Source organism: Adiantum capillus-veneris, chromosome 14, assembly GCF_014529385.1.
Source record: "Adiantum capillus-veneris isolate H3 chromosome 14, ASM1452938v2, whole genome shotgun sequence".
NCBI lineage: Eukaryota > Viridiplantae > Streptophyta > Polypodiopsida > Polypodiales > Pteridaceae > Adiantum > Adiantum capillus-veneris.
In genome coordinates, this window is record NC_140944.1 from 30,579,198 (window position 1) to 30,723,376 (window position 144,179).

Consider the following 144,179-nt stretch of genomic DNA (forward strand, 5'->3'; position numbering starts at 1 on the left):
ATCTGATTGTGTAGCTTTCTCCCTCCTAGCTCTTTTCACAGTCATGGCTTCAAGTGGTTCTAAAAAGGTTACCTTCTCCTTATCCTTGTCCCTCTCCTTTGCTCTGGGTGGATCCACTACTACGGCTTTTCCTTTCTCTTCTAGCCTTATGATGTTTACAGGGCGATCAGGTGGTGGGGCTGGTGGAAGAGGTGGGATGGATGCTTGTAGTGGTGTCTGGGGTGGACGTAGAATTTGTGTTGGTGGGGGTGGTGCTCGGGGTGGGGGTGTTCTTTCTCTAGGGGGTGACAATTGGTTCCTCCTACCTCCTCTATTATAGTTTTGTCGTGGTTTGGGATAGTAGTACATACCATGACCGTCTTCTCCGTTGTTGTAGCAATGATACTCCCTATTTTGTTATCGTGCTCTTCCAGGGTCTTGATCTCTTTCTTGACTCCTCCCTTGTTGTATTAAGTGGACAGACAAATTCTGCAGTTGGTCAGTAATATGGGCCAACATATCTTGTTGGTCATCTCTTACCCCAAGAGCCGGTGGTGGTGGTGGAATGGTGGTTGTCGTAGTTGCTGGTCGACGCGATGTTCCTGATTCCGTTGACTCGGTTTCTTTGGCTTTCATTCGCAGCTTCTTGTCTTTAAGGCGAGCAATCTCAACGGCTAACTCGTACGTAGCCGAGAATCTACCTTTCACCTTCTCCTTGAGAAGCGGCCATAAGCCATGCATGAACCGATGTTTTTTTAGGAAATCGGGTGCAGCTTCCCCCCTAGCCAGTGACTCAACCCACCGTTCCCACAAATCCACAAATTTGGACTCATAGGTGGCATATTCTAAAAGACCCTCCTGCTTCAAGTCTCTCAACTTGTCCCACATCTTTTCTGAAGTGGTACCTCCCCCAAAGCGCCTCTTAAAAGCGGTTTTTAAGGGTTCCCAGTCATCCTTGGTTGCTTGTGGAAGTGCATTGTACCATGATCTAGCTTCTAGCTTCATGAGATGCTTAAAGATTCTAACCCGGGATTCATCCGTATCTTTGTTGCTCACTACACATGCTACTTCAAAGTCATCTAGGAAGTCTGTTACCAAATCCTCCCCCTTCTTTCCTTTAAATGTTGGAAATTCTACACTTGCCATGATTACCGAGAGAGAGCTAGAAAGACACACTGGTTAACTTGCAAAAGTTTTTTTCTTCTTTACAAGGAGGTGTGTATACCCTCTTATACTAGGACATAGATTAAAACTTCAAACGGTACATTGCCTTGTACCAAAGGTAAGACAAATGGTTGATCTGATGCCAGAACCTCCAAAAACCGCTCCCCACCCGGCATGGTGTCAATGACGTGATGGTAGTGAGCCTTCAAATCCAGTATTACCTTGATTGAGCGTACATGTGTTGGTATGTGTGATCTGTCTTGAGCTAGGTTGTATTGATTCATGTGAAGCTTAGAGGTGCTTAGTCACTGTCCAAGCTTGTGGGAGAGGGTGGTGTTCTTTCCTGAAACAAACTCAGTAGATCCCTAGTTTCTCTAGTGAGAGTGTGAGCCAATGCTTCCGTTATTTGTGCTGCAGCATCAGGTGCGACTTGAAAACTGACTGTGATAATTACCTCGGTGACTTGAGTTACCCGATTCTCAAAGTAGAATAGTGTTGATTCTCTATTGTGTAGAGCTCCTTCCATTTTGTTGTTGTGGGTTGGTTGTAGGTTGCGGACATGGTTTCGACCTTCTCCTTCTTCTTCTTGGCACTTGGCCTATGTATATCCACTGGGTTTGGCGTGTTGGTTGCCTCTCCCACTGCAAATCGATTACCGTTACGCCTGGCACTCGAGCTTTGATGGAGATGCGGAGTTCGTCTAGTTGTGCTTGGAGCTCTTCTTCTTCTGTCGTCCAATTAGCAAATCCTGCTAGCCATTCATCCATTCACAATAGTTTAAGGGTTTCAGTCTTGTAAACTGAAGGGTTTCATGAAAAGATCCTCAGTGGGGGCACCAAATGACAGGAGCAAAGCAAACCCCGAACCTCGACGGCCTCTAAAACAGCGGGGACCGAATGGCGCGCCTCGAGCTTGTCATGGTAAAGCAAACAGGGGGCACCACCTAGCTTCAACGGCTAGGACGCAAACAACACACCACCATAACAAAGTTTTCATCCAAGAGAGATGGATGCTTGGGAGTAATGATGAAAAGGAAAGGGAATGAGATCAAGTGAGAGAGAGAGAGAGAGAGAGAGAGAGAGAGAGAGAGTGAGGGAGGGGGTATAGCGGCTTAGTACTTAGGCATCACAAAAGGATGGAGAATCCGCACACCCTTCACACATACACAAGCTCACTCCAAAACACAAGACTAGGTGGTGATTCCGCACACCTCACATGGGCAAAACATTGCAAGAAAACATACTCACAAAACCTTAAGCTTTATTTAGAGAATTAGGCGATGAAATGGGGAGCATAGGGTAGGGGAATGAGAAGGGAGAGAGTGGTAGAGCACATGGCGGATAGGTGGGAGTTGATGGCGAAGACTCGCACGAGGATTATGGCCATCATCCTTCATTTAGTTGCCCTTCATCTTCCATAGCCAAGGGTGTAGAGGTCATGCTCAAGACAAGCATGGTGATTGCGGTGATGGTGATGGTGTGGGTGTGTGTGTGTGTGTGCACTAGGCACACACATTGCATAGTGTGTTCTTTGGTGATGTTGTGTGTTTTTGTGTGATGGTGACCCCTCTTTATATAGGGAAGGAGGGGAGAGAAATTCTAGAATTTAGAAATAAAGAAATCATTATCTACATAGGCCATGTGACTGTGGGCCCCACTTGTCTGGCTGTGTGTATATGTGCCAGAACAGCAGTCTCATGAGAGAGAGACTAAGAGAGAGAGATGGGTTGATGAAAAAAAGTGAGAGGTGACATGGAGAATAAAGTAATTACAAGAGGGGAGAGAGGGGAGTGTGTTCAGAGGTGAATCTGTGTGCAGATGTGTGTGAACACAAGAAAAATCAGGTAACCACCGGGTGGGGATGGGTCTGTGGGCACCTTTTTTCAGTGAAACTGAGTGTGTGTGAGTGTGGGGGAGGTTATTTAGCTACAAGACAAGAGACATGGCGCCCTTTAGAGAGAGAGGGGGGTATTTGGGTCATGGGATATGATAGGAGAGAGAAAGAGGGGGTGGGGTATACTATTTTGGAAGATAGGGTAAGTTGCATGTGAGTTAGGGTGCATTATTGGTGAGTTAGAATGCATTATTGGTGAGAGGTGGGGTAGCTTGAGGGGAGAGAGAAAGGAGAAAGGACAAGGGGAAGAGAGAGGGGGTTGACCTTTTGAGTGGAGGAGAGGAAAAGGGACACACGGCGGGGCAACAGTGAAGAAAAAGGAGGCAAGGTGGGGATGGGTTGCCCCGCAGGCATGAGGTGGCCTATTTTACCTTTCTTATATATTTACATAATCATACTTTATTTTTTTCTTACTTTTTCCAATGCCTTTTATCACTCCCTCCCTAAGAGGGGGTTTTCATGGGGTGGGGACGAGAGAAGAGGGGTATGGGAGCTTGGCTTGTGAAAAGCCCCCATCAGTAGGTTTGTCTGTTGTTTTCAAGCTACTGCCTTTAGTTTAGCCCTGGTTAATATTCAAACTGTTGTGTTCAAGGAAATCTTTATAATGATGAGTTTATTGAGACGACAAATTGGCATGATTCTATTAGGATGATATCTTGTGTATTCTTGAGCCTTTTCTCACTAACTACTGGCTATCTTTCTAGTTGTCGAGCAAGTGGTAGCATGAGCTTTGATGATAAGGTTAAGGTTTTGGTAGTAACCTCTAAGTTGCATTGACAAAACAAGTTAATATGCAATTCTCTTTGAATAGTGGATGTGATACATGATATTGGGATCTATCACTATGGATGGTAGCTTGGTCTCTAAGCCTTCTTCTCTGGTTTTGGCAACACTAAATTTGGGAATGGGTGAATACAATTTAGATATCACATTCACCAACATGATTTTAGAATAGCCCTGTTTGAATAAGGAAATGATTACATTTGCCACTAGTAATGTAGGAGCAGTCTGATTAAAGTTTTGTTTAAATTGTATGAATCAACATCTAGCTTCTATTAAAAGGGATCCTTCTACTATACACCACCTCTTGCAGATTGGGCTTACACTAATCTTTGATATGAAATCATATACAATTGAAAAATATTTATCATTTTGTCTATATTGCTTTGCCCAATCTGTCCTACATGAGCTTCTCATTTTGATGGTCCTTTGATGTTTGGGAGCCCTTGGAAACCATGTGTTATTGGTTCTAATGCCACTATTGCTAATGGCATGTTTGGACTGATGACTTCAGTTGTTACATCTATTAGTGGCATGTTTGGACTGATGACTTCAGTTGTTACATCTATTAGTGCTGATAAGTTTGCCCTTAACCTCCACAATACAAACTTTCTATACATAGAAATGACATTGCAGTATAGTTTGTTTGGATTTGACAGCTATTATTGCAGATTAACTTTGCTGCGAGACAAATCATTGGCTTTGGTTATTAGAATGGGGTTCCTCCTCTTTTTCAAACTGAGTACTACTGTACCTTGGAATCTTATGACTAAAATAGTTTGCAGGATGTTGTGCTCCCTTAATTTTACTCACTTTGCTGGCTTGCATACACGAACTGCTAGTGTGAGGCTACAATTGATATGATTACTCTCATGATCTGCTGTTAATTCCTTTTGATATTTGAAGGCCTAGCTGATTTTGCATGTTCTTGGTATTGTACAATTTGTTTTTTGTTGGTACTGATCCAATATCTTCTTGTATAACACTACCTGTTACTTTGGATTTGTGACCTTTCACCTTAGGTATGGTCTAGGAGATTGGAGTTGCCTACATCACTATGATATTGCTAATTGAGACGACCCATCCTTGGGGTCGTGACCGCATATATGGTTGAACGATTTTTATAGATTCTAACTCTCACTTATGATGGGTTTTATCTGGCTTTAACAAGATTATGGATCTACTTCTTATAACATATCTCTATTAAAGGGATGTTGACCTCTTCACAAGAGCTGCCTAACATTTTGACTCTCTTTTGGCCTTCTTTTGGTTGGCTGAGAGCATCCTTATGTTAATAACACACTTGCTAGTTGGTGGAGCATCCAATATCTTGCCTTTAATAGCTATTGGGAGCTGATGGTTTCTCATAAGCAAGGGTTAACACAATCACGGTTTTGGTTTTACTCATTATTTGATTTGTGGCCTAGCTCAAAGTGGGAGGCTCAGCCATATGATCTTACTATAGAATCTTAATTGCCTCCTTGGGTCTATGATTTGATTGAAAATAACAATCATTTTGAGATACGCTAGCCTTGTCGGATGTGAACTTCCCTGCTGTTATAATCTCTGTAAATTAAATCCTCACTCTTGTGGGGACATTTTGGCCCATCTTGCTCGCTACTGTACTGGTGTTGCCAGTTTGATGCTTTAAAAAGCTTATGGTTGCTTGGGATTGGAACTTTTTTCGGTTACCTTAGTATCTCGTGCACCTTGCTGACCAATTGAGTGATTGCTGGCTCTAATGGTTCTTTTATTCTCTACACTTGGTTTATTCCTATTGCTGATCAACATCTTGTTTTGGGAGTAGCACTCGGTGGGTTTTGGTTTAGGGTGCTGGCCATGGTATGGTGTTTTGGGTAAACTCGTACCTGTACATTTCCACAGTACTTGACTTAGAAAGGTATACATTGCTTTTACGGAGCCTATCTCAAAGAAAATGTTTTTTGCTAGGATAGGGAGGTTTGGATTGGGAATCTCCCATTGAGTATCCAATTGCTAGCCAGTGTTGGTTACAGTATTTTTTTCAAGAGCTGGCTTCCAACCTTTCTGCCATAGAAATGAGTCATAAATCAGATCTGCTACAATTGTCAACCAAGGGAGCAGACCCGTCCAATTTGATCAGGAAGCTTTATGGCCTTACCTCTTGTTTTGCTACCACTAAATTGTTTGATCTTGCTAAGGCCCCAAAAGGCCTCTTTTGTAGAGATGATGCGGCTTTGGAAGCAATAAAAAGCTTTCAAGCAGGACTTAGCTCATCAAGTGAGACCTCTCTACTTGATATGGTTCCTAAGGTCTCCAAATGTTTTCCCTTCCTCCCACCTAGGCAGATTTCCATTGAGGGAATCGAGATTGACCATCAGCTTTGGGAGCTTCAAAATAAAGCCTTTGTTGCACCCATTTCCATTGAGACTTGGGTTTACCTTGCAGCCCTTCCAGCCTCCACAAGTGAAGACTGTCGCCTGGAGATCCTCAAAGGGGTTCAGTTCTTGGGCAAAGGAGATGTCATAAAAGTACCTTTTAGCATGCACTTCTTGGATTCTAGAAAGTGCCCGGTCCTGTTTGGTATTTATGTCCAAACTAAGGGGACAATGACTTTTTCCAAGCAGAGCAGTGAGTTCTATTCGGAGTCTATTTGGAACATTTACCAACCTTACATCAAGTGTGCCTGTGCAAAGCTTTGGATACAAAAGCTGATTGTGAAAGCAACATCCTTTGGTTCGACCATGCAATCTGGTTTCTCCTCAATTATCTTGAGGACCTTTTTCCATCATATATAGAGGAGCACTTCCTCCCTATGATTTGTTCTTGGCTTGGGGATCAAGATACAGAAGCTGTGCGAGCCCAGATCACATATTTTCACTTTAGGAATTTTATGTATGAGGCTTTGAAATAATTGAAACTGGATGCACCTAGCCATTTTCTTTCCAATCTTAGTGCTTTTAAAGTAATCAAACGTATTTTGTCCCTGCTCAAACCTTCACTCGATAGAGAGGAAACCCCTACCCCTAAAAGACCCCTTTTGACTAGTTCTGCTTTGCATTCTATCACCTCCTTTCTGTCTCCTTCCTCTACACCTGGGTCCTCTAAAGGACGTGGTAAACCTAGAAGTTATGTGAGAGGGAAAGGAAAGAATATCCCTATCAAGAAAATGTTTAACTTTTGATTGTATTGCTTTTTAGATCAATTGGACTGCTTCTAGGAAGTTGTTTCTGTTCAAGGATGATAATCAAAGGAAACGGATTGTTCATTGTCACTTCACAAAGCATATCTTTGATTTATTTACACCAAAATGTATGATCCAATATGCTTTTCAACAAGTGCTTGGTAACACTAACAAGTTGAATGAGCTGACATTCGGTTGGACTTTTGACCCTCCATTGAAGAATTTGATCTATTCAACTGAATTTCTTACTTCTAAAAAGCAACCATCTTGTAAGTGCTCTCTCTATAGCAAATATTGTACTGGATTTAATGATTTTGGAAAACACATATGCATTACTGATGTTTCTTTAATAAGATCTAAAGAAGTCAAAGACCTGCTTGGGAAAGGTTTGAATCATATCCCACTTCAACCATTAATTAAACCCACACTTGGCTTATGTCGTACTACTTACTTGCTTAGCTGACATAGCCAAGCAATTGGATATAGACAGTCTACAACATGCTAGACTTTCTGATTCACTCTTCTCTCATTTTCAAACATGCATTGAGTCAATCCCACCTGCATGGTTAAGCCAGGAAGCAACATGGCTTTCTCCTACACTTTCTTCCATGTTAAGTAAATTGAAACAAGATTGGTTTGTGGTAGGGCTTGACAAAGCCCCTCATATACCCACTTTCATATGTAAACAGTTAGACAAGGTTGCGGTTGGGACCAGGCTTAAGGGACTTGAATTCTTGCTCTCAAAAATGAATCTTGAGGAAGTCACTCAATACCTAGACTCTTCACTGAGTCATTTTAGATTAGACTCTCACAGTTCTAAACTTCCCATACTTTTTCCAACCTATAGAAGTCACAAGCACAAGTTCAGGTGCATTTCGGATGGCTCTAATTTTATTATGTTACACGCCACAAATGTCTACGGCCTGCCTTAATCTAATTTTCACTGACTTTAATACTATTTGTGATGAAAAATTCACAATGGTAAAAGCCTTTACTGACCTTAAGGTTAATAACTTTTGGCTAGTAAAGAACGCAACTGAAGTGTTCATTAACCTTCCACAATGCATCTTTTCCACGTTTTCAGCAGATATCACTTAGTGCTATGAAAACATCTCACTTTTTGAGTCTTTTGGGCTTTTCTTTGTCCTCGAACAGATTAGTAAAATGGTGTTTGGAAGGAGTAATGGAATGGGATATCATGCCATTTTCCTTGCTAGAAGTCCTAGATGGGTGAAAAACACACTCAAAGGACCACCGACCCATTATAATCTGTATAATCTAATTGACCTTATTGACTGGACGTTTTAAAATTTCTTTGTTCAGCTAGGGGCTCAATGCTATTGGAAAATCCATGGAATCTCTATGGGTCTCTCCTGCTCACCAGTCATGTGTAATCTATACTTAGCTTTTTTTGAGTATAAAATGGATTCTTAAACAGCTAGAGACACTGGCCAACACTATGGATCTGACACTCTTTCAACATACCTACAAGTATATGGATGATGTGTTAAGTTTGAATATTCCCGTCTTTGCTAATTTTTTACCACAAATCTATCCTAATAGTCTTAAGATTGAACGTACCCTCTTTCATGGAATGCATGAATATCGGTAACAAGGGTTTTGTCACCAAAACAACCTTTTGAATTTTGAAATTTCAGTTCTCTCTCCATTAACGGGGAGTTTTGCCACATGGAAGGGAGACAACTTAAACCTTGGCCAAATTGAGTATGTTAAAAGGAAACGTAATTGACCTCATAAGGTAGCACTTAAAACTTGTCTAGGCATGGTCTATCTCATCATGTACTCATCCTCAGACTCTTTTATTTCCTTTCAGGCAATATGTCACCTAATTAATAAATAAAAAGCTAATGGGTTTGCCTTGAAAGATCTTCAAGACACTATTAAGATTTTTCTCACTAAGAAGTCTTGGCCCCTCTGCTCGGCCAACAAGGAGATCATCATTAAACTTTTGAATCTTAAGCTCTAGCACACTCGGTGTAGGGGTGGTCTCACCATTTGGTAATGACCCCCCTCACCAAGTGATAGACCTTCCCCTAGGTTAGGATGGCTCTCTCTCTCTCTCTCTCTCTCTCTCTCTCTCTCTCTCTATATATATATATATATATATATATATATATATATATATATATATATATATATATATATAAAACTGCTTCTCTAATTATATTTAATGGACATTTACTAAAAATAACACTTTTCTTTCTCTATTTTTTCACCTTAACATGTGTATCTGGTTTTGGACTACTACATTAGATGAAGGGATTGTATGCTACCTAACCATATCACTCCAGTAGAATTTTATGACGCTTTGTACACTGCATTTGGATGTCTGCCAAAGTTGTGTAGAGGCCTTGGCTATTTTTGGCTCATATGCATAGGGTGGGCTCCATCATGCTCTTGCTCTATTCGGCGGGGCATGGAAGGGTGACTCCATGCGATACTCTCTGCTATAGAACGTTACAAGTGGCTAACACTAGTTAAGGTGAGGTTTGAGCTCACTAAGCTTTCATTCAACATCTACTGTTTCGTGCTTGTGCGTGTTAGATATAGCAAGCTCCTGCTCCTTTTGAATCTACTTGTTCAAGCTTCAATGGCTCCCAGCAAGAAAGCTGTAGCTGAGTCTTTTGAGGTATCTATCCTGAATCTTGTCAGGTTTCTATATATAAAGAAGCCTTGTTGTTCTATTTTCACTTCACCAACTATGTTCTCATTTCAAAATAGCTTGAGGCCACTAAGTAGGTCTGTCTGTTGTTTTCAAGCTACTGGCTTTAGTTTAGCCCTGGTTAATATTCAAACTATTGTGCTCAAGGAAATATTTATAATGTTGAGTTTACTGAGACAACAAACTGGCATGATTTTGTTAGGAAGATGTCTTGTGTATTCTTGAGCCTTTGCTCACTAACTACTGGCTATCTTTTTGATTGTTGAGCAATTGGACGCATGAGCTTTAATTATAAGGTTAAGGTTTTGGTAATAACCTCTAAGTTGCATTGACAAAACAAGTAAATATGCAATTCTGTTTGAATAGAGGATCTGATACCTGATATTGGGATCTATCACTATGGGACGGTAGCTTGGTCTCTAGGCCAATACTAAATTTGGGAATGGGTGACTACAAATTAGATATCACATTCACCAACATGATTTTGAGATAGCCCTGTTTGAATAAGGAAATGATTACATTTGCCACTAGTAATGTAGGAGCAGTCTGATTCAATTTTTGTTTAAAATGTATGAATCAACATCTAGATTCTATTAAAAGGGATCCTTCTACTATACATTGCCTCTTGTAGATCGGGGCTTACACTGATCTTTGATTTGAAATCATATAGAATTGAAATATATTTGGAATTTTGTCTATATTGCTTTGCCCAATTTGTCCTACATGAGCTTCTCATTTTGATGGTCCTTTGATGGGAGCCCCTGGAAACCATGTGTTATAGGTTCTAATGCCACTATTGCTAATGGAATGTTTGGATTGATGACTTCAGCTGTTACATCTACTGGTGCTGATAAGGTTGCCCTCAACCTCCACAATACAAACTTTCTATATATAGAAATGACATTGCATTATAGTTTGTTTGGGTTTGATAGCTCTTATTGCTGACTAACTTTGTTGCCAGACAAATAGTTGGCTTTGGGTATTAGAATGGGATTTCCCCTCTTTTTCAAATTGAGTACTACTGTTCCTTGGAATCTTTTGACTAAAATAGTTTGCAAGATGTTGTGCTCCCTTGATTTTACTCACTTTGCTGGCTTGCATATAGGAGCTGCTAGTGTTAGGCTACAACTGATATTTTTACTCTCATGATGTGCTCTATTAACTCCTTTTGATATTTGAAGGCCTAGCTGATTTTGCATGTTCTTGGTACTGTACATTTGGTTTTTTTGGTATTGATCTAGTATCTTCTTGTATTACATTTCCTATTACCTTGGAGTTGTGACCTGTCACCTTAGGTATGGTCTAGGAGATTGGAGTTGCCTACATCACTATGATACTACTGATTGAGACGACCCATCCTTGGGGTCATGGCTGCATATATGGTAGATCAATTTGTATAGATTCTAACTCTCACTTATGATGGGTTTTCTCTGGCTTTAATAGGGTTATGGATCTACTTCTTATAACGTATCTCTATTGAAGGGCTCTTGACCTCTTCACAAGAACTGGCTGACATTCTGACTCTCTTTTGGCCTTTTTCTGATTGGATGAGAGCATCCTTATGTTAATAACACACTGGCTAGTTGGTGGAGCATCTAGTATCTTGCCTTTAGTAGCTATTGGGAGCTGATGGTTTCTCATAAGCAAGGGTCAACACAATCACGGTTTTGATTTTACTCTTTATTTGATTTGTGGCCTAGCTCCAAGTGGGAGGCTCAGCCATGTGATCTGACTAAAGAATCTTGATTCCCTCCTTGGGTCTATACTTTTCTTGCAAATAACAATCATTTTGAGATATGCTAGCATTGTTGGATGAGAACTTCCCTACTGTTATCTCTGTAGATTGAATCCTCACTCTTGTGGGGACATTATGGCCTATCTTGATGGCTGTTGTACTGGTGTTGCTAGTTTGATGCTTTAAAAAACTTATGGTTGCTTGGGATTTCAACTTTTTTTGATTACATTAGTATCTGGTACACCCTGTTGACCAATTGAGTGATTGCTGGCTCTGATGGTTCTTTTCTTCTCTACACTTGGTTTGTTGCTATTGCTGATCAACATCTTGTTTGGGAAGCAGCATTCCATGGGTTTTGGTTAGGGTGCTGACAATGGTATGGTTGTTTGGGTAAACTCGTACCAAGATATTTCTACTGTACTTGGCTTAGAAAGGTATAGGCTGCTTACGAAGCCTATCTCTAAACAAATGTTTTTTTGCTAGGACACGGAGGTTTGGATTGGGAATATACAATTGAATACCCTATTCCTAGCCAGTGCTGGTTATAGTATTTTGCTCCAAGGCTTTATGATGGGGATTGCATACTTTTGAAATTTCGTACACTATGTCTATGATTGCTCTTTTCTGGTAAACTTCTTCATGGGCTGGTCTCTGACATGCAGACAGGATCTACGCAGGTTGTATCTAAACGTATGTGTTGTACCTTTAACTAAAAGCAATGATTGTTGTCTACAACACTGATGAAGCTACGAGCTATAACATCTAGATGGTTTCCCTTACTTGTCAAGGGTTTCAAGATGAATTTTCTTTTACTGGTTAGGAGGCTCGTGCAGATAAAGAATTGATGATAAAGGATTTCATATGAATTTTTTTGGAGATATATGCATTGCAAACCATTATTTTCTAGCAGCAATTGTCTTTCTTTTCTTCTAGTTCTTAGGTGACATGAATGACAACTAGGGTCACCCCAGTTACCAGTAATGCTGTTTGAAAGCTAACCTCTTGGTTGTTTTCTTATTGTGGATGCACGTAAGGGTGATATCTCCTTGGTTGCTGATTGAAAAGAAGAAGTGTCGTACATTTACCTGCCTTACTATACAGGACCATCTTACTTAGTTTTGGCATGTAACTGCGGATGTATTTTTTAGATATCTGTCTAATGAATACATGATTTTGAACTATAATTGGAGGCAAGGGTCTTTGTATTTTTATCTCATGTGTTATGTATATTGTTAATAATTAGAACTCTCTCTCCATAAGCACATGGGTGCTCTATGGTCCATTTTAGACCTAGGACACCATGACCTAGTCTAGAATATTTCTATCTTTAGAAGGTATGGCTTGCAACCATATCTTTTGGGATAGGGGGTATCCCACTCAACCATTATGACCTTTGTCTTGGTTGGTTTTTAGATGGTATACCTACCAACTCCTCTATGATATTTTTCTTATATTCTTATACTTTTATTTTAGCTTTAGATGGTCACTTTCTCTGCCAAACTTGACCTTTCCACCCTGCCCTTCTCCTCGGCATCCATCCTCGTGATTAAACTCATCCAGGATCCCATGGCCATTTCACTTCTAAAACAGTACTCAAAGGTTAAAGATACCCATGATTCTATCATAAATATACTAACCTTCAATGACTGGGTACTTGTCCTCGCCAATCTGGATGTTGATGCAAAGGAAGGACTACTTCACCTGGCTTCCAACCTTTCTACCCTAGAAATGAGTCATAGATTAGATCTGATATAATTTTCAACCAAGGGAGCAGATCTATCTAATTTCATCAGGAAGCTTTGTGGCCTTACCTCTTGTTTTTCTACCATTAAATTGTTTGATTTTGCTAAATCCCCAAAATGCCTCTTTTGTAGGGATGATGCGGCTTTGGAAGCAGTAAAAATCTTTCAAGTACGACTTAGCTCATCAAGTAAGACCTCTCTAGTTGATATGGTTCCTAAGGTCTCCAAACGTTTTCCCTTCCTCCCACATAGGCAGATTTCCATTGAGAGAATCGAGATTGACCATCAGCTTTGGGAGCTTCAAAATAAAGCCTTTGTTGCACCTATTTCCATTGAAACTTGGGTTTACCTTGCAACCCTTCTAGCCTCCACAAGTGAAGATTGTCCCCTGGAGATCCTCAAAGGGTTCAATTCTTGGACAAAGGAGATTTCATCAAAGTACCTTTTAGCATGCACTTCTTGGATTCTAGGAAGTGCCCGGTCCTATCTGGTATTTATGTCAAAAATAAGGGAGAAATGACTTTTTCCAAGTAGAGAATTGAGTTCTATTCGGAGTCTATTTGGAACATTTACCAACCTTACATCATGTGTGCCTACAAAGCTTTGGATACAAAAGCTGATTGTGAAATCAATATCCTCTGGTTTGACCATGCAATCTGGTTCCTCCTCAATCATCTTGAAGACCTTTTTCCATCACATACAAAGGAGCACTTCCTCCCTATGATTTGTTCTTGGCTGGGGATCAATCACTTCCTCCCTATGATTTGTTCTTGTCTTGAGGATCAAGCTAGAGAAGCTATTCTCTCTCTACTTGTAATGTTATTGAAAACCAACGTGTTGTTATTATCTCTATTTGCACTATCTACAGAGTGCTTTTAGCGTTGAGAATTATTAACACTCTACGTGTTGGTTTAGTTGCACAATTCTACCGATGGAAGTAATGCTATGTTGAGAGAACTGTAGCGATGTCTTGCCTGCAAAATTTCTCCAGTGTATAGATTTTCTTCTGTGTTGCACTTTCTGAGCGAGATCCTTATACTTAAAAAATTAATGTTTTTTTCTTATTGCTTGAAGATTTTGCAAACTTCACTGATTCTGGAGCTTTTTCTTGCATAGCCGAAATTCCCTTCCTACAAAGAGTTGATCTCCTCTAGAACCATGTAAATCTATAGAGTTGATGTAAGGCCTTGAGCCTTAACCCAAGTCACTAGCTCATGCACGTGCCTTTGGACCTGAGAGAGCCATCATGCACTAATACCGCTTGTGAAGCAAGCATATGCACCCGTGCGAGTGTAGGAGTGCAGTGTGCTGATGTACAAGATACAATATGCTTAGGTTTGGGGTGGAGCAAGAGTGGATGATCCTACTTACTCCTTATTGCTTTTAGTTATAAAGATTTAAGAATAAGGTTAGATTTACAGTGATGGGCAGTGATCGGTGCTTGACCAATATATGGCATTTACCCTTACATTGCCCAAGGCAGCACTGCTTGTGATGGAGAGAGAGAGAGAGAGAGAGAGAGAGAGAGAGAGAGAGAGAGAGAGAGAGAGAGAGAGAGAGAGAGAGAGAGAGAGAGAGAGAGAGAGAGAGAGAGAGAGAGAGAGAGAGAGAGAGAGAGAGAGAGAGAGAGAGAGAGAGAGAGAGAGCACACGAGAGAGAGAGAGAGAGAGAGAGAGAGAGAGAGAGAGAGAGAGAGAGAGAGAGAGAGAGAGAGAGAGAGAGAGAGAGAGAGAGAGAGAGAGAGAGAGAGAGAGAGAGAGAGAGAGAGAGAGAGAGAGAGAGAGAGAGTTTCTTTAACTAGTCTTGCTTGGTAGGCATTCCTATTATCAAACATAACAGGACATATGTAGATTGACATCAAGCATCTAGCACTGAAACAAACAAGTACAAAGTGCATTGGAAAACTTTCTAAAACGAATTGCATGTGTATTTATTACTATAAATCAAGTGTAGTGAATTTTCTCTTATTTATCGTAGAACCTGAGAGAGAGAGAGAGAGAGAGAGAGAGAGAGAGAGAGAGAGAGAGAGAGAGAGAGAGAGAGAGAGAGAGAGAGAGAGAGAGAGAGAGAGAGAGAGAGAGAGAGAGAGAGAGAGAGAGAGAGAGAGAGAGAGAGAGAGAGAGAGAGTTGTCACAATCGGAGGGATCAAGGATTCTTTGTTGTCAATCATAGAACTTGGTGCTGAATATATCTGAGGAGAAAAATGCTGGGATAAAGGTTTGTCCTCGTGCTATAGAAAGGTTATGCATAGGAGAACTTTGGGCTGCAATATATAAGGTGCATCCCCAAACAAGGACATACATAGATTGATATCAACCACCTAGGAATAAAGTAAATATAAAAATGCATTAAGTAGTGCAATACATAAGTTGAATTGCCCAACTATGAGAGAGGAAGTGCATATCTATTTGGTATATAGATATGATGATCAAAATTGAGCATGTACTATTGAGGAAAACATGTAGCTAAACTAAACTTAAGAAAGCATTGACAAACTCAGAAAATACAAAAAGCATCAACAAACTATAAAAATTAAACTCCACTACCGACATGATAATCATGTACAGGTGTCATCCAATTGTTCAAGCCATAGGACAATGTTTGTGTCAAGCTAGATAAAACCAACGTGAATAGTTAAACATTTCATCTTGCAAGGCATCATAGAGTAAAAATGCTAATTATACAATGCACGCAATGCAAAAGTTACATTCAAAAGTATGGTGGACAATTGGCACTGTGGTCTCTCCAAAAATGATAAGAAACAAAAGTTGTGACCTGCCTTGTAGGATTTATGTGTTGGACCAAGCAAATGCATAGGCGTGGAAAATTGGATGCAGATAATGGACCTTGCAGTGTTGTCAAGCTGGAGTTGTCAATAGGTGAGTAGTGCATCCATGGTTGAGCCTTTTGTGGGTAAGAGTGGGGCCAAAGGTTGTTATTACTATTAAATCACCAATAAAGCTTGCTCAAGTTTGTGTGGTTGGTGGCCTTTTGAACAAATATCATGTTAATATCTCCTCCTCCAGTCTTTGCATTTATCAGCATCATCACTGTCAACATATCCTTTGTATCTATCCATGTGATTTTCATGCTATTTGTGAATCATTCAGTCACCATCCTTATGGCTACAATCCCTTCTATATTCATCTTCTTTAGCCTGGTCTCTCTTCGTCTTTCCTACCTTGTCTCACGTCAATCATCATGGTGTCGATCATGTCTTTCTTGGTGGATGATGTTATAGAAGGTCACAAGAATGCTATGCTTGAAAAGATTCAAGATACATGCAATGGGGGATAAGAAAAGGAGTCCATTGAGCCCTGTGAGAAGAAACTGCTTCTCTAGAGGAGAGATTTGAGCATACTCCACCAAACACAAGGGTAGGGAGTGGTCTCATAACATAAAATGCCACATACGCACTCCCCTCTTTTCATTGCTTCTTGTACCCCAATCTCTCATGCTATGATCTCTTTGTTGATCATCATTATCACCCCCATCAAATGCATTGTGTCTACCCTTGCGATCATCATGCTCTTTGTGAGTCCTTTGCATACTTGTGGCTATGTTTCCTTTTATATTACTCCTTTGGCTATCATGGGCTTATTGTAGTTCATACCTTCTCTTATCGATCTTGTCTATCATAATCTCCATCATCTTGTCAATCATGTCTATTGTGATCTCCATCACCATCTCTTATGTGACTCCTACAACACCAGCTTTCAATGCACTTGTTAATCAATACACGTGAACAAAAATCATGGAGCTTGGCACCGAGAGGGTACAAGTGGACAACTATCAATTGGGCATGATGCTTTGCAGGGTGTCTCTCAAGAGTGGTTGCATGCATAGATTGCAGAGGTTAACTTGCAGGTTAGATGACTCAAGGTTCATCAAAGAGAGTGTTGGATTGTGAACTAGGGGTGAGCAAGCGATGGAGCAATTGTAAATTAGAGGGGAGGGCTCGGGGAGAAATGAGTTGAAGAGGAGGGTGCGAGAGGGTAATCCAAGTGGGGATTCATGATGGGTATCCTAAGATTCACCCTTAGCTTGATCATCATCACTGACATCACTGCCAGCAACAATGCCTCCTTCTGCATGGAAGATGGGTGTTGCCTTGCAAGTAGATTTGCGACAAAGGGGGACGCAACACTTGGATAGAGAATAGTCAAATATGGAGAGGAGTGGATAGAGACAAGTCCAGTAGTAGACATGGCTCCCTGAAAAGAGGATGATGGGATCTGAAGCTTGTGGCATGATGCAGCATTGACATGAGAAGTTGGGCTTTGAAACCCCTCTAAAACCCCTTGACGCAAATCGCACACACAACCGGTCTGTGGCCACCAACGTTCGTGACAATAGCGTAATCACCTCTGCATAGCAATTTGGACATCACTACTAACTGGAGCTTACCTCCTTGCTAGACACAAGATTTGATTAACAAATCTATAGTAAATCCTCTTCCTCGTCACTTCCACTCTCAGCCCATTTTTATTTAGACCATCCCCTATAGTTGTAGCACTTGAGATTTGCTATTGTGCCACCCACACCATTGGTGATCGAATCCCTTTCTCTAAACAATCCACTCGCCTCGCCCAACAATGCTGCTGTTATGTTGGGCATGTTAGTCACAAAGGGTTTTCATCTCCCCCCATACTACCAAAATTAGAGACGAAGGTACTAGGTCATCCTGCAAGAACTCTTGTTGACTTCAATATGACAAGTTTTTTATGTGAAAATTATCTTAAACACCATCAATTGAAAATCTTGCAACGGCGGTAGTCTTCAATGAGGACAATGCAAGCATGCTAAAGAAGAGCCGATGGTGAGTTGTAGACAGTAGAAGGAGGTGGAAATACTATCTCTTACTGTGATTATTGTTGTACACATGCTTTCCCTGGGTAGATCCTACCTTCTAAAAATATGTCATTACCCTTTGAAACCAATTATTCCAATTGGTAATAAGTGAGAATTTTAGCCAATAGTTTTCTATTACCTTAGGTGTCTCATCGAGTTGTAAGGGTGGCAAGTTACTTTCCTAGGAAAAAACTTGAAGTTGTTCGTCATGCGATGATTCAAAAATGTGAGGTGTAGATTTTCTTGTAGCTTTGTGGGGAACTATGGTATTTGGTGGAGGTTGTGTAGAAGATTTTACTCTATGGATGTGTTACATGAGGTTCATGTGACTACCCCGCTTTTGAACCCAAACTAGCTCCAAAATAAGTGTGTAATATTCCATGGTCTTTTCCTTCCCATGACCTTCAATCAGTTTTGGAGCTATAGGGTTTGACTCATATGGATCTATAGGTAACAAGGAAGAACACCACTTACGTCTAGGTACCCAGATTTGATCATTTTTGCCAAAGTATCCATGGGCTTCTAATAGCTGTTTAGGGACCCAATGTAGCGTAACCTTGCATTTCTGATACTAAGTGGACCTATTATTTTGAGGTGTCTTTTGTGAATGAACTTGAAGTGTAGGAGGGTTTGGTAATGATTCCTTGGGGATCCATTGATACGTATCCTTTGTCCTATCAAGTAAAGTCTTGGGTGTGACACTGTCTATCGTAGCCATGGATGTTGAAGCCTTAGAGAGTTGTGCTACATGCAAGGATGGTTTAAGTCCTTGGATTTAACATCCTTGTATTTGTGACATTTCATTGTCTTTTATGGTATCAAGAGGTGATAGTTTGGGTGTCGTTCCTTGAGAAATAGGGCTAATAGTTGGTTTCTACATTGTGATACTCTCGATCCCCCAATGAATATTATATTTAGTTGTAGAAATTCCACTTGCACCCTAGGTTTATGTTACCCTTGATAGTGCGTTGCAACATGCATGACCAAAAAGCTTTGGACCATGGTCCCATTGTCATAAATAATAGGATTTTGTAGGATTCCAAAAATAGTGGTCTTCTTCTTATTGAAACCCTTGACTTGGATGGTATTGGTGGATAAGAGTGGTTTTCCCAGCTAACACCACACTCCATAGGATAGAAAATTATGTTGAGCTCCTGTGTCCAATAATCCATTATATAGTTCTGTCCTAGGAGCTATTCAACTCAATTGAATACTGTAGAGACGATTCAAATTCTATAGAATCATCATCTGCTTCAACTTGGAATGAATGTGTAACTCCCAGATTACCTTCTCATTGGTATCTAATACGTTGTTGTCGCTCTAAAGCTTCAATTATTGGCTTGTATCTTTTTTAACTTAGCTTGTTCTTATGCTGCTTTCTTTTGATGGATGGCACGTAATTCCTCTAGGCTTAGGGGATCATAGTATCTTTTGAATTTACTCTTGTTTAGGAATCCAATGGTTTCAACTCTGTCTATAGTCTCCACAGGATGGGTACCTTGTGGAGTAATTTCACATACTCTATACGGCCCTCTACCAACGTATTTCAACCTTTTCTTTTTGTTACATACTCCATACATAAAAACTTTATCACTAACTTTGATGTCCTTATTCTTTAAATGGTGATCAGACCACTTATTTCTCCTATCTTTCTCCACAAGGGTAGGCATTCCACACAGCCAATTGCCTCTCTTCCTCTAGTCTTTCAAGGATGTATACCCACTCGACTAATGGGTTACTATGCCAACCTTCTTGAGAAGCTACTCAAAGACTAGGAATGACAAACTCCCATGGCATTACCGTTTATTGACCATACACCATTCTAAACGGTGTGCAATCAATGGTCACTTTATAAGCAATAAATTAACCTGGGTACATTAAGCCCATAGAGATGATGTAAGATTCAAGTCCCAATGTGTACAATGACCCTCTATCATCTTAGTCAAGATAGAAATTAGAGTCTTATTGGTACTCTCAGGTTGGCCATTTTCTTGTGGATAATAAGGTGTAGACTTATGGTGGGATATCATGAAATCTGATGTGATTTCTTTTATCACTTCATTTAGAAAATGGGCACCATTTTCACTCACAATCTCAAAGGGACATCCGAATTGTGAATAATGTTTTCAAAGAGAAACTTGGCTGTTGTCTTTGTGTCGGCCTTGTGTGTAGCTTTAGCTTCAGTCCATTTTGTCACATAGTTAGTGGCCACAATGATATATCGGGATTGAGTATTACGGGATACTGGACTAATAGGACCTACAAAGCCTAAGCCCCACTTTTCAAATGGATGGGTTACCTTAATAGGATGTAGAGCAACGAAGTTTAAAATAAATTGCCGATAATAACCAACATGGCATGAATCTTGAAACTCCCTTACAGTTTGTCGGTGGTGGCAAATTGGCAATGGCTTTAATTTTTCTCTTGTCAGTGGAAATACCATTCTTGGACACTATATTCCCTAAAATGACTGCATGCTTAACCCAAAATTGGCATTTGATTGGGTTCAACGAGATGCGATACAATCTGCACCTTTCAAACACTTTTTGTAAACATGATAGATGCTTCTCCTAAGAGGAATAAACACAAATTTCTTTTAGAAAAGCTTCACAAAACTCCCTTAAATATTTTTTGAATGCAATGTTTATTAACCATTCGAATGTAGCAGGGGCATTTGTCAAGCCAAAGTCTATAACACGAAATGAAAACACTCCAAATTCGATTACAGAAGTAGTTTTAGCTTGGTCCTCTAGTGCAATTGTGATTTGATTATAACCAAAGTACCCATCTAAAAATATATAATCTTCCTTTCCTCCAACTCTTTCAAGCACATGTTCCAAATGTGGCAAGGGATAATGATCTCTCCTAGTGGCCGCATTAACCTTCTTGAGGCCCACACACACTCTCAGTTTCCCATTCTTTTTTGGCACAATGAATATCAAAGAAACCCATTCCAAATGCTCAATAGGGTATATGAATCCACAGTGATTAAGTTTTTCAATATCTTCTTAAAAAATCTTTGCATACTTAGGATTCATTGGGTAAGGTCGTTTGCTGGATGACTGGTTTAGCAATGCTAATCATAGGAATTGTATGTTGTACCATGGAATGTGGAACGCCCTTCATATCATGTTATGTCCAAGAGAATACATCCTTGAATTCTTTGAGAAGGTCTTTAAGTACAGCCTCTTCAGTCTCAGTAAGGTCTTGAGCAATAAAAAATGGTTTAAACTCCTCACCCTGATTCTATCTCCTTAACTATCACCGGACCATCATAGACTCCAGGGGGATATTTTTTGGCGAGCGCTTTTTTGGAATTTGGCGAACAGATTCCAAAAACATTCTTTCCTCTCTTCTCAACTTTATTCTCTCCCTTGATCCTCCGTCAATCTCTCTCTCTCTCTCTCTCTCTCTCTCTCTCTCTCTAATTACATCTTTGAACATTTCATACTGTTTACTTAGAGGTTTTTGCCATGCATATATTGAAACTTGGTTGGGGGTAGGGTTCCACATGGTGGAACCTACCTCCAACCATGTGGACCTTCTCCTAGGGTTGGGGGAGGGAGACACACACACACACACACACACACACACACACACACACACACACACACACACACACACACACACACACACACACACACACACACACATGGTGGACCCTACCTCCACATGTGGACCTTCTCCTAGGGTTGGGGGAGGGACACACACACACACACACACACACACACACACACACACACACACACACACACACACACACACACACACACACACACACACACACACACACACACACACACACACACACACACACACACACACACATGGTGGACCCTACCTCCAACCATGTGGACCTTCTCCTAGGGTTGGGGGAGGGACACACACACACACACACACACACACACACACACACACACACACACACACACACACACACACACACACACACACACACACACAATTATCTAGATAAGAAACCATATTTAGCTATTGCTCTCTACCCCACCTTGACAAATACACACACTTGAAGATCCTTATGATACACAAGTTGAACCTGGACACTGGTGTCACACATCTCTCTCTCTCTCTCTCTCTCTCTCACACACACACACACACACACACACACACACACACACACACACACACACACACACACACACACACACACACACACACACACACACACACACACACTCTTTATTGGTTTACCTTTGTTAAACTAGGACTCACTTGCTCGCTAAAGATAAAATCTATACTCAGATGTACTTAAAAGCCCGATATAGCTGCTCAAAACAGATAGCTAGAGACATTTATGGAAGATCCCTTGCTCATTCTAACAAATAGTTTTGAGAAAATTGACATTCACAAGAAGAAGATCACAGAACAATGTGCGTCTCACTGAGTGTACTAAAAGCAACCCTTGCTATTCAACACTCTTTTGAACCTTTTTGTTCAATGACGTTCTTTTGTTCTTCCATTATTGCACTATGAATGGTCAATTGATCTATCTTTCGTTGGAGGGTAGATCATCCTAGCATTCTGATTCTGGTCCACTTGATAATGTAGTATCTATTTTTTCCATTCTACTTTTTTCTTCTTCAATTTATTAGCTTTTGCCTTAGTGCATTGCAATTACTCCTTCAAAGATGGTATTTGTTTTAGTGCCCTTTGCTCAGTTCCCTCTCGCTTGACAACATATGGACACTGAGCTATGAAGTGACCATACTTCCCATATGTATAGCGATTTAGAATTCTTTTTTGGAAATCACCTCTACCTCTACCTCTACCTCTACCTTGGCCAATACCCCCTGGTATATGCCTCGACCACCACCAATACCACTAGTACCTATAATGGTTTCATTGTCCTTGAAACCACCGGATCCATCTGCCTTGATAGCTTCAAAATTTGTCAGTGCAACCATTGATTGATCTTTTCCTCTCTTAGGCCACAATTGTTTTAGACATGGCCAAAGGCCTTGGAATATGTACATTGTGAGAATTCATCTGATTTGTAATCTCTGAATTTGTATTTAGGACACCAAATCTCCATCTTGTTTACTAAGGGTCTTGTCTTAGCTATTTCAACTATCTTCTTTAACATTTTCTCCAGTTTCCTAATCCATGATCCCTTTTTCTTCCCTTAGCCTTTGTTATTTAAGTCACTCTTAGATGAAGTAGAACTAGTGTTGGATTTTGATTCTTCAGTGGAAAACTCATTGTCAATGGATTGTTTCTTCTTATGTCATTTCTCTTTCTTGGCCTCCTACTCTAGTTTTAGTGGCCTCTGCACCAGATTATCAAAGTTTTTTTGCTGGTTCTAGAACCTCCTATTTTGTAAGCTTTTTACATCTGAATCCATTCCAAAATTAGGCTCTCATTTTCTTTTTAGATGGATGCTCTTGTAGTGGTTTGGTTAGTTTCCTAATCTTGTCCGTGTAACTTTTGATCAACAACTTCTTGGGGGCTGCACTATGTAACCATGTTAGAGTACCACTTGAGTTCAATGAGAGGGGTGTTTTAATGAATTTTTTTTAGATAAATCAAGAGAGATACATTAACAAAAGGGATTTTTATATTCCATTTTGGAAAAAAATCCTAAAATAAGGGGTTGTTTTATTCATTTAGACATGATAAACAAGACTTTTTTCAATACCCTCCAAACGCACATTATATAGGGGAGTTCTGAATAGTGCATCTCTCGAGGACAACTTGCCTTGTTTGATCTTCTCTAGCTCACATAGGATGTCCTTATCTCCCCCATTGTCTAAATATTCCAATTGGAAAGCCTTGATTAAACATTGATGTTTCTTAAATCTTATAACCACTTCACCCAAGTACCTAGCTACCCTTTTGTTCTAACAAATGATGTTAATCCCAATGATAACATGCGGGCTATCTTGCTTAAGGTTCCTCAAAAACCTTGGGTTAATTTACCTCAAAATTCTCCAAAAAGTAATATGAGTTTATAGTTTATACTTTTGGCTCATTCCCCTGAATGGGCCTTCTTTGATCACACTTGAATTGCTTAATGTAGACTAATGTTTTGTATAAGGTGGCTACCTGGTTGGTTGCCGAGTTTGATTTAAAACACTAGGAGTGTGTGACTTGGCTTTGAAATACTTAAGACTCTATGGTGAATTGCATAAATAAGTTCCAAGCTTCTTTAGATGGCTAGTCCCTAGCTATTCTTTTATTTCTCACTGGTATACATCGTGGTTAAGTGCTCACATGTACTGGTTAGGTAAATAACATACCGATTTTCAATGAAAAGACTAGTTTACATCAGCAGTAAGAACATTTGAACTGGTTGACACTTATATACCACTGGTACGTACCAAGGACATGTGTTCATATGTACTGGTTTTCCTAACCAATCAAGTGAAAAAACATTCTAGTTTGAAATAAAAATATTGGTTTATAGTAATGTAACAGTTTTCTTCAAAGATAATAAAAACCTGCAGTTTTCTTCAATGTTCTTTAACCATATATGTTTTTCTTTGTAGGTGGAGCTCTTTCTCAACTATACCCTGAAATTGTAATAAGGTAGCGTGCGTTTGAGTACATGAAGCCATACTTTGTGCGGAAATTGAGAGACCGATATACTTGCTGCTGCATTTCACATGTTGAAATGTCGTTCCTAAAGGATGCCATAAATCACATGCGAAGTTCTGTATTCGGTCTGCATGGAAAAGCTTGCCGATGTCAATGCAACATATGCAAAGACAATGGTGGATGCAAGGCACCAAAAAACCCTATCAAGAGTGTAACAGCCTTATTGGACTCTGTACTATGTCCAAAATCAGATAACATTCACCTTCCATGCCCTTGCATGCTTGAGTGGTCAATGTAAAAGGTGTGGCCCGGCTAAGTTAGATTTTTGTGCTGCAGAGGCTACATTTTTTGCTAAAAAGATTGTGGTGAAGATTTTTGAGGACCTAGAAGTAGGAACTGCGCGTGACGGTAAGAAGAAGAAAAGGAAAGTCTTGTCGCATAAGGAAATATCATGCCAAGATCTCTCAGTCATGTTCAAAGACCATCTTAAGAAATACATAATGCATAATTTTGTGTATAGATGGCAAGAAGAACAATATAAGGAATGTATACAAAGCTTTCCAGAAGATGTTGTTGTGTCAGTTGTTGACTTTGCTGAAAGTTATGGTTTCAAAGAACAAAATGAGATTCAGCCCATGCACTGGTATTCAAGTCAAGTAACTATTTTTGTGCACATAACATATTTCCGAACTGCAGGTAACGACATCACCCTAGATTAGTATTATTTATTTTGTATTAAGCCTTCAATAATTTATGATTTTTATATTATGCAGGTGAAATTCACAAGACAATTCACTTCTTCATTCCAGATGACAAGCAACATGACACACATTTTGTTCAACACTGTTTTTTGAAACATGCAGAATGGCTAAAGCAATTTGGTCTAAACATCAGGCATCATTGGGTTGGTCTGATGGAGCAGCTTCATAATTCAAAGCAAGAAGACCATTCTATTTCCTTGCAAGGTATACCATGTTCTAACAAACATTATCTGAAGGTGGTTTTAATATAGAGACCTATAATATTGGCATTAAAGTTGTAATAAAATTCTTGTCTAACATAAGTAATAATATCATAATACGTGTTTTTTTGGATAATTTTATCGTGCCAAGAGTATATTAATCTTCTTCTATCCATTGAATAAAATGAAGATATAGTATTTTTACGGGATGGAAAATGTCTTGGAACTTTTTTGGATCGAGCCATGGTAAGGGAGAACACGACGGTGCGGGAGCAGTGATAAAAAGGTCTTTAACTCAATACCAAGTACATCCAAACTGCCCAAAGATAGACTGTGTTGCAGATGTTGTGGCATTATTGAGACAGACCTTGTCAGATGGTGCTACAACCACCTATGCATCCCACGCCCGTTATGTAAGTAGGATTTTTCGGGTGATTGAATTAGGGGATGTCAAAAGGGGAAAAAATTGGGATATGAAGGCTGTAAAACATACCCGCTCAATGCACTCTGTTTCTTCATATTTAGAGCATGATACAACTGCTTTGAGAACACGTTCACTGTCTTGTTTCTGTAGTGCATGTAAACAAGAAAATTGGAGGAGATGTGTGAGTAAGTCACACGTCCCTTTCTGGACATACCTTATTTTGGAGCCTACAGAAGAAGGGGAAGACGATGACAACGAAATAAATGAGGATGCAGCGTGTAAAGGACACTATGACACCCTCAGTCAAGCTCTTATTGTTGGTGATAATTTTGTTGTTCCTGCACCAAATGAAAATGAAGAAAAGGTGGATTTCTATATTGTGAAATGCACTGCAGCTATTGAGGAGTTTCATTCAGACGCTGAAGATGACTGGGGCAATAATCATTGGGCGAGGATCCTATGCTATCAAAGGGTTTTACTATTGTATGATAAATGAGAAGACCTACAAGATTTTAGACAAAAAGCCAGAGGTGTTCATATATTCACATCTTGTTCAGGCAATCAAAATCCCCATGATACCCCATCCCAGCAACTCAAAACTATATACAATATCACTTGATGTCAGTGAGTCTATCTACAATAGTATGCCTTTTGAGCTGTAGCAATCAGTGTGTTTAAATTTTTTGTCCAAACTTCCTTTTTAAAATAAAAAATATGTCTTTGTTTATCCCTTTGAATCGCTACATGTCCTTACGTTTTAAATAAACTAGTTCTATAAAGGTGGAAATTTAATGGTTTTGCATTGGTATCATACAAGTTGGAGATTACATATAAGTACAATAATAGTACAAACATTATGGCAGAATCCCTTTCTCTGACTTTGCCTTTAACTGTAAACTGAACTGTGTTTGAAACTAGTCACTTCTCAGTATCATACTGGTATAATACAAGTCCCTATTTGACTCTTCTCATTTTTTCACACGACCAGGTCGCCCACCACCAAAAGGACTGGACATAGCAAAATCAATGTGCTTCTGTGAGTCCAGTCTAACCAGGAAAGATGCAACATTGACAACTTTCTTGCCAATCCTCCTGCTGCCTGCTTCTCCTCCTCCTTCGCCAGAAGATGCACTCTCTGAAAGACCCTAATCAACCTCTCTCTCTCTCTCTCTCTCTCTCTCTCTCTCTCTCTCTGTGTGTGTGTGTGTGTGTGTGTGTGTGTGTGTCCCTCTCCCTCTCTCCTTTTATTTGCAAGATACTTCAAATATAGAATACAACGTATTTCCGTGCAATTTGCTTGTAAATGTATTATACATAAATTCTATTACATTGATTGACAAAAAGACTGAGTAATTCTCTATTTACATCCATCGACAAAATAATCCATCGACAAAAGTTGCCCACTTCACAGACTTTATGAAGCTTTTGTTTCACACAAAAAAAATGTTCCTTTGTCCTGGAAAAAGTCAATCCGTCATTTCCAATAAAAATGACGGACATAAGTGTCGTCAGGTTGTCCGTCTTCACAAATTACAGCCCTCTTTGTAAACTCAATTCTGTCTTTAGAGATCAACCAGTGTGCCAGCTAGTTTATGACAGTGGTTTACAGAAAACAGGGGCGCACTTCTGTATACTGCTTTTCTAGCTTGGGAAAAACAAGAAATGACCCCAATGAATTAAACATTAGCTTATATCCAGACTCATCAAAGATAAGTGTGTCAGATGGTAGGTCAGGAAATTTTTTGAAATTCTTGTGGAACACTGGTTTATCTGTCCCGCCCATTTTAAAAGGGGCCCTTGTGCACTGTGCCTGACTTACCACTCTATTGAATCTTTTGTGGTGGTATGGGAACACTGTCGCTAGCGTGCGTTTGAGCTTCTCAAACTCGTATCAGCTCCATATCCACACTTCGAACCATCTGAAACAAAAATTCAGAAACACTTCTGCATCGGGCCTTACCCTTCAACAACATGGCGCATTTCCGTCCAGTAGGGCAATTCTTCACCATATTTTACATCAAGTTTCTTGAGCAGTAAGCCATTAAGGTTCAAAACGAGAACCCTACGCTGGATGCTCAACGGAGGTGGTGGCCTTGGCCATATCAGTGGGATTCTTTTACATAGTAAATACCATAGAGGAAACACGAGCACTGGAGGCACCCAATTCCATATTGCACGAATGTCAGCCCTGTCATTCTGCTTGTCAGCCCTGAACCTATCTGCAAGGCACCATTCTTCAACTGAAAACATATCTGCAGATGCAAAATTACACAAGGCTCAAATTTAAATATGCAATTAGGACATATCTACAGATTGAAATCATACAATAAAAATACACAATGTTCAAAAATTAGGCACAAGATGAAAGAGATGTCGAATGGGAAAGAAAGTTATATTAATTTCAAAAGTGGTTACATAAAAAGAAACATGGGGGGGCAAACTATAATATTTTGCAGGCTCTGGGTTTAGGGTCAGAACTTGTGCCGGTATTCTGCATCTCCTTAGTGTCTTCTATGTCCATCTCCTCTTGTGGCTGCCCCTGGGTCTCTTCCTCTTTCTTGATTTTTTGCTCCATTTCAGGCTTCTCATCTGCAGTCTTCTCGATTTTTATTTTTATTTTTTCCTTTCTCATATGCTGAGCAAGGGTCTCCTTGGGACTTCCCTCCAGCCTGACATCTACACAACCATCAGCTTTAGAAAGCTGTGCATCAAAAGATCACTTATTAGAGCCTTAATCAATGAAAAAACTTACTCTTGCCACATTGGCCTCGTTTTCTTGGGGTCTTTGATCTTGTCACCCACACGCTAGTGTCTAGCAACACATCGTCTTCCTCATTCTCGCTTTTCCCTTCAGCACCAATCGTACTCTGCTCCTTTACCTCAAAGTTTTGTTCTTCTTCTGCTGTTTCCGAAACAGGTTTCTCAGCATTACCAGGGACACTTTCATCAAGCAAAACCTCCACAGGTGTCTTATATGCAGGAGTCACTGCATTGTTCCCTGTGTCTTTACCGGCAGTAGTTCGGAAGCAGCTTGACTCTAAAAAAACATCAGAGAAGACAAAAATCAACCACCTAATTAAAACAATGGTGTGTTTCTTACCCGTTGAAACAATTTTCTCACCTGTTATTGGGCATGGTTCAAGAGGCTTCTTCTTTAGAAGGGATTGGTCTTTTGCAAAAATAACTCTGGGGCAATCCTTAAGCAGGCACTTTCCTTTCTCAGCCAAGTGAGCATAGCAAAATGCATGGTATGCATGTGAACAAGGAAATAGAACAACATGACTTGAGCAATTGTGATCATGAATTTTTACACCACAAGCATTGCACACATCAATGAGAACAACACTTTGTCCAGGAGCTGAAACTCGTGCAGGCAAGACTATGGTTTCAGGTAGCATTGGTTGACTAATCATGTCTGTCACAAACGTGACACAGAGACCAAAGGTTTACTCACATTCCAAGCATTTGACAAACGTGACACAGAGACCAAAGGTTTCCTCACACTCCAAGCATTTGGATAATTCTTCTTGTAGGCAAGAGACCTCTGTTATCAGACAATGTCAAACAGGTATAAAATCGATATGAATGCTTGAAGATCGGTATAGTAATGTTATCATACCAGTATGATAACATCCTGCCGGTATGATGTTATCCCACCGGTATGATGTGATTATACTGGATAATATAACATCATACGGGTAGGATAACATCCTGTAACATCATACCGGTAGGATAACATTAAACCGGAAGGATAACATCAAACCGGTTGGATTTTATCATACCTTTAGGGTGTAATCATACCGGTCAGATCTAACCATACCGGTCGGATGTAACCATACTGGTCGGATGTAACAATACCGGTCGGATGTAACCATACCAGTAGGATATAATCATATCGATAGGATATAATCATACTGGTAGGATATAACCATACCGGTAAGATGTAATCATACCGGTAGGATATAATCATACCGGTAGGATGTAATCATACCAGTATTGTCATCTACCCTTACCGAATTGATGTTATTGTCATACTATTATGTTTTTTTATTATTCGGTTTTGTGGTACCACATTCTACCCATCCCGGTATGATAGAGCCATAATACCGGTATTGTAAAACTTATAATACCATTTTCACTATTAGAGTTTCAGTACAATATGGTTATTATAATCATACCGTTACTTTAGTGTTAAACTATTGTTTTGTTTTGTTACTATATCGGTATTATTTTGTTTTGTTATACCTGTATTATGTTGCTTTCATACCGTTATTGTGATCATTGATAGAACTTATAGTAACACGTTCACCAATAGAATACCAATACCGGTATTGCAATCGTTACTTTGCAGGTATGTTACCATTATTTATAGTAATCAATCTACTTTATAGGTATTATTGTGTAATCATTCCACAACAGTATATATAATATAGTATATTGTACATCCAAACCAGTACTTTGCAGGTATTATACTACAATCAGATGCAGTTAAAAGCATACATGTGCCTGCTGTAGGGTGGCTTTTGCTTGGTCAAATTTTTCTTGGAGGCTGTTAAGCAAGCCTGTTGGTGCATTTGCATCGTTAGGGAAGTGCATTTGGATGGTGTCAAGGGCACCCTCACAACGGTGCACATCAGCAACAGATTTGACCACATAATTCTTAGCCTTCTGACACTCCGTTGATACATTGTCATGAGATTTTCTAACTTCAACAAGTTGTTCTTGCAAGGAAGTGAATACTTCAACACTAAATGCAGACTGAGTAGTCGCAAAAAGCCCACTTCCGGTTGGTGTACTTCTGGATGGGGTACTTATTAACAAGATGGCAGAACCACTTGGGGTTCCTGTGGATACTTGGGAAGTCTCTAACTTCCATTGTTCTCTTTTCCTATCTAAGTGACCTTCATTGGTCACATTCTTCACCACCTCAGATGCAACCTCAGCCCACTTTACCGGACCTGTGCATACGAAATAAACATATCCGCGTGCAAACTTGACTCCCAACAGATAGTTTGGTGGTTTGGATTGATACACCTGCTTGTAGAGCAGGTAGAGTGCCTTGTAGTGATCCGGCCTTGCTATTTTATCGGCACTTTTTTCTCCTTCATTGGAAGACACGTGAAAACTTTCATCCAGTCGGATATGGGCGCATCTGTATTTGTCAAATTCCTAACATCTTTCCCCTCAAGACTTAACTCACATTCCCTGTGAAAATCCTCCTTTGTCATGCAGAATGCCTTTAATGACACCTCCACATCCTTGGGGTGAAAAAAGCGGCTGATTTTGGGAGGAGGCTATTACTGTCTTTGAAAAGAATAAATCCATATTCATTACTCAATATATCCACACCTCAATATTCTACTACACATACAGGTCCACTGTACACAATAGAGAGAGAGACAGAGAGAGGTGCAATACCTTCGTGGGAGAATGTCAGGTCTTTGTGGGGGAGACCTTTCGGGTTGCATTCCTTGGGCTCTTTCTTAGGTTGCTATCCATAGTGAAGGATAAGAAGCGTGCACAGGGGGATGTAGAGTGAGCTGAGAAAGGCGCAGAAGGAGAAAGGCACAGAGATATGGAGAAGTACAATCATGCAAACATTCGACTGAACATTTGTCTGACGTGGGCTCCACACGGGTTTTTGAATCCTCCAGACGATTATTAAATTCAAACGATTTTGTATCCTCCACACGATTGTTTAATTCAAACAATTCTTGCCCATAACACTAGTTTCATACCCCCTAAATTTTAAGCCTCCAAAAGCAACTTTAAACCGGTTAAAACAGGGCCACCTATTTATGCATCCACCCTAATATTCAGTTCAAATTGATATATACAAAATGTTTAGGTTTTTTGTTTTTGCGAAGTCTGCATCTTCAATGCACTTTTGGAAGCACAGTAGGTGCTCAAAGTTAGGTGCATGAATTATGAGGTTGAAGATGCAATTTCAACTTGTGCAGAGCCTGAGGTTTGAAGTTTATTCAAAGATTTGTGTAAACATTTATGGAGGCGTTTACACACCATCAAAGCAGTCTCTTGAGAGACATGTTTTTTGGAGTACACAAGTGGAGCTTCTTTCATAGTTTTTCGTAGGACACTTTGGCAACAATTTTGTGCTTAGGTTTATGATGTTTATGGATGGATTTATATATAATCATGGTGCATGGGTGATGCCCATTGTACATGCATTTTGGTGAGCACTTTTGAGTGTCGGTGAGCTCTCTTGAGAGCATTGTTTCTGAATTGATCATTTTTTTGGATTGCGCCTCTTTTGGCACTTCTTTATACACGGTCACTTTGTGGATGTGTGTTGAGTGAGGATTGCCAATGTATATACAATGTATAGACATATTGGCATTATGGTCTGGTATTGAGTAATGGTTTTGGTCAATGGTTTTGAGTCCTCTTTCAAAGACTATAGTGGTCGAGTTTTACTCCCACTTTGCCATATATTTTGCTCACAGATTTTGATCAGTTTATAGTGGTGAAGAGCTTCTCCCAATTTGGAATTTTGGATGCGGTTTACTATTTGATTTTACATTGACATTTTGCTCATTTTGTAGGGGATAACCTGTTTAGATTTTCCCTAAATTTCTTGCCATAGTTTTGGCTTGATTGCCATACACTCGCATTGATGGGCATATGGTTGTTTTTGGACACAGATTGGTGTTCTTGTATCCACTCTTGCAAGAGTGATATTTGTGTATGCTCATAGTGACTACATATAGACTTACAATATGCACTTATTTTGATCCAACGAATATTCCAATTGTGAGTCTACCGCATACATATTATAGGTAGTCATTGATCAAAGGTTCCATGCACTTTTGATAGTTGATACGTGCATCAGTGTGACAACTGTAGAGCACAATGTGGTTATATATACTATGGATAGATTGGCAGATGTCATTGCACATGGCATTGATGTGACTGGCTTGGATATGTTGGTAGAGATTACGTGTTTATCATCAGCCTTCGAGACTCTCATGTACCACCTCTTAGTGTTGAGACCCGACATAATAGTTGTAGTGGGAGTGTTTGCAATTGGAGTTGTTAGTCAAGAAATGCTTGACACTAGCATGATTCACACCACTAGAGCCGTTACAGTGGCACACATTGACTTCAAGAGAGCCAGTGGGCATAGGTTGAGATGAGTTTTTACTTCCTATAACTCTTGTACATACTCCTAGAGCTTATAGTAGTACCACTTATCGGCACATTTTACTTTTGGGTAAAGATAGTGTGTCCCTTATCCAGTCATACGAGCCAACAATGTCCAAATGTCCATCCTTTGTACACACCTTATTCTTTACTAGATAGAATAATAAGGGCCTCTCTTACACACATATTGTGGTGAGATACACCACCCACCTCTCTCTCTCTCTCTCTCTCTCTCTCTCTCTCTCTCTCTCTCTCTCTCTCTCTCCCCATAGGTGGTTTGCATTTACACACTTTTCAAAGGAATCAAAACAAAACAATATGTTTAAAGTAAATTAAAAATCTTTCCTTAGAAATTTTGATATTTTTTGTTGATATTTTTCAAAAAAGGAAAAGAAGGTGAGATCCCTTCATACATTTATACTTGAATTACTTCTACATATGAAGGATAGTAGCTCGCCTAATAATTTTGAAGTAAGACATGTATAGCAATTGATAGGTTCTTTGACACCTGCCATACGTAGCAAAGCTTAACAATTTTTTTTTCTTATCTATATGGATGTAGATGAGAATTCTATCTTTGCTTAAAGAGGTTAAGATTTTCTAAGTCTGACTTTGGAGATGAAGGTATATTTCATCCTCGTAAATTGATCTAGTCTTGATGTATAGGATGACTAGATTTGTATTTCATTTTGATCATGTTGTTCAAAAGTGAGTCAAATACATAATCTTTTTTGTTAAAACCACCTTTCTCATGTCTAAAGCTAATTTTCTTTTGAAGAAAATTTTCCTGTGTATAAGTTTATTCTTAATACGAAAACAAACACATCCTAAACATATTGGGTTGGCCATGATACTGGATTTTGATTATTGTATTGTCTTTGGTCTATGTTAGTTCCACTATCAGTAAATCCTTTTTGGTTGACAAGGGTTAGGTGGTTTGGTCAATCACCTTAGATAGGGGTTCTTATTCATAGCCTTGTTGGTCCTTTGACTTTGTTGGCTTCAGGAAGTAGGAGCTAACCAATTTTACTTCCCCTTGTTAGATTTGTATCTAATAGTGAAGTCTTTTATTTCAAGAAAGAATCACAAAAGTCATCCACACTATTCTTTACTGGCTCACAAAGCCTTAAAATTCCCACCATAGTAAAATGTTCATAGAAACATTGTTAGATACTATTTAAGTATTAATTATTGCTTTGCTGGTTCTCATAAGCATGACCTATGCTATACTATCCTCTTTGATATTGAGTATAACAACTTGTTTGGCTTAAGACTTGAAATTTATAGTCTCATCGACTTGATGAGGAAGTATGCGCATACTCAATGGGCCTACTACCTTAACATTGGATATGGTGCCTAGGAATGATTGGGCGCACACACACACACATACACACACACACACACACACACACACACACACACACACACACACACACACACACACACACACACACACACACACACACACACACACACACACACACACACACTGGTGCTATTTTTTGAAACTATTTTTTGAATATGACTCATATAAAAAAGTTATACTTTTAAAAATAGGGGAAATGCTTTGTTTTGTTTCTCTGGATTTTAGTTCTATATGATGATTGTGGGTCTCACAGTCTTTAGAATAATCAATAGAATCCTTCAACATAAGGTTTATCATTCATTCTCATCCCAAAGCTTGCAGAGAACCTACTCCTTGCTTTGCATATCTTTGACAACAGAAAAAGAGGATATCCTTCTGGGAGTGGACTGTCTTGAAGACCTATAGCTTTAAGAGCCATTTATGAACAATTTAAGCTATGAGTGTCTACACTTTGTTCACAAAGATTAGATAAGCTTGAATTTTGTTTCTAAACACCCTTAAGGTTTCCTAGCTAAGGATTTGATCATAAGAGATCTGCCTGGTCTCTTTTTGCTAGAGATTTAGTTGAATATTGTCCTTAACCTTGAGATTCCTAGCTCTTACCACACCTTGGTAGCTTGTATCAAGCCTATGCTTTGAACCTAACTGGTGCAATTTGATTACTCTCCTTCATTGTTTAGAAGAATCTTGGATCTTCCACTTTATCTTTGCTTTAATGAAAACTCCCTTATGTACTAATGATGTTCTTAGCAAAGTCCACTTTAAATGACTCCACTCACGTTTTGGGTTGCCAAAGAAATCCTTTTCTTGAGTTTCCTTAGCATTTTGGCCCCAATCAACTTTCTTGGGTTGCCCCAATCATTTGTCACCTTTTGATTTAAGCTTGCTTTCACACTATCTCAACAAAATTGTGTCAAGGTTTCTCGCTTGTGGTGGGACACTCCCCTAGCTTTTTATGGTTGGTAACTTTGGAGCTTGGAAAACATTAAGTTTCTCTCTTCCTCTCTTTTCTCCATATTCCTTTTCAACAAAACATCCAATTGCACCTCACTGTCTGCATCTCACCCTCTAGGGCTCCACGTTTGTATTGATATCGACCATGTTTTTTTCCCCTCTAGTATGCCAATTGGCCTCCCCTCCCTCCATCTTGTACCAATATGTTAGTTACCTCCTCAATAGCTAGGGCTTCTACTATCAGCTTCAAAGGAAAATATGGTTTTATAAACTTCAGATTGAGACTTTTTTGAAAAAACTTTTGCACATATACGATTGTAGCTAGTCTAAGAGAATAATGTGTATCCCGGTCTAAGAGAATAATGTGTATCCTGGTCTAAGAGAATAATGTTGTCTTTTTTATATGGAGGCAGGTGAGAATTCTATCTTTGCTTAAAAAGGTTTAGGTTCGATGCAGTCCACCGACCTTGGAGATAAAGTTGTATTTCATCCTCATAATATGGTCGAGTCTTGATGTTTAGGATAATTGGAATGTGATGTCATTCTCACCATATTGTACAAAAGTGAGTCAAATGCAGAATTGATTTGTGGAAACCACCTTCCTAATGTCTAAATCTAGTTGTCTTTTGAACATACTATTCTTTTGTTAGAAGTAGTATCTTAATACAACAACACACACCTCCTAAACACAAGGGCTTCCTAGGAAACTGGGTTGGCCAGGATATAGACTAATGTATTGTCTCCATTCTTTGACAGGCCCACTGTCGGTAAATCGTTTTTGGTTGATAGGTGTTCGGTGGTCTAGACACTAGCCTCGGATTGGAGTTCCTATTCACGTACAACCTTTTTTATTATTTGATTTAGCTTCTTGCAAGAAATAGGAGCTATTGATTATACATTTTTGATATGCCTCTAAGCACTTTGATGATGTGGTATTGTCCCTTGATTTCTCACCCACCCCTTTTCCAAGATTCAATATGGAGTTATACCTTGAATTTTATTCCCTTTGTGTTTTGATGCGACGACTACCTTCAATACCTCCAATGGGTTTGTCTGAGCATTGTCTATGTCTATTTCATAGTGCAAGGTATTCTTATACTATGTGGAAAATTGAATCTCCTCCCTAGGGTGTTGCTTTGGGATGGTTGGTTTGCAGCTTTACTCCCATCCTTGTTGTGACTTGCCAAAAGGTTGGTATTGCCACAACTTCAATGTTGTGGGACTTTCTCAGAGCATCATCCATCCTTTTTCTATGTAAGGTGAGGTTCCTTACACTCACCTTAGCCTACTTGCTTCTTTATTTACAACAAAAAGAGAGAGAGAGTGGGAGGAAATGATGTACTGCTTCTCTATGATGGTGATGAGGGTTGCTTCTTATTCATAGGTTACCTACTAAAAAAATCTGATTTTGTCGTTAAAATAACTTTATCTCACACTTAAGAAGTTGTCTGCTCTTCACCTTAGAATTTTCTTTGGAATGTTGGCCCTATCATACAAGGATTTGCACAAGCCACCTATTATGATTAGCAATTAAATGTCACAAACCATTGTTGTAAGTGCTTATCAAGAGGCTTGTGTAGTATGCTTTGTAAATAAGTATTCACATGACTAAGATACTACCTTTGTAGTAAGTTAGTACATGTGCGCCTACCAGGCTTATAAGAACATCTTGGACTACACAAATTGTAGTGGTCTAAACAACACCTCTTTTGTGTCATTCATAAGCAAGCTAGCCCTTCTTCTACACCATAGAAAGTCACTTTATGTTCTTCATTCTATGAAATGGGTTGTGAGTGTATTAAACACAAGTAAATTGCTAGGAACTACTATGTGAAGGGAATTTAGTGACTTTGAAGACAAGAACCAATAATTGAGACGGGGGAGTGAGTCTTGTTAAACTAAAAGAGAGAATGAGCATGAAATATCTTTTAGTGTTTCTATATCCATGTGTTTCTACATTCTTTATTTGTCTTTACTCTCCTCTAGCAAGATGCACAAATTTGAGCTCTCCCTCCTCTCAAAGAAAAGTCTCACTCATACATGGCTTGTGAAGACTTGTCTTGATGCTACATAGCCTTACTAATAATACTAGATTATATATGTTTCCTACAGAGTGGTGAACAAACTAAGGGAAACTCACAACCCTTACAAAAAATGGGAGCCCTTTATTGTTTACTACTTTTATTTGTACCTATTATGAAATCTCTCATTCTGCACTTTGGACACCGTTGTCCTAGTGAGGCACCAAATTGAGTAATCCATTGAGCCTATTTTAGGACCTAGAGAAAGACTTTGCCTATATAATATGATCAAAACCATTGAAAAACATTTTCCTTAAGCTATATGAATCTAAAAGAGTGCATAAAGGACATGGTTTGGAATTAGATCTCCTTAGAAATTCTTTCATTTCAATTATTTTTCACTAGCTTTTGAAATGAATTGCACACTTTTAGTCAGCTATTCTAGGTTGGCTATTAGAGTTAGTTCAAATCAGACAAGAGAAACTAAAAGACAAGACTAAAATTGAAATTGGAAATGGATACTGAAACTGAAAACTGGAAGTGAATATTGGAACTAGAAACTAGAAATGAACATTGGAACTGGGATTTTAGATAGAAACAAGTACAATGTTGAGACATAAGCTCAATGTGTATTTGGATTACAAGAGCATGCAGCTCCAAGGTATAATAGATTTGGAATAGCTCAAGCCAAGAATAAGAGTCTAGACAAAGAGAGATCAATAGATTCAAATAAAGATCTAAAAAAAATTGACACAGTGGCACCTTTCCAACTAGGTTCTGACTACTTGTACACCGTACCAATTAATATGGTAATTGTCGTACTTATGGCTTTTGGAAGCTTCCAATCCAATCGCCCATCCAATCACCTACTAAGGTTCATTTCCCACCATCTACATTACTCCCCTCATTTATCACCTTTGCTACCACTTCTATTGCAAGAGCTACCTGATGATGGTGTCAAATGCAGGGATTTTGCACAACAGCACATGCGAGCGACAGGGGTTACAAGCACACAGCCTCTACACACAGACAAGCTCTACGACTACAGATGACATGTAAAACTATGGAGCCAACAAGCGTGGCCCATGACTAAAAATATGAAAAAGATTAATAATGGAATCATGGGTTAACATACCCCCCTTCCTGATGTAGATTCCATCCTCAAAAGCTATGAGCATTGCAATTGAAGCAGGTACCAATGATGGTCAACAATAGTGGATATCTTGATGAGAGTAGTGGCCCATGGGCATGCTCACAATCAAGATGTCCAGGTTGACATGACCATGTTCTTTGCAACATCGTGATTTCTCAGCTGCACTTGATCCCTGCAAAATAAAGAGAATAACACAATGATTGCAATCTCATAGAATATGGTGAATTTTAGAGCATATGCTGTAAGTGTAAACAGTTATTGGTGATCAAATTTTAAACACATGTGTTTAAGCATTATACATTACAACACAATATAATTAAGCTTACTACCACTTATAGAGGTCAATGAATCAAGGACTCTAGCCTTACTAGTTTCACTATCAGGAAGGCAATAAAGGTCAATTGTTAATCCCATAGACAATTCTTCTAATTCTCCTTAGTCAATTAAGCTATTTAATCATGAGAGTAGAGTGATTCATGTCCTGATGATGACTACAGGATATACCTAGAAGACCCACAAGTTAAGATATGATAAAAGAAAGCACACATGAAATCATCACCTGAATTGATTCCCATTGGTTGACCCCCCAAAGTGTGTGCTATAGACTTTGTTTCCACGTAGAGATTTAATTGACTTTTTGGGACCTCTCTCTCTCTCTCTCAGTGGATTTGCCTTTGGTTGATTTTAATCAATTGTATATTTTTGGGGGTCATTTTGACACTATTACACTCCCCAGGCTCACCACAATAGTCAAACTTCCTTTATAATACTTAAGCTAGAGGTCATGAGGGATAAAGCCCACTAGAAAGCACTGACACACTGTACGCAATGTTTCATAATATCAAATTAAGAGCCTAAAGTAACCACTGATAATTAGGAAGACTCTTCTACATTATGAAGGATCCACAAATGGTAAGCACAACTGGTGATCCATCACCAAAAGGGCAACCCAATGAAGAGGAGAGCAAATCACCTGGCCTAGGAGGAAGTAGGTTGAAGGGTATGTTGTCTACGGAATTAACACTTGAGGAGAAAGATAGTTTTTTGCAAATGTTGATGGGATTTCCTAACCTGTTCATTGATAACTATGAAAGAATCACAGGCATTACAGTGGTGGAACATCATATTAAGTTGAAGGAAGGGGTAAAACCAGTTGTGCAACAGCTACGACGACTGGGGGTCATACAAGAAGATCCCTAATGCCCTACTTATGTCAAACTAGCTCATCCGGAACTCTTGATTAACAAACCTAGACAAGGAGGACTATGAGATAAAATAATATGGAATTTTAAGGTAGAATACTTAAGCAAGTATGTTAGAGATGTTGTTACCAATTACTCACAAAATAGACAAGCATGAATGCTACGAAAAATAGGAAAGTAACAATAATGGATATGAAAAACTTTTTTTTGTTGGCCGCAAATCTTCAATTGTTTTGATGTGGACTTTCCAAGGATCGCCTGTTGCTAAAAAGTTGAGCTATTGCAATGTCTTCCTATACATATTAGCAAACAATAACACATACCTCCAGGAGGCTCATCAGTGGAAGAAGGATTTAACTACTTATTGAACAACAATAAAAAAATATGGAATCCTGACTTATCTATCTGCTCCTACAAAATCAACGAAAGGGGATATTGTATAGATTGGTTGGCAGCCCTAAGGCTAAACCTCTATTCTTGACGTTGTCAAGATAAATAAAATCATCCTAAGTGAGACCATGGGTCTCGTCTGTGAAATCAAATAAATATTCCTCATCATCCCATGCACATATATTCGCTAAGAATTTCACTAGGCGTGGATATTCATCTTGCTAAAAAGGATAAGCTTGTGCAATTGGAGAGATGTTCTCTATTGAGTAGGGATCACTTGTGGCCAATAGATGTATCAATCATTCTAATTCCTCAAAATTTTCCTCATACTCTAGTTTATCTACCAAATCCCATTCAAAGGTAAGCACATGGTAGACCATGTGAAACACTTGGGAAAAGTAAAGAGGATACCTCTCAGTAAGTGTAGCAGTGGATGACTCTGGTGAACTATCCATATCTCTGAACACAAATAGATTTTCATTAGGTTCAAGAAAATCTAGGGCATTGGCGTGCATGATATGACATTGTGAGTTTTGTGGATTTTTGATGTCTCATTCTCATTATAGATGGCTCTTTCTCTTTTACTTCCTTTTTTTATTTTTATTTTTCTTTACTTTTTGGCTAGACTAAGTCTAAGGATATATATATATACACCCTAAGATTGGGCAATTAAAAGGTTAGGGAAGGAAGGATGAGCGGGAATTCACACGAAGATACATGATAACTTGCATTCTCCCCTTCCTTGGGTAGATCCTACCTTCTAAAAATATGTCATTACCCTTTGAAACCAATTATTCCAATTGGTAATAAGTGAGAATTTTAGCCAATACTTTTCTACTACCTTAGGTGTCTCATCGAGTTGTAAGGGTGGCAAGTTACTTTCCTAGGAAAAAACTTGAAGTTGTTCGTCATGCGATAATTTAAAAATGTAGGTGTAGGTTTTCTTGTAGTGAGGCGGTCCGGGGCGGGCAACAAGAAGAGTGGTCTCTAAGCACTCTTCTAGGCTCTCGTGCTGCTCAATTGGGTTGGGGTTGGAAAAAAACAACAACACACGCACAAACCCGCAACCTACATTAGGAAATTTCAGAGGTCATTTGGAGGGCCATATGAAGAGAGAGAAAAATAGAGCGCGTCCAATGAGCATGAAGGCTATGTTACGTAGGAAAGTATGTGGAAAGACTCAAAAAATAGGAAAATAGCATAAAACTTTCACGAAACTAGGATTGTAGCATAGTAATTTCCTTCCTTTTACCGAGCTTTTAGGTGCTTGCATGTGGTCCCACTTCTGATATTCTCTTATGGTCATTAACGTACTGGAGGGTGACCATTAAGCCCGCACAAGATATTGGAATTCTAAAACACTTTCCCTCCATTAGAATGCTTTCAAAGTGAATCTCCCTCCACTAAAGCTTTTCTCTGAGAGCTATGGCGTCCACGTCTTCTCGCCCAAGAGCCTCCAGGTGTTTACTGTCTCTCACACCAACAACCAACAACTGCACTTTGCCTAGAAGGCCAAGTAGTAGCATATCCTCAATTACAATACCAGCTTCAATAAGTGCAGAGAACCAATGGGTTGGACAAAGGATAAACAAAGGTTCATGGGTCCTCATGCAACCAAGAAGACCCAAGAGGTCTAGTGGTATCAATGTTTACCGCTCAGCATGGAAGGCCAGAGTGTTGGATTTCAAAGTTGAAATCGGCAAAAGATCTGTAAAGGAAGTTCTTGTTCAGCATGTGTTTACCCATCCTGAGGTGATAGCAAACGGTGGAAATGTATCAGATATACATCAACCACGTTGCAATTGTAAGTACTCTTGACATGTGAACTTACTGATACTCTCATTATAACTTTTCTTATATATTTTGCAATGTTTCTCCCGCTTGTTATGAGTAATGTCTCCATTCTTCACAACTCAATTACATTAGATTTGTCATTTGTACTTATTGATACTCTTAGTTTAACTCTTCTTATATATATTGCAGATGTTTATCCCTCTTCTTATGAGCGATGGGAGCCTGTGGAGTGCATAATAGGCCTCTTCCATGTTGTTCATGCCCACATTGGTTCTCTACAGTACTCAGAGAGGAGCAGCAAAAGACTGGCTGATGAGGGAATCTTTTTTTATGACCACTTTTACCAACTCAGCTCAGGGAATAAGAATGGCATGTTGGTGAAAGTGCCTCTACCAACCGATTGGAACACTGTGGACTGGCCAGTTCCCGAGGAAACAATGGTGGAGGCAATGCGAAGTAAGCTCTACAAGGATATACAAAGGTCTCTACGTAGCTCTATTCCTACCAAACTGGTTAGAATTGCAAACTTTTGTCCTGTTGCACTCTTCATAGAGCTGTTTCATAGCTACAACATCCGAGTTACAAAAACTATGTTCATGTGCAAGTCATTTCAGCAGTCATCCTGTGACAAACTTCTTGACAAAGGGTGGTATGCAAAGGAAGAGATTGGTTTACGGTGCGAGGTTGCGCTTGATACTCTAGTTGTCAAGTACATGATTGCAAGCCAATCACTGTTACTCTCATTTTGGTATATGCGATCACAAATGCTAAACGGTAAGTACATTCCTATGGACCAGGTTTCTGCAGGTTTGGAAGATAATCCTACTGTGGATGTGGAAGTGATTGATAAAGAGCATGGCCTACTATTGGTGGTTACAATAAGGGAGCTATGCAGTCTTCAGCATTTGCGAAATGACATCATTGAAGAGTCAATGGACAAGGACCTATCAGATTTTTCCTTTTTCCTAGCTGGCCGTAAGGTGATGCGGCGAAGGGAAAAAGATATTTTGTGCAAAGAGTTGGATGGTCGGGTTGAAGTAGTGTCAATGTAACAGATATTCTTGTGAACCCAAGTGTATACAAATGACTTTCAAGACAGGAAGTTTATTGATCTCATTTTTCAATTGTGCCCTGTGAAAAAGTGTGCTTGAAATACATTTCTTTACCACGTCAAATCTCTCTCTCTCTCTCTCTATATATATATATATATATATATATATATATATATATATATATATATATATATATATATATATAGATATATATATGTTAGACAAGACAAAGACATGATAGAAGAATCATCTTAATTCATTAGAAAGTACAAACTCGTCCGTGAACAATGGACTGAGATACAATTTCTGTAAGTATGGAATCAGAATGTCTTCAAGGTAAAAATCGAAGGAATGCCCCTCGAAAGAAGGTGGTGAGACAGCTGTTCCCGACGGATTTAGTTCTCCCTTTTCAGGAGTATCATCAATTAGTAGTGTATTAGTTGCATCACAGGGTACACCGATTTGGCTAAACGGTTTGTACAAAAGAGGTAAGTGTGGTTTTTTAGGGTGGTAGTGGCCCTCAACGGTAACGCATTTTCTTTGATCATACAAAAAGGCAAAATCTGACGTGTGAGCGTGGCATACACTGCAAAATATTGCAACTAGTGGCGACAAGTTTTGCCTTTGCATTGAAGACCATATGGCAACTCTGAAGCGCGGAAGAAGAAACTGAATAAATTCCTTGGTTCCTGGACGAACCACGACTCGACAAGTTCCCATCCGAAACGTTTGTAAATCCTCAAAGGGTCCTCTGTCACCGAGAGGCACCCGCATCAGCAGCAATCCATTGACGTCCAAGATAATCAACCTCTGTAAAAGTTGACAAGTACATATAAGTAGTTAGAAGCTGAACATATTTTGCCATACTTGAATAGACATTACCGGAACAACCATATCTACAGGTAGCAAGGGTCCATACTGGGTCTCTGTAGTGTTCATGTCGTTGTTGCTCTCCTCCGCTTTATCTTCATAGTCATCATTCACATCTTCATCAGGGGTCTCCCCCATGGCTCTTTCTGCCTCATTCAAGGTTTCCTCCAAGGTCTTTTCGTCTCCCTCGGTTGATCGGCTTGCCTCATACATCCTTGCCTGATCCATATCATGTTGCTCATCCCTAGGCATGCTTTCCTCATCCATATCCTTTTGCTCATCTATAGGCCTGCTTTCCTCATCTTGGGTTTCAGCCATAGGCTCTTTTGGCTCCTCCATTGGCTGACTTGGCTCTTTCAGTGTCTCCTCCGGTTGTACCTTAGCACCTTCCATATGCTCATTTGACCTTTCCTCATCCTCGGCTCTTTCATCTTCTGCTGATATGACCCCCTCGTCCCGTTGTGATTCCACTGTATCGGATGTAGGGGTTTGTCGTGGTGGCACGTCATGTTTTGTAAGATCAATAGTGCGCTCATCCAAGCCGCTATCTTCAAGCTCTCTAGGGCTAGACATAGTAAGCAGGTGTTGTATTAAACTTACCCGGTCTCTTTGCAAATAATCATATGTGTAGTTTTTTAAAGCACTCTGCAAAATTGAAAGACCGCATGGTGAGAATTCTTTTATAGACTAAACCAAAACTAACTGAATGCATTGCCAAATGGGTACCTTAGTCATGAAAGGTTTTAATGCAAAGTAGCTTTGCAGGACATATTCTGCATGGAGAAGACATCTCAAGCCGCAAGAATTTCCATCGGTTTGATTTGGGACAGGTACTTCTTTGATTGGGGCCTTGTATAGTTCATACCTTCCACATAGCTTGCCATAGGCAAGCAACAACCTCTTTATACAACTGCACAAAGCAATGTCAAGATGTTAGCATGAGACTTCAAATTTACATGGATATCTATAAGAAACACTTTCTGATACAAAACACTTACAGCCTAATTTCAGGGTGGGTTCCTTTTATTGAATTGAACACCCACACTGCTGGTTGGTCAACATCAAGGCATATGAGACTCCACTGATGGTTGTTCTCATATGGAAAGATGATCACAGTAACTTCCAGCATAGCACAGTGGAGAAACCAACTCTCAAAGGTCCCAGATGGACTGTTCTTTTGTCTAATAATCACTGACATTTGTGGATCAAGAAGAAAAACCTCTGTGTGAGTGTGCAGTGGGAGTTGAATTTTGATCAGGCTGCAGAGACTCTACCTGAGTTAGCAAACCTATTATCTGAGTTTTCAAAGCTAGCAAGATAGTAACACTTACTTAAGACAAGCATAGATAATTGTGTCTGAAATCTGAGCATCTGGATTCTGCAATAAATTAATGTCCACTTTTTCCAGAGCTAGCTTTCTGGCTCCATCTACAAATGGTATCTCTGCAAGCAAACCATCCTTCATTGAAAGTAGAGTTTCTTGATTGCTTGCCTCTATGGACAGGGTCACATTGCACTCTGTTTGCCTCTGGGACTCCACTGCTACTTTTGCTTTCTCCTTAAGCTTTGCTTCCCTCATGTCCTCTGTTTGGCAAGCAATAGTCTTTGCCCTTGCCCTTGTATTCACATCATGTGTGACATCTACAACTGTGAGTTGTGGCACTAGCTCCGGGGGGTATAACAAAATTTCCCTCATTTTCTTATCCTTGCAGACATTGGGGACCAGTAGTTTGTCATACCTCCACCTTATTCTTTTCAGTGTCTCACTATCTTTGTCCATTATAGTAACCCTGTGGGCATGGACTGCAACAATGGTCATGTCACTGAAGTACTCCAGTAGGAAGTCCTCTGCTGCTTCCTGTAGAGCCATTAATGCCACCACCTTCCACCTTTTGGTGCCCCAGGTAGCTTCATCACATATGGACCTCACCATCCTCTGGAAGGGCAGCTTTGGTATGCATAAATCTACACATTTCTGTGCCTTTCTGATTTCTCTGAAAAGTCCCATGTAGGTTTGCAGCTTCTTCATCCTTGGCCCTTTCAGAATTTTATTTGGTTTTCCAGGTCTTTTCTTTGGGGTTGCAGATCTGCTACTTGCTTTAGATGCTAATCCTGGTCCCTTGCCTGCCTTCCTTGCAGTGGCTTTTGTTCTAGCCATCTCACTGTACACCAAAAGAAGAGTCTCAATCCCCTTCTCTCTTTCTATGACTCTCTCTCTCTCTCTCTCTCTATTTAAATATGCTAAGCTATAGAAAGGAGAGAGAGAGAGAGAGAGAGTGCGCATTACTAAAGGAAGGAGAGAGAGAGAGAGAGAGAGAGAGAGAGAGAGAGAGAGAGAGAGAGAGAGAGAGAGCGCATTACTAAAGGCGCGCGCGGAGCACGTTTTTACCACAACAAACACCTCCGCGCGCCGTTAGTATAGGGTAAAAGAATACACACATACTCTCTCTCTCTCTCTCTCTCTCTCTCTCTCTCTCTCGGGTCAATGCACAGTACTAACGGCACGCATAGAGACATGCACTACGGGTATGCCTCTCTACGCGCGCCTTTGGTATAGAGAGAGAGAGAGAGAGAGAGAGAGAGAGAGAGAGAGAGAGAGAGAGAGAGAGAGAGAGAGAGAGAGAGTATGTGTGTGTGTGTCTGTTTGTGTGTGTGTGTGTGTGTGTGTGTGTAAGTTATATATGTGTGTGTGTGTGTGTGTGTGTGTTTGTATTTTAAAGATGTGTGTCTGTGTGTTTGTGAGTGTATGTGTGTGTGTGTGTGTGTTTGTATTTTAAAGATGTGTGTGTGTGTGTGTGTGTGGGTGTGTATGTGTGTGTGTGTATGTGTGTGTGTGTGTGTGTGTGTGTGTGAGACTGTTTGTGTGGGTTGTTTGCTAAGACTGTGCTTGTACTGTGACAGAAACAGAGATAGAGAGATAGAGGCAAAGGCAGAGGGAGAGGCAGACCTTCGTTATGTCGATGGGTCGGCCTGCTGTCGGAGACGCAGACGACGGCTCTTGCTCTCTCTGTCTCTCTCTCTCTCTCTCTCTCTCTCTCTCTTTCACGAGGTGTGGTTTTTCTCTCTCTTGACCTCTTTATATGACGTACAAAAGTATACGGTCTCAATAATGACCACACGTGTGACAACATGCAAATATACTCTAATTTATAGTGACACGTGGGGCGCCGCCGTGTGTATCCGTTATAAGTGTGATTTTGAGAGAGAGAAAGAGAGAGGACAATAGAGAGAGAGAGAGAGAGAGAGAGAGAGAGAGAGAGAGAGAGAGAGAGAGAGTCTTAGAGAGACAGAGAGAGAGACAGAGAGAGAGAAAGAGAGAACAGATTGTGAGAGAGATAGAGAGAGGGAGAGAGGGAGAGACACAGATTGAGAGAGAGATAGAGAGAGGGACTCCTTACTCTCAGAGAGAGAGAGAGAGGGAGGGAGAGAGACAGAGTCAGTTTGGCACACAAAAAAGCAATGGAGGAGACACCTCCCTTGGAGTTCCTGCAAACCCCACCAACAAAAGGTGATCTCTCACTCTTTCTCTCTGTATTTCCAACAGTTGGTACAAATTGTGTGTGTGTGTGTGTCTAAACAAAGAAAAACCCAGACTGTTGTTCAACACACACACCTCAATACCCATACTTCCATAGACAAAGACACAGACACACATACACACAGACACACACACACAGATATATACACATTGTCTCTTTCCCTCCCCTCTCTCTACACATTACTAACGGCGCGCATAGCCAACCAAATTTTGGCTCCAGCTCTCTCCGCGCGCCTATAGTATGGTTATGACTTTCCTCAATTGTACTTAAGGCGCGCGGAGAGAGTTGCAAAAAGCACTTTTCCGTCCTTGCGCGCCTTTAGTCAAATAGAAAAATACAAAGAGAGAGAGAGAGAGAGAGAGAGAGAGAGAGAGAGAGAGAGAGAGAGAGAGAGAGAGAGAGAGAGAGAGAGAGTGTGTGTATTTTTTTAGTGTTCTTTGGAGAGAGAGAGAGAGAGAGAGAGAGAGAGAGAGAGAGAGAGAGAGTCTGGGTGTATTTTTTTAGTGTTCTTTGGAGAGAGAGAGAGAGAGAGAGAGAGAGAGAGACTATGTGTGTTTTTGTTTGTGCTTTGGTGAGAGACAAATATATATATATATATATATATTTATATCTATCAGAGAGAGAGAGAGAGAGAGAGAGAGAGAGAGAGAGAGAGAGAGAGAGAGAGAGAGAGAGAGAGAGAGAGAGAGAGAGAGAGAGAGAGATCATGATGGTTTGGTTTTGGCAGAGTTGTCATGTTTCCTGATGGTTTTGACTTGTCATGTTTCCTGATGAATAGGATTAAGGTCTAGTAGGCAGAAGAGGCTGAAACCTGATCTAGAGCTTGTGCCAGGATTTCAACCCTTGCAGGCTCAGTTGCTTAATGTATCTGCCAAAAGAATTGTTGACTTTTGTCAGGACATATCTGAAGAAAAGTCAATTGGTGAAGATCAATCAGAGAGGTCACCAGGGCAAGAGGATCCCTCACCCTACAAGGCTGTGGTGCCCTCTACAGTACTTCTGAAGAGAAATACAAGAAAGAGGAATATAGACTTCTCAGATGATACAGATGTGCTAGAAGGAAGTCCCTGTGCAACTAAATGTAAAGACAAAGAGGATGTGTCTTCTCTGGAAGACCCAGCTGCAACTGATGAGAGGCTGTTTGATTTTGCAGCATCTTGTGGTGCTGGGGACAAGTTTGATCTAGTTCATTCTATGTTTAATCCAAAGTTTGACATTGAAGACCTGTTAGCTCAGCACAGTAATTTCTTGCAGTCCTACAGAGATAAGTTTGAAGTGATGGTGCAGGTAGGAAGGGTTGTTCTGCCTACTATGACTCTTGTGCATTTAAATGACTATGGTGGAAGGGGACAGGGACTGAAGAAGTATAGGGAATTACCACCCTCTTGCCGACATTCAGCCTGCCCTTTGCATAAAAAAGAATGCAAACTCATTCAGGAAGCCTTTGGCTTTATGATTTACCTGAACACCCTGTTTGGATTCCTCATGCAGAATCCTGATGAGGTGTTAGAGGAGCAGGATGCAACACCAGATGAGGAATGCGAGGAGACAACTCATATGCAAGAAGTCGAGGAGGTTGAAGACACATTCGACCTTGAGGTGGAGGCAATTGAAGTACAAAGAAGTAAGATGCTCTCTGTGAAAACCACAGAAATCAAACTTCCATTGGATGTCAGTAACTTCACTGAGAAGCATGCTCAGATGATGTTGCCTGCTGTGCCTGACTTCAGGATTGGAGACAGGACCTATATCTTCTTACATGATGTGCAAAGTGTGTTTTATTTAAGGGAGGATTTCTCCCTGGCTATTATTTCCAGAGTCCAAGAGGAGAGGAGTGGATTTGTTTCAGAGGATAGTAGTGATGATGAAGCAATGGAAACATCCAGCAATCCAATGGAATGCCTTCGAAGATGCTTTGAGAAAGCTGAAAAATACAAGGAGACACTACCTGATGAAGCCACCTTCCAAGCAATAAGACAAAGCCTAAGACCATCGAAAAGTAACAAAGAAGTGGAGGATTGGTTTAACCATTCAGGTCAGGGGTCAACTACATCTGTAGACCTGTGGCAAGAAAACCTCTTTCTGCAGGATGAGAGCTTCATGGTATCTCTCTCTCTCTCTCTCTCTCTCTCTCTCTCTCTCTCTCTCTCTCTCTCTCTCTCTCTCTCTCTCTCTTTGTGTCATTTCTGACATTGTATGTGCAGTCTTGGATTGCTGACAAGGATGACTTTCTTCGGCGCCGGAGAAGAGAGTATCGAGGAAGGGATGCGGCCCTAGCACAGTACCTTTCAAAGCTTTGCGAGTCGCCGATAGTAGTTTTCCACAATTCCATGTCACAAGAGGGTTCAATAGCAACTTACACATTCAAGACACTATCACGCTTCTTGGGTGGACCGGTGCTGCCCAAAAGTGCAGATAAAGTCATTCTTGTGGACAAAGTGTTTGCTAGAGATTGTTTTGGTTACTGCCCAGGCTATACAGGTGGTCGGGCAGCGTATTACTACACCTACACAACAATGGCACTAGCTCTTGGTAGACAAAACCCAGATGAACTTTTAGAGTATGGCAAACACCTCATGATTCGTTACAAGGGTGACGTGCCAAAAACAAAATTGAACCTGCAAAATCTTGATACACTTCAAGTAGCAATTGTATAAGATCATGTATTACATAAATTTTGTACAATGTCATCCACTCAGAGTATCTTTCTCCACTTGTGATTCACATACACCATTGTCTCTCTCCACCTTCGTTGACTTTCACGAGCTCCGAGTTGTTGTATGCCATTGATCTTTTAGCTTTTTGTTGTTGTAAATGTCTGATGGCTTGTGCTGTTGCTGAATTTGCCAAGACTTCTTTTGCCTGCATTCGATGAATGATTCTACGATAGAACCATTCAAATAGTTCTCTCAAACTGTTAGCCTTGATTCGAGAGCCACCATGTCGTGTGTGCCTGAAATAAGCATTTCTCGCCATGTAATGAGACTTTTCCATCCCTTGGGTATTCCATATTGCCGGGTTCCCATACTTCTGTATAAAATATGGCAAATGATTGAAGATGATGTGCTGGATATGAAAACAGATTAGTTAGAATGTTTTACAGTCACATATTTGCACATAAGAGAGAAAGAAATACATTATAATACCATGTAGTGAGTAATCTGGGTGTCTGTCCATGCTGTCTTGAATGATTTTTTCAGAAGGTTGAGATTTTCCTTGAACTTGTTCATATCACCTTGTGACCAGTCATCTTTGTCGCATATCAAAAATAGGATGTCTATTGATCGCCAAACCTCAGCCTTCGCGTTACGAGTAGTTGGTTCGTGGTCTTTGACTGCAATATGTAGCTTTTTCCAGCTCTGATACTCTACCTTGCTAACATAAGATGTGTTATATATTTTTCCATGTTTTGTTAGCTTTGGATCTCTTGTACCTTGGGGCTTAGATAAAAACCTCCGTGCCTTCACCCCACCGATGGATGGTTTGCATGGGACATCCTTCTCAGCAGTTGATCTCTTTTCATCCCGCTGGATTTTCACATTGCCACCATGAAGCCCCATATCCGACAGTACCTTTCTAAGCACTGCAGGGCTACTTGTCGTTCTGCGGAGTTCTTAATCTTCCAAGAAAACCCGATGTATAAGTAGACCAATTTCTCCACAATTCTACAAAGGGCATGCATTGTACAAATGTGGACATTCACAAGTGGTATTTTCAAAACCGGTCGAAAAGCAGGATCCTCAATGTGACGTGTTGGAGCTTTTCTCCACCACTTTGGGTCCATGACCTTTGCAGGCTCTATGCAGAACAAACACGGTGAATTTGCCATTGCACCCATTCCACAATTATACATGCACTTTAATGTTTTAAGGTCACCTGCAAGATGCCACTGAACTTGAAAGTCTCCCCTTCCATCTAGACGTAGTACCTCTCCCTGGTTAGTCTGTCGATCAATCACCTCCGGAATATTAGTTCGATGGAACACCCAATATAGAATCTCATGATCTTCTTTCTTTACCTACAACACAAAATAAATGAGACTTAAGTAGATCTGAACATTTGAGCTTACTTGAGAATATCGCTTACCTCAAACGCACCAAGCCACCATATGTTAGATTCTGATTGAACACTAAAATATAAAGGATCATCACTGGGACACTTTGAGAGGGCTCTATTCATTAAAGTAATAGTAACACGCTCTAGCTTTTTCTCTTTAACAAGCTCACACTCATCCAGTTTTAACACAAAATGTAATAGCCCACGTGACTCTTCAAATGTGATGTTGTAAAACTCCACCATTCTCTTCTGTAGTATCCGCAGGTCCATAAAAATATTGTTGAACTCATCATATGCCATGTTCGCTCCATGGCCACTGTAAGTTGCTTTAATATGAAAGGGCTGTCCAAGATAGTCTCCCTGTGCCTCGTTAAGCTGAAGCCTCTCTTTCCAAACACTTGAGGCTGATGGTAGAAGTTTGGATTTTATACCCTTCCTAGCAAAGATGGATGAGACAGACTTTTGGATAGCCGAATATCCTCTTTTGCTTACACCAAGTGAATCAAGTGTGCCTTGTATCTCTTTTGCAGGCACTGAGTTCTCTGAAATAAAGCGGTCCACTACATTTCGTGCATCACCTTATTGCTCGGATTCTTTTCTTGAGACCTCCTGATGCAACCTGCAATGTTTCAAGATTGCGCAATTTCTTCTTTCGCATACGACCACCCAAGATGGTGTCCTTCATTTGACAACTTCGCACCTTTCCTTTCAGTTCTTGTACCTCTGTTTTATGTTGCAAAATGGTAACCTGATCTGTAGAATGTAAATGTGAAAGGCGAACAATCTCACATTGTTGAGCTTGGAGAATGCTCTTGTAAGTTTCAGCTTCTCTTGTAAGTGATTTACAATAACCCAGAAGGCCCTTTTCTCCATCACCAGCAAAGGTCAATAAGCTTGTAGGATTGACAAACGGTGGAGACACATTAGTTATTGGATTCTTAGGGTAGAGAGAGCCTCTCGTCCAGATATCTATGTGTTTAGCTCCTTGAGCTCTGAGCGTGTCTATGGAAGCGGGAGGTATATGTGTGTTTGTTTTACTGCGCTTAATCAATGGTTGGTACTCATTGTCCAAATCAATGTGAAGGTGATATCTGGCTCGTTTCTGGGTAACATTTGTGCCATTTGAAGAGTGCGCCATTAGCCAAATGTGCAGGTTTAATGGAAAGTGAATAGCGGCTGCGGATTCGTCCCTCCATGTTAGCCTCATTCCCTCCATATTGACGAGGTTCATTCAATGCAACTGAAAAGAGGATTATCCCTCAATCACTACGAACGAATGTTCAGAAGAGTAAGGAATCTACTTAAAGTACACTTTTTGAAGTTTTACTATGAAAGACCCACCTCTTTTATTTGCCATTTTTTCTAGAGAGAGAGTGCAAAAAATACATTTTTTTAGAAGGCCCTCCAAATGACCTCCGAAATTTCCTAATGATCCTACAAAAATTTGGGGCACCACCTAGTTTTGGATGCGAAATAGGACGCGTAAAGAGAGAGAGAGAGAGAGAGAGAGAGAGAGAGAGAGAGAGAGAGAGAGAGAGAGAGAGAGAGAGAGAGAGAGAGTTCTCGGTCTGCTTTGAAATGTTCGGCAGTGATCAAGCAAACACAATTATATATGTAAGAAAGAGAGAGAGAGAGAGAGGGGGGGGGGGGGGTGCTTGTTGCACTAATACCTTCTTACAAATCTGTCATGACCAATGAAAGTGAGATTAGTATTTGTTCAACATAGCTTAAGTAAATTACACCACAACACATCACAAGAAAAGCCACCCCAATCACTGTCTTAAGGCTAGGGGAGTCCTCTCCACCCTGTCGCCCTCTTACAGTATGTGGGATTTATGGCTAAATTGATGACAACACCCAGAGACAAGTTATCAAGAACTTTAAAAAAAAAAGCACCAAGACACTTACACATCATTGTTGTCCAAATCCACCCTCTTTGATTCAGCAAATGTTGGGCTTACACTTGTAGGAGAAATGATAGATTTCCTACTCTCAATTGAATGGTCACTCTCTCTTACAATGGCATAGAGTTCCCTTGCTAATCACCCCTAATACAACACATGCATATGCATAAGACAATGAGCTTCCACTCAAGAGCTCCTTCTAGAGAGGTTGAGCTTGGCTTCTCAAGCTATAGCATAGTGCTCTTGCTTATGGCTCCCCCGTTTGTGCTAGCTACACCCTCCTTTTATAACAATTTTGAAGGCTAGGGTAACTCCTCTAACCATGGTTGGGTTAGATTTTCAGCACTTATCTAATTTCTTTTGCTTGGAATTATCAAGAAGTTTGTGTGGATAGATGAAGAAGAGAGAAAGGAGAGAAGTGGAGGTGATAGGACTTTTCATAGTAGGTTAGTGTTAGTAAATTAGTAGAGTTAGTATTTTTATTGATTTACAAATGGAATTGGATATTTACAATGGGAGTATCCAAGTAGGATACAAATAAGGAAGCAAAAAACTCTTAATAGGTATGAAAATATGGATTTCTTACAATATTGATGCTCCAAGTGTCTTGAGTAGGGTCAATTTTGACGCTTGTTGACGGTCCACTAGCTTTGACGGTACGTTTTTTCTCGACTCTTGAGCTTCCTTGGAAGCCAAGGTAAGTGAACATGAGTAATCAATCACCATGATGCTGTCTTTCAAGAGAAGAGGCTGAATTTTGTGGTTTTTTTGATAGATATGGGTAATATGGATGAGGAAAAATGAGACTAGGTGGTCAATTTTGGAATGGAAGTGTGTGTAGGAGACATGGGTTCACCATGGTTTCTGTTATTCTTCAAGCTTGAGATGAAGGTGAGTAGGGTGTAGAGAGGAGTGGTGAGAGAGGTAGGGATGATGAGTGGAGAAGTGTGTGTGAAAGAGGAAAATGATAAAGTGGAAGAGGGAGTGTGGCTGCATAGCATGGGCAAACTGGGGTCCACCAATAAAATCATAGCTCACAGCTCGTAGCTTAAAAAAATATGAAAAAATTGGAGGTAAAAGTTCAGCGGAGCATGTGATCTTTAAAAATTCAGAAAAACCGACTGTTTTTCCCACTGCACAAAGTCCTTGTGAGGTCCTTCTTTGGATGATTCTTTTGAATACCTCCAAGAGTGAGTCCCCCATAGTGCATGCATGCATGCCACATGCCCTTGAGCTTATTTGGTAGGTCTATAATTGAAGATATTGTTGAGATCATGATATAAGTGAATAGTACAACTAAGAAAATCAAATATTGAGGGGTCTTAAAAAATATGTACATGTCAAATATAAATAATATAGATGGAAAAAATATAAAGGGGTCAAAATAAATCTCTCTCATTATAAGTCTACCATAAAAAGATGAATATTTTTGGTGGTCTAATTTATGAGAGTAATAGAGAATAGATGTAGGAAGGAAAAAATGACAATAGTGAAAAAATATACACATAAATAAACTAGTTTTTTTGGATTTTTGTTGTAATGGAGTTACACCAAAAATAAGAGAAGCTTGCATGAAATAATTTTTATATGGAATAAAGAGTATGCAAAATGGTAAGAAAAAATATGGTAATGTTGAGTCAATGTACATAGCATAAATAACACACCATAGGTAGAAATATTTAAATAAATACCAAAATAATTATGAAAAATCCTTTTATTTAGGCCCTATATACAATGAAATATTTACACACAAATGAGCCATAATATACTTATATTTTTTATTTTTTTGGCTCAACTAGCCCAGTGACTAGCTAATTAAGGATTTTTAAGAAGATATGCGAAAAGTCCCCTAACTCACACACACCTATATACAGTGAAATGGTAGGGATAGACACACTGTTTGGATGATTTTTGTAGGGTGGGTTAACTCACTATGGCAATTACGGAGAGCCGAAAAACGGCTATCATTAGCCCTCCCCCAGGATGATGGTATATTCATGTACCATCATAAAGCATGTTTTCCAAAGAGAGTGCTTCAGAGTCCTTGACAAGATCTTCATTGTTTGGCCCCTCAGAATTTTGGTTTGAGTTACACTCATGCTTCATGGAACAATAACTACATGAGATAGCTGCCTTTTGACAGATCTTTGGTAGATCCTTTGGTAGAAGGCGACTCAAATAGGGCTTCAAGCGATAACCATTTACTTTCCTAGAGTGCTTTTTCCCATTCAAGTCCATAAGTTGATAGTAACTTGAATTGAAAGCCTTCTTAACTATGTATGGCCCCTGCCATCTAGTTTCAAATTTGGCATCAAAACGATTATCGAGTCGATTGTCATACCTTAGCACAAGATCTCCTTCATTGATGCCTTTGTCCTTCAGTTTCTTGTCAAGCTTCTCCTTCACCTGCGTAGCTTTCCTCTTATAGCACTCGTATGCTGCTTATCTTTTCCACTCAAGCTCAGTTAAGGTAAGAAGTCGATCCATCCATGCTTCTTGATCATCTTGTGCTGATTTGCCATGGAGTCGCATTGTTGGAATGTTGAGCTCAATTGGTTATAAAGCGTCTTGACCATAGACCAAGTGAAATGGTGTAAACTCTGTGGCTTCCCTATATGTGGTTCGATACGCCCACAAGGCACCATCCAAGAAGTCATCCCACAACTTTGTCTTGTTTTTCACCATCTTTCTAATGATGCCTGCAATGACACCATTAGCTTTTTCTACCAAATCATTTGATTGGGGATAGTAGGGTGTACTGTGACGATGTAGAATGTGAAGTTCTTCACAGACTTCTATGAGCAAGCCCTTTCTAAACCCTGGACCATTATCAGAAACAATCTCCAAAGGTGTGACAAATCTACAACAACTGTGAGTGTAGACGAATTTGCTCACTGTCCTCTCATTTACCTTTGCCACACTTTGTGCTTCCACCCACCTAGTCATATAGTCTACAGCCACTAGAATGTAGAGTTTACCATTTTTTTTCTTAGGCAGAGGACCCATAGCATCAATGCCCTACTTTTCAAAGGGTCCATTTGCAAGCACGATTTGTCTTGGACCATAAACCAATCTTCTATTCCCATTTACCTGACAATTGTGACAACTTTTACACCAATGTTGGACATCCACATGCAAACTTGGCCAAACATACCCCGCAAGCAAAATCTTCTTCACAGTTAACTCTTGGGAAAAATGAGCACCACATGCTTCTTCATGCAAACCTTTTAGAATGGATGGAATTTCCTCAATAGTTGATACTCTTCTGCATACTTGATCCCTCCCTCTTTGATAGAGGGAGCCTTCTAGGAAGAGATATGCGCTTGCCTTCTTCATGAGTCTCCTCTTCTGAGCCTTTGTGAAGTCTTGTGGAAACTCACCCTCCAAAATGTAGCTAATAATGGGAGTCAATGACTCCAATCCCTGGTATCTCGGTTCCTTGACAGTTGCTGCCACCATGATGACCTGCACTTCTTTCTCAACACATGTAGTTGCTTGTTGTGCAAGTATATCGGCATCTTCATTTTGTTTCCTAGGAATATGATATAGTAGCACTTCTTCAAACTGATTAAACATCCTACGAATGGCATGAACTTTTGTCCTTAAGCTTTCATTCTTGCATGCCCAAATGCCTAGAATCTGTTTAACAATGATAAGTACATCCCTTTTTGCCATGAGACACTGTATACCTTGGCCAATGCATATCTTCAAACCATGAATTAGTGTGTCGTATTCTGCTTCATTGTTGCTAGCTGAACTTGGTAGATTGACCTTCTCTTTCATGACCACCTCTCCACTTGGGTTGAGCAACACTAGCCCTCCCCCTGCTTTTCCTGTGACTCGTTGAAAAGCTCCATCAAAGAACAAGGTAAAAGCATTAGGAATACTTTTTGGTGGTGGTAATGGTAGGGTCTTTACTTCAGGAACCTTAATCTCCTTTTCATGCACCCTATAAGTGAGAATCCCTGCCAATTGTGCACGCACACTATCTTCTACCTTGAAAGAGTATTGAAACTCTTGCAACTCCATAATCCACTTTGAGATCCTAGTACTAAGATTCATTTGAGATGACACCCAAGGGAACAAATTCTCTGCGGTGAGAAGTACAAAAGGTTTTGGGAGCAAGTAGGATCTAAACTTCCTTATCGCAAACATGAGAGAAAGCATCATGAGTTCTGCCTCCGTGTAGACTCTCTCCAAAGCATTCATGACCCTACTAGAAAAGTAGATGGGTCGCATCCTGGTACTGTGGGGATCTTGTTGTAATAAAACTGCACCAATTGTTTCCTTCCCAACACTAGAGCTAACAAAGAATGTGTACTCCCAACATGGAGGCATGAGTGCTGGTAGCTCTGACAAAATGACTTTAATGTTACAAAAGTACTCTTCAAGCTCATCAGACCATGCAAATTCTACTTGTTGTGTCAACTTTTGCAAAGGATGAAGCAACTCCGAAGCTAAGTGAATAAAGCGTGACATATACTTCACTTTTTGAATGAATGATATGACCTCTTTGAGATTCTTGGGTGAGGGGAGCTCAATAAGAGCCTTTGCCTTTGAAGGATCCACCTCAATGCCTTTATAGGAAACCTTGTGACCAAGCAAGATCACTTCATCCTCAGCTATGTGACACTTGTCGGGGTTGATTTGACCTCCCATGTCATAGAGCTTCTTTAAACCTTCTTCTACCCTTTGTAGATGCAATGATTTTGAGCTATAAATGCAAAAGTCATCAATAAAAACCTTAATGGACTTTCCAAAGAATGCTTGAAACACCATGTTCATGAAACGTTGGAATGTTGCAGGAGCATTTGTCAGACCAAATGGAATGATTCTAAAAGCATAACAACCCCATGGAGTGATAAAGGTTGTTTTCAATTGATCCTCCAATGCAATCCCTGTTTGAAAGTAACCTGAGTAACCATCGCACATAGTGTACTTCTCATGACCAACTACCTCATTTAGTATCTCATCCTGGAATGGGAGGGGAAAGTGATCTCTTTTTGTTGCCTCATTGAGGGGACGGTAATCCACACACACCCTCCACTTGGCATTTTTCTTAGGAGTGACAACAACAGGAGAGACCCACTCTGAATTCTCCACTGGATAAATGAAACCTGCTGCTAGAAGCTTTCTTACCTTCTTGAGTAGAGCCCGCTCCTTTATAACTCCTAGCCTTCGTAGCTTCTGAGCTTTAGGTGTGGCCTCAGGCTTTAACTCAATCTTGTGTTGAACAACATCTACCCCACGCACGTCGGTGTAGTCTTTAGCAAAAAGCCTAGGAAACTTCCTTAGCACACATTTGAACTCCTCTCTTTCTTCCTTTGTAAGTGTTGTAGACAACATACCTTCTAACATTCCTTCATCTTGCACATTTTGGTTCTCTTGGGAACCTACCTCTTCCAAACCTGGGCAAGAGGTCTCTTGGTTGTTTGGATTAAACCTTACCCCCATGACTTCGATGGAAGAGTCCTCTTCAGTAATGCTGCCGCTACTTTCTCCTTCTGAAGTGCTATCGGTCCAGCCTTCCTTCGTCTCACTTTGAGATGATTCTTCATGGAGCTCCTCTTGGCGTTGCTCCTTCATGTCAAAGACAACCTTCTTATGATTGTCATTCCTGCAAATTAATTTTCCACTCTCCCAATCCTGCAAAGCTCGTATTTTCATTAGCCATGGTCTTCCTAGGATAAATGGATAACCACTTCCCTTGGTCGACATGACATAAAAATCCACCGCCTTCTTAATGCCAAAGGCCTCTACAAAAACATTTTTACAAATGCCTACACACCTAGGTTTGCTATTTTTTGCCATCTTGACTTTAATTTTAGGTGTCTCATGGATGTGCATGCTTAGTTTTTGCATGAGTCCCTCTGTCATGATGCAAATTTGTGCACCCCCATCCACTAGACCTTGCCTAACCAATCTTCCTTTGATGTAACAATCTAGCACAGGTGTAATATCCTCATTCATTTCAGCATGTGCAATTTTTACAACAAGCACACTCTCTTTTACCTTTCTCCTAGTGTTAACTGCCTTTGTTAAATCCCTCCTAACTTGTGGGCATAATGCAAGAAACTCAGGCGATGAGATATCAGGACCCTTACCTCTCATGTCTTCCAATAGGTTGTATGGAGCCATACCATGTCCAAGAGGGAAGTCTTGGAGATTGATACGACGTCGAGTCCTCTTAGTTTCCTTGGTATCCTTTGCCTTCTTTTCTCGTCCATGATCACTTTGTGACGTGACTCCTTCTTTCTCCTTCCCTTTTCCACGGCCATGCTTAATGCCATTTGCTTTCATGTCAACCTCTTTTGAGTTTGTCACCTCTACCACATGCACATTTGGGTCTAGCAAAGGTGGAACTCCTTCCACTGCTTGTGGAGGTGGTCTTGCTCCATTTGGCCTTTGTAGAAGCCGTGGTTGCTGACTAGTTCCTTCACCTGCATTCATCACTGGCTAATTTAAGTTAGGTCTCCCTGGCTCCCCACGGGGCCAAGGACAATTATACATCCCATGTCCAGACTCACCGCAATTCCAATATTGCAAGACTCTCCTAGGTCATGAATCTCGCTCTTCAAACTTCTTTGCTTGTCCCTTTGGACCTACAGTTTGTGCAAGGTGAATTGACATGCTACTTAAAGATTTATTCAACTTCTCGATTACTTCAACTGTTACCTCAGGAAGCTCCCTAGATGTCGATACTTGTGACTTACCTTTGGGTCTAAGACCTTCTATTGGAACCTCTCCCCTTAGGCACTTGAGTTTCCTATACTTCTTGGAAGCTCTAATTTCAGCTGCATCATAGGTGGCACGTGCATCCACCTCCACCTTTACCTTAAGATCAGGAAAGAGTCCAGCTATGAATCTCTCCTTCTTTAGAAATTATGCACCATCACCAGGGTTAGCAACATTTCTTATCCATAGAGCCCAAAGACGTAGAAACTCTTGCTTGTACAAGTAGTAGTCATCTAAATATTTTTGCTTATGAGAAACAATGTCTTGCCATAGTTTTTGAGTGTTTTGGGGATCAAAGAAGTATCTCTTGAAATGATTCAAAACTTTTGTGTAATTCCCCTTAACTTCCTCACGCAAAGAGTCAAACCAAGTGCTAGCATCTTTCCTAAGGACCACCTCAAACATTTCTACGCGCTCTTGATCAGTTACTATCCTCTTGATACGGCAAGACATCTTGTAATTTGCTAAAAATAATTCTGCATCCTCTCCAGGCTCTCCAAAGAAAAGAGGGTATCCGGAAATTTGGCGTTGGCTTTCCATTATTATGAAAGATTACAACACAAGTTGCAACAAGGGATACAATAGAAATTTAGAACCACTCGCCTGCAAATGAAGAAGTAAGAAAGTACCACTCTAGGTTTTCTTCTTCAGCTATCCAAGCTTCAATGAGGTCTCGATTTGTTTGATCAAAACAAAGGGTAGACTATTTATGAGCTCTAAGAAGGGTTGAACTTCTTCAAAGCTAAGGCGATATACAAAAATATCTAAAAATTCATTTTCTGGATCTAGAAGAGAAACCACGTCCCAAGTAATGAATTGCACTTGCTCTACAATTCCCAATGCACAAGCGGTTCATATAAAAACTAGATCTTCATGCTCGTCGAAGGCTCTGAGAAAGTAGCAATTGACTAGGAGCTCCTTTCCTTCGAGTTCCACATAGTCGGAATGAGGCAACCTTTTCACAATTTCATAAAGAACATCCTCCTCAAGTCCAATCAAGCTTGCAAGATTTTAAGACTCCACTTGTGCTACAAAACTCCTTAGGATTATGGTTAAATCATTCATAAGCATCAAGAGATTTACAATGTCTCTATGAACAAAGTGTCATAGAAAGTAGAAGGATGAGAATTTATACAAATTTGCAATCTTCTCTATGCTTTCTTTACTAAGACAAGCCCTAAATAGCTCCCTATCTCCTTTGTTGAAAGTGAAAGGAAGACTATTAATAATACGCAAATGAGGGAAAAATTTACCAAATGTGAGTCTATGAAGCACGAACTCTGGCCGTAAGTTTCCTGAAGAGTCTTCCTCAATGGTGAAATGCACTCGCCAAACACCAAATTTCACTCTATTTACCAATCTTAGGGCACACACTATTTGGATGAATGTACGGTCTTCCTTAGTGCCCAACAGCAAAATGAAAATGGAATCCACACGTAGGACCTTTCGTCTTAGCTTCACCACCCTCTTGTTATGAGGGAGATGCTTAACTACCTGCTCCTACTACTCAATCGGTAATAGACCTAGATCTCTAAGGATTGAATTTTCACTGTACACACACTCCTTGTTAGAACAAATGATCGTTTTTTTGTTTTTGTAACAAACGTGGACAAACAAAAAGCCAACATACACACTATTTTGTTTGGCTGCACTTCATTTTAAAATAAAATGAACATACGTACATCAAAAGAAGTGTGGTAGTTGATGAGAGGTAGAATGACAGGTTGTGGAGATGCAAGAATTTCCCCTGTTCTTTCAGCCCCAAACATAAACACCATACGCTGCTGAAAATGTATCTTTCTACTAAGTGCAATATTTATCCTAATATGTGGTGTGAAGTAAAAAGCGAAAATTTCTGGGCCATTATCCATGCTCTATACATAACCTAATGCCTAAAATAGAACAAAGATATATACATCAAAACTAAGATCGTACCTAATGAAAGGCAAAATTAAAGGATTTACCGAAGCGTTTATTTCGGCTAACCTAAGAGAACCTAAAATTCTACGAATTACGCGTTGAAATTGCAACTTAGTACTAACAATTATGTGTACCTTTTGCCTTGCAATCGGAATGAAAGGATCATACAAATTCTCGTGATTCATGCAAACTACTTGACTATTCTAAAGATTGATCCTACACAAAAATATACACAAGTTGGCTCCTCAGTGGGGGCACCAATTTGAGGCGGTCCGGGGCGGGCAACAAGAAGAGTGGCCTCTAAGCACTCTTCTAGGCTTCCATGCTCCTCAATTGGGTTGCGGTTGGAAAAAAACAACAACACATGCACAAACCAACAACCTAAGCCTACACAAATTTGGGGCACCACCTAGTTTTGGATGCGAACTAGGACGCGTAAAGAGAGAGAGAGAGAGAGAGAGAGAGAGAGAGAGAGAGAGAGAGAGAGAGTGCTTGGGCTGCTTTGAAATGTTCGGCAGTGATCAAGCAAACACAATTATATATGTAAGAAAGAGAGAGAAGGGGGGGGGGGGGGGTGCTTGTTGCACTAATACCTTCTTACAAATCTGTCATGACCAATGAAAGTGAGATTAGTATTTGTTCAACATAGCTTGAGTAAATTACACCACAACACATCACAAGAAAAGCCACCCCAATCACTGTCTTAAGGCCAGGGGAGTCCTCTCCACCCTGTCGCCCTCTTACAGTATGTGGGATTTATGGCTAAATTGATGAAAACACCCAGAGACAAGCTATCAAGAACTTTTAAAGAAAAATCACCAAGACACTTACACATCATTGTTGTCCATTACTTCACGTTGGAAGAGAGTCAAAGTATCCAAGCTTAGTCCAAATCCACCCTCCTTGATTCAGCAAATGTTGGGCTTACACTAGTAGGAGAAATGATAGATTTCCTACTCTCAATTGAATGGTCACTCTCTCTTACAATGGCATAGAGTTCCCTTGCTAATCACCCCTAATACAACACATGCATATGCATAAGACAATGAGCTTCCACTCAAGAGCTCCTTCTAGAGAGGTTGAGCTTGGCTTCTCAAGCTATAGCATAGTGCTCTTGCTTATGGCTCCCCCGTTTGTGCTAGCTACACCCTTCTTTTATAGCAATTTTGAAGGCTAGGGTTACTCCTCTAACGATGGTTGGGTTAGATTTTCAGCAATTTATCTAATTTCTTTTGCTTGGAATTATCAAGAAGTTGGTGTGGATAGATGAAGAAGAGAGAGAGGAGAGAAGTGGAGGTGATAGGACTTTTCATAGTAGGTTAGTGTTAGTAAATAAGGAAGCAAAAAACTCTTAATAGGTATGAAAATATGGATTTCTTACAAGGTTGATGCTCCAAGTGTCTTGAGTAGGGTCAATTTTGATGCTTGTTGACGGTCCACTAGCTTTGACGGTACGTTTTTTCTCCACTCTTGAGCTTCCTTGAAAGCCAAGGTAAGTGAACATGAGTAATCAATCACCATGATGCTGTCTTTCAAGAGAAGAGGCTGAATTTTGTGGTTTTTTTGATAGATATGGGTAATATGGATGAGGAAAAATGAGACTAGGTGGTCAATTGTGGAATGGAAGTGTGTGTAGGAGACATGAGTTCACCATGGTTTCTCTTATTCTTCAAGCTTGAGAAGAAGGTGAGTAGGGTGCAGAGAGGAGTGGTGAGAGAGGTAGGGATGATGATTGGAGAAGTGTGTGTGAAAGAGGAAAATGATAAAGTAGAAGAGGGAGTGTGGCTGCATAGCATGGGCAAAGTGGGGTCCACCAATAAAATCATAACTCACACCTCGTAGCTCAAAAAAATATGAAAAATTTTGAGGTAAAAGTTCAGCTCACGAGCTACAACTTTTGTTTGTATTACCTTTTCAAATTCTTGGAGCATGTGATCTTTAAAAATTCAGAAAAACCGACGGTTTTTTCCACTGCACAAAGTCCTTGTGAGGTCCTCCTTTGGATGATTCTTTTGAATACCTCCAGAGTGAGCCCCCCATAGTGTATGCATGCATGCCACATACCCTTGACCTTATTTGGTAGGTCTATAATTGAAGATATTGTTGAGATCATGATATAAGTGAATAGTACAACTAAGAAAATCAAATATTGAGGGGTCTAAAAAAATATGTACATGTGAAATATAAATAATATAGGTGGAGAAAATATAAAGGGTTCAAAATAAATCTCTCTCATTATAAGTCTACCATAAAAAGATGAATATTTTTGGTGGTCTAATTTATGAGAGTAATAGAGAATAGATGTAGGAAGGAAAAAATGACAATAGTGAAAAAATATACACATAAATAAACTAGTTTTTTTGGATTTTTGTTGGGATGGAGTTACACCAAAAATAAGAGAAGCTTGCATGAAATTATTTTTATATGGAATAAAGAGTATGCAAAATGGTAAGAAAAAATATGGTAATGTTGAGTCAATGTACATAGCATAAATAACACACCATAGGTAGAAATATTTAAATAAATACCAAAATAATTATGAAAAATCCTTTTATTTAGGCCCTATATACAATGAAATATTTACACACAAATGGACCATAATATACTTATATTTTTTATTTTTTTGGCTCAACTAGCCCAGTGACTAGCTAATTAAGGGTTTTTAAGAAGATATGCGAAAAGTCCCCTAACTCACACACACCTATATACAGTGAAATGGTAGGGATAGCCATAGTGTTTGGATGACTTTGGTAGGGTGGGTTAACTCACTATGGAAATTACGGAGAGCCGAAAAATGGCTATCAGTAGCTTTGTGGGGAACTATAGTATTTGGTGGAAGTTGTGTAGAAGATTTTACATCTATGTATGTGTTACATGAGGAACTAAAAGATTCATGTGACTACCCCGCATTGGAACCCAAACTAGCTCCAAAATAAGTGTGTAATATTCCATGGTCTTTTCCTTCCTACGACCTTCAATCAGTTTTGGAGCTATAGGGTTTGACTCATATGGATCTATAGGTAACAAGGAAGAACACCACTTACGTGTAGGTACCCAGATTTGATCATTTCTGCCATAGTAGCCATGGGCTTCTAATAGCTGTTTAGGGACCCAATGCAGCGTAACCTTGCATTTCTAATACTAAGTGGACCTATTATTTTGAGGTGTCTTTTGCGAATGAACTTGAAGTGTAGGAGGGTTTGGTAATGATTCCTTGGGGATCCATTGATCTGTATCCTTTGTCCTATCAAGTAAAGTCTTAGGTGTGACACTGTATATCGTAGCCATGGATGTTGAAGCCTTAGAGAGTTGTGCTACATGCAAGGATGGTTTAAGTCCTTGGATTTAACATCCTTGTATTTGTGACATTTCATTGTCTTTATGGTATCAAGAGGTGATAGTTTGGATGTCCTTCCTTGAGAAATAGGACTAATAGTTGGTTTCTACATTGTGATACTCTCGATCCCCCAATCAATATTATATTTAGTTGTAGAAATTCCACTTGCACCCTAGGTTTATGTTACCCTTGATAGTGCGTTGCAACATGCACGACCAAAAAGCTTTGGACCATGGTCCCATTGTCATAAATAATAGGATTTTGTAGGATTCCAAAAATAGTGGTCTTCTTCTTATTGAAACCCTTGACTTGGATGGTATTGGTGGATAAGGGTGGTTTTCCCAGCTAACACCACACTCCATAGGATAGAAAATTATGTTGAGCTCCTGTGTCCAATAATCCATTATATAGTACTTTCCCATAGGAGCTATTCAACTCAATTGAATACTGTAGAGACGGTTCAAATTCTATAGAATCGTCATTTGCTTCAACTTGGAATGAATGTGTAACTCCCAGATTACCTTCTCATTGGCATCTAATACGTTGTTGTCGCTCTAAAGCTTCAATTACTGGCTTGTATCTTTTTTAACTCAGCTTGTTCTTATGCTGCTTTCTTTTGATGGATGGCACATAATTCCTCTAGGCTTAGGGGATCATATTATCTTTTGAATTTACTCTTGTTTAGGAATCCAATGGTTTCAACTCTATCTATAGTCTCCACATGATGGGTACCTTGTGGAGTAATTTCACATACTCTATACGGCCCTCTACCAACGTATTTCAACCTTTTCTTTTTGTTACATACTCCATACATAAAAACTTTATCACTAACTTTGATGTCCTTATTCTTTAAATGGTGATCAGACCACTTATTTCTCCTATCTTTCTCCACAAGGGGAGGCATTCCACACAGCCAATTGCCTCTCTTCCTCTAGTCTTTCAAGGATGTATACCCACTCGACTAATGGATTACCATGCCAACCTTCTTGAGAAGCTACTCAAAGACTAGGAATGACAAACTCCCATGGCATTACCATTTCTTGACCATACACCATTCTCAACGGTGTGCAATCAATGGTCACTTTATAAGCAATACATTAACCTGGGTACATTAAGCCCATAGAGATGATGTAAGATTCAAGTCCCGATGTGTACAATGACCCTCTATCATCTTAGTCAAGATAGAAACTAGAGTCTTATTGGTACTCTCAGGTTGGCCATTTTCTTGTGGATAATAAGGTGTAGACTTATGGTGGGATATCATGAAATCTGATGTGATTTCTTTTATCACTTCATTTAGAAAATGGGCACCATTTTCACTCACAATCTCAAAGGGACATCCGAATTGTGAATAATGTTTTCAAAGAGAAACTTGGCTGTTGTCTGTGTGTCAGCCTTGTGTGTAGCTTTAGCTTCAGTCCATTTTGTCACATAGTGAGGCGGTCCGGGGTGGGCAACAAGAAGAGCAACCTCTAGACACCCTTCAAGGCTCCCGTGCTGCTCAATTGGGTTGGGGTTGGAAAAAACAACAAACACACACACAAACCCGCAACCTAACCCTACACAAATTTGGGGCACCACCTAGTTTTGGATGCGAACTAGGACGCGTAGAGAGAGAGAGAGAGAGAGAGAGAGAGAGAGAGAGAGAGAGAGAGAGAGAGAGAGAGAGAGAGAGAGAGAGAGAGAGAGAGTGCTTGGGCTGCTTTGAAACGTATCGGCAATGATCAAGGAAACACAATTATATATGTAAGAAAGAGAGAGAAGGGGGAGGGGGTGTTTGTTGCACTAATACCTTCTTACAAATCTGTCATGACCAATCAAAGTGATATTAGTATTTGTTCAACATAGCTTGAGTAAATTACACCACAACACATCACAAGAAAAGCCACCCCACTCACTGTCTTAAGGCCAGGGGAGTCCTCTCCACCCTGTCGCCCTCTTACAGTATGTGGGATTTATGGCTAAATTGATGACAACACTAGAGACAAGCTATCAAGAACTTAACAAAAAAAACACCAAGACACTTACACATCATTGTTGTCCATTACTTCACGTGGGAAGAGAGACAAAGTATCCAAGCTTAGTCCAAATCCACCCTCCTTGATTCAGCAAATGTTGGGCTTACACGAGTAGGAGAAATGATAGATTTCCTACTCTCAATTGAGTGATCACTCTCTCTCTTACAATGGCATAGAGTTCCCTTGCTAATCTCCTATTACAACACATGCACATGCATAAGACAATGAGCTTCCACTCAAGAGCTCCTTCTAGAGAGGTTGAGCTTGGCTTCTCAAGCTATAGCATAGTGCTCTTGCTTATGGCTCCCCCTTTTGTGCTAGCTACACCCTCCTTTTATAGCAATTTTGAAGCTAGGGTTACTCCTCTAACCATGGTTGGGTTAGATTTTCAGCAATTTATCTAATTTCTTTTGCTTGGAATTATCAAGAAGTTGGTGAGGAAAGAGAGAGGAGAGAAATGGAGGTGATAGGACTTTTCATAGTGGGTTAGTGTTAGTAGAGTTAGTATTAATTTACAAATGGAATTGGATATTTACAATGGGAGTATCCATGTAGGATACAAATAAGGAAGAAAAACTCTTAAGAGGTAAGAAAAGGTGGATTTCTTACAAGGTTGATGCTCCAAGTGTCTTGAGTAGGGCCAATTTTGACACTTGTTGACGGTCCACTAGCTTTGACGGTACATTTTTTCTCCACTCTTGACCTTCCTTGAGAGACAAGGTAATTGAAGCTGAGTAATCAACCACCATGATGATGTCTTTTAAGAGAAGAGGCTGAATTTTGTGGTTTTTTTGATAGATATGGGTAATTTGGAGGAGGAAAAATGAGACTAGGTGGTCAGTTTCGGAATGGAATTGTGTGTGGGAGGTATGAGTTCACCATGGTTTCTCTTATTCTTCAAGGTTGAGGAGAAGGTGAGTAGGGTGCAGAGAGGAGTGGTGAGAGAGGTGGGGATGATGAGTGGAGAAGTGTGTGTGAAAGAGGAAAATGATAAAGTGGAAGAGAGAGTGTGGCTGCATAGCATGGGAAAACTGGGGTCCACTAATAAAATCATAGCTCACAGCTCGTAGCTCAAAAAAATATGAAAAAATTTGAGGCAAAAGTTCAGCCCACGAGCTACAACTTTTGTTGTATCACCTTTTCAAGTTCTGAGAGCAAGTGAACTTTAAAAATTCAGCAAAACCGACTGTTTTTTTTCCACTGCACAAAGTCCTTGTGGGGTCCTTCTTTGGATGATTCTTTTGAATACCTCCAAGAGTGGCCCCTCCATAGTGCATGTATGCATGCCACCTACCCTTGACCTTATTTGGTAGGTCTATAATTGAAGATATTATTGAGATCATGATATAAGTGAATAGTACAACTAAGAAAATCAAATATTGAGGGGTCTAAAAATATATGTACACGTCAAATATAAATAATATAGGTGGAAAAAATATAAAGGGGTCAAAATAAATCTCTCTCATCATAAGTCTACCATAAAAAATGAATATTTTTGATGGTCTAATTTATGAGAGTAATAGAGAATAGATGTAGGAAGGAAAAAATCACAATAGTGAAAAAATATACACATAAATAGAACTAGTTTTTTTGGTTTTTTGTTGGGATGGAGTTACACCAAAAATAAGAGAAGCTTGCATGATATTATTTTTATATGGAATAAAGAGTATGCAAAATGGTAAGAAAAAATATGGTAATGGTGAGTCAATGTACATAGCATAAATAACACACCCTACGTAGAAATATTTAAATAAATACCAAAATAATTATAAAAAATCCCTATATTTAGGCCATATATACAATGAAATATTTACACACAAAGAGGCCATAATATACTTTTATTTTTTTATTTTTTTTATTTTTTTGGCTCAACTAGCCCAGTGACTAGCTAGCTGAGGGTTTTTAAGAAGATATGGGAAAAGCCCCCTAACTCACACACGCCTATGTACAGTGAAATGGTAGGGATAGCCATAGCGTTTGGGTGATTTTGGTAGGGTGAGGTAACTCACTGTGGCAATTACAAAGAGCCGAAAAACGGCTATCATTAGCCCTCGCCCTGGATGATGGTATATTCATGTACTATCATAGAGCATCTTTTTCAAAGGGAGTGCTTCAGAGTCCTTGACGAGATCTTTATTGTTTGGCCCCTCAGAATTTTGGCTAGAGTTACACTCATGCTTCTTGTAACAATACTTACATGAGACAGTGGCCTTTTGACAGATCTTTGGTAGATCCTTTGGTAGAAGGCGACTCAAATAGGGCTTCAAGCGATACCCGTTTACTTTCCTGGAGTGCTCTTTACCATTCAAGTCCATAAGCTGATAGTAACTTGAATTGAAAGCCTTCTTGACTATGTATGGCCCTTGCCATCTTGTTTCAAATTTGGCATCAAAACAATTATCGAGTCGATTGTCATACCTTAGCACAAGATCTCCTTCATTGATGCCTTTGTCCTTCAGTTTCTTGTCAAGCTTCTCCTTTGTCTATGTGGCTTTCCTCTTATAGCACTTGTATGCTGCTTCTCTTTTCCACTCAAGCTCAGTTAAGGTAAGAAGTCGATCCATCCATGCTTCTTGATCATCTTGTGCTGATTTGCCATGAAGTCGCATTGTTGGAATGTTTAGCTCAATTGGCTGTAAAGCCTCTTGACCATAGACCAAGTGAAATGGTGTGAACTCCGTGGCTTCCCTATATGTGGTTCGATACGCCCACAAGGCACCATCCAAGAAGTCATCCCACAACTTTGTCTTGTTTTTCACCATCTTTCTAATGATGCCTGCAATGACACCATTAGCTTTTTCTACCAAACCATTTGATTGGGGATAGTAGGGTGTACTGTGACGATGTAGAATGTGAAGTTCTTCACAGACTTCTATGAGCAATCCCTTTCTAAACCCTGGACCATTATCAGAAACAATCTCCAAAGGTGTGCCAAATCTACAACAAATGTGAGTGTAGACGAATTTGCTCACTGTCCTCTCATTTACCTTTGCCACACTTTGTGCTTCCACCCACCTAGTCATATAGTCTACAGCCACTAGAATGTAGAGTTTACCATTTTTTGTCCTAGGCAGAGGACCCATAGCATCAATGCCCCACTTTTCAAAGGGTCCATTTGCAAGCACGATTTGTCTTGGACCATAAACCAATCTTCTATTCCCATTTACCTGACAATTGTGACAACTTTTACACCAATTTTGGACATCCACATGCAGACTTGGCCAAACATACCCCGCAAGCAAAATCTTCTTCACAGTTAATTCTTGGGAAAAATGACCACCACATGCTTCTTCATGCAAACCTTTTAGAATGGCTGGAATTTACTCAATAGTTGATACTCTTCTGCATACTTGATCCCTCCCTCTTTGATAGAGGGAGCCTTCTAGGAAGAGATATGCGCTTGCCTTCTTCATGAGTCTCCTCTTTTGAGCCTTCGTGAAGTCTTGTGGAAACTCGCCCTCCAAAATGTAGCTAATAATGGGAGTCAATGACTCCAATCCTTGGTATCTCGGTTGCTTGACAGTTGCTGCCACCATGATGACCTGCACTTCTTTCTCAACACATGTAGTTGCTTGTTGTGCAAGTATATCGGCATCTTCATTTTGTTTCCTAGGAATATGATATAGTAGCACTTCTTCAAACTGATTAAACATCCTACGAATGGCATGAACTTTTGTCCTTAAGCTTTCATTCTTGCATGCCCAAATGCCTAAAATCTGTTTAACAATGAGAAGTGCATCTCCCTTTACCATGAGGCGTTGTATCCCTTGGCCAATCCACATCTTCAAACCATGAATTAGTGTGTCATATTCTGCTTCATTGTTGCTAGCTGAACTTGGTAGATTGAACTTCTCTTTCATGACCACCTCTCCACTTGGGTTGAGCAACACTAGCCCTCCCCCTGCTTTTCCTGTGGCTCGACGAAAAGCTCCATCAAAGAACAAGGTAAAAGCATTAGGAATACTTTTTGGTGGTGGTAATGGTAGGGTCTTTACTTCAGGAACCTTAATCTCCTTTTCATGCACCCTATAAGTGAGAATCCCTGCCAATTGTGCACGCACACTATCTTCTACCTTGAAAGAGTATTGAAACTCTTGCAACTCCATAATCCACTTTGAGATCCTAGTACTAAGATTCATTTGAGATGACACCCAAGGGAACAAATTCTCTGCGGTGAGAAGTACAAAAGGTTTTGGGAGCAAGTAGGATCTAAACTTCCTTATCGCAAACATGAGAGAAAGCATCATGAGTTCTGCCTCCGTGTAGCCTCTCTCCAAAGCATTCATGACCCTACTAGAAAAGTAGATGGGTCGCATCCTGGTACTGTGGGGATCTTGTTGTAATAAAACTGCACCAATTGTTTCCTTCCCAACACTAGAGCTAACAAAGAATGTGTACTCCCAACATGGAGGCATGAGTGTTGGTAGCTCTGACAAAATGACTTTAATGTTACAAAAGTACTCTTCAAGCTCATCAGACCATGCAAATTCTACTTGTTGTGTCAACTTTTGCAAAGGATGAAGCAACTCCGAAGCTAAGTGAATAAAGCGTGACATATACTTCACTTTTTGAATGAATGATATGACCTCTTTGAGATTCTTGGGTGAGGGGAGCTCAATAAGAGCCTTTGCCTTTGAAGGATCCACCTCAATGCCTTTATAGGAAACCTTGTGACCAAGCAAGATCACTTCATCCTCAGCTATGTGACACTTGTCGGGGTTGATTTGACCTCCCATGTCATAGAGCTTCTTTAAACCTTCTTCTACCCTTTGTAGATGCAATGATTTTGAGCTATAAATGCAAAAGTCATCAATAAAAACCTTAATGGACTTTCCAAAGAATGCTTGAAACACCATGTTCATGAAACGTTGGAATGTTGCAGGAGCATTTGTCAGACCAAATGGAATGATTCTAAAAGCATAACAACCCCATGGAGTGATAAAGGTTGTTTTCAATTGATCCTCCAATGCAATCCCTGTTTGAAAGTAACCTGAGTAACCATCGCACATAGTGTACTTCTCATGACCAACTACCTCATTTAGTATCTCATCCTGGAATGGGAGGGGAAAGTGATCTCTTTTTGTTGCCTCATTGAGGGGACGGTAATCCACACACACCCTCCACTTGGCATTTTTCTTAGGAGTGACAACAACAGGAGAGACCCACTCTGAATTCTCCACTGGATAAATGAAACCTGCTGCTAGAAGCTTTCTTACCTTCTTGAGTAGAGCCCGCTCCTTTATAACTCCTAGCCTTCGTAGCTTCTGAGCTTTAGGTGTGGCCTCAGGCTTTAACTCAATCTTGTGTTGAACAACATCTACCCCACGCACGTCGGTGTAGTCTTTAGCAAAAAGCCTAGGAAACTTCCTTAGCACACATTTGAACTCCTCTCTTTCATCCTTTGTAAGTGTTGTTGATAACATACCTTCCAGCATCCCTTCATCTTGAACACCTTCGTTCTCTTGAGGACCTACCTCCTCCAAGCCTTGAAAAGAGGTCTCTTGGTTGCTTGGCTTAAACCTTACCCCCATGACTTCGATGGAAGACTCCTCTTCAGTAATGCTGCCGCTACTTTCTTCTTCTAAGGTGCTATCGGTCCAACCTTCTTCCGTCTCACTTTGAGATGATTCTTCATGGAGCTCCTCTTGGCGTTGCTCCTTCATGTCAAAGACAACTTTCTTATGATTGTCGTTCCTGCAAATTAATTTCCCACTCTCCCAATCCTGCAAAGCTCGCATTTTCATTAGCCATGGTCTTCCTAGGATAAATGGATAACCACTTCCCTTGGTCGACATAACATAAAAATCCACCGCTTTCTTCATGCCAAAGGCCTCTACAAAGACATTTTTACAAATGCCTACACACCTAGCCTTGCTATTGTTTGCCATTTTCACTTTGATTTCAGGTGTCTCATGGATGTGCATGCCTAGTCTTTGCATGAGCCCTTCTGTCATGATGCAAATTTGTGCACCCCCATCCACTAGACCTTTCCTAACCAATCTTCCTTTTATGTAACAATCTAGCACAGGTGTAATATCCTCGTTCATTTCAGCATGTGGAATTTTTACAATACGAAAACTCTCTTTTACCTTTCTCCTAGTGCTAACTGCCTTTGTTAAATCCCTCCTAACTTGTGGGCATAATGCAAGAAACTGAGGGCATGAGATATCAGGACCCTTACCTCGCATGTCTTCCAACAGGTTGTATGGAGCCATACCATGTCCAAGAGGGAAGTCTTGGAGATTGATACGACGTCGAGTCCTCTTAGCTTCCTTGGTCTCCTTTGCCTTCTTGCCTTGTCCATGGTCACTCTGTGATGGGACACCCTCTTTCTCTTTACCTTTTCCTCGGCCACGCTTAATGCCATTTGCTTCCATGTCAACCTCATTTCAGTTTGTCACCTCTACCACATGCACATTTGGATCTGGCAAAGGTGGAACTCCTTCTACCCCTTGTGGAGGTGGTCTTGGTCCATTTGGTCTTTGTAGAAGCCTTGGTTGTTGACCAGTTCCTTCACCTGCATTCATCACTGGGTAATTCAAGTTAGGTCTCCCTGGCTCCCCACGGGGCCAAGGACAATTATACATCCCATGTCCAGACTCACCGCAATTCCAATATTGCAAGACTCTCCTAGGTCGTGAATCTCTCTCTTCAAACTTCTTTGCTTGTCCCTTTGGACCTACAGCTTGTGCAAGGTGAATTGACAGGCTACTTAAAGATTCATTCAACTTCTCGATTACTTCAACTGTTACCTCAGGAAGCTCCCTAGATGTCGATACTTGTGACTTACCTTTGGGTCTAAGACCTTCTATTGGAACCTCTCCCCTTAAGCAATTGAGTTTCCTATATTTCTCAGCAGCCCTAGTTTCAGCTGCATGAAAGGTAGCAGGTGCACCCGCCTCAACTTTTACCTTAAAGTCAGGAAAGAGTCCGGCTATGAACCTCTCCTTCTTTAGAAATTCTGCACCATCACCAGGGTTAGCAACATTTCGTATCCATAGAGCCCAAAGACGTAGAAACTCTTGCTTGTACAAGTAGTAGTCATCTAAGTCTTTTTGCTTATGAGAAACAATGTCTTGCCATAATTTTTGAGTGTTTTGGGGATCAAAGAAGTATTTCTTGAAACGATTCAAAACTTCTGTGTAATTCCCCTTAACTTCCTCAGGCAAAGAGTCAAACCAAGTGCTAGCATCTTTCCTAAGGACCACCTCAAACATTTCTACACGTTCTTGATCAGTTATTATCCTCTTGATACGGCAAGACATCTTGAAATTCGCTAAAAATAATTCTGCATCCTCTCCAGGCTCTCCAAAGAAAAGAGGATACCCAGACATTTGGCGTTGGCTTTCCATTGAATTGATTTCAAAGTGACACACGTTTTTGTTTTTCTTTCTTAAAAAGATTTACACAATAATGTTTTCTAGCTTGCAATCTATTCTACAACAAAATAAAGATATTCACATCAAACGACCTATGATAATCAATAAGAGGTAGGATGACAGGGTTTGGTGATGCGAGAATTTCTCCTACTCTTTGGGCACCAAACATGAACACCATACGTTGTTGAAAATGGATTTTCCTACTAATTGCAATGTTTATTCTAATGTGTGGAGTGAAATGGAAGGGGAAAACCTCTATTCTTGGGCCATTATCCATGGTCTATGCATGACCTAATGCTTAAAACAAAACAAAAATATAGACGTCCAAACTAAGGTCGTACCTAATGAGAGGCAAAATAAAAGGATTTACTGAAGCGTTTATCTCAGCCAACCTAAGAGGACCTAAAATTCTACGAATGACACGTTGAAATTGCAACTTAGTACTAACAATTATGTGTACGTTTTGCCTTGCAATGGGAATGAAGGGATCATACAAATTTTCGTGATTCATGCAAACTACTTGACTATGCTAAAGGTTGATTCTACACAAAAATACACAAGCCGTCCTCCGTGGGGGCACCAAAATTGAGGCGGTCCGGGGCGGGCAACAAGAAGAGCAACCTCTAGACACCCTTCAAGGCTCCCGTGCTGCTCAATTGGGTTGGGGTTGGAAAAAACAACAAACACACACACAAACCCGCAACCTAACCCTACAAAAATTTGGGGCACCACCTAGTTTTGGATGCGAACTAGGACGCGTAGAGAGAGAGAGAGAGAGAGAGAGAGAGAGAGAGAGAGAGAGAGAGAGAGAGAGAGAGAGAGAGAGAGAGAGAGAGAGTGCTCGGGCTGCTTTGAAACGTATCGGCAATGATCAAGGAAACACAATTATATATGTAAGAAAGAGAGAGAAGGGGGAGGGGATGTTTTTTGCACTAATACCTTCGTACAAATCTGTCATGACCAATCAAAGTGATATTGGTATTTGTTCAACATAGCTTGAGTAAATTACACCACAACACATCACAAGAAAAGCCACCCCACTCACTGTCTTAAGGCCAGGGGAGTCCTCTCCACCCTGTCGCCCTCTTACAATATGTGGGATTTATGGCTAAATTGATGACAACACTAGAGACAAGCTATCAAGAACTTAACAAAAAAAACACCAAGACACTTACACATCATTGTTGTCCATTACTTCACGTGGGAAGAGAGACAAAGTATCCAAGCTTAGTCCAAATCCACCCTCCTTGATTCAGCAAATGTTGGGCTTACACTAGTAGGAGAAATGATAGATTTCCTACTCTCAATTGAGTGATCACTCTCTCTCTTACAATGGCATAGAGTTCCCTTGCTAATCTCCTATTACAACACATGCACATGCATAAGAAAATGAGCTTCCACTCAAGAGCTCCTTCTAGAGAGGTTGAGCTTGGCTTCTCAAGCTATAGCATAGTGCTCTTGCTTATGGCTCCCCCTTTTGTGCTAGCTACACCCTCCTTTTATAGAAATTTTGAAGGCTAGGGTTACTCCTCTAACCATGGTTGGGTTAGATTTTCAGCAATTTATCTAATTTCTTTTGCTTGGAATTATCAAGAAGTTGGTGGGGAAAGAGAGAGGAGAGAAATGGAGGTGATAGGACTTTTCATAGTGGGTTAGTGTTAGTAGAGTTAGTATTAATTTACAAATGGAATTGGATATTTACAATGGGAGTATCCATGTAGGATACAAATAAGGAAGAAAAACTCTTAAGAGGTAAGAAAAGGTGGATTTCTTACAAGGTTGATGCTCCAAGTGTCTTGAGTAGGGCCAATTTTGACGCTTGTTGACGGTCCACTAGCTTTGACGGTACATTTTTTCTCCACTCTTGACCTTCCTTGAGAGACAAGGTAATTGAAGCTGAGTAATCAACCACCATGATGATGTCTTTTAAGAGAAGAGGCTGAATTTTGTGGTTTTTTTGATAGATATGGGTAATTTGGAGGAGGAAAAATGAGACTAGGTGGTCAGTTTCGGAATGGAATTGTGTGTGGGAGGTATGAGTTCACCATGGTTTCTCTTATTCTTCAAGGTTGAGGAGAAGGTGAGTAGGGTGCAGAGAGGAGTGGCGAGAGAGGTGGGGATGATGAGTGGAGAAGTGTGTGTGAAAGAGGAAAATGATAAAGTGGAAGAGAGAGTGTGGCTGCATAGCATGGGAAAACTGGGGTCCACTAATAAAATCATAGCTCACAGCTCGTAGCTCAAAAAAATATGAAAAAATTTGAGGCAAAAGTTCAGCCCACGAGCTACAACTTTTGTTGTATCACCTTTTCAAGTTCTGAGAGCAAGTGAACTTTAAAAATTCAGCAAAACCGACTGTTTTTTTCCACTGCACAAAGTCCTTGTGGGGTCCTTCTTTGGATGATTCTTTTGAATACCTCCAAGAGTGGCCCCTCCATAGTGCATGTATGCATGCCACCTACCCTTGACCTTATTTGGTAGGTCTATAATTGAAGATATTATTGAGATCATGATATAAGTGAATAGTACAACTAAGAAAATCAAATATTGAGGGGTCTAAAAATATATGTACACGTCAAATATAAATAATATAGGTGGAAAAAATATAAAGGGGTCAAAATAAATCTCTCTCATCATAAGTCTACCATAAAAAAATGAATATTTTTGATGGTCTAATTTATGAGAGTAATAGAGAATAGATGTAGGAAGGAAAAAAATCACAATAGTGAAAAAATATACACATAAATAGAACTAGTTTTTTTGGTTTTTTGTTGGGATGGAGTTACACCAAAAATAAGAGAAGCTTGCATGATATTATTTTTATATGGAATAAAGAGTATGCAAAATGGTAAAAAAAAATATGGTAATGGTGAGTCAATGTACATAGCATAAATAACACACCCTACTTAGAAATATTTAAATAAATACCAAAATAATTATAAAAAATCCCTATATTTAGGCCATATATACAATGAAATATTTACACACAAAGAGGCCATAATATACTTTTATTTTTTTATTTTTTTTATTTTTTTGGCTCAACTAGCCCAGTGACTAGCTAGCAGAGGGTTTTTAAGAAGATATGGGAAAAGCCCCCTAACTCACACACGCCTATGTACAATGAAATGGTAGGGATAGCCATAGCGTTTGGGTGATTTTGGTAGGGTGAGGTAACTCACTGTGGCAATTACAAAGAGCCGAAAAACGGCTATCAATAGTTAGTGGCCACAATGATATTTCGGGATTGAGTATTACGAGATGCTAGACTAATAGGACATACAAAGCCTAAGCCCCACTTTTCAAATGGATGGGTTACCTTAATAGGATGTTGTGCAGCGAAGTTTAAAATAAATTGCCGATAATAACCAACATGGCCCATGAATCTTCAAACTCCCTTACAGTTTGTAGGTGGTGGCAAATTGGCAATGGCTTTAGTTTTTCTCTTGTCAGTGGAAATACCATTCTTGGACACTATATTCCCTAAAATGACTGCATGCTTAACCCAAAATTGGCATTTGATTGGGTTCAACGAGATGTGATACAATCTGCACCTTTCAAACACTTTTTGTAAACATGATAGATGCTTCTCCTAAGAGGAATAAACACAAATTTCTTTTAGAAAAGCTTCACAAAACTCCCTTAAATATTTTTTGAATGCAGTGTTTATTAACCATTCGAATGTAGCAGGGGCATTTGTCAAGCCAAAGTCTATAACGCGAAATGCAAACACTCCAAATTCGATTACAGAAGTAGTTTTAGCTTGGTCCTCTAGTGCAATTGTGATTTGATTATAACCAAAGTACCCATCTAAAAATATATAATCTTCCTTTCCTCCAACTCTTTCAAGCACATGTTCCAAATGTGGCAAGGGATAATGATCTCTCCTAGTGGCCGCATTAACCTTCTTGAGGCCCACGCACACTCTGAGTTTCCCATTCTTTTTTGGCACAATGAATATCAAAGAAACCCATTCCAAGTGCTCAATAGGGTATATGAATCCACAGTGATTAAGTTTTTCAATATCTTCTTAAACAATCTTTGCATACTTAGGATTCATTGGGTAAGTTCGTTTGCTGGATGACTGGTTTAGCAATGCTAATCATAGGAATTGTATGTTGTACCATGGAATGTGGAACGCCTTTCATATCATGTTATGTCCAAGAGAATACATCCTTGAATTCTTTGAGAAGGTCTTTAAGTACAGCCTCTTCAGTCTCAGTAAGGTCTTGAGCAATAAAAAATGGTTTAAACTCCTCACCCTGATTCTATCTCCTTAACTATCACCGGACCATCGTAGACTCCAGGGGGATATTTTTTGGCGAGCGCTTTTTTGGAATTTGGCGAACAGATTCCAAAAACATTCTTTCCTCTCTTCTCAACTTTATTCTCTCCCTTGATCCTCCGTCAATCTCTCTCTCTCTCTAATTACATCTTTGAACATTTCATACTGTTTACTTGGAGGTTTTTGCCATGCATATATTGAAACTTGGTTGGGGGTAGGGTTCCACATGGTGGAACCTACCTCCAACCATGTGGACCTTCTCCTAGGGTTGGGGGAGGGAGACACACACACACACACACACACACACCTTCTCCTAGGGTTGGGGGAGGGAGACACACACACACACACACACACACACACACACACACACACACACACACACACACACACACACACACACACACACACACACACACACACACATGGCGGTTCCTACCTCCACATGTGGACCTTCTCCTAGGGTTGGGGGAGGGACACACACACACACACACACACACATGGTGGACCCTACCTCCAACCATGTGGCCCTTCTCCTAGGGTTGGGGGAGGGACACACACACACACACACACACACACACACACACACACACACACACACACACACACACACACACACACAATTATCTAGACAAGAAACCATATTTAGCTATTGCTCTCTACCCCACCTTGACAAATACACACACTTGAAGATCCTTATGATACACAAGTTGAACCTGGACACTGGTGTCACACATCACACACACACACACACACACACACACACACACACACACACACACACACACACACACTTTATTGGTTTACCTTTGTTAAACTAGGACTCACTTGCTCGCTAAAGATAAAATCTATACTCAGATGTACTTAAAAGCCCGATATAGCTGCTCCAAACAGATAGCTAGAGACATTTATGGAAGATCCCTTGCTCATTCTAACAAATAGTTTTGAGAAAATTGACATTCACAAGAAGAAGATCACAGAACAGTGTGTGTCTCACTAAGTGTACTAAAAGCAACCCTTGCTATTCAACACTCTTTTGAACCTTTTTGTTCAATGACGTTCTTTTGTTCTTCCATTATTGCACTATCAATGGTCAATTGATCTATCTTTCGTTGGAGAGTATATCATCCTAGCATTCTGATTCTGGTCCACTTGATAATGTAGTATCTATTTTTTCCATTCTACTTTTTTCTTCTTCAATTCATTAGCTTTTGCCTTAGTGCATTGCAATTACTCCTTCAAAGATGGTATTTGTTTTATTGCCTTTTGCTCAGTTCCTTCTCGCTTGACAACATATGGACACTGAGCTGTGAAGTGACCATACTTCCCATATGTATAGCGATTTAGGCTTCTTTTTTGGAAATCACCTCTACCTCTACCTCTACCTTGGCCAATACCCCCTGGTATATGCCTTGACCACCACCAATACCACTAGTACCTATAATGGTTTCATTGTCCTTGAAACCACCAGATCCATCTGCCTTGATAGCTTCAAAATTTGTCAGTGCAACCATTGATTGATCTTTTCCTCTCTTAGGCCACAATTGTTTTAGACATGGCCAAAGGCCTTGGAATATGTACATTGTGAGAATTCATCTGATTTGTGATCTCTGAATTTGTATTTAGGACACCAAATCTCCATCTTGTTTACTAAGGGTCTTGTCTTAGCTATTTCAACTATCTTCTTTAACATTTTCTCCAGTTTCCTAATCCATGATCCCTTTTTCTTCCCTTAGCCTTTGTTATTTAACTCACTCTCAGATGAAGTAGAACTAGTGTTGGATTTTGATTCTTCAGTGGAAAACTCATTGTCAATGGATTGTTTCTTCTTATGTCCTTTCTCTTTCTTGGCCTACTACTCTAGTTTTCGTGGCCTCTGCACCAGATTATCAAAGTTTTTTTGCTGGTTCTAGAACCTCCTATTTTGTAAGCTTTTTACATCTGAATCCATTCCAAAATTAGGCTCTCATTTTCTTTTTAGATGGATGCTCTTGTAGTGGTTTGGTTAGTTTCCTAATCTTGTCCGTGTAACTTTTGATCGACAACTTATTGGGGGCTGCACTAGTTAGAGTACCACTTGAGTTCAATGAGAGAAGTGTTTTAATGATTTTTTTTTTGATAAATCAAGAGAGATACATTAACAAAAGGGATTTTTATATTACATTTTGAAAAAAAATCCTAAAATAAGGGGTTGTTTTATTCATTTAGACATGATAAACAAGACTTTTTTCAATACCCTCCAAATGCACATTATATAGGGGAGTTCTGAATAGTGCATCTCTCGAGGACAACTTGCCTTGTTTGATCTTCTCTAGCTCACATAGGATGTCCTTATCTCCCCCATTGTCTAAATATTCCAATTGGAAAGCCTTGATTAAACATTGATGTTTCTTAAATCTTATAACCACTTCACCCAAGTACCTAGCTACCCTTTTGTTCTAACAAATGATGTTAATCCCAATGATAACATGCGGGCTATCTTGCTTAAGGTTCCTCAAAAACCTTGGGTTAATTTACCTCAAACTTCTCCAAAAAGTATTATGAGTTTATAGTTTATACTTTTGGCTCATTCCCCTGAATGGGCCTTCTTTGATCACACTTGAATTGCTTAATGTAGACTAATGTTTTGTATAAGGTGGCTACCTGGTTGGTTGCCGATTTGGATTTAAAACACTAGGAGTGTGTGACTTGGCTTTGAAATACTTAAGACTCTATGGTGAATTGCATAAATAAGTTCCAAGCTTCTTTAAATGGCTAGTCCCTAGCTATTCTTTTATTTCTCACTGGTATACATCGTGGTTAAGTGCTCACATGTACTGGTTAGGTAAATAACATACCGATTTTAAATGAAAAGACTAGTTTACATCAGCAGTAAGAACATTTGAACTGATTGACACTTATATACCACTGGTACGTACCAAGGACATGTGTTCATATGTACTGGTTTGCCTAACCAATCAAGTGAAAAAACATTCTAGTTTGAAATAAAAATACTGGTTTATAGTAATGTAACAGTTTTCTTCAAAGATAATAAAAACCTGTAGTTTTCTTCAATGTTCTTTAACCATATATGTTTTTCTTTGTAGGTGGAGCTCTTTCTCAAGTATACCCTGAAATTGTAATAAGGTAGCGTGCGTTTGAGTACATGAAGCCATACTTTGTGTAGAAATTGAGAGACCAATATACTTGCTGCTGCATTTCACATGTTGAAATGTCGTTCCTAAGGGATGCCATAAATCACATGCGAAATTCTGTATTCAGTCTGCATGGAAAAGCTTGCCGATGTCAATGCAACATATGCAAAGACAATGGTGGATGCAAGGCACCAAAAAACTCTATCAAGAGTGTAACAACCTTATTGGACTCTGTACTGTGTCCAAATCAGATAACATTCACCTTCCATGCCCTTGCATGCTTGAGTGGTCAATGTAAAAGGTGTGGCCCGGCTAAGTTAGATTTTTGTGCTGCAGAGGCTGCATTTTTTGCTAAAAAGATTGTGGTGAAGATTTTTGAGGACCTAGAAGTAGGAATTGCGCGTGACGGTAAGAAGAAGAAAAGGAAAGTCTTGTCACATAAGGAAATATCATGCCAAGATCTCTCAGTCATGTTCAAAGACCATCTTAAGAAATACATAATGCATAATTTTGTGTATAGATGGCAAGAAGAACAATATAAAGAATGTATACAAAGCTTTCCAGAAGATGTTGTTGTGTCAGTTGTTGACTTTGCTGAAAGTTATGGTTTCAAAGAACAAAATGAGATTTAGTCCATGCACTGGTATTCAAGTCAAGTAACTATTTTTGTGCACATAACATATTTCCGAATTGCAGGTAACGACATCACCCTAGATCAGTATTATTTATTTTGTATTAAGCCTTCAATAATTTATGATTTTTATATTATGCAGGTGAAATTCACAAGACAATTCACTTCTTCATTCCAGATGACAAGCAACATGACACACATTTTGTTCAACACTGTTTTCCGAAACATGCAGAATGGCTAAAGCAATTTAACATAAGGCGTCATTGGGTATGGTCTGATGGAGCAACTTCACAATTCAAAGCAAGAAGACCATTCTATTTCCTTGCAAGGTATACCATGTTCTAACAAACATTATCTGAAGGTGGTTTTAATATAGAGACCTATAATATTGGCATTAAAGTTGTAATAAAATGCTTGTCTAACATAAGTAATATTATAATACGTGTTTTTTTTGGTAATTTTATCGTGCCAAGAGTATATTAATCTTCTTCTATCCATTGAATAAAATGCAGATATAGTGTTTTTACGGGATGGAAAATGTCTTGGAACTTTTTTGGATCCAGCCATGGTAAGGGAGAACACGACCGTGCGGGAGCAGTGATAAAAAGGTTTTTAACTCAATACCAATTACATCCAAACTGCCCAAAGATAGACTGTGTTGCAGATGTTGTGGCATTATTGAGATGGACCTTGTCAGATGGTGCTACAGCCACCTTTGTATCCCACGCCCGTTATGTAAGCATGATTTTTCGGGTGATTGAATTGGGGGATGTCAAAAGGGGAAAAAATTGGGATATGAAGGCTGTAAAACATACCCGCTCAATGCACTCTGTTTCTGCATATTCAGAGCATGATACAACTGCTTTGAGAACATGTTCACTGTCTTGTTTGTGTAGTGTATGTAAACAGGAAAAGTGGAGGAGATGTGTGAGCAAGTCACATGTTTCTTTCTGGACATACCTTATTTTGGAGCCTACAGAAGAAGGGGAAGACGATGACAACGAAATAAATGAGGATGCAGCGTTGTCGTGCTGTGACACGTACATAGTGGGAACGCATGCTACAAGATCTATTTTGTATTTTTTTAGATACATAATTATATTTCCTATAGTGTACATATGCATATTTAAGTATAATAATAAGCCTTCTATCTCTTTAAGTGTAACCTATCCTTACTTTACCATCAGAAAATACTATGGGAAAAGCATCAATAGCTCCGCCTCTTTAACTTGGGGCAAAAAGCATTGATTCTTTATTTCTACTATTTCATTATCATCTCACACCCTAGCTAGATCCTATATCTAGGGTAAACTCCAATATATATATATTCTAAGTATTTTTTATACTTTTCTTATATTTCTTTTTAAATAGCTAGTAGGAGAGAATCAAATCCTAGTGGGACACTAGGTGGCATGATTTCAAAGATACACTTATTTTAATGCATTATTGCAAGCATGGTTACAAAACTTTTTCAAGGAGCAATGTCATGCTTTCATATGGCATGAGGTGTCCTTGTGAATTAAATGAAAGTCTATGCTAAGGAGACCACATGAAGACTTTTGATGCCATAAATGGACCCTATTTTGATGAATTTTTACACAAGGTTCCAATCCGAATTGGAAAACGATTTTAAAATGAAAATCATAGCTAATGAGCTGAAGTTTTTGCCCATATTTTTACTTTTTTATTTGGAGCCACGGTTGAGGAGATATGATCAAAATACTAGACCCCAGTCTGCCCACATCATGAAAGGACAACTCATTTCCAACTTTTCCAATTCATGTTCACAGTGGCTCCTCTCTTCTTGTGTAAACCCTTGGGGGTTCCCTTCACCTATAAAAGGGGACCTCTTCTTCCTTGGAAGGAACTCAAGCATTCAAGCCATTGATGAGAGGAATTCTTGAGGGAGTGAGTAGTAATGCCTAATTGTACTTAGCCCCATTAACATAAGCCCAAGCCTACACTTTCTCCTAGAGGAAGACTAGCCATTCTTGTACGCTATCCTTGGAAGATCAACTCTAATCAAAGAAGGTGTTGTACTTGGCGTATCAATCAACATTGAATTCTCCCCTCTTCTTCTCTCTCCCATCAATAATGGTGTCGAAGGGTTTCAAGTAAGATGTGTTCTACATTGATGTTTTCTTGATTTCTTGTTGTTTTCATTTTCATCTCTAATCCAACATATATATATATGTATCTAATCTCATCTCCTTAACCAAACCTATCTCTCTCATTCTTAGTAATTCATCCTCTCTAGGTTCTCTTTGCTACAGGTACATCTCTTCCCGCAGTATCCTTATTGCCTACGTGCAAGAATAGGGCTTGGGAGGGAAACTTCTCATCTCTTCACTTCTCTCATATCTACATTTCTCACATACTATCCTAGATGAATAACCCACATGATGATCATTTCTATCGCTTTCACTCTGTACGATCTATTATAGTGTTTCTCTTTGGCCCAGAAAGGCTTAATGAAATACTTCTATCACCGGATCCCATCATACTACCTCTCATAGACTATAACTTTTCTTTTGACGTAAGCGTAGTTATCTTGCTATGAACCAAGAGGATTTGTACACACAATTAATCCCAATCACTAGAGAAAATATATATATTATGGTAAGCACAAAACTACAATTCCAAAGAACAATTCGTAGCCTATTTGGTCAGTCAAGATTGGATGCCATTAACTCATCTATTACCCCTTTCATATTACCCATGATACGATATGACCATAGCCTTGATGTTTTCATTTTCGTATTGTTTTGACATTCTCTTTTGTGTTCTTTCTTTGTGTGTGTGAGCGCAAGAGAGAAAGAGTGAATCTTCTTTGATTGCACTTCTTTCCAAACCCTAGTCTTCATGGCATCTATGGTTTAACTCCTTCATATAGTTTTTGTTGAGTTCTCTCACAAACTCTCACAGCCATAAGCCCGGTGCTTTCCTGGCAAGATCGCAAATTTCTCGATATATTTTTGGTGAACCCGATGCGAAAGTGCCAGGGTGAGAGTTTGTGGGTAACCATGGGTGATCATGTTGAGCAACAGGGTATGCATTTTGAGCCAACAACAATGCAAATGTTTCAAGCATTTGCAATGTTCATGCGACAACAACATGCAACTGAAAGAAGGGAGATTTCAGCAACGAAGGCCATATAAGCGGTCGCAACAAAATGGATCAATTCAATGGCAAAGATGTAACCAAGTACTTACGCGAGTATGTGAAGGAGATGGAGCTGCATCGCGTGTCAGAAGGTGAGATGATTCAAAGCTTTGAGCTAGTTGTTGCTCCAGAAATTAGGGAGCATGTTAGGGCAATTAAAGACGGGCATGGGAGAAATTGGGAAGAACTCAAAGTAGCTTTAAAGGAGGAATATTTCATGGAGGACTCTGAGAGAGTGACCAAAAGGACATTCTTAGAATGGGTAGTCAAGCCAAAGCAAGGACTATCAATAACAGAACTACGTAGGGAATTTGAGCGGCGCTATGCACAACTCACAAGGACAGAAAGGGCCACAATAGATGCAGAGAAGACAGATCTTTTCTTACAATCTGCAGGTAAAGAGTTTCAAGAAAATTTGGAGCTTCTTCTTGAAGATAAAGATGCTGAGCAAGGACTAAAGGCCGACTGGAATGAGGTTGAAGGTGCTGTCTCACTGCTTGCCAAATGACAAAGAAGAAGGGACAAGATGGTACTAAACACTACAAGTCCTTCCACCTCAACTCCTGACAAAATGGTAAAGCCTACTTTTATCGCTCCTAAGTTTGATGAGTCCATGCTAGATGAGCTTGTGAAGGGAATGCGTGACTTGAAGGTGAAGCTTGCAAAGCTTGAAGAAAAAGGCCAACCATCAGGGCCACTTCCTAGGCAAAGACAACAGCCCAAAGAAGGGTTTGTTAATAGATGTATTTGGTGTGATAGTACAGACCATGTAAGAAGGGATTGTGATGATTTTAGTGATGCTTTGTCAAAAGATGTTGTCTTTTTTAAGGATGGTAAAATCCACTTAAGAGAGACAGGTCTACCCTTGAGAACTAACTTTGGGAAGGGGGGAATGCAAACCTTAGTTGAAGATATGGCAACTAAGCATGCCACCTCTTCAGTTGAGGCAACTACTTATGGAGTAAAAATTGAGCATTTTTGTGATGAAGAGGTGAGTGACCATCATGGTCAAATTTGGCCAAATGTCATGCAATTAGCTAAAAAGGGAAAGCTTAAAAATGAGATTCTACATGAAGCAGGTGATTGCATACGTCTAGAAACAGGATGGAATGATCCAGTGGACTCATTGTCAGTGCATGCCTACATTACAAAATGCCAACAAAATGAGGCAATTGTAGAAGAGAAGCGCAGACGTGAGAATGCTGATGAAGGACCATCAAAAAGAGCTTCTAGAACTGGGGGAAGAAGTGACTCAATTCCTTCTCAAACACCCTCAACAAAAGGAGCATCTCCACTTGAAGTACTCATGGAGGAGTCTACAACAGGAAAGAAGAAAGAGCCAACAAAAGGTAAGACAAAAGGCCCAACTTATAAACTACAATCTGATATTGAGGTTGCTACAGATTTAAAGAAAGTCTTGGAGGAAAGGATCTTGAATAGCAAGATTGAGTTCACTCTGGGAGAAGTTCTTGGCATTGCAAAGCGTGAATTCCACGAGGAGATCATTGACATCATCAAGAGGAAGAGGCAAACCCTTGCTGAAGTTTCTTGTCCACAGGTTGAAGGGGAAACCTCGAAGACACAAGGGATGCAACTGCAAAATAAGGAGAATGATGGAGATATGGTAGGATGCTACCAATCTAGTGGGAGAGTGAAGCAAGTGCATTTCTCAAATGATGATGAATAAGTTGAAGATATTCCTAGGAGTTACTATTCACGAAGTCATTGGGCAAGGGCTACTACAGAAACTTTGGTCAAGGTAGTTGATCTTGAAGAGCCATTTGTTGCCTTGATTGACCATGGTTCAGAAATAAACATAATGTCAAAGAGTCTCTACAACAAGTGCAAATGGCCGATGGACACAGATCATGGCTGGATGGTAAAAGTGGCAAACAATTCATCCGGTGAATTGTATGCAGCATGTCCAGGTGTGAAGGTAACAACAGGTGATGTAAAGATTGACCAAAAATTCTTTGTACAGGATACATCTTCATATCCTCTCATCCTTGGACAACCCTACATTGTGGGAGTTCGAATGGAAACAAAGGTAATGGACGATGGTTCAACATATGCTAGAATACGTAGCAAAGATGGTAAACGAGCTGTCCAATTTCTCACAGTCTGTGTAAACCATGAAAGAAATCGTGACAACCTCAGAGAACATCCTCTAGCAAAGGTAAGCAAAGAGTTTCATGATCATAGAGAAATGATGGGTTTTTGCCAAGTACCATTGTAAAGCGGGATTGCAGTTGTACAGAAAGAAAAAGGTCTCGCCTGATCCAAAAATAGGTGAAACTTTCTCAATGAGCTCCTTGGTAACAAGGAATGGATCAGTATGTTTTACAAAACTTGAAGATTTGAAGAGATATGAGAGGCAATATGTGCATAATGTACAAATAGGCATGAAAAAGAGTGGGTTGCTAAAGCCTACTGAAAATGTTTTGGGTTTGTGTGAACAAGTTTCTTTTGTAGATACTATGGGTGAGCTTGATGCTATAATGAGATCTAGTTTGCATCTTGAAAATGAAGTTGTGGAAGTTTGCTCTATGGAAATGTATCAAGTAATAGAAGCCTTTAAAGAAAGCCAAATAGTTGGCCCAGAAGTCCATGTTGAAACTAAATACAAAAGTGTAGCAAAGAAGGTGAAACCAGTAGCTTCACCCTTACCACCCAACAACAGGGAAAAGATTGAACAGGCTTCTTTACAACCAAGTTTGCGGAATCCTAAAAAGATCGGGCATACCTTCACAAAGGAGTCTTTTCAAGAGTTGCAGATTGGATGCGAGGAGTTTCTAACATAGGAGGAGACAAAGTGCTTCAAAGAAATGCTTTCAAAGCATGGTAAGGCTTTTGCATTTGAGCCACATGAGATAGGATGTGTTGATCCTTATATTGTATCTCCTATGGTAATTTTCACAATACCTCATGTGCCTTGGAATCTGCGGCCTATTTTGGTTCCAAAGGCTCATTTGCCAAAGTTAGTAGAGCTACTGAATGAGAAAATCAAAATGGGAATCTTGGAGCCTTCTTGTGCTCCATACTCAAACAGGTGGTTCACAGTTCCAAAGAAGAATGGTTCTCTACGCTTCATCCAAGATATGCAACCAGTGAACAAGGTGACAATTAGAAATGTAGGTACAGGTCCAATTGTGGATGAATTTGCAGAGGCGTTTGCAGGGAGGGCAATCTACTCAATGGGGGATCTCTACTCAGGGTATGATCAATTTCAGCTTGCAATCGAAAGCAGAGACTTGACAACCATGAGGACACCTTTGGGTTTGGTAAGTATGTGTACCTTGCCACAGGGAGCAACCAACTCGGTTGCACATATGATGAATGGGATGAATAAGGTCTTACGTGACTTTATTCCTCAAATCACAATGCCTTTCATTGATGATTTGCCTATCAAAGGATGTGAAGAAAGTGACAAAGATGAAGCTTTGGATCTCAAGGGATGTCGCAGGTTTGTGGTAAATCACATAAATGATTGTGATAAAATTTTGTCTAGGTTGGAAGAAGTGAATCTTACATTGTCAGGGAAAAAGTCTATGTTTGGTGTCAAAGAAGTGCTCATTGTGGGGCACATGTGCGGGCCATATGGTAGGAAACCGTGTCCATCAAAGGTAGATGCCATCCAAAGAATGAAAGAAACATGCACTAGCATCACTGAGGTTAGAAGGTTTCTGGGAGCATGTGTCTTCTATGTTATTTGGATTCCACATTATGCACATGTAGCTGATCCTCTTTATCAGCTGCTTAGAAAGAATCAGAAGTTTAAATGGACAGAAGCACATGTAAAATCCATGAAAAAGCTAAAGGAGTTGCTCCAGTCAGCAACGACTTTGAGAAAGGTAGACTATGAGTGTCAAAGGCCAGTGATTGTGACAGTAGATACCAGTCCTACAGGGATTGGATGGGCAATAGGGCAAGATGACAAAGAAGGACACAGGTATGTGGTAAGATTTGGAGCAAAGGTACTAAGTGCTCGCCAAAGAAACTATCCACAGATAAAGAGAGAGTTATGGGGTATGGTTACAGCCTTGAAAAGTGGAAAAGAGTACATAATTGGTGCATGTGTGGTTGTAGAAACAGATTGTCTACCACTTCTTGGGATGATTACAAGCTGCTTAACACCAGACATTGCTATGTTGCGGTGGATTGCCTACATTAAGTCCTTAAATCCTGAGTTTAAGCACATTGCAGGTAAAGACAATACAATGGCAGATATGCTATCCAGGGCAAGGTATGAAGATGAGCCACAAATGATTGATGAGGGAGATGATGTAGGCACAAAATTCTATTCTATCTCTCATGTCAAAGGTAATAATGTCTGCATGACTAATTCGCTTGAATTGTTCTTGAAAGATCTTTATGAAGGTGATTGGCTTTCTATTGGAAGGTACTTGAGTACTCTAACAAAACAGGATGATTGGTCTGAACAAGAATTCAAGAGGATACGCAGGAAAGCATATGGGTACTTTTTAAGGGATGGTTACTTGTGGAAGCATCCTAAACAAAAGGGTGCTACACCACAACGGGTTATATGTAAAAAAGAGACTCAAGTAAAGCTCATGCAAGAGTTTCATGAGAGTCTATGGGCTCGACACAGGGGTGTGTGGGCAACCTTCTCCAAGTTGAAAGAAAAATACTGGTGGAAGGGTATGTATAAAGATGTATCTCAGTTTGTAGAGTCATGTGTAACTTGTCAAATGTATTCAAATGTTCGACATCGTGATGGATTGCACCCTACATATCCACTAGCCATGCACTATAAATGGGTTGTGGATCTAGTCACGATGCCTTTAGGACTCTGGCAGATGAGATACTTGGTTCTTGCACGAGAGGACCTAACTAACCAGGTTGAAGGAAGAGCATTAAGAGCTAAGACCACAGAAGCTGTGTGCAAATTCCTTCTTGATGAGGTGATTTGCCGTTATGGTTGTGTGGGAAAAATCACTGCAGATCGAGGTGAACTGGATGCCGAAGAAGCAAGGGAGTTCTTTTCTAGATTAGGGATCAAGCTTTCTCTTACTACAACTTACAACCCTGAAGGCAATGGAAAGAGTGAAAGAGGGCATCCTCCTATCATCAAAGCTTTGACCAAGGCTTGCAAAGGAAGAGTTGGTGAGTGGCCAAAATTGTTACCATATGCTTTATGGGCTGATCGTACAACACATAGCTCAGTAACTAGCTACATGCCTGCGGAGCTAATGCATGGTCAAAAGCCAGTGATGCCGATTGAGGATACAATTCCCACATGGAATGTACTACCTTGGCAAGAGGGGCTTAGTAGGGAAGATCTCCTTGCACTGCGTATAAGGCAGCTAGAGAGAAGACCTGGAGACATTGAAGCTGCAAAAGAACGACTCAAAAATGCAAGGTTGAAAAACAAGGACTATTTTGATAAGCGACATCGACTCAGAAGCAAAGCAATTGACAAAGGTGACTGGGTTTTAGTGTATGATAGTAGCTTTGATAACCAGCACACAGTCATGCGTAAGTTCTCAAAAAGATGGTTTGGACCGTATGTTGTAAAGCATGTGCATGAAAATGCTACTTACAGCTTGTCTGAACTAGATGGTACATAAGTAAAGATTCCCATTGCAGGAAAAAGGATTAAAATGTTTAAGAGAAGAGGAGACAATGATCTAGAAGATATGGATGAGGAAGAAGAGAAAAACACAGGTGAAGATCAAAGTGAACATGAAGCTCTGGAATCATCCAATGAAGAAGAAGACAAGGAAGATGTACAAGAGGTCTAATCTTACAAAGAGACAATGTGGCACATACCGGAGGATGTGCAGGTTTAGAGGGGGTGGATGTCGTGTTGTGAAACGTACATAGTGGGAACGCATGCTACAAGATCTATCTTGTATTTTTTTAGATACATAATTATATTTCCTATAGTGTACATATGCATATTTAAGTATAATAATAATCCTTCTATCTCATCCTATTATTTTTCTCAAGGGTAACCTATCCTTACTTTACCATCAGAAAATACTATGGGAAAAGCATCAATAGCTCCGCCTCTTTAACTTGGGGCAAAAAGCATTGATTCTTTATTTCTACTATTTCATTATCATCTCACACCCTAGCTAGATCCTATATCTAGGGTAAACTCCAATATATATATATTCTACGTATTTTTTATACTTTTCTTATATTTCTTTTTAAATAGCTAGTAGGAGAGAATCAAATCCTAGTGGGACACTAGGTGGCATGATTTCAAAGATACACTTATTTTAATGCATTATTGCAAGCATGATTACAAAACTTTGTCAAGGAGCAATGTCATGATTTCATATGGCATGAGGTGTCCTTGTGAATTAAATGAAAGTTTAGGCTAAGGAGACCACATGAAGACTTTTGCTGCCATAAATGGACCCTATTTTGATGAATTTTTTACACAAGGTTCCAATCCAAATTGGAAAACAATTTTAACATGAAAATCATAGCTAATGAGCTGAAGTTTTTGCCCATATTTTTACTTTTTTATTTGGAGCCACGGTTGAGGAGATATGATCAAAATACTAGACCCCAGTCTGCCCACATCATGCAAGGACAGCTCATTTCCAACTTTTCCAATTCATGTTCACACTGGCTCTCTCTTCTTGTGTAAACCCTTGGGGGTTCCCTTCACCTATAAAAGGGGACCTCTTCTTCCTTGGAAGGAACTCAAACATTCAAGCCATTGATGAGAGGAATTCTTGAGGGAGTGAGTAGTAATGCCTAATTGTACTTAGCCCCATTAACATAAGCCCAAGCCTACACTTTCTCTTAGAGGAAGACTAGCCATTCTTGTACGCTATCCTTGGAAGATCAACTCTAATCAAAGAAGGTGTTGTACTTGGCGTATCAATCAACATTGAATTCTCCCCTCTTCTTCTCTCTCCCATCAATAATGGTGCCGAAGGGTTTCAACTAAGATGTGTTCTACATTGATGTTTTCTTGATTTCTTGTTGTTTTCATTTTCATCTCTAATCCAACATATATATATGTATCTAATCTCATCTCCTTAACCAAACCTATCTCTCTCATTCTTAGTAATTCATCCTCTCTAGGTTCTCTTTGCTACAGGTACATCTCTTCCCGCAGTATCCTTATTGCCTACGTGCAAGAATAGGGCTTGGGAGGGAAACTTCTCATCTCTTCACTTCTCTCATATTTACATTTCTCACATACTATCCTAGATGAATAACCCACATGATGATCATTTCTATCGCTTTTACTCTGTTCCATCTATTAGAATTAACGTATGGATTAGCCGAAAAATACACTTTCAACAACGTATAGTGTTTCTCTTTGGCCCAGAAAGGCTTAATGAAATACTTCGATCACCGGATCCCATCATACTACCTCTCATAGACTATAACTTTTCTTTTGACGTAAGCGTAGTTATCTTGCTATGAACCAAGAGGATTTGTACACACAATTAATTCCAATCACTAGAAAAAATATATATATTATGGTAAGCACAAAACTACAATTCCAAAGAGCAATTCGTAGCCTATTTGGTCAGTCAAGATTGGATGCCATTAACTCATCTATTACCCCTTTCATATTACCCATGATACGATATGACCATAGCCTTGATGTTTTCATTTTCGTATTGTTTTGACATTCTCTTTTGTGTTCTTTCTTTGTGTGTGTGAGTGCAAGAGAGAAAGAGTGAATCTTCTTTGATTGCACTTCTTTCCAAACCCTAGTCTTCATGGCATCTATGGTTTAACTCCTTCATATAGTTTTTGTTGAGTTCTCTCACAAACTCTCACAGCCATAAGCCCAGTGCTTTCCTGGCAAGACCGCAAATTTCTCGACAGTGTGTAAAGGACACTATGACACCCTCAGTCAAGCTCTTATTGTTGGTGATAATTTTGTTGTTCCTACACCAAATGACAATGAAGAAAAAGTGGATTTCTATATTGAGAAATGCACTGCAGCTATTGAGGAGTTTCATTCATACGTTGAAGATGACTGGGGCAATAATCATTGGGCGAGGATCCTATGCTATCAAAGGGTTTTACTATTGTATGATAAATGAGAAGACCTACAAGCTTTTATACAAAAAGCTAGAGGTGTTCATATATTCACATCTTGTTTGGGCAATCAAAATCGCCATGATACCCCATCCCAGCAACTCAAAACTATATACAATATCACTTGATGTCAGTGAGTCTATCTACAATAGTATGCCTTTTGAGCTGTAGCAATCAGTGTGTTTAAATTTTTTGTCCAAACTTCCTTTCTAAAATAAAAAATGTCTTTGTTTATCCCTTTGAATCACTACATGTCCTTACGTTTTAAATAAACTGGTTCTATAAAGGTGGCAATTTAATGGTTTTTTACTGGTATCATACAAGTTGCAGATTACATATAAGTACAATAATAGTACAAACATGATGGCAGAATCCCTTTCTCTGACTTTGCCTTTAACTGTAAACTGAATTGTGTTTGAAACTAGTCACTTCTCAGTATCATACCGGTATAATACAAGTCCCTATTTAACTCTTCTCATTTTTTCACACGACCAGGTCACCCACCACCAAAAGGACTGGATAGAGCAAAATCAATGTGCTTTTGTGAGTCCACTCTAACTAGGAAAGATGCAACATTGACAACTTGCTTGCCAACCCTCCTGCTGCCTGCTTCTCCTCCTCCTTCGCCAGAAGATGCGCTCTCTGAAAGACCCTAATCAGCCTCTCTCTCTCTCTCTCTCTCTCTCTCTCTCTCTCTCTCTCTTTGTCCCTCTCCCTCTCTCCTTTTATTTGCAAGATACTTCAAATATAGAATACAACGTATTTCCATGCAATTTTCTTGTAAATGTATTATACATAAATTCTGTTACATTGATTGACAAAAAGGTTGAGTAATTCTCTATTTACATCCATCAACAAAAAAATACATCGACACAAGTTGCCCACTTCACAGACTTTATGAAGCTTTTGTTTCACAAAAAAGAAAATGTTCCTTTGTCCTGGAAAAAGTCAATCCGCCATTTCCAATAAAAATGACGCACATAGGTGTCGTCAGGTTGTCCTTCACAAATTACAGTCCTCTTTGTAAACTTAATTCTGTCTTTAGAGATCAACCAGTGTGCCAGCCAGTTTATGACAGTGGTTGGTAGAAAACAGGCACGCAATTCTTTATACTGCTTTTCTAGCTTGGGAAAAACAAGAAATGACCCCAATGAATTAAACATTAGCTTATATCCAGAATCATCAAAGATAAGTGTGTCAGGTGGTAGGTTAGGAAAATTTTTGAAATTCTTGTGGAACATCGGTTTATCTGTCCCGCCCATTTTAAAAGGGGCCGTTGTGCACTGCACTTGACTTACCACTCTATTGAATCTTTTGTGCTGGTATGGGAACACTGTTGCTAGCGTGCGTTTGAGCTTCTCAAACTCGTAGCAACTCCATATCCACACTTCAAACCATCTAAAACAAAAATTCAGAAACACTTCTACATCGGGCCTTACCCAAAACTGTGTATCCCCTTCAACAACATGGCGCATTTCCGGCCAGTAGGGAAAATTTTCACCATATTTTACATCAAGTTTCTTGAGCAGTAAGCCATTAAGGTCCAAAATGAGAACCCTACGCTGGATGCTCAACGGAGGTGGTGGACTTGGCCATATCAGTGGGATTCGTTTACACAGTCTATACCATAGAGGAAACACGAGCACTGGAGGAGACAACACCCAATTCCATATTGCACGAATGTCAGCCCTGTCAGCCTTGAACCTATCTGCAAGGCATCATTCTTCAACTGAAAACATATCTGCAGATGCAAAATTACACAAGGCTCAAATTTAAATATGCAATATGGACATATCTACAGATTGAAATCATACAATAAAAATACACAATGTTCAAAAATTAGGCACAAGATGAAAGAGATGTCGAATGGGAAAGAAAGTTATATTAATTTCAGAAGTGGTTACATAAAAAGAAACATGGGGGGGGGGGGGGGGGAAATATAATCTTTTGCAGGCTCTGGGTTTAGGGTCAGAACTTGTGTTGGTATTCTGCATCTCCTTAGTGTCTTCTATGTCCATCTCCTCTTCTGGTTGCCCCTGGGTCTCTTCCTCTTCCTTGCTTTTTTGCTCCATTTTAGACTTCTCATCTGCAGTCTTCTTGATTTTTATTTTTATTTTCCTTTCTCATATGCTGAGTAAGGGTCTCCTTGGGACTTCCCTCTAGCTTGACATCTACATGACCATCAGCTTTAGAAAGTTGTGCATCAAAAGATCACTTATTAGAGCCTTAATCAATGAAAAAACTTAATCTTGCCACGTTGGCCTAGTTTTATTGGGGTCTTTGATCTTGTCACCTGCACGCCAGTGTCTAGCAACACGTCGTCTTCCTCATTCTGGGTTTTCCCTTCAGCACCAGTCGTACTCTGCTCCTTTACCTCAAAGTTTTGTTCTTCTTCTGCTGTTTTCGAAATAGGTTTCTCAGCATTACCAGAGACACTTTCATCAAGCAAAACCTCCACAGGTGTCTTGTATGCAGGCGTCACTGCATCGTTCCCTGTGTCTTTACCGGCAGTAGTTCTGAAGCAGCTTACTCTGAAAAAACATCAAAGAAGACAAAAAGCAACCACCTGATTAAAACAATGGTGGGTTTCTTACCCATTGAAACAATTTTCTCACTTGTTATTGGGCATGGTTCAAGTGGCTTCTTCTTTAGAAGGGATTGGTCTTCTGCAAAAATAACTCTTGGGCAATCCTTAAGCAGGCACTTTCCTTTCTTAGCCAAGTGAGCATAGCAGAATGCATATTATGCAAGTGAATAAGGAAATAGAACAACATGCCTTGAGTGATTATGATCATGAATTTTTACACCACAAGCATTGCACACATCAATGAGAACAACACTATGTCCAGGAGCTGAAACTCGTGCATGCAAGACTATGGTTTCAGGTAGCATTAATATTGGTTGACTAATCATGTCTGTCACAAACGTGGCATAGAGACCAAAGGTTTCCTCACGCTCCAAGCATTTGGGTAATTCTTCCTGTAGGCAACAGACCTCTGTTATCAGACAATGTCAAACAAGTATAAAATTGGTATGAATGCTTGAAGATCGGTATAATAATGTTATCATACCGGTATGATTACATCCTGCCGATATGATGTTATCCCACCGGTATGATGTGATTATACTGGATAGTATAACATCATACGGGTAGGATAACATCCGGTAACATCATACCGGTAGGATAACATTATACCGGAAGGATAACATCAAACCGGTTGGATTTTATCATACCGTTAGGGTGTAATCATACCGGTCGGATGTAACCATACCGGTCGGATGTAACAATACCGGTCGGATATAACCATACCGGTAGGATATAATCATACCGATAGGATATAATCATACTAGTAGGATATAACCATACCCGTAGGATGTAATCCTACCGGTATGATAACATCATACCAGCATTGTCATCTACCCTTATCGAATTGATGTTATTGTCATACTATTATGTTTTTTTATTATTCGGTTTTGTGGTACCACATTCTACCCATCCTGGTATGATAGAGCCATAATACCGGTATTGTAAAACTTATAATACCATTTTCACTATTAGAGTTTCAGTACAATATGGTTATATTAATCATACCGTTACCTTAGTGTTAAACTATTGTTTTGTTTTGTTACTATATCGGTATTATTTTGTTGTCATACCTGTATTATGTTTCTTTCATACCGTTATTGTGATCATTGATAGAACTTATAGTAACATGTTCACCAATAGAATACCAATACCGGTATTGCAACCGTTACTTTGTAGGTATGTTACCATTATTTATAGTAATCAATCTACTTTATAGCTATTATTGTGTAATCATTCCACAACAGTATATAGAATATAGTATATTGTACATCGAAACCAGTACTTTGCAGGTATTATACTACAATCATATGGAGTTAAAAGCATACATGTGCCTGCTGTAGGGTGGCTTTTGCTTGGTCAAATTTTTCTTAGAGGCTATCAAGCAAGCCTGTTGGTGCATTAGGATCGTTAGGGAAGTGCATTTGGATGGTGTCAAGGGTACCCTCACAACGGTGCACATCAGCAACAGATTTGACCACAGAATCCTTAGCCTTCTGACACTCCGCTGATACATTGTCATGAGATTTTCTAACTTCAACAAGTAGTTCTTGCAAGGAAGTGGATACTTCAACACTAAATGTAGACTGAGTAGTCGCAAAAAGCCCACTTCCGGCTGGTGTTCTTTCGGATGGTGTTCTTTCGGATGGTTCCTGTGGATACTTGGGAAGTCTCTAACTTCCATTGTTCTCTTTTCCTATCTAAGTGACCTTCATTCGTCACATTCTTCACCACCTCATATGCAAACTCAGCCCACTTTAGCATACCTGTTCATACGAAATAAACATATCCGGACTATCCACTCCCAACAGATAGTTTGGTGGTTTGGATTGATACACCTGCTTGTAGAGCTGGTAGAGTGCCTTGTAGTGATCCGGCCTTGCTGTTTTATCGGCACTTTTTTCTCCTTCACTGGAAGACACGTGAAAACTTTCATCCAATCGGATATGGGCACATCTGCATCTGTCAACTTCCTAACATCTTTCCCCTCAACACTTAACCCATATTCCCTATGAAAAATCCTCCTTTGTCATGCAGAATGCCTTTAATGGCACCTCCACATCCTTAGAGTGAAAAACGCGGCTGATTTTGGGAGGAGGTTGTAACTGTCTTTGAAAAGAATAAATCCATATTCATTGCTTAATATATACACACCTCAATACTCTACTACACATACAGGTCCGTTGTACACAATAGAGAGAGAGACAGAGAGAGGTGACATACCTTCGTGGAAGAATGTCGGGTCTTTGTGGGGGAGACCTTTCGGGCTGCATTCCTTGGGCTCTTTCTTAGGTTGCTATCCATAGTGAAGGATAAGAAGCGTGCACAGGGGGTTGTAGAGTGAGCTGAGAAAGGCGCAGAAGGAGAAAGGCACAGAGATATGGAGAAGTACAGTCATGCAAACATTCGACTGAACATTTTTCTGACGTGGGCTCCACACGGGTTTTTGAATCCTCCAGAAGATTATTAAATTCAAACTATTTTGTATCCTCCACACTGTTGTTTAATTCAAACAACTCTTACCCATAACACCAGTTTCATACCCCCTAAATTTTAAGCCTCCAAAAGCAACTTTAAACCGGTTAAAACCAGGCCACCTATTCATGCATCCACCCTAATATCCAGCCACGGTCACTTTGTGAATGTGTGTTGAGTGTGGATTGCCAATGTATATACAATGTATAGACATATTGGCATTATGGTATGGTATTGAGTAATGGTTTTGGTCGATGGTTTTGAGTCCTCTTTCAAAGACTATAGTGGTCGAGTTTTACTCCCACTTTGCCATATCTTTTGCTCACAGATTTTGATCAGTTTATAGTGGTGAAGAGCTTCTCCCAATTTGGAATCTTGGATGCGGTTTACTGTTTGATTTTACATTGACATTTTTCTCATTTTGTAGGGGATAACCTGTTTAGATTTTCCCTAAATTTCTTGCCGTGGTTTTGGCTTGATTGACATACACTCGCATTGATGGGCATATGGTTGTTTTTGGACACGGATTGGTGTTCTTGTATCCACTCTTGCAAGAGTGATATTTGCGTATGCTCACAGTGACTACATATAGACTTACAGTATGCACTTATTTTGATCCAACGAATATTCCAATTGTGAGTCTATCGCATACATAATACAGGTAGTCATTGATTAAAGGTTCCATGCACTTTTGATAGTTGATACGTGCATTAGTGTGACAACTGTAGAGCACAATGTGGTTATATATACTATGGATAGATTGGCAGAGGTCATTGCACATGGCATTGATGTGACTGGCTTGGATATGTTGGTAGAGATTACGTGTTTATCATCAGCATTCGAGACTCTCATGTACCACCTCTTAGTGTTGACACCCGACATAATAGTTGTAGTGGGAGTGTTTGCAATTGGGGTTGTTAGTCAAGAAATGCTTGACACTAGCATGATGCATCATGGAGTATTTCAAGTAATTATAGGATACTTGCAAGGTATGCATGTTGATTCTAGCAAGGATATACACTTGCATACACCACTAGAGCCGATACAGTGGCACACATTGACTTCAGGAGAGCCAGTGGGCATAGGTTGAGATGAGTTTTTACTTCCTATAACTCTTGTACATCCTCCTAGAGCTTATAGTAGTACCACTTATCGACACATTTTCCTTTTGGGTAAAGATAGTGTGTCCCTTATCCAGTCATATGAGCCAACAGTGTCCAACCATCCATCCCTTGTACACACCTTATTCTTTACTAGTGAGGCGGTCTGGGGCGGGCAACAAGAAGAGTGGCCTCCAAGCACTCTTCTAGGCTCCCATGCTACTCAATTGGGTTGGGGTTGGAAAAAAACAACAAACACACACACAAACCCGCAACCTAACCCTACACAAATTTGGGGCACCACCTAGTTTTGGATGCGAACTAGGACGTGTAGAGAGAGAGAGAGAGAGAGAGAGAGAGAGAGAGAGAGAGAGAGAGAGAGAGAGAGAAAGCTCGGGCTCCTTTGAAACGTATCGGCAATGATCAAGCAAACACAACTATATATTTCAGAAAGAGAGAGAAAGGGGGAGGGGGTGCTTGTTGCATTAATACCTCCTTACAAATCTGTCATGACAAATCAAAGTGAGATTAGTATTTGTTCAACATAGCTTGCGTAAATTTCACCACAACACATCACAAGAAAAGCCACCCCAATCACTGTCTTAAGGCCAAGGGAGTCCTCTCCACCCTGTCGCCCTCTTACAGTATGTGGGATTTATGGCTAGATTGATGACAACACCAGAGACAAGCTATCAAGAACTTAACAAAAAACACCAAGACACTTACGCATCATTGTTGTCCATTACTTCACGTTGGAAGGGAGACAAAGTATCCAAGCTTAGTCCAAATCCACCCTCCTTGATTCAGCAAATGTTGGGCTTACACTAGTAGGAGAAATGATAGATTTCCTACTCTCAATTCAATGATCACTCTCTCTCTCTCACAATGGCATAGAGTTCCCTTGCTAATCCCCTATTACAACACATGCACATGCATAAGACCATGAGCTTCCACTCAAGAGCTCCTTCTAGAGAGGTTGAGCTTGGCTTCTCAAGCTATAGCATAGTGCTCTTGCTTATGGCTCCTCCTTTTGTGCTAGCCACACCCTCCTTTTATAGCAATTTTGAAGGCTAGGGTTACTCCTCTAACCATGGTTGGGTTAGATTTTCAGCCATTTATCTAATTTCTTTTGCTTGGAATTATCAAGAAGTTGGTGGGGAAAGAGAGAGGAGAGAAATGGAGGTGATAGGACTTTTCATAGTGGGTTAGTGTTAGTAGAGTTAGTATTAATTTACAAATGGAATTGGATATTTACAATGGGAGTATCCATGTAGGATACAAATAAGGAAGAAAAACTCTTAAGAGGTAAGAAAACGTGGATTTCTTACAAGGTTGATGCTCTAAGTGTCTTGAGTAGGGTCAATTTTGACGCTTGTTGACGGTCCACTAGCTTTGACGGTACATTTTTTCTCCACTCTTGACCTTCCTTGAGAGACAAGGTAATTGAAGCTGAGTAATCAACCACCATGATGCTATCTTTTAAGAGAAGAGGCTGAATTTTGTGGTTTTTTTTATAGATATGGGTAAATTGGAGGAGGAAAAATGAGACTAGGTGGTCAATTTTGGAATGGAATTGTGTGTGAGAGGTATGAGTTCACCATGGTTTCTCTTATTCTTCAAGGTTGAGGAGAAGGTGAGTAGGGTGCAGAGAGGAGTGGTGAGAGAGGTGGGGATGATGAGTGGAGAAGTGTGTGTGAAAGAGGAAAATGATAAAGTGGAAGAGAGAGTGTGGCTGCATAACATGGGAAAATTGGGGTCCACTAATAAAATCATAGCTCACAGCTCGTAGCTCAAAAAAATATGAAAAAATTTGAGGCAAAAGTTCAGCCCACGAGCTACAACTTTTGTTTGTATCACCTTTTCAAATTCGGAGAGCAAGTGAACTTTAAAAATTCAGCAAAACCGACCGTTTTTTTCCACTGCACAAGGTCCTTGTGGGGTCCTTCTTTGGATGATTCTTTTGAATACCTCCAAGAGTGAGCCCTCCATAGTGCATGTATGCATGCCACCTACCCTTGACCTTATTTGGTAGGTCTATAATTGAAGATATTGTTGAGAGCATGATATAAGTGAATAGTACAACTAAGAAAATCAAATATTGAGGGGTCTAAAAAATATGTACATGTCAAATATAAATAATATAAGTGGAAAAAATATAAAGGAGTCAAAAGAAATCTCTCTCATTATGAGGCTACCATAAAAAGATAAATATTTTTGGTGTTCTAATTTTTTAGAAAAAAAACAAAATAGATGTAGGAAGGGAAAAATCACAATAGTGAAAAAATATACACATAAATAAAACTAGTTTTTTTGGATTTTTGTTGGGGTGGAGTTACACCAAATATAAGAGAAGCTTACATGAAAATATTTCTATATGGAATAAAGAGTATGAAAAATGCTAAGAAAAAATTGTGGTAATGGTGAGGCAATGTACAGAGCATAAATAACACACACCTAGGTAGAAATATTTAAATAAATACCAAAATAATTATGAAAAAAACTTTTATTTAGGCCCTATATACAAAGAAATATTTACATACGCATGGGCCATAATATACTTATATTTTTTATTTTTTTGGCTCAACTAGCCCAATGACTAGCTAATTGAGGGTTTTTTTTAAGAAGATATGGGAAAAGTCCCGTGACTCACGCACGCCTATGTACAGTGAAATGGTAGGGATAGCCACAGTGTTTGGGTGATTTTGGTAGGGTGAGGTAACTCACTGTGGCAATTACAAAGAGCTGAAAAAACGGCTATCACTAGACAGAATAATAAGGGCCTCTCTTACACACATATTGTGGTGAGATACTCCACCCACATCCCTCTCTCTCTCTCTCTCTCTCTAGGTGGTTTGCATTTACACACTTTTCAAAGGAATCAAAACAAAACAATATGTTTAAAGTAAATTAAAAATCTTTCCTTATAAATTTTGATATTTTTTGTTGATATTTTATAAAACAGGAAAAGAAGGTGAAATCCCTTCATACATTTATACTTGAATTACTTCTACATATGAAGGATAGTAGCTCGCCTAATACTTTGGAAGTAAGACATGTATAGCAATTGATAGGTTCTCTGACACCTGCCATACGTAGCAAAGCTTAACCCTTTTTTTCTTCTTATCTATATGGATGTGGATGAGAATTCTATCTTTGCTTAAAGAGGTTAAGATTTTCTAAGTCTGACTTTGGAGATGAAGGTATATTTCATCCTCGTAAATTGATCTAGTCTTGATGTATAGGATGACTAGATTTGTATTTCATTTTGATCATGTTGTTCAAAAGTGAGTCGAATACATAATCTTTTTTGTTAAAACCACCTTTCTCATGTCTAAAGCTAATTGTCTTTTGAAGAAAAATTTCTTAATACGACAACACACACATCCTAAACATATTGGGTTGGCCATGATACTGGATTGTGATTATTGTATTGTCTTTGGTCTATGTTAGTTCCACTATCAGTAAATCCTTTTTGGTTGACAAGGGTTAGGTGGTTTGGTCAATCACCTTAGATAGGGGTTCTTATTCATAGCCTTTTTGGTCCTTTGACTTTGTTGGCTTCATGAAGTAGGAGCTAACCAATTTTACTTCCCCTTCTTAGATTTTGTATCTAATAGTGAAGTCTTTTATTTCAAGAAAGAATCACAAAAGTCATCCACACTATTCTTTACTGGCTCACAAAGCCTTAAAATTCCTACCATAGTAAAATGTTCATAGAAACATTGTTAGATACTATTTAAGTATTAATTATTGCTTTGATGGTTAAGCATGACCTATGCTATACTATCCTCTTTGATGTTGAGTATAACAACTTGTTTGGCTTCAGACTTGAAATTTATAGTCTCATCGACTTGATGAGGAAGTATGCGCATACTCAATGGGCCTACTACCTTAACATTGGATATGGTGCCTAGGAATGATTGGGCGCGCACACGCACACACACACACACACACACACACACTGGTGCTATTTTTTGAAACTATTTTTTGAACATGACTCATATAAAAAAGTTATACTTTTACAAATAGGGGAAATGCTTTGTTTTGTTTCTCTGGATTTCAGTTCTATATGATGATTGTGGGTCTCACAGTCTTTAGAATAATCAATAGAATCCTTCAACATAAGGTTTGTCATACATTCTCATCCCAAAGCTTGAAGAGAACCTACTCCTTGCTTTGCATATCTTTGACACCAAGAAAAGAGGATATCCTTCTGGGAGTGGACTGTCTTGAAGACCTATAGCTTTAAGAGCCATTTATAAACAATTTAAGCTATTGAGTGTCTACACTTTGTTCACAAAGATTAGATAAGCTTGAATTTTGGTTCTAAACACCCTTAAGGTTTCCTAGCTAAGGATAGACTTGATTGTAAGAGATCTGCCTGGTCTCTTTTTGCTAGAGATTTAGTTGAATATTGTCCTTAACCTTGAGATTCCTAGCTCTTACCACACCTTGGTAGCTTGGATCAAGCTTGTGCTTTGAACCTAACTAGTGCAATTTGATTACTCCTCTTCATTTTTTAGAAGAATCTTGGATCTTCCACTTTATCTTTGCTTTAGTGAAAACTCCCTTATGTACTAATGATGTTCTTAGCTGAGTCCACTTTAAATGACTCCACTCACGTTTTGGGTTGCCAAAGAAATCCTTTTCTTGAGTTTCCCTTAGCATTTTGGCCCCAATCAACTTTCTTGGGTTGCCCCAATCATTTCTCACCTTTTGATTTAAGCTTGCTTTCACACTATCTCAACAAAATTGTGTCAAGGTTTCTCGCTTGTGGTGGGACACTCCCCTAGCTTTTTATGGTTGGTAACTTTGGAGCTTGGAAAACATTAAGTTTCTCTCTTCCTCTCTTTTCTCCGTATTCCTTTTCAACAAAACATCCCATTGCACCTCACTGTCTGCATCTCACCCTCTAGGGCTCCACGTTCGTATTGATATCGACCATGTTTTTTCCCTTCTAGTATGCCAATTGGCCTCCCCTCCCTCCATCTTGTACCAAGATGTTAGTTACCTCCTCAATAGCTAGGGCTTCTACTATCAGCTTCAAAGGAAAATATGGTTTTATAAACTTCAGATTGAGACTTTTTGAAAAATCTTTTGCACATATAGGATTGTAGCTAGTCTAAGAGAATAATGTGTATCCTGGTCTAAGAGAATAATGTTGTCTTTTTTATATGGAGGCAGGTGAGAATCCTATCTTTGCTTAAAAAGGTTTAGCTTCGATGCAGTCCACCGACGTTGGAGATAAAGTTGTATTTCATCCTCATAATATGGTTGAGTCTTGATGTATAGGATAATTGGAATGCGATGTCATTCTGACCATATTGTACAAAAATGAGTCAAATGCAGAATCAATTTTGTGGAAACCACCTTCCTAATGTCTAAATCTAGTTGTCTTTTGAACATACTATTCTTTTGTTAGAAGTAGTATCTTAATACAACAACACACACCTCCTAAACACAAGGGCTTCCTAGGCAACTGGGTTGACCAGGATATAGACTAATGTATTGTCTCCATTCTTTGACAGGCCCACTGTCGGTAAATCCGTTTTGGTTGATAGGTGTTCGGTGGTCTAGACACTAGCCTCGGATTGGAGTTCCTATTCACGTACAACCTTTTTTATTATTTGATTTAGCTTCTTGCAAGAAATAGGAGCTATTGATTATACATTTTTGATATGCCTCTAAGCACTTTGATGATGTGGTATTGTCCCTTGATTTCTCACCCACCCCTTTTCCAAGCTTCAATACGAAGTTATACCTTGAATTTTATTCCCTTTGTGTTTTGATGCGGCGACTGCCTTCAATACCTCCAATGGGTTTGTCTGACCACTGTCTATGTCTATTTCATAGTGCAAGGTATTCTTATACTATGTGGCAAATTGAATCTCCTCCCTAGGGTGTTGCTTTGGGATGGTTGGTTCGCAGCTTTACTCCCGTCCTTGTTGTGACTTGCCAAAAGGCTAGTATTTCCACAACTTCAATGGTGTGGGACTTTCTCAGAGCATCATCCATCCTTTTTCTATATAAGGTGAGGTTCCTTACACTCACCTTAGCCTAATTGCTTCTTTATTTACAACAAAAAGAGAGAGAGTGGGAGTAAATGATGTACTACTTCTCTATGATGGTGATGAGGGTTGCTTCTTATTCATAGGTTACCTACTAACAAAATCTGATTTTGTCTTTAAAATAACTTTATCTCACACTTAAGAAGTTGTCTGCTCTTCACCTTAGAGTTTTCTTTGGAATGTTGGCCCTATCATACAAGGATTTGCACAAGCCACCTATTATGATTAGCAATTGAATGTCACAAACCATTGTTGTAAGTGCTTATCAAGAGGCTTGTGTAGTATTCTTTGTAAATAAGTATTCACATGACTAAGATACTACCTTTGTAGTAAGTCAGTACATGTGCATCTACTAGGCTTATAAGAACACCTTGGACTACACAAATTGTAGTGGTCTAAACAACACCTCTTTTGTGTCATTCATAAGCAAGCTAGCCCTTCTTCTACACCATAGAAAGTCACTTTATGTTCTTCATTCTATGCAATGGGTTGTGAGTGTATTAAACACAAGTAAATTGCTAGGAACTACTATAAGAAGGGAATTCAGTGACTTTGAAGATAGGAACCAATAATTGAGAGGGGGGAGTGAGTCTTCTTAAACTAAAAGAGAGAATGAGCATGAAATATCTTTTAGTGTTTCTATATTCATCTGTTTCTACATTCTTTATTTCTCTTTACTCTCCTCTAGCAAGATGCACAAATTTGAGCTCTCCCTCCTCTCAAAGAAAAGTCTCACCCATACATGGCATGTGAAGACTTGTCTTGATGCTACATAGCCTTACTAATAATACTAGATTAAATAAGTTTCCTACAGAGTGCCAAGTGGTGAGCAAACTAAGGGAAACTCACAACCCTTACAAAAAATGGGAGCCCTTTATTGTTTACTACTTTTATTTGTCCCTATTATGAAATCTCTCATTCTGCACTTTGGACACCGTTGTCCTAGTGAGGCACCAAATTGAGTAATCCATTGAGTCTATTTTAGGACCTAGAGAAAGACTTTGCCTATATAATATGATCAAAACCATTGAAAAACATTTTCCTTAAGCTATATGAATCTAAAAGAGTGCATAAAGGACATGGTTTGGAATCAGATCTCCTTAGAAATTCTTTCATTTCAATTATTTTTCACTAGCTTTTGAAATGAATTGCACACTTTTAGTCAGCTATTCTAGGTTGGCTATTAGAGTTAGTTCAAATCAGACAAGAGAAACTAAAAGACAAGACTAAAATTGAAATTGGAATTGGATACTAAGACTGACAACTGGAAGTGAATATTGGAACTAGAAACTAGAAATGAACATTGGAACTGGGATTTTAGATAGAAACAAGTACAATGTTGAGACATAAGCTCAATGTGTATTTGGACTACAAGAGCATGCAGCTCCAAGGTATAAGAGATTTGGAATAGCTCAAGACAAGAATAAGAGTCTAGACAAAGATAGATCAATAGATTCAAATAAAGATCTACAAAAAATGACGCAGTGGCACCCTTCCAACTAGGTTCTGACTACTTGTACACCATACCAATTAATATGGTAATTGTCGTACTTATGGCTTTTGGAAGCTTCCAATCCAATCGCCCATCCAATCACCTACTAAGGTTCATTTCCCACCATCTACATTACTCCCCTCATTTCTTGAACTTTGGTGTGTACAAAAATTTCAAAAAATCTTTAGCTAGTGTGTCAGTCCACCTGACCCGCTTCTGGTTGGCCATGATTTTTACGCCAGGGTAATGTTCTTAATTTCCTACTATAGGTAGACCTTTGAGGATGCATTCTATAGGGGATTTTTCACATACAAAAGCAAGATCTTTAGTCCAGTCTCACTGCCAGCTTGAGAGCCAAATTTTTTGGGTACTTAGCCATTGAGCACAAGAATAGAATTAGCATGCAATTCACGTCTAGAGGAGATAAATAATTGAGGTTAAAGTAATAGAAAGGATTGGAGCAGCACTTGAAGCGGACTAAATATTGCAAGACCACTAGTTAGCACCCTAAGTAGTTGTGTTGCAGATGACACAAGCAAGGAGGGGGGGAATGTTAGCTGCTCACCTAACAAGATCATCATTATCATTTTTTATCCCCATTTATTGTATCAAAACCCCATTTATCAATGTGAAATCCCATTAATTCCAAACTTTTTATATCACATTTATTTTCCAAAGAGTGTAAAAGGGCCAGGGGATTCTAGATTTTTAATCATAATTTGTAGTTCCTAGTCTTATTACTAAGCCATTTAGTTAGGGTTTCATTTCTCAGGGGTGATGATCCTGATCACACTAATCATTCAAAGGTACCATGGGACACCTGTTGCCTCCCCAAGTTCAAACGGGATCTTGGAATTCTTAATTTGGAGCACATTGCCACAAAAATGGTTGCTCAAAAGAAACCTTTGTATTATTTTATTTCCATCCTATTTTAATATAGCTTCTTATATTTCCCAAAAAAAATTGATAGTTTTAAATATAGAAGTAGTACATGTATCCATTGAGGCCCATTCAAAGGTAGAAACCAAAATTTTCAGAATATAAAAACAAAGCTCCATCGAGGCCTCCAAGGATAGTATAAATCCAAAATTTTGAAAAAACAAAGAGCCCCTAGAGCACTCCACTCGTCCGCACACGCGTGGATGATGAGAGGGTGCTCATGCCTCCTCCCCCATAATTTGGCTAATTACTAAATTTAACAGAATATTTTTGAAAACTCGATCCAAAAAATAGTTTTCGAGTATGTGAAGAGGTCAAAATATTCTAATTTTTGGAAAGAAAAGGGGGGCAAGAGCCACTCGATCATCCACGCGTGCGTGGATGATCGGGTGGCTCTTGCTCCCTTCCAGAGATCAAAATATTTTGACCTCTTCACATACTCAAAAACTCCAATCTTTTGAAAAAAAGGTTATTTCGACCTCTTCACATACTCAAAAACTCCATTCTTTTAAAAAATAGGGGGGCAAGAACCGCCCGATCATCCGCACCCACGTGGATGACAGGACGGCTCTTGCCCCCCTTTTCTTTCTAGAAATTTGGGTATTTCGACCTCTACTCATAGACTACTCTATATTAAAAGTTTGGTAAACAAGGCAATAACCGTCGCTATTTTTGCAAGAGCACCAAAGTAGTCATGAGCTACACAAGCGGGAGAACCCGAAGATGCAAGTTTCTTTGCTCCTTAGGAATAGTGTGTGCATGAGATGCTACAAATTAAGGTTCCTTTTGAATGATCTTTGCCAAGTTTGTAGCATCATTTTGGAATGCACAATGTGGAAACAATCTAAGCTTGCAAAGTTTTTCCATTCTCCGATTGCGGAAATACTTTTGAAAAGAATTGTAGGTTTTACAAGACTACAACTATGGGTTTTTTCCAACATACACCGACATACTTTGTAGGTTCTACAACTTATTCAATCATTAGGATTATTCCATCTGCTCGCACACCATCTCCTCTATTTCCATGAAGGTATTCTCCTCCCCTAAATGAAGGGAGCATTGTCATAAGACTCGATCACAGAAAGATTGCAAGATCACTCCCTCAAAGTTGTTGTAACACAACCGGGCAGGTGCCTTATATGATTCACGCGGCTCTAAATAAATTTAAAAAACAATCAGATGATGTGCTCCTTTAGCTAGCATACTACATGCTCCTCCTGCTTCGGCATAAATACCCCCCCCCTTCTCCCTTTCTTTCGCATATGTGTTTTCCTGGATGCTCCCGCCACCTGCAACAATGCTACGCCTCCCTTCCAATAAAGGCATCACTTACGATTAGGTTTATCAAGTCTTTTGTTAAAATGTGTATGACGTGACATACTGGCTTAAAACTTTGGGAAACAAGTGAAAGGGTCACGACGGCTTTCAAAAACAATAAGAAAGTGATAAGATTGTTAGGTTGAACTAAACTGGTATAAGTGGTTTCAGAAAGGATTGCATCATCTTAGTCTAGAGCCGATTGAAAATCGAGACTAGCTAGCTGCAAACCATGGTAAACAAAAGAAAAAGGGATGAAATATGTGAGAAAGTCGTCCAAAAATTTTGCAAATCTCAAAATTTCTGCTAGTATTTTTGGTTTTTTTCTTTGTGAGGAAGAAACTCGATCAGCAGCCGCTTAATAAAAGAGACTTTCACGAATGTTAACACTAATTTAAATCGAGCTATAAAATGCAAGAAATGTAAAGCCGTGTGAAGTTGTGAAATGAAAGGTGAAATAAAAAGAACTAATTAATATATGTGTGTGTGTAGACTTTATCAGAATTATGCAAGGTGAAGCTTCACTTTAGCATTCTAAAACAATAGAATGCAAAAAAAAAACATATGTGTGTGTGTTTGTGTAAAATTTACTAAAATTATGTAAGGTGAAGCTTCACTTTAGCATTCTAAAACAATAGAATGCAAGAAAATTAAATACACGATGTGAAATGAAAGGTAAGTCTCCATCATGCACTAAAAACTATGAAATTCCCCCTAACCCAACCCAACACTAAGGGTTTCTTTTAGAAAGCCAAAAAGGGGGGGGGGGGCTGGCGCTATTGGAAAACAAGTAAACTGAAACACCTCTATAGTGATGTCACCCAAGAGCGTTCAAAGAGAACTACAAGACACCAAAATCTTTGCAAAATCCTTTTGAAACACCACAATTCCAATAGGAGTAGACCCTTGGGAATTTACTAGCCATCGCCCACCCAAGAGACTATGTCACATAGGAGCAAAACCCTGTCAAAGCACGGATTTACAGCACACGCCGCCGACCAATGCAGATGAAGACAAGAGCCTCTCCTTTCACAATAAAACATCACAAACCCATAACTTCAACATCAATTCCACAATTCATAGATACATGCCCTCCGAATGTGTCTACACACAATTTGTCACTAGGCTGCCATAGCCATAACCCTGTAGAGAACTAGTCGTAACCTGAAGATCACAACTCCAATTGGGGCATTTTAAAGCTTGAAAGAAAATTGAAAAATGAATGGCGAGAAATCTGAAGATGACCAAAATTGATTCCATATGCCTCCATGAGCAAAATTGAAGCGAACAGAAAGCTGTTCCAACACAACTACACGTAGAGAAGGCTAGTCGGGGCAAAAAACTGCATCCAAGAGCACCAAGGAGACACAACGAGCTAAAACCTGAAAATTTCTGATTTTTGGATGAACTTTTTTAAGTTTTCACATGAGTTTAAGTTATATACAAGGCTCACTTCAAAAAACTCACTCACGGGCACTTACAGTAGCCCGACAGCCTATCACTAGACTAGCGACTTGCAGTGCATGTACATGTGCTTGCTAAAGCAAGCTAAAAAAACACAAAAATAAAGCCCACACGCCCTTTTGACATCGGGCGTCATGTCCGTATGTACAAATTTACAAAAAATGGGGTGTCAGAAATGCGCCCAACATAGTTTGCCACACCCCAGCCTTCTAGATCATTCAAGATCATTCATGATCAGCAGCACAAAAGAGATCTTGTAAACCACATGAGAGAGTCTTCACTGCAGCTTCATCATTAGCCACACGATCAGTAAATTCTTCAAAAGAAGGCTCATCCTCAATCATAGTCATCAACCTTGCAATATACTTCTTCAACATGTAGCCATTCACACGTGCTTTATGTGGGGTACCATCCAAGTCAGCAAGCTGATATGTGCCATTTGGAAACCTTTTTAAGACCAAGAAAGGACCTTGCCACTTGAATTGAAATTTCTTTTGAAAAGTGCTATCAAGCTTACTATTGTAACAAATCACCATGTCACCCTTCTTGATGTCCTTGTCCTTTACCTTCTCATTTGCCTTTGCTTGATTCTTCTTCAAGACCTGCTCATAATGCTCAAAATCCAACAACCTATCCAACTGTACACATTGCAAATATAGAAGCCTTTCCTTGAATGCATCATTGGGCTCTTCTTCAAGCTTTAGCATCATCTTCAAGGCTGGTATCTCCACCTCAATAGGAAGTAAAGCCTCTTTGCCAAAAACTAGATGGAAGGGAGAAAAACCAGTACCTGATTTGATGGCAGTCCTATAAGCCCATAGAGCACAAGGTAGCTCTAAATACCAAGTCTTCACATTGTTTCTTGTCATCTTTGTAAGCCTCCTTATAAGCTCTCCATTAAATCTTTCATTCATGCCATTGCATTGGGGATAATATGGAGCAGTAAACCTGCGATGCACATGAAGCTTCTCACATAGATAATCCACCAACTCTCCCCTAAAACCTGGACCCTTGTCAGAAAGTAACTCCAATGGCATGCCAAATTTGCAAAAAATATCTTCATATATAAATAAGGAAACATCTTTACTTGTGATGTGCTTAATAGCTTTGGCTTCGGCCCCCCACCTTTTGGCACAACGTAGGAAGGCGTACTTTTTTGGCTTCTCCAACTCTGATGGAAGCATACCTGTTTGTAGAAACTCTTCCTCCCTCTCTAAAGCTTCCCTTCCCAAATAAAGAGGAGAATCAGCCCTTATCACATACAATTGCCCAATTGAAGCTTGCGCTGCACCATGTGCTTCTTCATTTTGAGACCTGTCCACATGCCTTAAACTCCAAGCTTCAAAATGCTTAAGCAGATTCTTCACTTGAAAACACATTTTTTCAGCCTTGGATTCTTACTTTGCCACACCCCAAGTACTTGCTTAACCACCAAAAGAGCATCACCTCTTACCCTCACACGGCGGATGCCAAGCTCAAGGCAAAGGTTGAGACCTTTCTCCAGAGTAGCATACTCAGCTTCATTGTTGCTTTCTGCTGTAAGCTTCAAACTCCTTTTAGTTACCAACGCACCTTGAGGATCATAAACTACCACACCTCCTGAAGCTTCACCATGCGCTTTCCTGTAAGAGCCATCAAAAAACAATAGATAGGCATTGTCTATGTCAGGAGCTTCCATGTGTTGTTTCTTCATTGCATCCTCCTTAAGAAGAAGAGGGCTTTCCTTATAGGTAAGCGAATCAGCCAATGTAGCCCTTGTACTCTCCTCAATAAGAAAAGAGAATTGGAATTCCTGTAGCTCCACAATCCACTTCATGAGCCTCTTTGACAAAGTAGGGCTATTCACCAATTGAGGTAGAAGAGTGTATCTAGTGAGGAATGTGAATGGTTTAGGGAGAAGTAGTGCCTAAAACTTCTACATGCATAAATCACACTCACCATAATGAGCTCCACCTCAGTATAGCCTCTTTCCACCTCTAGCTTCAGCCTGCTAGCACAATAGATAGGCTTCATGTAGTGGGAATTGTTACATCGTTGAAGAAGCATAGCTCCAATAGCATCCTCACCTACTGATGGATTCACATAAAACTCCTTATCCCAATTAGGAGCTTGCATAGTAGGAAGAGAATCAAGAACCTCTTTGATACCTTGAAAAACCTCTTCACATTCATTTTTCCATTGTAGAGGATCCAACCTTGCTACTTGTTGTAGAGGATAAAGAAGTTGAGAGGACAAAGGAATGAACCTTGCCATATACTTCACCTTTTGAATAAAAGTAGAAAGTTTCTTTGTATCTTTAGGTGATGGGAGGAGCACCAAAGCCTTCACTTTGTCAGGATCAGCTTCAATCCCATTCTTTGAGATCATATGCCCCAAAAACTTCACTCTTGGTTGAGCAAGATGACATTTCTTTGGGTTGAGTTGACCTCCACTTTCATCATATTGCTTCAATGCCATCCCAAGATTTGCACAATGATCCTTTCTAGAGCTATAAACACAAAAGTCATCAATAAGATCCTTCACAAACTTGCCAAGAAAGGGAGAGAACACCTTGTTGATGCGCTTTTGATACCACGCACAGCCATTCATAAGACCAAAAGGAAGCACACAATAACAAAAGCATCCCCATGGTGTGATAAATGTGATCTTCTTTCGATCTTCTAAAGCCAAGGTGAGCTGAAAATATCCAGAGAATCCGTCACATACACTATACCTCTCATGCCCTGCAATAGAATCAAGTATGTCATCTATGAAAGGAAGAGGGTATGGATCCCTCTTCATGGCTACGTTTAGGGGCTTAAAATAAACACATATCCTCCACTTTCCATCCTTCTTGGGTGTGACAACAACAGGACTCACCCATTCTGCAGTGTTCACAGGACATATGAAACCTGCTTCAAGAAGCTTGTCTACCTCTTCCTTTAAAGCATTAAGTTGTACCTGTCCCAATCTCCTTAGCTTTTGGCGTACGGGCTGAGCTCCTTCCTTGATTGGAATGTGGATTTACTCTCCCTTAAATCCTCTAATTTTCTCATAAGAAGTGATGAATAAATGGAGAAATTGTTGTATCATATGTAGGTACTCACCCTTCTCATGACTAGTCAAGTCGGGAGACAACATACCTTGTATCAGCTCCTGTTTAACATTAGGTTGAACTTTGGGTTGCATCAGCTCTTCAATTTTCTCATAAGGACCAGAGATATCCTCATTCTCCATAAGGCCAAGAAATCTTTGTTTCTCATCATGCTCTTCTTCAAGAAACAAGGAGGAAACATCTAGATCACTATTGCTGCTATCTTCCACTTACTGCCATCATCCCCATTGTCCTCTTCTTCACTTGAGGACTCTTCTTCATCACTTTTCTCATCAAAATCAGCATCCAAATATTGCTTGCTAGCCATGTCAAACCTCTTCTTATCACCCCTTCTATTGTAGAGAGTGATGGTACCATGTCCCCAATCCTGTATAGCTTTGGTTGCCTGTAACCATGGTCTTCCAAGGATGAGAGGGAAAGCACCAATACCTGCGGGCATAACATGGAAATTGACCAGCACTTTAACATCAAATACATCCACCTCCAAGTCCTTTATAACTCCCAAGCACCTCACCCTTGATTGGTTGGCAAGCTTTATGCGAAAACCTGAATTCTTCACCATGTTGAGTCCCAACTTTGATACACAAGCTTGAGTAATAACACATACCTGTGCACCTCCAACAATATAAGCCTCTCCAATGCACTTCCTCTTATGCCATGCATCCATAGTAGGACATATATCAGGTAGCTCATTCAAAGACAACACTCTCACTTACCCCCTTGCAGGCTCCTTCTTCATGAGTTGCCCAAAGGTAACATCAGCCTTTCTACCCACCAAATCAGCCCTTAAACTATAATTGGGTTGCCCTTCTCCCAAAGGAAAGTCAGATGCATTGTAATGTGTCCTGGGATTTCTCTTCTTCTTCTCTTTACCTGTACGTGTTTCAACTTGTTTCCCTCTTTTATGGCTAGGACTTGCATCACTCATGTCATGATCTCTTGTAACCCTCTTACCTACAGGCATGTGGCATAGCTCCCAAATCATCCTCTTTCTTCTCCAAACGAATTATTCTTACCACTTTTGTTTTTCCCTTCTCTTCAACCTGCTGTCAAACCGCTTGGACCTGATTCCCCCTTAATCTCAATACCATAATCTTGAGCTCGAGAAGGAATTTGTGGAGGAAGAGGAAACATGTCACCACCCATTCTCTTTGGATTGTCACATTGAGGGCTTTTATGACACCATTCACCACAATTTTAACATTGAAACATATCCCCTCTTCCAGCCATGCCTCTTCCTCTACCACCTGCATAACCCTCATTGCTTCCATAACCACGTACATATCCATAGCTTTGACCTCTTCCTCCTCCCATCATATGCACACTAAGATTCTTCATAAGACCTACAACCTCTTGCATCTCCTTGCGAAAGGCATTCACATCATGAGAAGCTTGTTGATCATAACCTGGCTCCCTGATGAGGACCCTTGGCTGCTCTACGGCTTTCACTTCAAGCTTTGGCTCGACATTGATTCCAAGTTGATGAAGACACTCTGCTTTCCACTCTTTATTCTTTGCAATTTCAACTGCCTCCTCAAAGGTCCTTGGCTGCTTAAGCTCTATCTTCAAGCGTAGGTTACTCCTCAAGCTTGCAAGAAACTTGTCCTTTTTCAACATGGCTGGAGGAATTTCAGCCCCCAAAGATGTACACCACTTTGTCCACAATGCATTGAACGCCTTCACAAAGTCTTCTATGGTTTGGCCTTCACCTTGTGATAGGAGCAAAGCGAACCCCGAACCCCGACGGCCTCTAAAACACCGGGGACCAAGTGGTGCGCCTCGAGCCTGTCATAGTAAAGCAAACAGGGGGCACCACCTAGCTTCAACGGCTAGGACGCAAACAACACACCACCATAACAAAGTTTTCATCCAAGAGAGATGGATGCTTGGGAGTAATGATGAAGAGGAAGGGGAATGAGATCAAGAGAGAGAGAGAGAGAGAGAGAGAGAGAGAGAGAGAGAGAGTGAGGGAGGGGGTATAGCGGCTTAGTACTTAGGCACCACAAAAGGATGGCGAATCCGCACACCCTTCACACATACACAATCTCACTCCAAACACAAGACTAGGTGGCGATTTCGCACACCTTACATGGGCAAAACATTGCAAGAAAACATACTCACAAAACCTCAAGCTTTATTTAGAGAATAAGGCGATGAAATGGGGAGCATAGGGTAAGGGAATGAGAAGGGAGAGAGTGGTAGAGCACATGGCGGATAGGTGGGAGTTGATGGCAAAGACTCGCACGAGGGTTATGGCCATAATCCTTCATTTAGTTGCCCTTCAGCTTCCATAGCCCAAGGGTGTAGAGGTCATGCTCAAGACGAGCATGGTGATTGCGGTGATGGTGATGGTGTGGGTGTGTGTGTGTGCACTAGGCACACACAGTGCATAGTGTACTCTTTGGTGATGTTGTGTGTGTCTTTAGTGTGATGGTGACCCCTCTTTATATAGGGGAGGAGGGGGGAGAAATTCTAGAATTTAGAAATGAAGAAATCATTATCTACATAGGCCATGTGACTGTGGGCCCCACTTGTCTGGCTGTGTGTATATGTGCCAGAACAACAGTCTCATGAGAGAGAGACTAAGAGAGAGAGATGGGTTGATGAAAAAAAAGTGAGAGGTGACATGGAGAATAAAGTAATTAAAAGAGGGGAGAGAGGGGAGTGTGTTCAGAGGTGATCTGTGTGCAGATGTGTGTGAACACAAAAAAAATCAGATAACCACCGAGTGGGGATGGGTCTGTGGGCACCTTTTTCAGTGAAACTTAGTGTGTGTGATTGTGGGGGAGGTTATTTAGCTACAAGACAAGAGACATGGCACCCTTTAGAGAGAGGGGGGGGTATTTGGGTCATGGGATATGATAGGAGAGAGAAAGGGGGGGTGGGGTTAGTTGCATGTGAGTTAGGGTGCATTATTCGTGAGTTAGAATGCATTATTGGTGAGAGGTGGGGTAGCTTGAGGGGAGAGAGAAAGGAGAAAGAACAAGGGGAAGAGAGAGGGGGTTGACCTTTTGAGTGGAGGAGAGGAAAAGGGACACACGGCGGGGCAACAGTGAAGAAAAAGGAGGCAAGGTGGGGATGGGCTGCCCCGCAGGCATGAGGTGGCCTATTTTACCTTTCTCATATAATTACATAATCATACTTTTTTTTTCTTACTTTTTCCAATGCCTTTTATCACTCCCTCCCTAAGAGGGGTTTTCATGGGGTGGGGACGAGAGAAGAGGGGTATGGGAGCTTGGCTTGTGAAAAGCCCCCATCATAGCCCTCCCCTTTTGGCTAGAGGCATTCATGTCTCTAGCTCATCTGTTTGATCATTATCATCGGAGGTGGCGGCTGATGGTGTGTCCTCATCTCGAATGTCAATAGGTGGAGCCTGGTCAAATCGAAGAAAATAAGGTTTAAGTCACCAACCATTTACCCTGGTTTTATGAAGTTTTCCATCAGCCTCCATAAGCTTGTAGCTTGCATTGGCATACTTTTTCCTGATGATGAAAGGGCCTTCCCATCGGAGCAGGAGTTTCTTATCCTTGTGCGTTGTCGAGAAATTTGCGGTCTTGCCAGGAAAGCACCGGGCTTATGGCTGTGAGAGTTTGTGAGAGAACTCAACAAAAACTATATGAAGGAGTTAAACCATAGATGCCATGAAGACTAGGGTTTGGAAAGAAGTGCAATCAAAGAAGAATCACTCTTTCTCTCTTGCATTCACACACACAAAGAAAGAACGCAAAAGAGAATGTCAAAACAATACAAAGATGAAAACATCAAGGCTATGGTCATATCGTATCATGGGTAATATGAAAGGGTTAATGGATGAGTTAATGGCATTCAATCTTGGCTGACCAAATAGGCTACGAATTGTTCTTTGGAATTGTAGTTTTGTGCTTACCATAATATATATATTTTGTCTAGTGATTGGGATTAATTGTGTGTACAAATCCTCTTGGTTCATAGCAAGATAACTACGCTTACATCAAAAGAAAAATTATAGTCTATGAGAGGTAGTATGATGGGATCCGGTGATAGAAGTATTTCATTGAGCTTTTTAGGGCCAAAGAGAAACACTATACGTTGTTGAAAGTGTATTTTGCGGCTAATCCATACGTTAATTCTAATAGATTGTACAGAGTGAAAGCGATAGAAATGATCATCATGTGGGTTATTCATCTAGGATAGTATGTGAGAAATGTAGATATGAGAGAAGTGAAGAGATGAGAATTTTCCCTCCCAAGCCCTATTCTTGCCCGTAGACAATAAGGATACTGCGAGGAGAGATGTACCTGTAGCAAAGAGAACCTAAAATTTGTAGAGAGGATGAATTACTAAGAGTGAGAGAGATAGATTTGGTTAAGGAGATGAGATTAGATACATACCCTTAAGGAGATGAGATTAGATACATACCCTTCTTACTTGACAAACCCTTCGGCACCATTATTGATGGAGAGAGAAGAAGAGGGGAGCACTCCACTTTGATTGATACGCCAAGTACAACACCTTCTTTGATTAGAGTTGATCTTCCAAGGATAGCGTACAAGAATGGCTAGTCTTCCTCTAGGAGAAAGTGTAGGCTTGGGCTTATGTTAATGGCTAAGTACAATTAGGCATTACTACTCACTCCCTCGAGAATTCCTCTCATCAATGGTTTGAATGCTTGAGTTCCTTACAAGGAAGAAGAGGTCCCCTTTTATAGGTGAAGGGAACCCCCAAGGGTCTACACAAGAAGAGAGGAGCTAGTGTGAACAGGAATTGGAAAAGTTGGAAATGAGCTGCCCCTGCATGGTGTGGGCAGACTGGGGTCCAGTATTTTGATCATATCTCCTCAACCGTGGCTCCAAATACAAAAGTAAAAATATGGGCAGAAAATTCAGCTCATTAGCTACGATTTTCATTTTAAAATTGTTTTCCAATTCGGATTGGAACCTTGTGTAAAAAATTCATCAAAATAGGGTCCATTTATGGCAGCAAAAGTCTTCATGTGGTCTCCTTAGCCTAAACTTTCATTTAATTCCAAAGGACACCTCATGCCATATGAAATCATGACATTGCTCCTTGACAAAGTTTTGTAATCATGCTTGCAATAATGCATTAAAATAAGTGTATCTTTGAAATCATTCCACCTAGTGTCCCACTAGGATTTGATTCTCTCCTAGTAGCTATTTAAAAAGAAATATAAGAAAAGTATAAAAAATACATAGAATATATATATATTGGAGTTTACCCTAGATATAGGATCTAGCTAGGATGTGAGATGATAATGAAATAGTAGAAATAAAGAATCAATGCTTTTTGCCCCAAGTTAAAGAGGCGGAGCTATTGATGCTTTTCCCATAGTATTTTCTGATGGTAAAGTAAGGATATGTTACCCTTGAGAAAAATAATAGGATGAGATAGAAGGCTTATTATTATACTTAAATATGCATATGTACACTATAGGAAATATAATTATGTATCTAAAAAAATACAAGATAGATCTTGTAGCATGCGTTCCCACTATGTACGTGTCACAGCACGATAGCGTGTCGAAGCGATTGTTGTAGCGGAGCACCAACATTCCTTTCTTCAATTCTTTTTTCTGGAGATGCTCGTTAAAGCTAAGCCGTCTATGCTCTGCTTGTGCTACATAATAATTTATTGCTTCTTCTCTGTCCAGCTGCAGTCTTTCCAAGTTGATGATGTGATCTCTCAAATGCATGTTGGGTTGTTGAAGTTGGCTTGCCATTACTCTAAGACTTTGTAGTTGCACTTCAATGGGCAAGATTGCTTCCTTACCAAATACTAGATGATATAGTGTGAATCCCAAGGATGTGCGAAATGAAGTTCTATAGGCCCATAAAGCTAGTAGTAGATACTTATCCCAGTCTCCAGGATGATTGTTTACCTGCTTGGTAATAATTTTAGAAACCATTCCATTTACCTTTTCAACTAGGCCATTACATTGAGGGTAATATGGTGAAGAGTGCCTCCTTGTAATGCTCAGTTTCTGCATTAATTCTCCTACCAAGTCTGCTCTGAAACCTGGCCCTCTATCAGAGATGATCTCTAAAGGTGTGCCAAACCTACAACATATGTGCTCGTAGATAGATTTAGCTACCTCTACCGTTGTGATTCTAGTGGTGGCTGTAGCCTCTGCCCATCTAGTCATGTAGTCGACCCTCGGTGATAATGTAGAATTTTCCTGAGTTGGCCCTAGGTAATGGCCCAATGGCATCGATACCCCATTTTTCAAATGGGCCACATGAGAGAATAGGTGTTTGTGGTTCAGGCATAAGTGACCTAGTGCCAGCCTTTTGACACAACTTACACGTTTTGCACCAGTGGTGTACATCACGGTTGAGGCTAGGCCATATGAAGCCTGCCTGCAAGATTTTCCTACTTGTTATGTCTAGGGCAAAGTGACCACCACAAACCCCGTCGTGACAGCTAGCAATTACTCCCATGATTTCTTGAGAGAGAGGGACCTTCCTGAGTATTTGGTCCTTACCCTTATAGTACAAACCGTCATTGATGAGTCGATACCTTGTGGCCTTCCGCGTCAGCCATTGCTTCTGTCCCTTTGTTAAATCTGATGGGCATTCCCCTGTTTCCAAAAAATGCATGATGTCAGGCAAGGCATCACTTCCTTGAAATAGAGGGAGCTTTAGTTTTATTGCTCCAACCACCACTTCCTGTAGTCTTTCACTTGCTAGGGCATCTGCTTCTTGGTTTTGAGCCCTTGGGATATGGTGTATTTGAACTTCTTCAAACTTACCCAACAAGGTTTTTACACCACTTAAGTGAGTCCTTAAACTAGGATTCTTGCATGTCCATGCTCCATTTACTTGCCTTACCAAAAGTAGAGCATCCCCAAATACATTAAGGCGTTGTACACCTTGCGAGACGCACCATTGTAGACCCTTAGTTAGTGCTGCATACTCAGCTTCATTGTTAGAATGTGAATCTAACAATTGGACCAACGAAAATACCTTTGTCCCTTTGTCATCAAAGACCACTATGGCTGCAGCTGCTTTGTCGGACGCTCGCTTGTAGGCTCCATCAAAGTAGAGAGAGTATGCTCCTTCTACCATAGGTGGTACTGGAGGTAATCGGACTTCTCCTTCCTTAGATTGCTTCTCCTTCCTTTCAAAGACTTGGTAGGTCATGAGTCCCCCCAAACTTGCCCTTGTCGTGCTTTCTACCTGTACCGTGTAGTCAAACTCTTGCAGACGAACTAGCCATTTAGTAATTCTAGCAGACACATCCATGTGTTGTACAACATAGGGAAATATTTCATCCGTGGTTAGAATCACAAATTGCTTAGGCAGCAAATATGACCTAAACTTTGTAGTTGCAAATCTAAGAGCTAGGACTAAGTGTTCCACATGGGTGAAACCTTTCTCTCCTGCTGTCATCATTCGACTAGAGAAGTAGATTGGCCTCATGAAAGATGTCGTTGTATCCTTTTGGAGTAGCACAGCCCCCAATGAGTCATCACCAACACTTGAGGTGACATAGAATTTTTCATCCCACTTAGGTGGTGAGATAGTTGGCAGAGTAGCTAAGACCTCCTTTACCTTGTTGTAGTGATGTTCACTTTCCTCCTCCCAAGTGAAAGTTGATCTTTGAGTGAGTTGTTGCAGTGGTAGAACAAGTTGTGATAGTAGATGTATGAATCTACTTAAGTACCTCACCTTCTATAGAAAAGAGACCAGTTGACGTGCGGTTGTTGGTGAAGGTAGGGCTATGAGTGCGGACACCTTACTTGGGTCGGCGTTGATACCTTTTGCTGAAATTTCATGGCCTAGTAGAATGACTTTACTCTCCCCAATGTGGCATTTATCCACATTTAATTGCCCACCTAGGCTCTGCAACGTGGCCAAACCTTCAATTACCTTTTCTAAATGTGAAATACGGGAGCTATATATACAAAAATCATCAATGAACACTCTTATGGATGTTCCAAAGAACGGTTGAAAAACATATGTGACATATCTTTGGAATGTGGCATGTGCATTTGTGAGACCAAATGGCATAACCTTGTATGCAAAACAACCCCATGGCGTGATAAAAGTGGTTTTTAGCTGATCTTCCAAGGCTATGCGTATTTGAAAGTATCCAGAATAACCATCACAGGCGGTATAGCATTCAAAACCTGCTACTTCATTCAGAATTTCATCCAAGAAAGGGAGAGGAAAGTGGTCTCTCTTTGTAGCTGCATTTAGTGGTTTGTAGTCAACACAGACCCTCCACTTACCATTCTTTTTAGGCGTCACCACTACGGGTGACACCCATTCTGAGTTTTCTACAGGATAGATGAATCCCTCCTCCAACAGTTTCCTTACCTCGGCCACCCATCACATCAATGGAACTGTCACTTTCGTCGGTGAATGTGGTCTCCTCCTCAGAACTGGAAGATTCGCTAGTGGTTTCATCTGCCGATGTTTCCAGATTCATTTGCTTCTGCTTGTCAATCCTCATGTCGTAGTAGATTGTCTCCCCTTTCTTACCGGTCATGCGTAGAAGGCCAGTACCCCAGTCCTGTTTTGCCTTCATGGCCATCAACCATGGCCTTCCCAAGATTAGTGGATAGCCCTCCCCCTTAGTAGGCATTACAAAAACATCTACCTCTACCTCAGTGTTGAAAGCTTTTATTTTTACGGCACTTACCACACCCACACACTTTTCTTTTGCGTTGTTTTCCATCTTTGCCTTGCATGGAGAAGGCCTGTCAATCTCGAGCCCTAATCGAAGCATCATAGCTTCGCTCATTACACAAATTTGTGCACCTCCATCAATGTAGGTGTTTCCAACCCTCTTTCCTTTTATGTTTACGTCGACAATTGGAAGGATGTCATCCATGTTGCATCCCAAAATTGCTCCGGCTACCTTTGTTTTGGAGCGTCTTGTACTTACCATTTTAGACCATTGTCGCCTTACTTTAGGTACAAGATGTAGCAACTGTGGCCATGTAATCTTTGGTCCTTGCTCTGCCACATCCAATGTTAGATCATAGGGCTTAGAACTTTCCCCTAGCTGGAAGTCGGTGATGCCCAATTTCCGTCGTGGCCTGGATGGCCTCTTGCTAGTTTCTCCTCTCATGCTTCTCTCATCATCTGATTGTGTAGCTTTCTCCCTCCTAGCTCTTTTCACAGTCATGGCTTCAAGTGGTTCTAAAAAGGTTACCTTCTCCTTACCCTTGTCCCTCTCCTTTGCTCTGGGTGGATCCACTACTACGGCTTTTCCTTTCTCTTCTAGCCTTATGATTTTTACAGGGCGATCAGATGGTGGGGCTGGTGGAAGAGGTGGAATGGATGCTTGTAGTGGTGTCTGGGGTGGACGTAGAATTTGTTTTGGTGGGGGTGGTACTCGAGGTGGGGGTGTTCTTTCTCTAGGGGGTGACAATTGGTTCCTCCTACCTCCTCTATTATAGTTTTGTCATGGTTTGGGACAGTAGTACATACCGTGACCGTCTTCTCCGTAGTTGTAGCAATGATACTCCCTGTTTGTCGTCGTGCTCTTCCAGGGTCTTAATCTCTTTCTTGACTCCTCCCTTGCTGTATTAAGTGGACAGACAAATTCTGCAGTTGGTCAGTAATATGGGCCAACATATCTTGTTGGTCATCTCTTACCCCAAGAGCCGGTGGTGGTGGTGGAATGGTGGTTGTCGTAGTTGCTGGTTGACGCGATGTTCCTACTTCTGTTGACTCGGTTTCTTTGGCTTTCATTCGCAGCTTCTTGTCCTTAAGGCGAGCAATCTCAACGGCTAACTCGTACGTAGCCAGGAATCTACCTTTCACCTTCTCCTTGAGAAGCGGCCATAAGCCATGCATGAACCGATCTTTTTTTAGGAAATCGGGTGCAACTTCCCCCCTTGCCAGTGACTCAACCCACCGCTCCCACAAATCCACAAATTTGGACTCATAGGTGGCATATTCTAAAAGACCCTCCTGCTTCAAGTCTCTCAACTTGTCCCACAACTTTTTTGAAGTGGTACCTCCCCCAAAGCGCCTCTTAAAAGCGGTTTTTAAGGGTTCCCAGTCATCCTTGGTTGCTTGTGGAAGTGCATTGTACCATGATCTAGCTTCTAGGTTCATGAGATGCTTAAAGATTCTAACCCGGGATTCATCCGTATCTTTGTTGCTCACTACACATGCTACTTCAAAGTCCTCTAGGAAGTCTGTTACCAAATCCTCCCCCTTCTTTCCTTTAAATGTTGGAAATTCTACACTTGTCATGATTACTGAGAGAGAGCTAGAAAGACACACTGCTTAACTTGCAAAAGTTTTTTTTCTTCTTTACAAGGAGGCGTGTATACCCTCTTATACTAGGACATAGATTAAAACTTCAAACGGTACATTGCCTTGTACCAAAGGTAAGACAAATGGTTGATCTGATGCCAAAACCGCCTATGTATATCCACTGGGTTTGGCGTGTTGGTTGACTCTCCCACTGCAAATCAATTACTGTTACGCCTGGCACTTGAGCTTCTATGGAGATGCGGAGTTCGTCTAGTTGTGCTTGGAGCTCTTCTTCTTCTGTCATCTAGTTAGCAAATCCTGCTAGCCATTCATCCATTCACAATAGTTTAGGGGTTTCAGTCTTGTAAACTGAAGGGTTTCATGAAAATATCCTCCGTGGGGGCACCAAATGGTGGGAGCAAAGCGAACCCCGAACCCCGACGGCCTCTAAAACACCGGGGACCGAGTGGCGCGCCTCGAGCCTGTCATAGTAAAGCAAACAAAGGGCACCACCTAGCTTAAGCGTCTAGGACGCAAACAACACACCACCATAACAAAGTTTTCATCCAAGAGAGATGGATGCTTGGGAGTAATAATGAAGAGGAAGGGGAATGAGATCAAGTGAGAGAGAGAGAGAGAGAGAGAGAGAGAGAGAGTGAGGGAGGGGGTATAGCGGCTTAGTACTTAGGCACCACAAAAGGATGGCGAATCCGCACACCCTTCACACATACACAAGCTCACTCTAAACATAAGACTAGGTGGCGATTCCGCACACCTTACATGGGAAAAACATTGCAAGAAAACATACTCACAAAACCTCAAGCTTTATTTAGAGAATAAGGCGATGAAATGGGGAGCATAGGGTAGGGGAATGAGAAGGGAGAGAGTGGTAGAGCACATGGCGGATAGGTGGGAGTTGATGGCGAAGACTCGCACGAGGGTTATGGCCATAATCCTTCATTTAGTTGCCCTTCATCTTCCATAGCCCAAGGGTGTAGAGGTCATGCTCAAGATGAGCATGGTGATTGCGGTGATGGTGATGGTGTGGGTGTGTGTGTGTGCACTAGGCACACACAGTGCATAGTGTACTCTTTGGTGATGTTGTGTGTGTCTTTAGTGTGATGGTGACCCCTCTTTATATAGGGGAGGAGGGGGGAGAAATTCTAGAATTTAGAAATGAAGAAATCATTATCTACATAGGGCATGTGACTGTGGGCCCCACTTGTCTGGCTGTGTGTATATGTGCCACAACAGCAGTCTCATGAGAGAGAGACTAAGAGAGAGAGATGGGTTGATGACAAAAAAGTGAGAGGTGACATGGAGAATAAAGTAATTACAAGAAGGGAGAGAGGGGAGTGTGTTCAGAGGTGAATCTGTGTGCAGATGTGTGTGAACACAAGAAAAATCAGGTAACCACCGGGTGGGGATGGGTCTGTGGCCACCTTTTTCAGTGAAACTGAGTGTGTGTGAGTGTGGGGGACGTTATTTAGCTACAAGACAAGAGACATGGCACCCTTTAGAGAGAGGGGGGGGTATTTGGGTCATGGGATATGATAGGAGAGAGAAAGGGGGGGTGGGGTATACTATTTTGGAAGATAGGGTAAGTTGCATGTGAGTTAGGGTGCATTATTGGTGAGTTAGAATGCATTATTGGTGAGAGGTGGGGTAGCTTGAGGGGAGAGAGAAAGGAGAAAGGACAAGGGGAAGAGAGAGGGGGTTGACCTTTTGAGTGGAGGAGAGGAAAAGGGACACACGGCGGGGCAACAGTGAAGAAAAAGGAGGCAAGGTGGGGATGGGCTGCCCCGCAGGCATGAGGTGGCCTATTTTACCTTTCTCATATATTTACATAATCATACTTTATTTTTTTTCTTACTTTTTCCAATGCCTTTTATCACTCCCTCCCTAAAAGGGGTTTTCATGGGGTGGGGACTAGAGAAGAGGGGTATGGGAGCTTGGCTTGTGAAAAGCCCCCATCACTTGTACTAAGCCTTGAATAGACTGCCATACCTTTTGTGGGTCTTGCACCTCTTGAAAGTGTGTAAGAAAAGCATGCCTTACCATTTCATAAGTCATAACTTGAGGAGGTTGGGCTGATTGTAGCTCCTTTTCGTAGCCTTCCAACCATTCCCTAGCATCTCCCTTCAAACAAAAATAGAAGATTCGCAGCACCAACACTGGGTCTTGCTTGTCAGCAAGAAGGCAAGCAAACTCCATTCTCTCAATGAAAGCTTTGGAACTTTCATTTGATTTCCCACTAAACTCCGGAAAATTAAATGCCATGTCTTCAAAACCTATAAACTGAAGGTAACTTGAAGCGATTCCTCGATGGCGGGCACAGAAACACTGTTGGGAAACAAGCAAACTAAAACACCTCTATAGTGATGTCACCCAAGAGCGTTGAAAGAGAACTACAAGACACCAAAATCTTTGCAAAATCCTTTTGAAACACCACAAGTCCAATAGGAGTAGACCCTTGGGAATTTACTAGCCGTCGCCCACCCAAGAGACTGTCACATAGGAGCAAAACCCTGTCAAAGCACGGATTTACAGCACACTCCGACCAATGCAGATGAATACAAAAGCCTCTCCTTTCACAATCAAACATCACAAACCCATAACTTCAACATCAATTCCACAATTCATAGATACATGCCCTCCGAATCTATCCATAGCCATAACCCTGCAGAGAACTAGTCGTAACCTGAAGAGCATAAGTCCAATTGGGGCACTTTAAAGCTTGAAAAAAATATTGAAAAATGACTAGTGAGAAAGCTGAAGATGACCAAAATTGATTCCATATTCCTCCATGAGAAAAATTGACGCGAACAGAAAGCTGTCCCAACACAACTACACGTAGAGAAGGCTAGTCGGGGCAAAAAACTGCATCCAACAGCACCAAGGAGACACAACGAGCTAAAACCTGCAAATTTATGATGTTTGGCTGAACTTTTTTAAGTTTGTACATGAGTTTAAGTTATATACAAGGCTCACTTCAAAAAACTCCTCACGGGCACTTACAGTAGCCCAACAGCCTATCACTAGACTAGCGACTTGCAGTGCATGTACATGTGCTTGCTAAAGCAAGCTAAAAAACCACAAAAATAAAGCCCACACGCCCTTTTGACATTGGGCGTCATGTCTGTATGTACAAATTTACAAAAAACGGGGTGTCAGAAATGCGCCCAACAGCGCCTCCCCGTGCGCGGACGATAGGCATGCTCCAGTCGTGCCTTTTTTGACCTACATGCTTTACATGGTCCGTGCGGAGATTCTAGACCTAAAGGCAAGACCAGAACATGCACAGTCTGAAGGCGTGGCCAAGATGGTGGGGAGGTGAACCCAAGATGGGCATGTTCTGTCTGCTGCTGCAGGAAACCCAGGTGGGCCATCTATCTAATGACCTCCGCAATCATCCTGCCTCCCACGTTTCTGAAGGAGTGACCAAGTAATTACGGCCCCAAGCAGTAGTCTACAAGCCAATTCTATCATTGTAGAGTCCTCCAAGTAGTTCATACTTTCTTGCTCGAGTGATACACATAAAGATCAGAGAGTACAAACCAAACCGACCAGAATGGTGTCCACCTATGCAACAACTCAAAAAGAAAGATCCCAAATGCAAGCTCACATAGATGAGTAGGAAATAGCTACACCTTTGCTATAACATTTAGGTTGTCATCTCTGTCTTCACCCATCCAAGATCCAAATTTTATTGGTGTACAAGATCTAGATTCATATGAGATGTTGCACATGCAATATGGTGTAATATGTATACAGGGTAGATGCGTCAAAGTGCAAGCTGCAGAGACCCTACAAGCAAGAGCAAGCCACCAAGAGATAGCATACCATTCGCTTATTGCACTCCTTAGTTGCCTGCAGTACGTCGTCTCGATCCTCATCATCTGTAGCAGCTAAACTTGGACGCCACTCGTGTCGATGACGTGGAACAAGGCAATGATAAATATGCCATTTTAATTTAACGAAAGTGTGGAAGCACACGCTACAGATCACATGCAAACTCATGATTAGTATGTGAAGGTCCATTAACTCACTAGTCCGGAAATTAAGGTGCAACACATGTGCATGCATATTTTTTCCCAATGGCCACCATTAATTTAAATTAGGTTAATGGGCTTGTTCGCCCTTTTTAAACTAGTAATGAGAGTTTCACTGATGTGCATAGGCCTAGAATAAAGACAATGCAATAGTGGTATCAAAACACTACACTCTTGAGGCATCCAACCTGCTACAAATTGCTCGCCTTTGGGATAATGCTATAGCTTGTAGTGACTAGCACATGGTGGGAGCTGCATGCACCAATGGATTGTTATCAATCAGTTGCTGAGTAGTTTGGCATTTGCAAGGAACTGAATCACTGCCAATAGCTAAGATCCATTGCTGCATGCACCAATGGATTGTTATCAATCAGTTGCTGAGTAGTTTGGCATTTGCAAGGAACTGAATCACTGCCAATAGCTAAGATCCACCTACAATAGGCAGAGAGAGAGAAAGTAGATGAACTTCTTAAATTGTATGTTGCAACTTTTACTGTCGTTCATTTGTCTCACTCCCCGGGAAAAAGGGGGAGGGGAAGGGGGGGGGGGGGGGGGGGGGGGGGGGGGGGCTTGAGCCTCCCCATCATCCGCGCGCGTGCTGACGATAAGCGGGCTCCAGCCGTGCCTTTTTTGACCTACATGCTTTACGTGGTCCGCGCGGAGATTCTAGACTTGAAGGCCAGACCTGCACAGGTGATGAGTCTGAAGGCGTGACCAAGATGGTGGGGAGGCGAACCCAAGATGGGCATGTTCTGTCTAATGCAGGAAACCCAGGTGGGCCATCTAGCTAATGGTCTCTGCAATCATCCTGCCTCCCACATTTCGGCCCTTGCATAGTAGATCAACACTCAAGATAACAAGCAGAGGGAACCGCAAAAGAAGATGATGAGTTTGAAGGAATGACCAAGTAATTACAGCCCCAAGCAGCAGTCTACAATCCAATTCTATCATTGTACAGTCCTCCAAGTAGTTCATACTTTCTTGCTCAAGTGATACACATAAAGATCAGAGAGTACAAACCAAACGGAGCAGAATGGTGTCCACCCATGCAACAGCTCAAAAAGAAAGATCCCAAACGCAAGCTGACACAGATGAGAAGGCAATAGCTGCACCTTTGCTGTAACATTTGGGTTGCCATCTCTATCTCCGCCCATCCAAGAGCCAAATTTTATTGGTGTACAAGATCTAGTTCATATGAGAAGTTGCACATCCAGTATGGTGTGATACGTATACAGTGTGGAGGAGTCAAAGTGCAAGTTGCAAAGACCGTACAAGCAGGAGCAAGCCGCCAAGATGGACGCTCACTCATGTCAACGACATGGGACAAGGCGATGATAAATATGCCATTTTAATTTAACAAAAGTGTTGAAGCACACTCTGCAGATCACATGCAAACTCATGATTAGTATGTGAAGGTCTATTAACTCACTAATCCGTAAATTAAGCTGCAACACATGTGCATGTGCTGACAGGTGGAAAAGGCTAGACCAATTTAGGTCTATGCCAACCGATATATATATTTTATGTACATTCTATTATTCAAGTGCTCTTTTATGAGCTTTGGCCATTTATGACCGGCTGGCCTGTTTGTACTCAATTTAACCATTCAAGAAATCTATAAATCAAATACGTGCAAGAGGGAAATGGTCACTCTTGCAAGGGGGGAAATTGCACCCAGTTGCTGTATCTTCTTCTCTCCTCTCCTCCATCCTCTCTGGTTGTGCTGACATAGCACTCCACTTTAGGAGGTACGCATGCACGTTCTCGCTTACTCTCTCACACTCTCTATCTCTCTATGTTCGCATAAAACTTCTATTCGGTGCTCGTGGATGTGCTATGAAATTGATATTTTACTATCTATTGCAGCTGACACGTCAAAAAGGCTTGACTGATCTAGGTCTATGCAAACGAATATATATATTTTATGTACATTCTATTATTTAAGTACTCTTTTATGAGCTTTGTCCATTTATGACCGGCCGGCCCGTTTGTGCTCAATTTGACCATTCAAGAAATCTGTAAATCAAATACGTGCAAGAGGGAAATGGTCACCCTTGCACGGGGGAAATTGCTACCCAATGCTTGTGTCTTCTTCTCTCCTCTCCTCCCTCCTCTCTCACCTTGCCAGCGTAGCACTACACTTTAGGAGGTGTGCATGCTCATTCTTGCTTACTCTCTCTCACTCCCTATCTCTCTATGTTTGCGTAAAACTTCTATTCCATGCTCGTGGATGTGCCACGTATGCATATTTATCATTTTATGGTTTGTAGTGCACTATTCTTGGTATTTAAAGGGCTCTCTATGCTCCCGTTTGTAGCAGTTTTTCCTCAATGGATGCCATTAGTTTAAATTGGGTTAATGGGGATGTGCAGCTACTTGTTCGCCCTTTTTAATAAAACTAGTAATGGGAGTTGCACTGATGTGCATAGGCCTAGAATAAAGACGTTGCAATACTGGTATCAGAACACTACAATCCTGAGTGATCCAACCTGCTACAAATTACGCGTCTTTGGGATAATGTTATAGCCTACATTGACTAGCACATCCAATGGGAGCTGTGATGTGCTGCTGCATGTGCTAATGGATTGTAATCAATCAGCTGCTTTATAGTTCAGCATTTGCAAGGAACTGACTCACTGCCAATAGCTAAGATCCACCTACAATAGAGAGAGATAGAGAGAGAGAGAGAGAGAGAGAAAGTAGATGGACTTCTAAAATTGTATGTTGCAACTTTCACTATTGTTTGTTTGTCTCTCGCACGCCCTATCCATATTTAGGAAGCTACTCTACCTTCTAATTAGTAGCCAACCCAATATTCAATAATCAATAATCAATAATCACCGACTTTAGTAGATCTGGTTTTGATACTGACGAAGGAAATTTGGAATGGCGGCCTCTACACCAAAACAAACTCCATTGCGCCACAAGGGAAATGAGATGAGGGCACCACCTAGTCTTGGAAGCGTGGACTAGGACCGCTACGCAAAGAGAGAGAGAGAGAGAGAGAGAGAGAGAGAGAGAGAGAGAGAGAGAGAGAGAGATATCACTATGAATGAAGCATTAACCTCAATGTGTATACAAGGAATGGATAACTTCAAGCACTCCCAACACCAATAGCATGTAGATTACTAAACAACAATTCAAGATTTAGCCAAAATCACATCAAGCACTCTCACACACACATAAAAGATCTCTCTTAATTAACATAAGTGAGAGGAGGGGGGGTTAATAGCATAAAACAATTTGCACTCTAGAATGTGCAAGAATAGAGTGAATGAATGAGCTTTATGGGCTCATGATGAGTGATACAAAGACTCAATGAGGCTGAGGGAGACTTGAAATTACAAAGGGGGGGGCCTCTTTATATAGGCAAGAGAGTGATTAGGAGTGAGGTTAAGATCCAAGTGCAATTTGTACAAATGAAGCTTGATTAGGGACATTCCACCAATGAAGAAGCTCCTTCCAAGTGATTTGTTGACCAATTTGCAACTAATTGGCTCCATCATCACTTGTGTTGTCTTCACTCCTTCCTCCATAGCTTGAGTCCAAGAGCTTCCTTATTTTAAAATGTAAAGAATCTACATAAAATCAATGCATATCTGGTAATAATAGGAAGGGGTTGAATGAAAACTTATGAATTACAACAAGATTAAGCATGATTTGAGAGGTGATTAGAAGAGGAATTTGTGATGGTTTTATGAGCTTGAGAGAGAGGAGGAAGGAGGGGAGGGTGAGAAGACTAATGGCTGATTTTTAGAGAAGGACTCAATGTGGAAAAGGAAGGCTGTGTGTGTAAAGGTAGAGGGGGTGGTCTCCACCACAGTTGGAAAAACTAGCGTCCACCATTTTTGCCATATTTCCTAGACCGTATCTGCAAAAATTATTCAAAAAATATGGTCAAAATCTCCAGCTCATAAGCTACAACTTTTATGAAGACACTTTTCTTGGATCGGAGTGGACGTATTTTTAAAAAATCTAGCAAAATCATGTGTCTATTTCCTTCCTTCACCAAGTCTTCCACCTGGGTCCCATCTGTTTTGAATCATCATATGGCTCCAAAGCCATGATAATATGAACCCCTCATGACCCTTGAATCATGAGGTTGTTCTCACTTGTTCTTTTATTGTAAACCTCTAGAAGTAGGGAAAACCAACAAAATATAGTAAACAAAAAATTTGTGATAGGCTCGGATCAATACCAAGCCTCTCAAAGAAGAAGAGAAGGTGGGGTGGTTATCAAGAAGGTCAATGAGTTGCGAGCTACACCGGTCATGTTGATGGCAAGGAGTTGTAGGAGATTTTACTGTGGTGAGCATCCTCTTGCTTCTTTCAATTGCTGAGAAGAGATAGCATTTCACCTTTGGGGCCAATGAGATAGATAGCAGTGCTTTGGACATTAAAGACAAGATGGAAGCGGCCATGTGTGGCTCTTTTTGAGCGGCTTGGCTCATCATAGTTGCATGACACATAGAGAGAGAGATACTTCAATCTTATTTATTTTCTCTATGCTATTGATTGGTAAGAAATGGTTTAGCTACCATGTGATGGCCTAAGGAAAGGGCAAGTTTTACATGCTCATGAAACAATTCTGTGACCATGTAAGAAAGTTGGTGTATTCCATTGTCTACAAAGGACTCATATGTATGTAGACTCTACAATTCAAATTGTTTATCCAAAACACCGTCTAGAAGGTGTTGGAAGCATTTCAATACATGGCGAATGGCCTGTTTTGAAGGTTGCAGTCATGAAAGATAAACAAGACTTAAGCTTTCTCAAAATGTGACCCTTCATTTGGAAGGTAGTTTTATTGCTTGGAGAAGCTTTAAAAGAAGCTAGTTGTATCTAGGCCATGTCATCAAAGGTTATATGAATACATTTTGGAATTATGCCATCTAAATTGGGGGGTCACATGAATACATTTCTCATATAGTGTTGTAAACAATTGAGGTGAAGCATAGGTTTTGGGATCTGGTAGGTCACAACATGATAGGCTTCATTATTGGCAGGTCTGCCTTAGCTTCTCTACAACCATGAGAAGAGCTCAATGCTTGAACCTTTGTTTTAATAGTGTGCTCTAGCATAGATGCATGCAACTATGTGTGTGCGAGTGTATGTGTGTGTGTGTGTGCACGTGTGTGTGTGTGTGTGTGTGTGTGTGTGTGTGTGTGTGTGTGTGTGTGTGTGTGTGTGTGTGTGTGTGTGTGTGTGTGTGTGTGTGTGTGTGTGTGTGTGTGTGTGTGTGTGTGTGTGTGTGTGTGTGTGTGTGTGTGTGTGTGTGAGAGAGAGAGAGAGAGAGAGAGAGAGAGAGAGATAGATAGATAGATAGATAGATAGATTTTATTATCGTCCTCGGAGGTCAAATATGACCTATGGGACCAAAGTTACATGTGATGTAGTATGTGTATGGCTGATGAGTGACTCTCGATGCTCCAAAATTGTAGTGATGAGAGTCACAATGGAGAGCCCACACTTTGGCTGGGAGAGGAAAGTGTGTAGGTCTAAGTTATGGCTGAAAATGTGAGAGAAGCAAGTTCGGATGTGATCAAAAGCTGAGCACTCTAGTAGTGTGTGGTACTCAGACTGTCGAACTTGCAGTGAGCATAATGTGCACAATCGATTTGACTCTTCTCCATTGCCCCAACGCCCTATCTCGCATTGAAGGAAATGGGAGCTAAGCCAAATTGCTGCGATAGTGCGTATCTCGGACAAGGGAATAGGCTCAAGCATGTAAGTGTGAGTACGGTTTCCTCTCTCAGCGAAGAACATGGTTTTGTAGTTGGGGGCAATATAGGTGGTGTAATGTATGAAGCGTGACCCACCGGATTTCTCCCAAGCCGTAATACATTGGCGTTGTAGAAAAGCTTCATTCACTTGAGAGTCAATTGAAGCATCATGTAGCAAGTGTAATGCATCCCATCTCCCAAACCACTTCTTTATGTCTTGCATCCATCCCGTGCTCAAGATCTTGCTTTTATGCGTCTTTTGAACTTTTTTGCTTGCTTCCCATGCAATTGTAGGAAGTCGATGTGAGGGGTTTTGACGCATCTTTATCATGTACTCCACAACCCTTTCCATGCCCATAACCTCAATTGGAAGAGATCCCGACTCAAGAAGTAGGAGCATATATGGTGTTTGTGTCTTAACTTGGAGAAAGTTTGTAAGAAAACGCTTTTGGACATTCTCAAACTCTTTCCAAGTAGACTTTGAGATGCTCCCGCCCCACACTTCAGCTCCATAAAGAAGAACCGGTGTCACCAATGCATCAAAAAGATACTTCTTAAGAACCCAACACTTGATGTTTCCCGCATTACACATGTTCTCAAATGCATAATATTCTCTCTTTCCCGCTTCCAAACGACGCATAGCACATTCATGCCACTTGTGATTGGATGGAACCTCAAGGCCAAGGTACTTAAAGCTCTCAACAACTTCAAGTGTCTCGTTGTTGTACACAATGCATGGCTTCTCCTTATGGTTGGTTTTCACAAGCATAACCTTTGTTTTGGATTCATTTACAATCAGCCCACTATGTAGGCAAAAGTTCTCAAGGACAACCATAAGCTTTTGTGCATCTTCTAAAGTGTGTGCTAGAAGTACTACATCATCCACATACAACAAAAGCATGATTACCGCATTGCAAATAGTGACCTCTTCAATGCCTTCTTCTTGCATAAAGTCAAGTACCATTTGTTCCAATTGATCGATGCATAGACCAAAGAGAGTTGGTGACAATGGACATCCTTGTTTAACCCCAATAGTGCTTACAAAAATTTCTGAAATTTCTCTTCCCATGAGCAATTGACAAATCACCTTCTCATAGATTCGAGAAACTGCAAGCATAAACTCACTTGGCACTTGGAGTTCTTCCATCCTTCTCCACAAATTGTTACGTGGAATCATATCAAAGGCTTTCTTAAAGTCCACAAAACAACAATACAATCGCTTGCCTTTCAACCGACTTTCCTCCATGAGAACACGAAGAGTGACAAGATGATCAATGGTGCTATGGCATCGACGAAAACCCGCTTGTCCCTTTGCACGCTTGTCATTCTCTTCAGCCCAATCACTCAATTTCATCTCCATTATGCACCCAAACAACTTTGCCATAAGTGACCCAATCATTATTGTCCGGTAGTTGCTTACATTCTTTACATCCCCTCCTTTATGCAAAGGCTTAACCCAATTAGTACTCCAATCATAAGGCATACCATGTTGAAGTGCAAGGTTGAACATATCACACATCCACTCATGGGTAAAATCTCCCGTCCATTTGATCATCTCCGGCTTGATACCTTGAAGATCTCCCGCTTTGCGAGTGGCCAACTTTTCAAGCCCACCGCATACATCCTCAATAGTAAAAAAAAGACGGCATACATGGGAGTGAACCATAAAATGGCATTTCTTCAGTATTTGCTTGCTCATATAATTGCCTACAATGTGTGTACATATCCACTAGACTCAAGTTACCAAAATTCTCAACCCGCTTGCCTCTCAAGTTTCTCCAAAATCTTCCACATGCATGTGCCTTTTCTTGGACTTGAAATTCTTGTTGCTTTACTTCCCATCTTCTTCTCTTCTTTTGAATCAATGCCTTGTATGTATGCAAATGACTTTGATAGTTGTCTTTGTCCATAGTTGCATCAAGCTTTATCAAGGACTTTCGAGCATCTTGACATTCTTTATCAAACCACCTTTTGCGTGATCTATCTTTGTTGATACCATGGAGATGCTTTATGGCAAAGCATTCTTCCACACAAGAACAAATAGCTTTCTTGAAAGCTTCCCATTTAGTTTCCAATGGTGCATCACATTGAAGCTTTGTCATCCATAATTTTTGCTCAACCATTTCAATGTACATTGGTGCCCGTTTGAAATCCATACGTAGTGATAACTTCTCTTTCCTTTGGCTGAGATTATCATGCTTAGTTGCTTCTCCACATGAAAGGTCAATACATAAGGTGCGATGGTCGGATTCCAGGGTCCATTGACCAAACATAAAACTCTTTATGCGATACATGATGGCTTCAGAGAGTAGCATATAGTCAATCACACTATCCCCATTATGTCTCCTACATGTAAATCCATTGGTTCCACTCCACAAAGATACACCATTGGCAATGAGCATACCCGTGCTATTACACATGTGTAAAAGTAACTTTCCATAGTGATCCGGCTCTTTCTCATCCATTGAAGTACGATCATACAAGTGAACTTCCTCCAACTCCCTTGAAATGTATGGCATACCGAATTGTTGAGTATCATGTTGCAATGTTTTTGTGCGAGCATTCATATCCCCAAATACAATAACATCACCTTCACCTTTGAAATAAGCAATGTCCTCTTCCAAATCAGAAAATGGTTGATCTCTATCCATGCAAGCATAAAAGGGAGAATCATGATGAGGAATGTAGCAACCGGCTACAAAAATGGGTGCTCTTTTTGGTGTCATAATTTTCAGCCATACATAACGTTTGTACTTGTCATCTTTCACAATTGATACAAAATCTTCCAATCCTTTCTTAACCATACATGCTAACCCTCCTTGTCCTCTTCGTTGCTTGAGATTCTTTGACCACATCAATGAATGTACATTGTAATCCTCCAAGCCGTTAATCCTTTGTGTATCATGCTCCCAAGTTTCAACAAGAAGTACAACATCGGCTTTGCTTGTTAGTTCATCAATGCCAACCCCCGCATTCCATGGGTATCCATTACAATTCCAAAAGCATATTTTCAATTGTAACTCGGTCTCATAGGTCACGCATCCCTATTTGCTTGAGAGACTTGCCTCCTCCTTGGGCACATTTTCTTCATGAGAGATCTCCTTGTTTTTATTATTCTTTTCCTCATATGCCTTGCGACGCATATTTTGTTGCTTAATAGTGTGATCTTCACATACAAAACATTTTGTATCCCTCAAATAGATCCAACTATTATCAAGGATAATCTTTCGCTTGGTCTCATCCGGCATGGTGCATACAATTGGCCGTTCTCCCGAGCGAGGAGCTCCTTGCTTCCCCACTCTATGTGCTCCATAGACCATAACTCCGGACATGCCAAAGTGGGTTTTGAAGAAATCTTCAATAACAATGGCAAGAGAAGGAGGTTTCTCTAACTTCTCTTCGGGAATTCCACGAATAACAATGTTCTTGGAACGTCGCTCCCGTTCCTTCAACTCCTCCACATCCACATTCTCAACATTCTTTGTTTGAACCATAGCTTGCATGAGTGAGGAATTAGAAACCACATTGCTACCACATACATCAATCCAAGACTTGTTTGTGCATACATTTTTCATGTCGCATACATCCTGGCTCATAGTGTCAAATTTCTCCTCTTTCAATACATGGTCATGCTCTACTTTGCTCATCCGCTCCTTCAAAGCATTCAAGTCCACAAGAGAGCGTTTACATTCCTTGACTTCCTCTTCAAGTTGCATCAAACGTGTTGTTTGCATCTCAAGTGTCCTCTTGAGATTCTCATTCTCAACCACAAGTACCCTTAGTGTGCCATTCTCCATTGCAAGTGCTCGTAAGTCTTCGCCTTGTTTGTTTACGGTCTCTTGCAATGATACCAAGTACGCCATGATCATGGTTTCCGATGTCGTTGGTTGGATGGTTGTGTTGCTATCTCGACACTTAGGAGATTTTGGATCATTTTCCACAATGGTTGTGGACCTTGTTGAAGAAGAAGAACCCTTGTGAGTGCCGGAAGACATTGTATGTAAAATAGGAGATGAGAATCAATTTTGTTGAACCTGTTCACTTCGGAAATTCTGCTACATAAATGACTTCCATAAGTCTGAAAATTTCTGTCTTTACATCAATGCATAGAGGACTTTGTGCTCTTCGATTGAGGCTATAGATCACCCAAATCGGAGTTCGGATGAAGAAGTTATGATAAAAAAAGTGGACTGCTGTCTACTAGGTCAAAAAACGGCTGCGTTTTTAGAGAGAGAGAGAGAGAGAGAGAGAGAGAGAGAGAGAGAGAGAGAGAGAGAGAGAGCAGATGTTGTTACCTAGTGGGGATGTTTTAGTATTTGGTCAATGCTATTTATTGGATATGTTGATAATTTGAAACTTGCACTTCCTTTTGAAGATGAATCTGGGAAAAATTTGCACAAGACTGAAAGAATGTGTGATTATCAAAAAATGACCTATAAAAGATAATTTACAAATAAAAATTACCATTTTTTAAATTGTGGAACTAGGGAGATGATTATATAAAAGTGACTTAGAGAAGACTTCTTCTTGTAGGGTTGTCCCTTATGATGATTTAATAGCAAAGTGTACTTCTGTTGGGCAAGGCCAACAAGCTCTCGACTATTTTGGGCATATGCAAGTGGAAAAATCTTTGCAATTGAGATGATGTATACTTGTATCCTTAGGGCCAATGTTGGGATTGGGGTTATCAAAGGGGGGAAATCAATATATCCATGATGAGATTTCCAGGCAAGGTTATTTGTTGTGCTCAGCAAGACAACTAATCCAAGGTCATGTTTTCATGTAAACTTTTCCAATGCTATGTTCGGTGGTGGATATGTATGTTGAATGCGGTACTCAAAACTAATTACAAATTGTGCACTTTCTAAAGTTACATTTCAGTCTAATAAGAGAGTGTTGAAGCTTACATTACATCACGCATAGACATGTGAGCATGTCACATTTAATCGCTTGGTAATTGAAGGAATGAACAATCTAGTGAAGACTTTTATCATGCCACAATGATATTTTAAGATATCGTTAGTATAATGCCAATGTTAAAAAGCTCGAAAATCAAGTTTCAATCGCAAAATCTTGAAAATGAAAGCTTGCAAAGATAAGATCCCCCAAATTTGCAACTTTTGTTTTGTTTTGGGATTTCTATATTTACTACAAAAACTTAGCCTATAAAGCAGGTAAATACCACTTTGGAGAAATCAATGCAATTTTTTTCATAGCCTCCCAAAATCCATCACGAAATTGTTTTTAGAAAAATTAGATAATCAAAATTTAGATCTCCAATTAACAACACTAGGAGATGCTATCTAAGCTTTACAAGTGTTCATACAGGAGCTCTGCATATATAAATAGACACAAAAAGAGTTGAAAAACTCTAAGTTGTCAAAGAAGTTTTGCAAGAGAAATTATTATACTAAAGATTTTGACTGTGCTAATTCCACGAAGAAATGTTCCTACAAACCTAAAAAGAAGAGCTTAAAGGAGAAGAAGTTTAGAAGAAATATCAAACGGTGATTCTTTAGAAAATGCAAGTCTATAGTTCAAATCAAATCTATTTTGAACTATCATCAAATGAAATCTTTGACCTTGAATTCAACATTACTCGATTTAAAAACAAAGCCTCTACATCAACAGAAGACACTTCTAGCTTAGATTCAAGATTTAAAGATTGCCCTATAGCTCTCAACGTAATAAGCTTAGAAGATTTGATGCCAAATCCCTTCAATCCTCGATAATGGAAGAGGTCTTACAAAGATAAGCATTTTTCACAAAAAATACATCTCAAAGAAAATTTAGGTAAGATTTCAGTGGTGTTCTTAAGTAGATCAGTATTTAAAGTGACTAAGTCCCTTGCATGCTTCTCAGTAGCCATAGAAGAAGCCAAGCCATCTTCACAATGGGAAATCCTACATGTAAAACCCAATCAAGTATATAGGCATATAAATTTATTAAGCTTGGAGCATCTATTTTCTATCTTGACAATTGATTTGTTGCATCTATCCCTTTCAATAATCATATGCATTTCATTAAACTTACTGAAATCCTCCAACATGATAAAGTAGAAGCCATCAAAAAGGGCTATCATTTTGTACATCTTGCATGTGTAAATATGGAGTTAATCCTCTCTTTTGAGCAGGACTGGTGGTTTCTTGTCTTATAATGATTCTAGACACAAGATATAAAATCTTGCACGATCAATTTTATTGGTGGAATTGAAAGTAACCTTGCATAAGGATTTATGCTTGTAACAATATGTTGATGATACCAACTCATTGATATAAAATGATAATTCTTCTATTGAACACCTTCGGTATGTTTGTTAATGATGATCAACCACCATAAAACTTGCTAAAAGCTTAGAGCATCTATTGTCTATCTTGACAATTGATTTGTTGCATCTATCCCTTCTGATAATCATATGCATTTCATTAAACTTACTGAAATCCTCCAACGTGATAAGTATAAGCCATCAAAAAGGGCTATCATTTTGCACATCTTGCATGTGTACAAATGGAGTTAATCCTCTATTTTGAGCAAGACTGGTAGTTTCTTGTCTTATAATGATTCTAAAGACAAGATATAAAAGCTTGCACGATCAATTTCTTTGGTGGAATTGAAAGTAACCTTGCATAAGGATTTATGCTTATAACAATATGTTGATGCTACCAACTCATTGATATAAAATGATAATTCTTCTCTTGAACACCTTTGGTTTGCTTGAATACTTTTTGTCAGGCAATGTTTGTTAATGATCAACCACCATAAAACTTGCTACAAGGTTTCCTCTTGTGCCATCCCAAGGATAGTACAGGAAGAAAATTGCAATCAAATCCTGGGTGGACAAATCTTTTAGCTTTTAGGTGGAATGATTGAATGAGTAAAGCTTAATTTTTTGAACTCAGGTGGCATGAAGCTCAAGTGGTTGGTTCAATGCATTAAGCTTAATGTTTTGAGATTTTCTACGTGGTGGTGACATGGCCATTTCCTTCCACATCAAACAAAAGTTAAACTTAATTGTCCATGAAGCTCTCTATAGCAAAGCTCTATTTTTTTCCTTAAAAGTGGGGTTTGATCTCTCCAATCATCCACACATAGGTAGACGATCAAAGGGCTCTATTCAATCAAAGGGCTCTATTCCCCTCCTTTAGGAAAAAAAATCAAACCTTGATTTTCATGGTCAAATGAGTTAATCTTAATTTTTTGAGTTGTGCCACGGGGGTGTAGTATGGTCATTTCTCTTAATCACCTTCATATCAAATAAAACTTAAAATTAATTTCCCAACAAGAGCTCTATAATGAAGGTCTAAATATTTTAAAAAAGGGGGGACTCGAGCCCCCCAATGGTCCATGTGCGCACCGACAATCGAGGGCCTCCAACCCCCCTTTTTTAACATTTTCAAATCTTTATTTTCATGGCCAAATGAATTAAGTCAATTTTTTGAGGTGTGCCATGGGGTGATGGCATGGCCATTTCCCATAATCATCTTAGAGAGTTAAGCTCAACTCATTACCATGCGGTGGTGGCATGGCCTTTTCCTTTTTACTTTTTATTTTCAAAGCTTGATTTTCATCGCCATTTTTTGAATCTCTCTATGGTGAAGATCTGAAATTTAAAAAAAAAGGGGTAGAAGGGCATGTCGATATCACACGTAATGTGGAGAGAGAGAGAGAGAGAGAGAGAGAGAGAGAGAATGGTTCCAATGGTTGAGTGTGATAGAGAGAGTGAGGTGCAAGTGTAATTTACCCAACTTTGATATCTACAAGTATGCCTTTTGGGTATTCGTAATGCTGAAATTATATAGCTGATTTAGTCACTTTTTAGTACAAACCATAATGGAATACATACCATGAAAAATCCTCAAGACAAAAGGCACAATTTAGTTGCTAGATATATTCCACCCAAGCACAAAAAGGGCATTTTTATGTAAGGAATAAACTCATTGGCTATCACAATGTCAAAGCATTGATTGGTAGCTAGAGCGAATGTCCCAAAGTACAAAATGAAGGTAACTCTCACAAAAGGAAGGTGCACCCTTACAAGAGCATATAAGCTACCCTATGGCATGTGTTCCTAGCCATCCATACAAAAATGGAATGATAGATAGATGTAAATTTTTTGAAACACGCAAAATTAGCTTGAGAATATGTAATCGGAGCATGATCAAAATGTTTTGTACTATTCCATGCAAGGGTAGATTTGAAACCAGTTGAAAGAATTGTAAACCTCCTCATCACAAATGATTGGATGGTGAATAAGCTAATTTTGGCTCAAATCTAGAATACATAGAAACACAAAGTACAATTTCTTGCAAGCAAGATGGGCTTTCCTTGCTCTTCCCATTCTAACAACCACTCTAACAACCCACACTATAGATATAACCATTTGTGGTATTATTATATGAAAGAGACTTGAAAATTTTGTGGGCTTTCTTTGTGACTCGGACCACCTCTTTGCAATTCATCTCAATTCTTTACTACTCATCTTGAAGTCCTCTTTCAAATATGGATGAGCAATATCTCACTTAGATGCCATTTTGTACTCTTGTACTTATGCTTAGTGTACCTCCTTTATTAGAGGGACTCACATTGGTCATTGGCGTTGTCAGTGAGATGGAAACACACATAGCACTTCTATAATCACCCAACACACACTCTTGGGATAATACACACACACACACTATGGGGCACCACTCATCTTACACAATCCACCTGGCCGAGATAGGGAACACACAGATGGAGTGAGAGGAGAGAGACTATCCATTTTCCCACTCAACATGGACACACACACACACATCAGATCAAAGGAGGAAGATTTTTTATGCTTATATACAATTGAGCTTAATCTGATACCAATGGGTCAAATAGCTCACACCATATGGATGAAATATTCAAGATACAATCACAAATTTGAGCAGAGGCTTCACTCCATAGGAGAAACTTACACAGCCAAAATAGTAGGAAAATAGTGAGGAGTTTGGAAAAATGGACAGTTCCATTGCGTCCAAAACAGCCAAAAACGTCAGTCTACAATATCAAAGTGCTCAAATCGGAGCTCGGAAGAGCAATTTATGGCCAAAACAGGCTCCAAAAACAACGGAAATTGAGTTGCGGCTATTCCTCCTCTTCTCTCCATGTTTTCTCTAGTTTTTTCTCATGTTTCTCAATGTTTACACTTCACTTTATCCCTTGGGCACCTTTGGCCTTTTAGTTGACCTCAAACGGACCCCGAACAGGCCAAAAAAATGGCCACGCAGTGCGTTTTTGTTACCTTTCTACATCCATCCACACACTTGGCACCCAGTTTTCCCAATAATGCATCCCGCAATCATGTGAAGTGGCCCCAAAATATAGTTCTCATGATAACCTTTCTGCATAATTCATCACAATAAAACACCCCCGTTGTGTCCTCACTTACCCACGTGCAAGTCCTGATCCCATTCGACCTCCTTACACCATTGGATGCACTTGATGCACCTGCTTACCTCATGGCGTGGGCCCATTGATAGCTTCCTTGTGAATTTTTACTCTCTATCAACTCCTCATTATTATAGAAAAACACACTGATACTGGTGACGATGAAAATTGATGTACTATGTACACACTGTCCTACATGTACACATGTGGGCCCCACGTAACCACC